This window comes from Ursus maritimus, unplaced genomic scaffold, assembly GCF_017311325.1.
Source record: "Ursus maritimus isolate PB19 unplaced genomic scaffold, ASM1731132v1 scaffold_8, whole genome shotgun sequence".
Taxonomy (NCBI): Eukaryota; Metazoa; Chordata; class Mammalia; order Carnivora; family Ursidae; genus Ursus; species Ursus maritimus.
The window spans coordinates 12240564-12376815 of record NW_024426996.1 but is presented as its reverse complement, the minus strand read 5'-3'; the positions used below and the strand labels follow the sequence as shown (position 1 = coordinate 12376815).

Below are 136252 nucleotides of genomic sequence, written 5' to 3'. Positions count from 1 at the left end.
ACTTCATTAAGATAAAAAGCTTCTGCATAGCCAAAGAAACAGTCAAAAAAACTAAGAGTCAGCCCACAGAATGGGAGAATATATTTGAAAATGATACTACAGATAAAAGACTGGTATCCAAGATCTACAAAGAACTTCTCAAACTCAATACACGAGAAACAAATAAACAAAACATAAAATGGGCAGAAGATATGAACACTTTTCCAATGAAGACATACAAATGGCTAACAGACACATGAAAAAATGTTCAAAATCATTAGCCATCAGGGAAATTCAAATCAAAACCACACTAAGATACCACCTTACGCCGGTTAGAATGGCAAAAATTGACAAGGCAAGAAACAACAATTGCTGGAGAGGATGTGGAGAAAGGGGATCCCTCCTACATTGTTGGTGGGAATGCAAGTTGGTACAGCCACTCTGGAAAACAGTGTGGAGGTCCCTTAAAAAGTTAAAAATTGAGCTACCCTATGATCCAGCCATTGCACTACTATTTACCCCAGAGATACAGACGTAGTGAAGAGAAGGGCCATACGCACCCCAATGTTCATAGCAGCATTGTCCACAATAGCTAAATCGTGGAAGGAGCCGAGATCCCCTTCAACAGATGACTGGATTAAGAAGATGTGGTCCATATATACAATGGAATATTACTCAGCTATCAAAAAGAACAATTTCTCAACATTTGCTGCAACATGGACAGCACTGGAGGAGATAATGCTAAGTGAAATAAGCCAAGCAGAGAAAGACAATTATCATATGGTTTCTCTCATCTATGGAACATAAGAACTAGGAAGATTGGTAGGAAAAGAAAGGGATAAAGGGGGGGTAATCAAAAGGGGGAATGAAGCATGAGAGACTATGGAGTCTGAGAAACAAACTGAGGGCTTCAGAGGGGAGGGGGGCAGGGGAATGGGATAGGCTGGTGATGGGTGGTGGGGAGGGCATGTATTGCATGGTGCATTGAGTGTTATACGCAACTAATGAATCATGGAACTTTACATCAAAAACCAGGGATGTACTCTACGGTGACTAACATAATAAAAAAAATTTAAAAAAAGAAGGAAATAATAAAGATGACAGGAGAAATAAAAGAAATAGGAGAAAAAAAAAAGAAAAAGGAGAAAGATCAGTGAAACCAAGAGCTAGTTCTTTAGAAAAATTGATAAACCTTTAGCCAGACCCATCAAGAAAAAGAGGACTTGAATAAAACCAGAAATGAAAGAGAAGTTACAACTGACACCATAGAAATACAAAGGATTATAAGAGATTACTATGAAAAAGTATATACACCAAAAATTGGACTACCAAGAAGAAACAGATGAATTCCTAGAAACATACAATTTTCCAAAACTGAATCAGAAATAGCAAATCTGAACAGATCAACTACTAGTAATGAAATTGAATTAGAAATAAAAAAACAACAGCAAGTCCAAGACCAGATTTCTTCACATGTGAATTCTACCAAACATTTGGAGAAGAGCTAATACCTATTCTTCTCAAACTAGTCCAAAAAATAAAAGAGGAAGGAAAGCTTCCAAATTTATTCTAAGAGGCCAGCATTACCCTGATACCAAAACAAAACAAAGACACTACAAAACAAACAAAAAAACCTACTTGGTGAACATAAGTGCAAAAAAATAAAAATGTTAGCAAACCACATTCAACAATATATTAAAGGATCATTCACCATGAACAAATGGGATTTATTCCAGGGATGCAAGGATGGTTCAATATCTGCAAGTCAGTCAACATGATAATCACGTTAACAAAATGAAGGATAAAAATCATATCTCAGATGCAGAAAAAGCAGCTGACAAAATTCAACATCTGTTTATGATAAAAACTCTCTACAAAGTGTGTTTGAAGGGAACATAATAAAGCCACATATGACAAGCCCACAGTTAACATCATACTCAATGGTGAAAAATGAAGTTTTTCCTCTAAGATCAGGGACAAGACAAGGATGGATATCCACTCTTACCACTTTTATTCAGTATAGTACTAGATGTTCTAGCCACAGCAATCAGACAAGAAGAAGAAATAAACAGCATCCAAATTGGTAAGGAAGACGTAAAACTATCAGTATATGCAGATGACATGATACTATATATAGAAAACCCTAAATACTCTATCAAAAAACTATTAGAATAAGTGAATTCAGTAAACTTGCATACCAAATTAATATACTGAAATATTTTGCTGTTTCCACCTGAAACTAATGTAACCCTGTGTGTCAACTATACTCAAAACAAAACAAACACAATTCTTTGAGAAAAAAGAAAATACCTAGGAATAAATTGAACCAAAAAGATGAAAGACTTGTACACCGAAAACTACAAAACACTGAAATTAAAGATGACACAAACAAATGGAAAGATATACCATGCTCGTGGGTTGGAATAATATTATTAAAATGTCCATATTATCCTAAAGCGATCTACAGACTCTATGCAATCCCTATCAAAATACCAGTAGTACTTTTCCTAGAAGTAAAACAAATGAATTGCTAGAACAAATTAATATGAAACCACAAAAGACCCCAAATAGCCAAAGCAATCTTGAGAAAGGACAAAGTTGGAGGTATCACAATCCCAGATTTTAAGATATACTACAAAGCTATTATAATCAAAACAGCATGGCACTGTTACAAGAATAGACACATAAATAATGGAACAGAATAAAGAGCCCAGAAATAAACCCACGCTTATATAGCATGATGTAGAGAAACGGAATCACTATGTTGTCCACCTGAAACTAATGTAACCCTGTGTGTCAACTATACTCAAAAACAAACCAAACACAATTCTTTGAGAACAAGATCAGCTAGCTGTGGTCCCTCTGAAGCCAAGGATCAGGTTCTACACTGGAAATCTAGGCTGTCATCTTCAAGACCATCATGATCAGGGAAAGTGGGTGAATCCAGGACAAGTAAAATACCACAAAGCTCTCCTACTTTTTTTAAGTTGCTATTTTCTTGATTCAGCATTTACTGGGTTGTTGTAAATCCTTAGCTATTTTCTAGAGTTCCAATGAGTTGGTTCTGACAGTTAAAAAAAACAAACCCATACTTACATGGTCAACCTACAACAAAGGATGCAAGAATATATAATGGGGAAAAGACCGTCTCTTTAATAAATGGTGTTGGGAAAACTGGACTGCTACATACAACAGAATGAAACTGGACTACTTTCTTATATCATATACAAACATAAAATGAATTAAAGACCTAAATGTGAGACATGAAATCAGAAAACTCCTAAAAGAAAACACAGGCAGTAATCTCTTGCACATCAGCCTTAGCAACATTTTTCTAGATATGACTCTTCAGGCAAGGGAGAGAGAAGCAAAAATAAACTATCAGGACTATACCCAAATAAAAAGCTTTTACATAGGGAAGGAACCATGAAGAAAATGAAAGAGCAGCATACTGAATAAAAGAAGATATTTGCAAATGATATATCTGATAAGGGGTTAATTTCCAAAATATATAAAGAGCTAATATAACTCAACACAAAAAATAAAAGAAAAAAAAAAGACTGATACAATTGAAAAATGGGCAGATGACCTGAATAGGCATTTTTTATAAGAAGACATATATGGCTAACAGACACATGAAAAGACACTCATTATCACTAATCATTAGGGAATACAAACCAAAACCACAAAGAAATATGACTTTACACCTGTCAGAATGGTGAGTATCAAAAAGACAAAAAATAAATCTTGGTAAGGATGTGGAGAAAAGGGAACCCTTGTGCACTGTTGGTGGGAATATAAGGTGGTACAACCACTGTGGGAAACAGTATGGAGATTCCTCAAAAAATAATAAATAGAAATACCATATCATCCAGTAATTCCACTACTGGGTATTTACCCAAAGAAAATGAAAATGCCAATTCAAAAAGATATATGCCCCCCCCCATGTTTACTGAAGCGTTATCCACAATACTTAAGTTAGAGAAGCAATCTAAGTGTCCATCAATGGACGGATGGATAAAGAAGATGTGGGGTGTGTTTGTATGTGTATGGAATATTAATCAGATATAAAAAAAATAAGATCTTGCCATTTGCAACAACATGGATGGATCTAGAGGGTATTATGCTAAGTGAAATAAGATAAACACCATATGATTTTAGTTATATCTGAAATCTAAAAATCAAAACAAATGAATAAACAAAAACAGAATCATAAATACAGAGAAAAAACTGGTGCTTGCTAGAGGGGAGGGGTTTGGGGTGATGGGTGAAATTGATGAAGGGATCAAGAGGTTCAAATTTCTAATTATAAGTACTGCATAGGGAATACAGTCAATAATATTGTGATAAATTGTAGGGTGAGAGATGGTAACTGCACTCAGTAAAACTAATAAATTAATATAATGTGCAACTAATATAACATTGTATATCAACTATCCTTCAATAAAAAAAGAGAAAGAAAATAAGAGAAACAAGAGGAAGGAGAGGCATGGGAGCTTGAAGGGAAAAGGAGAAATTAAAGATAAATCTGAGACTTGTTAGGGGTGCCTAGGTGGCTCGGTCGGTTGAGTGACTCTTAATTTCTACTCAGGTTGTGGTCTCTGGTCATGAGATTGAGCCCCATGTCAGGCTCTGCTCTAAGCGTGGAGTCTGTTTGAGATTTTCTCTCTCCCTGTGCCCCTCCCCATCCCTCTCTAGAGGGTATTATGCTAAGTGAAATAAGATAAACACCATATGATTTCAGTTATATATTAAATCTAAAAAAACAAATGAACAAACAAAAACAAATAGAATCATAAATACAGAGAAAAAACTGGTTCCTGCCTGAGGGGAAGGGGTTGGGGTGATGGTTGGGAAATTGATGAAGGGGACCAAGAGGTTCAAATTTCCAACAATAAAGTCATAATAAATAAGTCAAAATAAATACAATCTTACAAAGTAAGTCAAAATAAAATCTTTTAAAAATATGAGACTTATTAAGCTAATGAATGATGCTATGTAGCCCACTTACATACATCAAAAGCGTGTGGAATGAGACAAAAAGTATTTTCAATAAATTTTTAAAAACAATTACATTGTATTGTTTTACCAGACTTAATAAATGGCTTAAAGGTGGTAAGGGGAACAGTAAATTTCCATTAATAAGTTCAACAAATATTCAATAGCTTATATAAGTGCTAAGTTTGAGGGACAAAAAAAAAGCCTGCCACATTTAATTTTGAATGGAAATAGTTGAATTATTTTAAATGCCTGGGCCTTGGGGTCCCCATTCACAAAGGAAGAGATTGGGCCAGATTTATTTATTTATTCTAACATAAATTCTAAAATTTCTCACAGTAACCATAGAGTAAAAACCTACAGTAGATCCACAAAAGATAAAGGGGACCAACGCATACCACTATGAAAAAGTCATCAATTTACAAAGGAAGGTAGCAAGAGAGAAGAAAGGAAGAACTTCAAACCAGCCAGAAAACAGTAAGATGGCATTAGTAAATTCTTACCTGTCAATAATTACTCTAAATGTAAATGGACTGAATTCTCAAAAGACATACAGTGGCTAGATGGATGAAAAAACAAGCACACAAGCAAACAAACAAAAACAAGACCCAACTACATGCTACTTACAAGAGACCCACTTCAGCTTTAAGGACATACATAGGCTCAGAGTGAAGGGATGGAAAAAGTAACACAAGTGAAAACCAAAAGAGCAGGAGTAGTAGTAGTTATACTTATATCAGTCAAAATAGATTTTAGGCCCAAAATATTAACAAGAATCAAAGAAGGTCACTGTACAAGGACAAAGAGGTCAATTCACCAAGAAAATCTAACAATCATAATTATATATGCACCCAACATCAGAGCACCTAAATATATTGAAAAGATAGTAATAGATCTGAAGGGAGAAATAGAACACAGTATAATAATGGTAGGGGACTTCAATATTCCACTTTTAACAATTGATCATTCAGACAGAAAATCAAGAAAATTTGGACTTGATCTAGACTTTAGATTAAATGGGCCAACATATACAGAGCATTCTTTCCAACAACAAAATATACATTCTTCTCAAATGCATACAAAACATTCTCCAAGATAGATCATATGACAGATCACAAAAGAAGTCTTAGTAAGCTTAAAAAGACTGACATCGCACCAAGTATCTTTTCCAATCACAATGGTTTGAAACTAGAGATCAGTAACAGGTAGGAAGCTGGAAAAATTTTAAAACATGTGGAAATTAACATACTCCTGAACAATGGGTTAAAGACATCAAGAGGGAAATTAAAAACAACAACAACAACAACAACAACAACTTTGAATCGGAGAACAATGGGAACACAACATACCAAAATCTATGGAATGCAGCAAAAATGGTTTTAAGAGAAGGTTACAGCAATAAATATCTACATTAAGAAAAAGGAAGGAGTGTCTGGGTGGCTCTGTCAGTTAAGCATTAGACTCTTGATTTTGGCTTAGATCATTATTTCAGGGTCCTGAGATCAAGCCCTGCTTTGGGCTCCATGCTAGGCATGTGGAGCCTGCTTGAGATTCTCTCCCTCCCTCTCCATGTGCTCCTCTCCCCATGCACTCTCCCTCTCTCTCACTCTCATTCTCTCTATAATAAATAAATCAATCTTGGGGCGCCTGGGTGGCTCAGTCAGTTAAGTGCCTGCCTTTAGCTCAAGTCATGATCTCAGGGTCCTGGGATTGAGCCCTGTGTTGGGCTCCCTGTTCAGCAGGGAGCCTGCTTCTCCCTCTGCCTCTCCACTCAGCTTGTGCTCTCTCTCAAGTAAATAAATAAAATCTTAAAAAAAAAATAAAAAAAAAAAAATAAATCTTAAGAAAAAAGATAAAGGAAGGATCTCAACCTAATTTTATACCTCAGAAACTAGAAAAAGAAGAAACTAAGCCCAAAGTTAGCAGAAGGAAGGAAATAACAAAGATTAGAGTAGAAATAAATGCAATACAGACCAGGAAAACTATAGAAAAGATCAATGAAATTGAAAGCTGGTTTTTTGAAAGATAAAATCGACAAACCTCTAGCTAGACTAAGGAAAAAAGAAGACTCAAATAACTATGTAAATGACAGAGGAGACATTACAACTGATACCACAAAAGTACAAAGGATCATATGAGACTATTATGAACAATTATACAACAAATTGGATAACCTAGAAGAAATTCATAAATTCTTAGAAACATACAACCTACCAAGAATGAATCATGAAGAAATAGAAAATTTGAACAGACCAGTAACAAGGAAGGAGATTGAAACAGTAGTCAAAAACCTCCCAATAAGAAAAGCCCAAGACCAGATGGTTTCACTGGTGAATTCTGCCAAACATTTAAAGAAAAATTATTGCCAATACTTCTCAAATTCTTCCAAAAAATGGAAGAGAAGGGAACACTCCCAAACTCACTTTTTGAGGCTAGGATTACCCTCTACCCAAAGCCAAAAAAGGACACTATAGGGGACGTAAACTATAGACCAATATCTATGGTGAATATCAATATAAAAATTCCCCCCCAAAATATTAGCAAACCAAATTTAATAGCACATTAAAATGATCATACACCATGATCAAGCAGGATGTATCCCTGGAATGCAAGGATGGTTTAATGTATGTACACCAATAAATGTGATACATCAAAATAATAGACTGAAAGATAAAAATAATAGGATCATCTCAATAGATAGAGGAAAAGAATATGACAAAATACAACATCATTCATGATAAGAACTGTCAACAAATTGGGAATAGAAGGAACATACCTCAACATAATAAAGGTCATATATGATAAGCCCGCAGGTATCATTACACTCAATGTTGAAAGGTTTAAGATTGAAAGCTTTTCTTCTAAGATCAGGAACAGGTCAAGGGTGTCCACTTTCACCTGTCTTATTCAACATAGTGCTGGCCACAGCAGTCAGGCAGGAAAAAGGAATAAAAGGCATCTAAATTGAAAGGAAATAAAATTATCTTTCTTTGCAGATGATATGATCTTACAGATAGAAAATTCTAATGATCCTACCAAAAAAAGTTAGAATCAATAGATTAAGTTACAGGATACAAAATCAATAAACATAAATCAGTTGTTTCATACACTAACAATGAAATATCTGAAAAAGAAATAAAACAATGCCATTCATAATGGCATGAAAAACAATACTTAGGAATAAAGGAGGTGAAAGATCTGTACATTGTACACTAAAACCACAAAACTGTGATGAGAAAAATTGAAGAAGACACAAATAAATGGAAAGAGATTCTATGTTCATGGATCAGGAGAGTTAATATTGTTAAAATGTCCATAGTACCCAAGCCATCTATAGATTCAATGCAATTCCTACCAAAATTTCAATGACATTTTCCCCAGACATAGAAAAAACAATCCTAAAATTTGAGTGGAACCACAAAAGACCCAGAATAGCCAAAGCAATCTTGACAAAGAAGAATAAATTGGAGGCATCACATTTCCTGTTTTACACTATATTAAAAAGCTATTGTAATTAACACAGTATGGTACTGGCATAAAGAACACACACACAGACCAATGGAATATAATCAAGAGCCCATAAGTAAGCCTTTGCATATATAGTCTACTACTGTTTGACAGGGAGCCAAGAATACTCAGTGAGGGCAAGGACAGTCTGTTTAATAAATGATGTTGGGAAAACTGGATGACCACATGCAGAATGAAATTGGACTCCTATCTTACACCACTCATGAGAATTAATTATATATAGCTTAAAGACTTAATCCTAAAACCTGAAACTGTAAGACCCCCAGAAGAAAACATAGGAAAAAAGCTCCTTGACGTTGGCCTTATTTTTTGGATATGACACCAAAAGTCTGACAACAAAAGCAAAAATTAGTAAGTGATTATATGAAATTAAAAAGCTTCTGCACAGCAAAGGAAACCATCAACAAAATAGAAAGGAAACCTACAGAATCAGAGAAAATATTTGCAAATCATTTGTCTGAGAAGGGATTAATATCCAAAATACAGAAAGAACTCATACAACTCAGGCACAAAAACTTCAAACAATCTGATTAAAAAATGGGCAGAGGAATTGAATAGACACTTTCAAATAAGACATACAAAAGGCCAACAGATACATAAAAACATACCTGACATCACTAAATATCAGGGAAATGCAAATAAAAACCACAAGGAGATAACATCTCAGATCTGTTAGAATGGCTATCATCAAAAAGACAAGAGATAAGTGTTGGTGAGAATGTGGAGAAAAGGGAAACATTGTGCACTGTTGGTGGGAATGTAAATTAGTATAGTCATTATGGAAAACAATATGGTGGTTCCTCAAAGAATTAAAAATAGACCTATGACACAAATCAGCAATCCCACTTCAGGGTATATATCCAAAGAAAATAAAAACAGGAAGAGATATCTGAGCTCCCATGTTCATTCTGGCATTACTTATAATAGCCAAGATATGGAAACAACATAAGTATCTGTCAATGGACAAATGGATAAAGAAGATGTGGTATGTAGATGCAATGGATTATTCAGCCATGAAAAAGAAGAAAATCCAGCCACTTCAACAACATGGAAGGACCTCGACAGTATTATGCTAAGTGAAATAAATCAGATAAAGACAAATGCTACATGGTATCACTTATATGTCTAATCTAAAAAGCCAAACTTGGGGCACCTGGGAAGCTTAGTCAGTTGAGCATCTGACTCTTGATTTCTGCTCAGGTCATGATCTCAGGGTCATGGGATTGAGCCCCACAACGGGCTCCATGTTGGGTGTGGAGCTTGCTGGGCCTTCTCTCTCTCCCTCTGACCCTTCCCATTCATGCACGTGCTCTAAATATAAATTAATTAATGATTAAAAAAAAAGCCAAACCCATAGAAACAGAGAAGAATTGTGGTTACCAAGGACTGGGGGGCAGGGGAAATGGGGAGATGTTGCTCAAAGGATACAAAGTTCCAGTTATAATGAACAGCATGGTGATTACAGTTAATAATACTGTATTATATACCTGAAAGTTGCTAAGCGTATAGGTCTTGAATATTTAAACTACAAATAAGAAATAATTATGTGGCATGATGGAGGCATTAGTTAAAGCTATGGTGGTAATTATTTTACAAATAAATCAATATGCTGTACACCTTAAACTTATACGTCAATCATATCTCAATAAAACTGGAAATAGGTAAATAAGAGAAAAAAACAGTCAAATCATAATTAACCAGATTATGGGGGTAAAGGTGGAATATAGAGAGGGCATATGACTGAATACCAAAATAGATTTGAGGTGAAACTCAATGAATAGAATATTTTATTTTAGAATCAAGCATAGGAGAAAAAGTAAAGTAAAATCAAAGCTAACCTGCATAATTTTATCATTTCCTCTTGAAAAGAAATGTAAGTGTTGGCTGTCTCCAGTTTTCTTTGGCTCTTAAAATGGAACCAAGCAGATTTGAAGCCAGTTGTTAAGTCTCTAAAGTATCCGAGAAGATGATGACCGTGTTGCCTTCGATAACCTTAGCTTTGTGGGTACACAAGGTTGCTTGAGTTAGGAGTCTTCTGGTTTGTGAATATCTCCATTTTTAAGTAATGCCTTTGAGGAGCAGTGGTAGGAGCCATCGGTGGGCTCTGCATAGAGCCTTATCTGCGGAATCAGCATCTCACAACACAGAGGAGGAGCTTGTGCTAAGGCAGAACAGGAAGAGAATGGGTGCTCGCGTCTTCAGAAAAGGTGAAAATTCTCTTGTGGATCAGATCAAGGGAACTTTCCAGTTAGAAGTGGCATAGAAGCTACCACCATGCCTTTCTCTAATCAAAACTCTTTTGGTGAAAAAGGATTAGTTAACCTCATAGAGCAGAGCCCTGTGAAGAGTGTGGAAATGTTGGTCTCTAACCATGACTCTCTGTGTTAGGTTGCTAACTCAGCCTGGCTCAAATGCAGGTGGGGCTGCTTGCTCACCCTGCATCAGGTGTGGGTTTGGGTTTCTGGAATGCTCTTTACCTGTGCAGTGAGAAACCAGCATATGCAACAGGACAGGTGCTGGAGGTGGTGTCTACCCGATTGTGGGCAGCCTCTCCCACCGATGAACTAATCTAGGCTTTGGTGCTTTGTGTCCTTCCAAAAGTAATGGAGTGTGTACCTCCCGAGTTATGCGTAGCATGGAGAAAATTAGTTCAGATGTCAGCTTTTTTTTTTTTCTTCCAAGGGTGGCTGGATGGTTGGCAGGCCACACAATCACATGGTCTTCAGATCTTTTAAAAGCTGATTTTGCTGGGCCTAATCCCAGGCGAGTTAGATACACTCTGGTAATTACTGATTCAGCTCCCATTGGTGTTGAACTGAGAAATTTAAATAAGAATTACACACACACACACACACCCTCAGATGACGACAAACATGAAATCAGATTGGTCTGTCACGGTCACCTCTTCTCTAGGATTAGGAGAGAAAGCAAGCCCAAGAGCAGATTCGGAAATAACCCCTTCCCCATGGTGTTGTAAAAGGCCAGAGCTATTGAGGGTGAAGGTGAACAGTAAGTGCCAACTAGGTGCTGGCTCACGGTCCCAGCAGGACCAGACTACCCCTGCCACAGGCTTCTGGTTTTTAAAAACGGGTCTCCTGACCTTTCGTGCCTGGGCATTCTCAGGAGCTCAGATGTTCGTGCAGCAGGCTCAAGGGCTGTCAAGTTCAAATCCCTGGCAGATTGTTTGGAGTTTCTGAATTTCTGAGGTAATGGGGAGGCGGGGCTTCACTCAATGAGACAGTAAAATCATTTGAACCCTGCCAGACGGCCGAGCAGTGGCCCCTTCCGTTTGCCCCTGTGCGGGGTGATGAGAGTAGGGGACCCCAAGCTTGATGACATTTACTATGCTGGTTGAGAGCAGGCCCGATTCGGAGCAGCCCCCTCCCTAGGGTATGCTTCAGTTTTAGTTGTTTAAAAATACACTGTGAGATGGAAATTTCAGGACACTAAGTGACCCAGAATCAGCTCAAAGGTTATTCTGTTCCTTCCCAGAACTCAGGCATTCCCACATCGGTCTCAACTGCCATCTCAGACAGTTACTTCCTTTTATGTGTCTGAGCACGTTTGGACCCCCCAAAATGTTTGGGGGAACAGAATTAGAGGAATTTGCCCTGCTCTGTGAGGGAAGGAATTTAGCAAGCATAGATCTGAGAAAGCTGCACAGAGGTTTTGATGCAACTTGCTTGAGAAAATTATTAAGTCACACTTTCATTTTCCCTTCAAGAGAATGGGTCCGTGTTCCCGTAAAATCTTGCTTCCCACGTTAGCGTGAATTTGTGCTTAACGTGCTGGAGGTGTACTCTGTTTATGACTCAGTACAAACAAGGAATTGGAAGGTGAGGAGGGTGATGTGGGGGAAATATTTCTGCAGTGGTTCAAAATGTCTTGTTGGACTTCAGCATAGAAAGAATCTGTGTCAGTAACCCGCCGCCATTTCTCAATGAAGATTTACTGTGGGCCTACTTTATATGTTCATCCGAGTAAATTCCCATAATAACTCTGTAAACTACTATGGTTATTCCCATTTTTCAGATAAAGAAACAGAGACAGAGTGAGTCATGTATCCAGATTGTAAAGTTAAGCTGTCTGTCTGCGGTCTGGGCCTTAAGCATCAAGCAGTATTGGCCTCTGCTGCTATTGTCCAGTGTGCCAGGCTCTGTTTACCTAAGAATTTTGGAGTCGCTCATTTCCACAAATGCTCAGGATGCAGTCAGCACCCTCTACTCAGAGTGGGGCCCCTGGACCAGCAGCACAGCAGCCTCCGGAAGCCTGTCAGAAATGCAGAATGTCAGTGCACCTTCCTCTCCCTGCGCCCGGGGCTACTCTACCCCAAGACCCCTACACATTCCCATGCACGTGGAGTTTGAGAAGCACGGTTCTCTGCCACCAGAGGGCAGTATGTCCTTCATACTCTCCCTCCCTGCCCTTCCCTCCCCTCCCCTCCATCTAATCTGGTCAAGTAATTTTAAGTTCTTTAAGAATAACAATTACAGAAAAATCACAATGTCTCAAAATATCTTACCAAGAAGTACTCAAAGCTGTATAACTGGAAACATGATGAGGATTTCCGAGCCTCTCTGAATTGCTTTTGAGACCTTCAAGAAAAATCCGAACATCTAAAAGACGACGAGTTTCAAAACGCACAGTAACACACACTTTATACACACGTGGGCCCAACGGAGACCCGGAGGTCCGGGGGATCTCAGACGCCGTTCTTGGTGGGGTGTGCACTGGGCCCCGTTCCCTGAGCAGACGCCGCACAACAGGGAGCCGCCCTGTGGGAGAAGCCTTGTTGATGGAGAGGAAAAGTGAGAACCAAGCTGTCAACAACCCCATTCCTGCCAAACCTCATTTGCCTGCCTGCCAGCCAGGATTCTGAAAATGCATTTGGGAATCTTGACTTTTGGCTCTTACTGAATGTGAAATTCTACTGTGTATATAGAGAGAACCTTGATAAGCTGACCCAGCTGAGGGATAACTATATCATAGTCTTACACGATTCAGAATCGATTTCTGGAAGAGGTAATAATGAGGCCATTGAAAGAACTGAAAGCGACTGCCTCTCTCCCCCACATGTAGGTCCGCATTCTGAAATTCCCAGTCAGGTAGTCCCAGTACAGCAAACAGTTCCAGGAATGGAGTGACAACATTCACTCTGGGCTGGGGTCGGGGAGGGCTCCGGAGGACCACGCGCTTTGCCAACAGGCTGTAGACCCCGGCGTGCTCGCGGCTCGCATCTCTTTCTGGTCCTTCACACGGACACGGTCAGAATATGATTTAAGAACACGGAGGGTCACTAAACGCTGCCTGCCACTTGTGCCTCCATTTTACTACTCTGGCCCCAGAGCTCCGGAAGTTAAATGGTCAAGGTGAGCCTGTCTTAGCAGGATGGCATTACGTTGCACCATCATTGGCAGTCTGGGTCTTTGTTCCCCAGAAGACAGATCTCCGTTTGAATCCTGGTGTCAGCACTAGGATTACTTAAAGCGCTTTTTTTTTTAAATTTCAGGTTTTATATTTCTAATGTTCGCTTTTGTCACTTAGAGCCTATACAACACGTGCAGTTTAAAGAGTACCTGCCTGCCCGACCATCCCGGGGTGTGTTCTCAGCTGCGAGCTGGGCCAGGGGCCCCCTCGCCCTGGAGGCTGTGCGCGCCAGGGCCCGGCCTGCGGCAGGGGGCGCAGACGGCGAGATGCTCCCTTCAAACTGAAATGGGCCTTTTCTGCCGAGTCAGGTTTCTGCCGGCCTGCCTAGCTTCAGAGTCGTAAATGGCTAATGTACTTACTATAATGGCCTCAGAGACTTTGGAAATAAACAAGGTTTTCGGGGGGGGGGGCTATATGCCTTTGTTTCTGCACCCCTTCAGTCCCTTCTATGAATCCCTTTATTTTTACTTTTTTAAGTTTTTAATTAGTTTTCACACATGTATACATCCATGAACCCATCACCCCATTAAAATAGTCAATGTATGCATCTGCTCTCCTTGTGCCTTTTTCCAATCCTTGTATTCCGAAGCCATCAATCTACTTTCTGTCACATGGATTACTTTTTTTTTTTTTTTTTTTTTAAAGGCAGCTGAACCTAGAGCACAAGTCCATTTTTCTACCTGGAACCACAGGCATTCCTAGTTTGTAATGAGTTTGCTTTACCTTCCAGTGACCTCTCTGGAGACAGAACAACAAAAAAATCCTCGTGAGGCTGCTGGGAGCTCAGGGAACAGCAGGGACTCTTTACCTAAAGCAGAGATCAGACCCCACAGGTGGCCCAGCCACACGTTTTGACTCTGTCAAAAATGTCAGAACATCCACAGTTAAAAATATTTTATTTAAGTTTATACAAAATACAGTCATGTACAAAAATGTACACAACATTTTCCATTCAGTTTACATTTTAAAAAAGGACAACTGTAATTTCAAATACGTTCTGCTTACATGTCGTGTAAACATTGTTCTGGGCCCATATTATTAACTAAAATTGTATTTACTTTTGGAGATTTTCAGGACCGTATGTATAGGTGTTTCAGACTGGGAATCAGATCTGCCAGACTGACTTCTGGAGCCACACGCATGAGCACAACGGGGCGGACGCCAGGCAGAGCGAGTCTCTGGAGACGTAACGGCAATGTCATAGCCACAGGAGCTTGGAGATGGACATATTTCGTCTTACGTACACACGCGTGTAGATCTGTAACTGATCTCAGCCGATGTCCGCACTTCTATTACGAAGGATCATAGCAGAAGAATGCAGGTGCCCACAGGGGCACAATCTCTACTCTGCCAAGTGGCCAGCGACACCGGGCCGTGCCTGCCACGCACATCGCTCTTGTCGGGAGCTTGCTGCGTTGACCACGTGAAGTGTTAGGATGCACGATCTGAATAGACATTTGGAAATATGTGTAGCTAGTCTTATGACAAAATGTACTCTTCAGTACATTTTGAGGGTCAAGTGGAGAAAAAATAAAGCAGGGAATAAAAGGAAAGAAAGCACATTGTGAGTTCTGCCGCACATACGGGCTTCACACTTTAGTACGGTTTTGTCTCTCCCTATTGATGTAACCAAGTGGATACTGAAAAAGACCATAGGAGGTGCTGGTCTGGGTGCAGAAACCACCTCCCCCCACCTAGCGGTGAAAAACACCATCCAGGGAGGAGTGTGTCAGGACGATCCTTCTTGAGTGCAGGAGAGAATTTAGACTACAGCGAACATTTTATAAAGCAGTTGATAGTTCATGGCATTCGACTGTAAATAGACCATCGAAAGTAGTAAGGTTCAGAAAAGTGGCATCTTCATGATCAGATTAAGAATCTCTTTGAAGAGGTTAATCAACAAACTGAAATCTGATTTTCCTTGTAAATCTGACCAGTTCTGTATACTGGGCCCAATTCGGTCTGCTGAGAAGTAGGAAGTTCCAGAAAGAACCAACGTAATTGGTACCACGGCGGGGCCCTTTTATCAGCCTAGATAGTCACCTTATTAGGAATTCCGAGCCTAACCACATTCACAAATGCTCAGCCCTCAGGGGCTCCAAGACTGCACGCCTCAGGACAGCTCAGTGCAGTACTTATGATTTACGCACAGCCTTGTGACATTTGTCCAGGGCTAGAAATGCCACACCTGGGAGCAGACGCACCCTGAAACAGCCTCTCCTGCCACCATGCAAGCATTGCATCAGAATGAGACGAAGCAAAAATTACACTAACGTTACAAATAGAGACGTGGCTGAGCCCCGCCTAGGCAATAAATCATAAGCTTTTGACTTCAAACTGACAACTAGAGGGAAGAAATCTAATTTTTAGCCCCCAATGCATTATAGCTAGTAATTAAAAAAAAAATTAGTTCCCCAGTTTGAAATCTGGTTTGGTCTTCCATGGAAATTTCCCCTGAATTCAGGGAGATCACGGAGGTGGTGTGAGCTTACTTCTACCAGTACAAGATAAAGCAGCCATCTGAAAAACTTCTAAGCAGGCCCTTTTCCTAAACCTTGCACATACATGTCTGAAAAGTGAAATTCAAACTGAGCGATTCAGAGATGAAATGCAGTAATGATACCATACCGACCGAACATAAACATCTATTTCAATGTTTACTCCAGACTGAACACACAGAAAGCAAATGCTTGTGAAAATTATAAGCCTCGCTATTTCTAATTCTTACAATCATACAATCAAGTTTATTCATGCTTTACCTTCACTTATCATTGTTATTAAATAACCCCTGACATTTATTTTGTTGGCGTGAGCTAATAAACACACACACATTCCCAAGAGAGCAAAGGAAAAACCCCAGTCCAGAGTATTCTGTGTGAAACCAATTAAGACGCTGCCTCTAGGGCCTCGAGACCCTGGGCTGCAGAAATGGTTGCTGTGGAAACAAGTTTGCCTCAGCATTTGTGGCAGACCCAAAACCTCCTGCCATGTCTTCAGATAGGACCTAGCGTAAACAGGGCTCTTCCGCCCTTAATCTGGGCGCCATTCTATGAAGTTAATATAGATTAGAAATTACAAAGGAGAACATGACATTCCATACACAATTTATTTGACTGTAACTTGGTGTTTTGTTTTATTCAATCATACAAATTTGAATGGGGAGTCCTGGATAAACCTTTTACTTAATTTACCTTTGGCAGAAACAATAGATTTCAAACATTTAAGAGCTCCTCATTTATATAGCATTTTTTTTTAAATTCTGTAGCATATTAGTATTTTCAAAACAATACTCTTAAACAGATGTGCTTTAAAGGTTAGCTGGTAATGATTTGATTTATATTATAGCTTATTTGAGAGAATAATTACTCAAAAAGAACAGACTAGACATGTATTTCTTTTAAAAAATACAATTTTTGGTCATGTGAATGATCCATGTTCAGATTTCAAAAATAGAAAATGTCCTAAAGTGCTTAATTTTATTCATAATATAACTCCTTGAAATTATAGTGATCTGCAATGTAAACAGTAGAGCAAAGAATACCAAACTATATATTCATGTACACTTAAATTCGTAGGATTATGTACCGTCTTTAAATGCGTGGATTAACGCAGGGCACTTCCAACACACAGCTCATGCTTCTATATGATTATTTGTAAGAACAAACGTAAAGGGATTCTTTCCCCCTACTCCCGACTTCGAACAGCCTTCGGCCGACAGCGGCCACCTCACTTCAGCAGTGGAAAACACAGCCATCAACCCCATCTGACCAGCTTCTCAAGAGCCCATCTCGAAACTGACAACTGGTCAGCAGAGTTTTACATTCTCTTCATTTTCTTCTTCTTATCAAACCAAACGAAATGGTTCCCTTTAAGAAGGCAACTCTCAAACCCGAGAGGAGGGCAGCCTTGCTCTCCTGCTCATCCAGCAACGTTGTCTTCGAGAGGCCATCCCGCCGAAATGCCTGCTCTTGGCCACCGGTGGCTGGTGTGCGGACACTTGAGCCCTACCTCACAAAGCGCGAACCTAGGCCTCGGACGGACGGGCAGAGACAGAATTCACTTTCCTCGGTGCGGACACAGAAGGTGAAAAGTAACAATATATCACAAGGTGACATCAGCACAGTGAAGAGATGAATGATTTGGTGTTTTAAATTCCCTGGTTTTCCCAAAATGTCTAATATAGACAGCTCTGTGACACAGTCTCTGAGAAAATTATAATAAGTGACCACACACCATTATTTTTCTCTTTATACACGATCTTGAAAAGTGTGATTTCGATTCTGCCTTGGGCTGAGTTCTGAGGGCTACATTTACCCCTCGGCGGGGGGATTTTAGTGCAGGTGACTTCTAAAAAAACCTTTAAACTCTGCTAAGTACTCAGAAGGCTTAGAACGCAGGCTCTCTCTCTCTCTGTCTCTCTCTCTCATGATCCTCAACGCTTAAGCTAAGATTTAAGCAAGATCCTTTATGTTTGGCTGGAGCCAAAATGAAACCAACCCCAAACAGTTTCCCATAGCACACTGGCCTTGCTTAGTGTTCGATGTGAAAATCTGAGACTGATTAAGTGCAAACCATGTTCAGGAAGGGATTTTGCAGGCTCTTCACCCTGTTGCCGGATGGAAAAATCAGCATGAATACAGCTGTAGTCCCTCTGTCCTCTGCAGATGATCCCGTCCTAGTCAGGAATCACAATTCTTCGTCAGCGGAGGAAATCTTGAAGCAACACACCGTCAAACAGCTGACTGGGCCGCCGTGCTGGGCAGGTGCGGCTGCCGCCTACCTGAGAACCGAGGGTGCAGCTCTGTGGCCCGGTTCACGAGCGTGGCCGAGGCAGCAAACAGGGCTCCGACGCACATTCCCACTTTACTGGGTGCAAAGAGGACATGGACCTGCATAGCAAGTTCGCTCTCCAGACTGAAGTCCTGAGCTCGGTTTTAATCACAGTTAGACATGTTTCTCAGTTATCCGGGGAAGGACAGTGTATATTCTCCGTAGACGAGTGTGTCTCCATGTAGTGACTCAGCACTGCCAGCGTTAGTAAAGCTTCCCCTAGCGTCTACGTGCACCTGAGGGATCTTGACTTTTCCTTACAAAATCCTTAAATCAAGGCAGGTTGCCCTCTTCCCTCTAGGCAGGTTCTGAGGCCGGCACTGGACACTGGAGCTGATCCCAAAGGCCCGGAGGTGGAAGGGCTACATGCTTTGCAGGTCCAGCTCCAGGGCTGCCTTCCAGTTTTTGCAGAGCTGCTATTTACTAGGGGAGGCGGGTGGCAAGCTCAGCCTGCACCTTCGGCCCCCTGTGCTCGGGCTGGGGCTGGGCCCCTCACATGGACTTGGAATCAGTGTCTCTCTTGCTGATAAGCACCTCCAAGAGCCTGAGTTTCGCCTTTATGTGCTTATATTCGTTGTATTCTTCAGCCATGGGAGTGCGGTCTTCTTTCTGGACATTTCTAATGGAAACAAAGGGAAAGGGGGCTGAGGATCATTTGCTGCCTCTCCTAGATGATACCGTTCATCAGGTGAATTATCATCATGTAGACACTTTGCAGGGTATCAACCTGTAGAGTCGGTGTTCCCAAGTGTCCCCTGGTATCAAGACCGAAGCTGGGTTTAGACAAGCAGTGAAAGATAGCTTCCCCCAGAAGGCACCATGCAACTGAATTTTTAGAGTTAATTTGGCATCCTGTAGAATGGTACGAAGGACTAAAAACTGTAGAAATTTTTTCTCTGCTGCTGGTATGTATGAACGCATATTAAGAGTCTCCATAGAAATCCTTTATTTATACTTGATGCCTTTTACTTTTATATATTTCATCTAATGAACCATTAAATTTCTCATTAGCAATCGGCATACCCATAATTTATAGGTTTAAAAAAACAGAGTTAATATCCTACTTATTATAAAATTAGTCTTGGAATTCAGCAATTGGATCACATAATACTAATAAGCCTTTATAGTTTACTGAGTAATTTTAAATGCATACTTTTTATATGAGCAAGTATTAATTGAGGGCTTATTACAGGTCAAGCCCTGTGCTAAGTGCTCTGTCCCCATGGTCTGGTTTAACCCTCACGAGAACGTGATGAAATGGTGCTACTGTCTACATTCTCAGCCACCGCACACTGCAGTCCTGCTTCTCATTTCTCTTTGAAACACACATGTCGAACGTGCAAATACCAGGCTTCCTTTCCTTCTTATTAAAGAGAAAATATAGGAGAGGAGATTGCATGGGGCTTATTTAATTCTGTTCAATGAACTAAAAAACAAACTGGTTTTATTCATGCCCTGCCTTGTTCAAGTAAAGGATTCTAGATGGCTTCTCAGCAGTGGGCAGTGAAGGGAACAGCACTCTGACAGTTATCCTCACCCTGCTCTTTGAGAGACTTCACTCTCCTCAGATATGAAATTATGGGACCAGATTTAATGATGTCTGAAGCTAGAGTTTTTTAAACTCGTATGATGACGCACTTGGCTGGCTCAGTCGGAAGAGCATGTGACTCTTGATCTCAGGGTCATGAGTCTGAGCCCCATGTTGGGTGTAGAGATTACTTAAATAAATAAAAACTTAAAAAAAAAAAAAAACCCAACGTTTCATGATGATTGTAAATTCCCGTCAGCTATCCTTTCTTAAAACTTGTGAAGTTGACACCATTTTATATAGTTCCTCATGTACAAGATATCTGTGAATAAAGTGACTATAATTATATGGAAAAAAATAAACCAAGAATATGTTTAGAAAGAGTGGAATGGAACAAACATTAATCCTGATTCGTCTTTGGTTATTTTTCTTATTTTGCATATTATTTGTCTGCCTATTGATATTTTCTAAATAGCCTACAATGCATGGAGAAAGAAAAGCAAATATGTAGGTATAAAAATTCATAAATCTCAAGAAAGTCACTGTAAGATAGATCCAAATCAGGGATGCTAAAAAATTAATTTATATAATAATGAAATAAACTGGAATACAACACATTTTAAATGCCAAAGTTAATGTTTATGGTGCTTTTATATCCCAATACTTTGGAGAAGTATGAACGGGGACCTTTTAAAGACAAACTATATTTATACAGTTAAAATAATATGGATTAAAATAAAATCATTTTCAAGTGTTAAAACTTCACTCCAACGTAAGAGATGCCAATCTCTTCCCTGTCCTGCCCTCGTCTTGCGCTGTGAACTGTAAGAGCTGTGCGGTCACCTGTAAACCGGGGATGCTATTCCTTAGCACAACGTTCTATGACGTTGATTGTCTATGCCTTGAAACTCACTCGAGAAAGGCACCCTGTCAATCTTGTGGACTTATTGCTTCTTGCATATTTTTCATTCAAACCTGACAACGATCACCTTTGCTTTTAAAATAAGCCTCAAAATACCACCATTTAGAGTTGTCCTTTCCTTATTTCTCCGTCCAGCCTATTAAGACAACCCCCCCTCCACTCCCACCCCCCCGCACACCAAAACCAAAAAGCAGTGCTATCAACTGGAAACGTAGCTTCAAGCTGCTCATTTGAGATTAGAGTTTGATGGGACAGGTTTGTTGTATAAGTGTTAGCTGAATTTACATCAGTTTTGGAGACTGTCCCAGGAGCATTTCTTGCTGAAGGACCACAGAAACCTCCCCATCCCACAGTGACCCTCCAAGGGACCAGGCCCCAGGCAGGATGCGGAGGGCTTGCCATTTGCGAGGCACTGCAGAGATCTGACAGGAAAAAAAGAGGGGTGTGTGTGCGGACGGGCAGGAAGGAGTTAGGGGAGAGAAAACAGGCTCTACCTTCCATTTTGTCTGAAAAAATTGTCTTCAAAATCACGAAGTTTCTTTCGAATCCTTTTCTTTTCTTCTCTCATTTCCTGAAGGTGTTCCAAGAGTTCCGGTCTAAGGAGGGCAGAAAAATTTTAAGAAAATTGGGTTAAATCTGAATTGTTATAAATACGATGAATGTGCAACTCAACAGGGTTGTGGAGACAGGGAGAAGCGTGTACGTGCAAGACTGTTGGGGGGGCTGAGGGACAGCAGAAATGGAGGTTTTCCATCCTCCGAATGCCAAATGTCCTGACGACAGGCACAGCTCTGGGGGCTCCTGCAAAGCCCCTGCTACTTATGAACCCTTAGGGCTTGTGTAATCCCATGGCGCTTTATCGTAGTTTGCTTTGAAAGAAAGAAGACATCAGCGTTTGGACGTGTTAAATGATGAGCTGTGGGGTCCAGAACCACACAGTGCCGTTGTAGATAGCTGGCCATCCAGCGAGATCTCACGTGCTCCCTCCAGCACCACGGGATAGAACAAGATAGAACACTGGGCCAGAAGCTGAACCACATTCACTGTTCTATCCACACAGATGTCCCCCAGGTAAGTCACTTGTGTTCTGCCAGACAACTTATTTAAATAGGAAGGCTAAAATATTTAAGAACGGCATTTTCACCCAAACATTTTGACACCACAGTTGAAATGACCTACATTGAAGCAGCATGGAGGTTGGAGAGCCCGGTGTCCTGGCTGCATTTTGACGGTATTTTATCATCCATTGGGGAAATAAACCCATCGGCATCATCTTCAAATTGGTCCAGGAAGCAGCGTGCACTGAAATCGGTCTTCAGAGTGACTGTGAAGTCCGGCTTTGTGCTGCTATCGTCCTCCGAACCCTCGTCTTCTTCCTGGAGGCGCACAGCAAACCCGATAAAAACCCGGTTACTTTTCCTGGCGCTCTTGCATTGTAAATATCACGTAACAGTCACTTAATTATCCAGACACCTGGATCTACATTCTGCATCTACATTTAGCAACACATACGTACATTATGTCGATATATAATTGAATATCTATCTATATGGACACAGTAAATAACACAAACACTAAACACGACCACTCAGTAGGGGAAAAAACTATGAAACTATAAAAAAAATTAGTGTACAGCACAATGAACAGTTGTCGAGACAGGGTATGAAGGAACCACCAGTATAATTTATACTCTAAATCAACTGAAGCAAAAGAATCTCAGAGTTCCCAGCTCTGGGATAATACATAACAAATCCACCAGCCATCAGAGCTTTAGGGATTCCCTTAGTTGCGGACCTTGGAAAATACTTATTATTAAGCTACCAACCTCTTCAGAAATTGAACAATACAGCCTTTCTATTTAAGAGTTGAGATTATTAAGGAGGGCACGTATTGCGTGGCGCACTGAGTGTTACACGCAAGTAATGAATCATGGAACACTACATCAAAAACTAGGGATGTACTGTATGGTGACTAACATGATAAAAAATATTATTTAAAAAAAGAGTTGAGATTATAAAATATTTTGTGGTTGCCCGATGCACAGAATTTTAGGAAAGTTTTGGGAAGATCAAAACATTTATGTTCCCATGATTGGAATCCTAACATTCAACGTTTTTTTCAAGGAACTTCCAAGGGCCATGGCTGTAGTTTTCAGCATCCAGGATTCTTAAAAAAAGCAGGATATTCTCTGTCTTGGCAGTGCAATTAGAAAAACAATGAAGTCAAATGACAGTTTCTTCGTGCCTATTTAAGTCTAAGGATGAAATCGTATCAGCCTGAATGGAAGATTTTAAAAGAAGTCATTTACTGCCAAGATGTACAGTCAGACCAGACGAGAATATCCTAATACCCGAAAAATTTCAAAAGTGGTTCGGAGCACAGCTACAGGCACACCAGCAAGAATAATGTCAGTTGTTCGGTGAAACCAGGCGGCTCCAGAGCCAGCGCAGCGGCTTCGTGGCAGGAGGCCGAGCAGTTGTCACCGGCAGCCAAGGCGCACGGACGCAAACGGCCTGCGGGGGGCGGGTTTCCTACCATAAGTTCGCTGTGTGTGTAACGGTGCCTCTGACGAGAAACGATGTGAATAAACAAGTGAACAAGCAGGCAAAACAAAACAAGCAGCATTACAAAACTATGATGAAAGGCTTGCTCTGAAGGCACGAAGATAAAATTGGCAAAAACTACGTGGCTTTTCCAGATTCTCTCTGCTGTGACTTCAGATCTTCCATCTCTTTGCTTGGAGTAAATACCTCATTGCTAATTTTTAAAAATTGAAATTATTAAAGACATTTTTAAATTTATAGAGGAAAAGTGACTTTTAAATTAGTAATTTATAAGTTTCTCTCTTTTTTTTTTTTTGTAAAAGGAAGTAACAAGTCCCACCTCCTGTAGTTTCTAGGATTGCTTGAAGTAAGGTATGTACCTCACAAGGGACACCTGGGCACAGAGGCTCCAGATCAGCCTTCACCTCCCCCCCCCCAACTCTGGTTCCACTCCCACCCCCCGGATGAGGAAGACCAGGTGGAACCACTGGACCATAAACTCTGTGGAGACAGGGATTTGGACCTGTTGTTCACCGCTGTTCCCAGAGCTTAGCCAATGCCTGCATATAGCAGGTGCTTAATTAATGTCTGTCAAACAGGCCAGTAATCCAGTTTTAAGAGAAAAATACGAATTACTAGATGAGAGTATGACAGCCCAAGACAGATAAGAAATAAAGTCAGGTGTCTAGGCCTAATCAGTTATATCCCAAGGTCTTAAGAGAACTTAAAAATGTGAGAATGTGTCTTGCCCACAGTGAGAGATCAATGTATTTAAAGATGAGGCTAAACAAAACTATTCTCAGCAAGCTCTAAAAAATCATAGGAAATAAAAGAAGTGACAAACTATATCTTCAAATTATACGACCATGAAGTTGTTGTAGACATTGGGTAGACTCTAGAAGGAATGAACACATAATATATGAACAATTGAAAAAGAGTCTGCGATCGACACTGACTAGCAATAGCTCCCTTAAAACAAATGATGAAAACTAATCATTTTTCCTTTTTTGATAGGGTTGGCATAATATCTGGATTTCAATAATGAATGCGGTGAGCTGATCTATGAAAGGGAGCTGACGGGGCGCCTGGCTGGCTTGGTTGTGGAACATGTGACTCTTGGTCTCGGAGTTGCGAGTTCAAGCTCCACGTTCCATGCAGAGATTACTTAAAAAATAAAATCTTTAAACAGACAAACCAAAAAAGAAAGCTGACTGTAAAATTTGTGCAGAGTGATGGTGCAATGGTGATGGGAACCTGAAGGGAGGTCTACAGCAGGTTCTTCACCTGACCCAGCCTTACTCAATATTTATCCATCATTTGGATAAAAGACAGAACAGGCATATTCACAAAATGCACAGATAACACTAAGTAGGTAGGGATATCTGGTATATTGGAATACAAAATCTAGATGCATCAATTTCATGAGGTTGGAACAGAAGTTGACAAAAAATTCCAGGTCCTACAATTTAGGCTAGAAACACAAGTTGGACTTGGATGACAAGCCCTCCACGGAAAGGGATGTAACGGAGCACATTAATGAGCAGTGAACGGGGCCCCGGGCAGTGGTTCTCACCTGGGGGTGACTTTGACCCTAACGGACCTTTGGCAAGGTCTGCAGACAGTTTTGGTCACCACAACTGGGAAGGGGGTGGTTGCTGGGCACTGCTGGCATCTAGTGGCCAGAAGCCAGCCCCCAACGACAGCAAGCCATCTGGCCCCAAATGTCTACAGTGTAGACTGTACGCTGAACGCAGGCTGCCCCAGAAAGAGAACAATGAACTCACAACACTCAGACAGTCACGTAGGCACAGACTTGTCGAACAAAGGGCCCTGGCCGTCCAGATAAAGATCAGGACTGGTCCTTGGTCCACTATCCATCTTGCTGGTGAAGTCCTCTCTAAAACAGTGTTCAGTTCTGGGTATCAGTGTATCAAAGGGATACAGATCAACTGGTGTGATTAGAGCAGAACCACGAGGTTGCTGGAAGGTCTGGGACCAATATCGCATGAGGAATAGTATGAAGAACATGGAGAAAAAAACTTCCACAGGCTGTGGGTAAGAGTGGACAGGTCAGGTGACTGTAAAGGTGTGAAGGGCTCTCAAGGAAGCAGCAGTTACGCTCATTCCATGTTGTTCCAGAATGCAACATTAAGCCTATTACATAGAAAGCAATATATTAATAATAACTATGAATACTGTAATTTTATTTTTATACTTATCAAACTTACACATTCTAAAATTGCATATTACATAATTATTGTCTCTTAGTATTCTAATAATGATAATACCAATAAAATAAGTTTTTAGTTACTATTAATGCCTAGCCCATGGAATGAGTGACCTTCTCCATTGCCGTAAACTTTTCAAGCTTGAGAACAGAATTACTTCTTAGGGATAGTGTCTCTACTCGGTCAGGCGAGTTTTAAAGGAAATTCTTATGCTGGATGGAGAACTGACTAGACTGTCTCTCGGCTGTGGGGCCGGCTCTACTTCACACACGGCTGCCTTCCTACCCTAAGCATTTAAAACCAGGGCTGGTTTTTAAGGAAACCACCTCGATACAATCTTCTGATCTACACCCACATCAAATTCTAAATTGTATCAGAATTGCCAAGAATTAGTACAGTCCAAACACATGCTAATAAGCCCGGTCGGTTGGAACAAAATGAACTAAAGACAACACTATTTACAAAAGCAATGCAAGCATTGCAAAATTATCCGAAATTCTGACCACGTGGGTCAGAAGAAGAGCCGTGGCCAAAATATACTCGTGAAAAAAATAAACTGAGCCGAACGAGATTTGGAAGAAGGCCCTCTTTTAAAAGGTGCATCATTAACATATCTTCCATTTGTTTAATGAGGCAATTATTTATTAAGTGTCATATTCTGGATGTGTTAAAGAACACATTTTTATCTAGTTAACAGTTCTACTGCACGCTTCTAAGAGGAGTGCTAATTTTCGATACACACAATTGCCCAAATTTCTTCAATTATGGTGACTTCATTCTTGTGTGAAATTACCAGCCAGACAAAAGTTGTCTTCTTTCATCAACATCAAGTCTTACTGTAAGAAAATAGCTCCAGTTTTTAAAATACAATATAGCACATTTGCCTAAATGTTATGTTTGGAGCATTTTCATTAAACAAGTTCTAAGTAAAACAATATGAAGTGAGCGTAATCATTGCCTAATACCTTAAAATTAGGTATATGTAAAATTGAAGGCCCCTAAGAACTAAGAAAAGGAAAAGAATAAATAAGATTGGAGACCGTGTGGCTTCTGGCACCTTACCTCAGTCATAATGAGGACCAGGCAGGGCAATGGAGTGGTTCTCAACTGGTGTCCCTGGTGGGAATGGGGCCCTCGTGTTCTGCGATTTACCATTCCTAACTACAGGAGATAAACGACCGCCCCAGGCTTAGGGCTTTCCCGGAAATATGACAAGTGAAACTCCAATTGCTAACAATCACTGATTTAAAAAAAAAACCCAAAATCTGCCTTTTCATCTCTAGAACCTTGTAGAAGGCAGTCCAGTTTGTTCAGTCATCTAGAAACAGAACTGTGAAAGGGGCTGATCATGGTCCAGGCCAGGTAGGTCCCTACGGAGACACACTGACCTGGGGGCACAGAGTCTACTTCCCATTCTAGCAAAAGTGGCCACCGAGGACAAGGATTACCTGTAAAAAACCCACAATTACCCTGGGGTGAAAACCAGAGCACAGATTCCTGTGGCTGCTGGTGAGGGCACTACACTCACGGATCAGGAGCAGATTATTAACTTCGTCCTGAGGACTAAATGTGCCAGGGGAAAGGCAAAGACAGGAGGAGTGGGTGAGACTGCACCAGCAGACTGGGCAAAGACAAGGACAATACCGGTCCGCGAGAGGATAGTTTTTTTGTTGTATGCTATCTACGTTGCCTTTGTTAATTTTGGGTTTTCTAGAAATTCAATAAATAAGATTTTTGGGAAAGTTACCCAATGAGTTCATTGAAAAAGATTTTGGAATACAGAAAATCCATCCCAAATAGAGGAAAACAAAACAGAAAGTATTGCGGAAAAAAAACCCCTAAATCCCTGAAAGCAAAATGAAAACCAAACAAACGACAACAAGCCACAAAGAAGCAGGGGAATGAGATGAAACTAAGGAGATGGGCTCGGCCCTCGTATCAGTAAGAGGGGACGGCTGGCAGTTGGTTACATGCAGCTGGTGATTTTAAGGGCTCAGCACCAGAAACCAGCACTGCGGGCCCCAGCGCCCCCCACCCCCTGCATCCACAGGAGGAGGGGAGGCGGGGAGAGGACGGAAGCCAATTTGGGAGAGGTTAGTGGCGGGAGGTCTTCACCTTTATCTCCTTGAAGAAGGAAGCCGTTTCGCCCTCGATAATTGGCTGCAGCAAAGGGCTTCTCCGCTTGCTGGAGGGGGATCCCTGCGACAGGTGTGGACAAGGTGGTTACATTGCGAACCCCTCTCCCTTGCCCTCCAGGCCTCTGCCTCCTCTGATTCACTAGGATTCATCACTGACTTTGAACGATACACCCTAACCTGTCCCCGCAAACAGTTCCAGGAAAACCAGAGACAAACAAAGCTCTCGTCCGAGGTGGTGCTTCATTTCAGAGCCCACAGGCCCAAACCAAGGAGGCCACAGGAGAGCAAGAATAGCCCACGAGCAGGCTAACCGATCGCAGGCCTAGGCCGAGGAGAGACGCCGGCCTGCTTCTCCTCCTCTCTCCTCCCCAGTGACGGCAAGAACGAGAACCCGGGAACCGTTACAGGCTTCAAGCATAACAGCATCGGCTCCTCAGGCGATTCAAAGGTTATGTGGCTTCCCTGCTGTACCATCTCCTTTTTCAGGAACACTTGCTGAGGGGCACTCAGGGCTCCTAACTGGAGAAGGAAAGGATTCCTTAGATTGAATCTTTTCATTGGTCAGTTTACTAATTTATTCTGTGAGAAATTTCTAGAGAAGTCACTTTCTTCTAACACACCGGCCTGAAGCCTGGAACCTCCCTCATTCTTAGGGACAGGTACACTGTTAAAAGAAATACAAAGATCGTATCTTAGAAATAAATAAGGAGGGGCGCCTGGAGGGCCCGGTCGGTGGAGCAAGTGGCTCCTGATGTCGGGGTTGTGACTGTGAGCCCCACGTTATGTGTAGAGATTGCTTAAAAAGAAAAAAAAAATATATATATTTTTAAAGATTTTATTTATTTATTTGACAGAGCGAGTGCATAAGCAGGGGGAGCAGCAGAGGGAGAAGCAGACTCCCCACTGAGCAGGGAGTCCAATGTGGGGCTCGATCCCAGGACCCTGAGATCATGACCTGAGCTGAAGGCAGACGCTTAATGGACTGAGCCACCCAGGTGCCCCAAAAAGAAAATCTTAAAAAAAAAAAAAAGGAAGGAAGGAAGGAAGGAGGGAAGGAAGGAAGGAAGGAAGGAAGGAAGGAAGGAAGGAAGGAGGAAGGAAGGGAAGAGGAGAGGAAGGAGGGAAGAGGAAGGAAGGGAAGGGAAGGAAGGAAGGAGGGGGGGCTGTAAGGAGGGAAGGAGGGAAGGAAGGAAGGAAGGAGGGAAGGAAGGAGGGAAGGAAGGAGGGAAGGAGGAAGGAAGGAGGGAAGGAAGGAGGGAAGGAAGGAGGGAAGGAAGGAGGGAAGGAAGGAGGGAAGGAAGGAGGGAAGGAAGGAGGGAAGGAAGGAGGGAAGGAAGGAGGGAAGGAAGGAGGGAAGGAAGGAGGGAAGGAAGGAGGGAAGGAAGGAGGGAGGGAAGGAGGGAAGGAAGGAGGGAAGGAAGGAGGGAAGGAAGGAGGGAAGGAAGGAGGGAAGGAAGGAGGGAAGGAGGGAGGGAAGGAAGGGAAGGAGGGAAGGAAGGGAAGGAAGGGAAGGAAGGAAGGAAGGAAGGAAGGGAAGGAAGGAAGGAAGGAAGGAAGGAAGGAAGGAGGGAAGGAAGGAAGGAAGGAGGGAAGGAAGGAAGGAAGGAAGGAAGGAAGGGAAGGAAGGAAGGAAGGAAGGGAAGGAAGGAAGGAAGGAAGGAGGGAAGGAAGGAGGGAAGGAAGGAAGGAAGGGAAGGAAGGAAGGAGGGAAGGAAGGAGGGAGGGAAGGAGGGAGGGAAGGAAGGAGGGAAGGAAGGAAGGAAGGGAGGAGGGAGGGAAGGAGGGAGGGAAGGAAGGAGGGAAGGAAGGAAGGAAGGGAGGAAGGAGATTTAAAGAGGGAACCGAAGAGCAGCACGTAGATGACACGTATTTTAATAAAACATAAAAGCAAGGCTGTGTCTGCTTATTAGAAAGTTTAAACGTCAGCATTCCTGGAGAGGAGAGCACTGGACCAGAGGCAAAGGCTCCCCCAGGAGATGAACAGGGCAGTAAGGCTCACTCCCAGGCAGGTGGAAATCTAGGAGGAAATACCAGAATCTGGGAGGAGGGCAAGCTGGCCACTGCCTGAAGGCAAATTGCTGGTCCCTCCTCGGGACACAGTCAAACTTCAGAGGCCAGAAGCAGCTCCGTGTCAGTCAGAGGACGGTGGCCACTGAGGGGGGGCCGCACAGTTACTAGCCTTGCACCCTTTTCTTCCACCTCAACTTTCTAGAGCCACCATAAAGAGGCAGCTCTCCGGAGTTCCTTAGAGGATTTCTCCCTGGATATGACTCCCACCGGGGTTATCCCTCTCTTGGAGGGAGAGAGAAGACTGTTAACAGCAGGCCCTGGGGACCAGAGAGGCCTCTGGACCGGAGGGGCCTGGAGAAAGCAGGGCCCTGTCCTGCTGGTGCTCTGTCTCTGAGGAAAGGCTGGGGCAGTCAGCCCAGCACAAGTCAGATGGACCTATACGTCAAAGCACGTTGCCCAAAAGAAAACAAAATTCTAGCAGCTTCAGATTTGCTCATTTTGGGCAAATGTAGTCTCAGAAGTCTTTGATACAATCTCCATTCCCCAGCTAAGGAGTCATAAATATTCATGACAGGTTCAACTATTAAAGACTACTCTGTAATGAGAAGGCAGGGTGGGGCTCTCTTAACACAGCCAGCGCCCATCCCGCAGGTAATCGACCACAGAAAGGTGCTGTACTCACAATGATGGGTATGGTGTTGGCTCGGGACAGGATCTGCTTGACCAGCCGGTATCTGTCATACAGTGGCTTCATTACCTGACGTTCATTCTTGGTTACCTGAAAACAAGAGCATCAGAGTGAAGAAGCGGCCTCTGGACGTCAGGCTGTCAGCTGCTCAAGCATGCTCTGGGCCTGGAGGAAACACAGATGACTCAACTCCACTCTTGCCATTCTTGCAAAACTTATGTAAGCTGATAATAGTATTTAGTCAGTGAACGTTTAAAATATCTACTTCAGCGGCAGATCTTAGGAAACCATTCCATCAGCAGTATTGCTTTTCCCAAATCAAAGCTATGACCATTACTGGTTCCCTGTTTAGAACTATTCGAAGTGACTTACTATTTTCCAGATCCAGGGAAGAAGAAAGCATGCATTTTTATGATAATACTTACTGTGCATTGCTGTAATCAGTTTGTTTTTTTTTTTTTTTTAAAGAGGTCTTTCCCCGCCATGAAATTGTTTTGTTTTGAAGGACAAGATTCTGGCAAACATCTTCAAGAAACATCTGCTGATAGACTGCATGGCCGGACTCATCGCTAGTGCCCTGAAATCCGGCAGAGTGCTCATGGACGTGTATAAGGACTGCCTCTACCACTGCAGGGAGGAATCAGGCCCAGCTCCCCGGTACTGCACTAGAAGCCCTTCGTCATCTACCGCCTCTTCTCCTTCCTGTCACACCTCAAGCTCCAGAGGTCATCCAGGTTGTCTCATGCCTCTTTGCCTAGTTCCATATGCCCTGGAACGGCCTCCTCTCTGCTCCTTGGTTTGGCAGATTCCAGATCACGAGCCACCTCCCCCATGCAACCTTCTTCCAACATCCCCGACTGAGGGACCTGCTCACACATCTCTGTGTCGCCTACGGCAACCTGCGTATGCTGTGTCACTTCGCACATGCTTTGCTAGCCACTGAATGCGTGTGTCCCCTCCACCCTAGTCCCCCATGTGATGGTATCAGGCAGTCCGGGCTTTGGGAGGTGATTAGGTCATGAAGGTGGAGCACTCATGAACAAGAGTCATGCCCTTATAAAAGAGACCCCACGGAGCTCCTTGGCCCCTTCTGCCATGTGAGGACAGTAAGAAAATGGCTGTCTGTGAACCAGGAAAGGGCTCTCACCAAACACCGAATCTATCAGTGCTTTGATCTTGGACTTCCCAGCCTCCAGAGCTGTGACAAATAAATTTCTGTTGTTTATAAGGCTCTTGTGTATGCTATTTTGTAATAGCTGCCCCAGTAGATGACACATTTTATACTCCATAGTAACTGTTTGTTGGCACATCTGTCTCCTCTTTAAGACTATAAGCCCCCTGAGAGCAGGAGTGTGTGTTTTTGTATCCCTGGAAACTATTTCAGTGCCTGACATAATGGAAATATTCCATAAGAATCTGCGAAGTGAGAGAATTGTTCAAACATAAATATGTACGCGAAGTTTATAGGTATGCACGCATTTCCCTTCTTGAATGTCAAAAGAGATGAAGTATCTTTGTTTCAAGTTTGCGGTTTGTCTTCTGCACTTTATTTCAAGGAAGGGCAGACGGTATTATGGGCCTGTTGGGCCTTCACCTCTGAAGACAACTGTGGGTATGCATGAATGGATTATTCCTTTGTAACCTTTTCTGTTTGCCTTTCTCAAAGTGGTCAACAATGAGTGATCTTTGGACCAACTTCACGTGCCAGGAGAGGATACTGCCATTATGCAGAAATATCTTGTGGACTTATTTGCTATGAACAGCAGTAACAATAATCTTTTCTATTTCTTCCTAATATCACAATACTGAAAGGCAGATGGCATTTTCCTATTGCTAGTTACCGTATCAAAAGGAGTTTTAAAACTGGTATTTCATAGAAGATGACCGCCCAAAATGAAAGGGAACACAGAAATTATTTTACACAAGAAAGACTGAGGATCAAACCACAGGTGTTACTACTGGACACGCCGACTGCAATGGCTAACATGAGAAAACAGATCATGTCAAGTGTCCCAGCAAGAATGCTGAAGAACTGGAACTCTCTTTCACTGCTGCTTAGAGTGGAACACTCTGGACGACTATTTGGCAGTGTCTACTAAAGCTGAACATGTGACTCCTCAGTTCTGCTCTTAAGTATTAAAAAAACCCCAAAAACAAAAACCAAGTGTGGCCTTAAGCTCACCAAAAGACACACAGAATAATGTTCACAGCAGCACTACTTATAATAATCGCAAACTGGAAACCATCCATATGCCCAGCAACAGAATGGATATGTTCCCCAAACTGAATACTGCACAGCAATGAGGACGAATGGGCCACAGCTGTAGGCAACATCATAAGTTAATCTCACAAAGACAGCCAGGTAAAATAAGCCAGATACGAAAGAATACGTACTGTAAGATTCTACTTACGTACGTTCAGAAATGAGCAAACGGAATTTACAGCTTTAGAAGTCAAGATAATGGTTTTCCTTCATGGAGTGGAGGTCATGGTATTGACTGGAAGGGGACAAGGAGTGGGGTTTCTGGAGGACTGGAAACATCTGTTTCTTGGTCTGCATGCTGCTTACCTGGACTTGTTTACTTTGTGAAAATGCATCAAGACACATATTTATAATTTGGGCTTCTTTCTGTATTTATGTTATACTTCAACGAGAGTTCGACAACAGCCACAGATAAGTCTGAGGAGTGGAAGTGGGAGTGACTTGTACAACCTTCTCGCATGTGAAACGACAAAATTTAGGCCTGGAACACACGGACTAACTTTAATACAAGACGAATCCATTAAACGTGCTGCAGATGAGGTTACGGCACGTTCTAAGTGCCAACACACGCCACGCGCTGAAATACTGGGCAAGATAAACACTCAACAGTTTAGGGACCAAAAGACGTATGAAAATAAAAATAATAAGGAGCTAGCTAGCATTTCCCCATTGTGGACTCTCATCCTATTTACTTGTTGCTTGGCAGAAACATTTTTGGATTGAGGGAGAGTCTGGATTTTAGAAGGAGACTTTGCTAGTAAAACCAACCAGCTGTGGCAAGTTTGATAGAAACCAGTTTCCTCTCTAATTCTTTGTTCAAATTTTCTAGTTGGAGCAGATGAAGAGAATCACTGGCTTAACTCTTCGTCTTATGACACTGATATTTAGGTTTTCTTTTTTTTTTTTTTTTAAAGATTTTATTTATTTATTCGACAGAGATAGAGACAGCCAGCGAGAGAGGGAACACAAGCAGGGGGAGTGGGAAAGGAAGAAGCAGGCTCATAGCGGAAGAGCCTGATGTGGGGCTCGATCCGAGATCGCTGGGATCACGCCCTGAGCCGAAGGCAGACGCCCAACCGCTCTGCCACCCAGGTGCCCCATGATATTTAGGTTTTCTATGAATTGCTCATGTTTGAAATTGATGATCCTCAGGAACTAATCACCTGTGAGTGATTTGATAAAGTCCAGTTTCTGACTCTGGAGAGTTAAACCCATTATATTTCCACCAAAGTTAACGTTGGCATTTGACAGAAGTGTCTAAACACTGGAAATACTAAAGATCTTTGTCTGAGGGGTAGAAAGAATTAACACTACTTGGTTTACACCAGAATTATTTTCATGATATATACCTGAAGCCAAAGTCTTGGTGATACTAAAAGTTAATACAACTTTCACTCATCATAAAACCACATCACACGCAATTATCAGAACTGGACTTGTTAGCTGAGCCAAAATCTAGCCAATAGTTCCATAAACAAAGCAGGGCCTTGGCTGAACTGTTAAAAAAAAGGGTCAGCTGATATTAAACGGACCATGGGAAAACTGTTTGGAAGTCGATGTCTCTTATTCTTGAGTCATCAGCTGCTCGGAGATTCTGTTATTGATGGAAAACAGGCCTTTGAAGGAGCCAGTAAAATTCTCTGAGCCTTGATCTCCTGATTGGTAAACCGCAGAATTCAGATTAGAAAATCTTTATGATCTATAGCTGCTTGGAAATGACTTTAGGCCAAGCATGTAATACATCGTATTTTCTATTACACTTTCACTCCTCTTGCCTCAAACCTTTATTAAATTTTCATTTAGGTGGTAGTTCTGAATGGCTTTCCAGTGTGTGGGAATTGGGTTATTACTAAGATGTATTTTTGCACACAAATCGGAACAACCTAGACGCAAACGTCTAGTGGGTGAAGGCAGCACCTCCCATTCTGTGCTTTTTTTTTTTTAAAAGATTTTATCTATCTACCTATCTATCTATCTATCTATCTATCTATCTATCTATCTATCTATCTATTTATCTATCTACCTATCTATCGAGTACACAGGAGTGGGGCGGGGAGGAGGAGAGGGAGAGACAGACTCTCAAGTAGACTCCATGCTGAGCATGGAGCCCAACGTGGGGCTCAAAGCCAGGACCCTAGGATCACGACCTGACCCGAAATCAAGAGTTGCACACTTAACTGACTGAGCCACCCAAGTGTCCTGGTCTTTGTTTTTGATTAAAGAAATTTTCCATGACTGATCTCTTACCACTCTATTTGGTTGCTCTATACAGTCTCAGATAATATTTCCAGGTACCAAGGGAACACCAGCCAATAATTAATCCACATTTAAATGGAGGAAAATCTTGGACACAAATTACAAAGGCCCGATTAGACAACCACATTTGCCTTTCTTTACCTTTTGTGATGGTTTTTGTCTTAGCCTCAAATAAAACTTCTTTACAGAAACACCCATTTGGGCTCTGTTACCCAGATAGTGCCATACAGGTGATGACTGATGCTTTTAATGTGAAGAAAAAGATAGAATTAGAACCCTGGAATACCAGAGCTAGAAGAGCCTTATTTTTTCATATAATGAAACTAAGCCCTGGAGACAGCAATGATTTGCCCAAGGCAATAGATTTGGGTCAAGAACCCAGGTTCACGGACTCCCAGTTCAGTTTTCTTTCCATTCACGAATAAGACATGAAGAAAAGTAGGATCTTAACACAGTGAAGACATACTAAAAATGTCACAATGAAGCATTTTCCTCTAATACAGTTTGACCAAGTTGTCTCCTTAATATAAAGAATTCTGCCTTCCAAGCTCAGAGCTCTGCCTAGGTTGAGTTCACAAGACCTCTAGCAATAAATAGTAGCATGGAAGCCCCACCTTGTGAGAAATTATGCCACAGACAGACACTATGCAGCGTCCAAATCTTAGTATAACAAGTGGTTTGAGTTTGTGTGTGGATGGGTACCGCTGAGTCATAAAACTCCTAGCAGGAGAAGACAAATGAGACGGATTCTTTTAACTACTGCATCTTGGCCCATCGACTTAGAAAGAGGCAATTCTCTCCTCTTTATTATCAGGTAAAAATAGTAGACTGGGCAGAGCAGATCATCCCGAAGAGCAGAGAGCCCAAGGGCAGTATTTATATAAGCTGCCGAGTTTGCATTTAAATTTGAACAGAGTGTGCTCAGTGTCCCGTTAGTTCCCGAGATAGTAAAACATCGTATGAAAACATACTGATGAGGAAGAGACTCGAGAAGAAAGCAGCAGCTCTCAATAAGCAACCCATTCCTTCCACGTTCTCATCAAGGAGGGGTCTGTAATACGGTGACCTGCAGTCATGGGTTGTACTTTCTGTGACATGGTCCTTTGATGAGATCCTTAGATGCTATCCTAATAATCTGTAGGGGTTTCTGTGCCCCTGTGTAAATGGGTGTGTTTTCGTTTTGCACTCACGTGCCAACCTGTGGAGTGCACTGTTGAAGCAAACAGCCTTGTTTATAAGATGTACGAGAGCAGCACACAGCTGTTTTGGCCTGTGATTCTGACCGCCACTCACTGTCCTTTCAAATCAGAATCTGTAGACTCAGCAAAAACCCAGGAGCTCTGAGCACCTGCTTTTCTAAAAACAAACAAACAAACAAAAACCAAAAAACCCTCTGGGGTTTGGAATGATAGGTTAGCTCTGAAAACACATGTACTTTTAAGAAGAGTGTTGCCCAAATGGTATTTACAGTTCAGGGTCCATGGCAACACCACAGACCTAAGAATGAAAAGTTTACTCTTTGATTTTCACACTGGCCAGATATCAAATGAACTCTGCTTTTCCTGAGGAGGTTGGAGCATCATGTTCCAGAGAGAGGCAGAGAGTCTGACCAGGAACCAGCAACAAATGCCATTCAAAGTTCTGGAGCACTTGTTCCCTGCCCGATGAGGTGCTAGAATCCAGACCCAAAACGGTGTTCTTCCAACATCTAAAAGAATGATGAGAGGAAAGGGAATAATACAGCAGGGCCGAGAACTAAGATTTCACATTCCTATGATAAGAGAGCTAAGACAATGTGCGTTCTCTCTCCTGAGTCCATCACTTAATAAGAAGCAAGCTGCAGAGAGCAGAACATTTACTTGTAGCAGAAGTGAAAACAACATTAAAAAAAAAAAAAAAAGTGACAACATCATTGACTGGGCACCCCCCCAGCCACCTGCCAAGCCACCCAGCCCACTTCCTCAGTGCCGGACAGCCTACAGGTAAATGGGTGTGCGCAGGTCTGAACTGTCCGTTGGTCTCCATGACAACTGATAACGGACAGCTACGGTATAGATAAAGCATTCGACTCCTACCTCAGGAGCCCAAAGCTCCAGGGCTGGTCTCAGTAGGGCTGGGATCTGAATCTGGGTCTGTGGATCCCAGTCCCCACACATCACTTCAGGCCAGACAGGATGAGAGGATCTGTGTCCAACTCTGAGCAACACATACCCGGCACACAAGCCCCCGAACTGGCTGTAAAGGTTGGGACTAAAAAGCAGGTGAGAAATCACTTGGCCTCAAGCAAAGAAGTCCGTAAAGGGGTCTATCAGTGTGGATACCCACATGAGGAAAACAAGAAATGCCGGAGAAGGAAAGCACACAAGTCCCCCTCCTTCCCCACCTAACTGGCGGCCATGAGGAGATCTATACTTAAAAGGCTCTCAGCCAACTGTGGAGAAGGGGCTTCTCTCTGCTAGAAGGAGTTCAGCTCTACTTCTCCAAGTTCTGAATCCTCCAGGAGAAAAGGACAAGTTTCAGAATATATTTGCACTCCAGTGCATTTACTCTTTGGTTCAATGCCTTTAAAAAATCCAAAACAAAACTTGGCCTGAAACATGACCATTATCCCAGAGCGCCAGTATTTTTCCGCTGTAGGGACAGGCCAGTAAAATCAATCATCAGCAGCTCCAAGTTTTTTTTTTTTTTTTTTTTTTTTAAATTTAAACCTGATAAATTCAGAACCAAAAATACCATGGAGGATACATTCTACGGACAGTTTACTGGGCACATGGTACGTGTCGGGTCTTTGTGCTGGATGCTGAAGGTCAGGACCCCCCACAGGCGAACAAAACCCAGAGCTCCTGCCCTCACAGATCTCAGAGTCTAGTGCATTATTCTGGAAGCTTCTTTATTCAAAAGAGTATATTTTACATGAAGTACTATCTCCATTATACAGCCATGGCTGTGATTGGAAGAGACCCCTGCACTTTGGCTGTATAGAGACCCTTCTGTGAATACTAACTTCACGCTCCTTCACAGCTGCTCTTAAGAACTTCTTTTGTTGGGTTCTTGACAACACTCCCCACAGAAGGTCACTGAGAGTAACTGACAAGGGTATCTGATGACGAGTCTCTTAAGGAATCGAGCAGAAGTCTACGGTGCCACTGTCTCTGCCAGGACTAACGACAAACACGCAATAACCGCGCTCTGCTGAGTAACAAATCTCTTTCAACGCTTCCTGTTGCTACGGAAAGGCAAAGGTGTATTCTGGATTCCTCGCACTTTTGGTTCAGGATGGTGGCTGGGACTTCTCTACAGATGAACCCTGGCCGTGGCTACATTGAAGAGAGATCGAACTTTAGGGCGTATCATACTAGCTTAACACCTTCATTTTAAGGAAAAGAATGCCTGGAGCCAGTGACAGCTTATGGGGGCAGACTTAGACAGGGAAGTCTCTAGGGCTCTGTGCACTCATGTATAATCTATGCCCCCCCCCCCGCACTGTCCCCCTGAAGCGGGACACTAGCGACTAAATGTGAGCTGCAAACTCATGTTTCTTTGGAATTCCAATTCAGCATCCGCTCCACAGCGGAAGTCTCTGCTCAGTTTAGCCTTCAGAGAGCTTAGGTCTGCTGAAAATATGGAGTCATCTCCTAAACATCAGGAAAACTCATGCATCAAATACTGAACATTCGTTTCTAAAGCCCAACAGTCGATTGCAATCGGAGAACTCCGTTCAGTCACGTACCGGCCGTCCATGAATGCTCTCGTAATAGAGCAGAGCCTTCTGCAGAGCCACTTTCTCGTTGGCAATCTGGTCCTTGGTCATATCCTGAATAAACACAAGGAGAGAAAAATGAGAGGGGGGAGCATTTATGAATACTCCTACTTCTTTCTGTAAACAAATTTCCTCAAGCGAGGTTAAAAAGTTTCCTCCCACAACTGTTGCTCCGAGCTCTGTTCAAAGCTCACTTAGGAACCGGCTTGTCCGCACTTTTTGCTGGTGATAGAGAGAGAGCACAGCAGAGTCGTCATCAACTCCGTGTATCTCCCACGTGGCAGCGAAGGCATGTGGAGGGAAGCGAGCCTGCGAGGCACATGGGGCTTAGCTTAATGGCCCAAGCGATGACTACAGTCACAAGTTACACAGTCCCAAAGGTTCGTCTACAATCCCTCTACTCTAGAGTCATCAAACCGTCTGTTAACCTGAACGAGTTCTTTCTGTGATCTCTACATGAGAGTGTTCTGCTCTCAATGGGTCGTCATAAAGTAAAAGGCTAGCACTGAAAACACTCCACCTGCTTCTCTAGACATCTAAGAGTATGGGAGAGAGGGCGTGGGAGGTCTGAGAAGGCGTCACTGCATCCCTCTTCCCACACGGACCCATGCGTCGGGCCCTATGTTTCCACCACGTTGACTGAAGTGGTTTAGGACTAGCAGCTGGCTTAGGGCCTCCACCGAATCCCCACACCTTAATGTCCTCAGGACGGCTGCTCTCTGCCCGCTTCTCCAGGAGCTTCCTCTGGATGGATTCCAGGGTGGCTTCGACACTAGGCTTTACGGCTTTATCGACGAGCTCTTGCTTCTTCTCGTCTTCTTTCTCAAGCTGGGAACCGAAACTCTTGGGAAGCGTGTTGCTTCGCTGCCGCATCCTGGGGGCTAGGTCCTCTTCAGATATCTTTAGTTTGGACTCTGGTGTGAAAACATTTGGGGAGGTGACGCATGAGAATTGATGTCTGTTGAACCCCAGTTGTTTTTCCGTGGTGTTAATAACTGTTTAGCCCCATCTTTTTTCATAAAGTATCTAATTATAACAGTAGTTGAAATCCCTGGGTTATTATGTAAAACCAAAGAAAATGCTAACATCTTCTTGGATTATTTGGAATGTTCCCCTAACGCAAATTCCCGAGAAAGCTTTAGCTATGTAACATCCATGCTTTAGTCACACCAACAGGTTTGCTGTTCTCAGAAGGTGGCAGATGCTTCCTACACTCACTCCCTTACTGTTTACCGGCATCGACTGATCCAGCACCCAACTGCTGGCCAACTTTTTCCAGATAACCTACGTACCTCACTTTGGAATTATTTTCCCTTTGTATTCCATTTGGTCGTTTATATGACTATCTCCTAAAAGACAGCATGCTTTTTGAGGGACAAGGACCCAATCCTTTTTATACTCCTCCGTGCTTATAGGTCTTCTCCTAATACCACCGCAAATAAAATCTTGGTACTTAGTAAGTATTGAACTGAAACCATCACCCTTAAATTCATGATTTAGGGAAATGGGGAAATGCTGCAGAATTTGCATCTTAGCTGATCGGGGTTGTCCTGTGATGGAGACCATGGTGAGACATGGGGAAGGTGTCCTCTGAACAGCGGGAGCGCTGGGGGGCAGCGTCAAGGAACTTGTGTTTTCTCAACTATTTCAGCAGTGGCACTCAGGTGTGGTGAGATGGTGAATTCTGCAGGTGGCTTGTCTTACAGAAACCATAGCATAGGTCTAAAACTTTACCTACCTTTAAGCTGTTTCCGGAATTTGGCAAGGTCATTTGTCCATTTTAGAACCTCTGGATTGGCTGCTTTGTCACTGTGGGAAGGCTGAGAAAAGCAGAATCTAATGTAAGTATTTTCAAACTGGGGCAGGAAAAAGAAGAGTTTGATGATCACCTTATTTTTTCTTTTTAAAGATTTTATTTATTTGAGAGAGAGAGAAAACACACAAGGGCAGAGGGAGAAGCAGACTCCTGTGGGGCTTGATCCCAGAACCCCGAGATCATGACCTGAGTCGAAGGCAGATGCTTAACCAACTGAGCCACCCAGGCGCCCCATGATCAGTTCATTTTAAAGAGGAAGAGAAAGTTGAATCCCACTGGAAAAAGAAATTCATCATAAACAATTAGAGCAAACGTCATAGGTGTAATTCCATTATCCTTCTTTACATCTGGTTATTTTTGATGCTTTCAAAGAATTCCTCACAGGCAAAATGCTGGGCTTCTGTGAAGTTCATGGCCCCATTTCATGAGTTGTAGGGTTTAAGCTATCAGGCTAACAGAATGGAAAGCAGAGGGGGGTACATTTTACACTGGAAACACCATGCAAAATGCCTTTCTGCCACTCTTGTGGGCAATGCTAAGATAGAGCTGAGAGTAGAATGAGGTCAATACTAATGAAATTTTAGAAGATAATCTTGAATTAAGTTTTAGCCAAAATAAAGAGTCATTTAATGGTTTTCCCCATTCCTTCACATGGATAAGTTTATAAGAGGTCAACGAAAACTTTCAATTATTTGTAAGAATACCCTGTGCAAGGAAAATGCTGATACATGATGTCGGGGGCTTCTCGGGGTTTACTATCCAGTTGTTATTGTCTGTTTTGAGTCTCCACAGAAATCTCCCTTAACTTCTGATCACATCATGCTGATGTGCCATCGTGTCAGCATGTCTGGGGACACCAGGGGACAGGGACAACCATGTGAGGAGACACTTACTCTGTACTTCCTCTCCTCTTCAAATCTATCTTCGAACTTTCGGATCTTCTTTTTAAGGCTCTGAATCCTTCGAGTGAGCTGGGCAGGTGTCAGGTCCTCCCGCTCGTCGTCGCAGGACCCGAGAGAGGAGCTCCGGCGCCTGCGAGGGGCACAGGGTGGGGCACTCACTGCCTGCTGAGGGGCTCGGGGACGGGGATGCGGCACGGAGGCAGAGGGTCCAGACAGTCTCCATCCTCTCGAATAAAAGAAAGTGGACTACCAATTCATTTTGTGACCCTGAGCTCTCTGTGTCCCACCTATCAGATAGGTCTAACTTTCTCTCGCTCACATTAACAATTAGCAAAGGCAGGACTGAAATATGTGCTGCAGACCTGAAAGTTAAATTTTAGATAGCTCTGGAAAGGATGTGCTAATGGAAATTCAGTAGGTGGTGATGCAATTGGGCCAACTGAAACATTACAACAGAGCCTGCATACCAGGATGGAGTATTCCCAATAAGTTCTTCCACAGACTTACAACGTAAAAAAAAAAAAAAAAAAAAAAATTACCGGCCATCAACCCCATTCCTATTCTTTCTAATGTTATGGCGATGATATATTTGCTTATCAGCAACACAAACATACCTCATGAAAGAATGGGAATTTGGGGGAGAAGGAGGCACTTCTGTGTCATCCAGGTATTGCCTACTCTGCCCGTAAGCATAGAACCGAGGAGAGAGCATGGGGTCACTGTCCTCATCCAGAAGCTGGCGAATCAGGCGCCCGGCCTGCGGGGAGAGGCGCGCTTCACCAGAGCCCACGTTCTCCTGCTGCCATGAGAAGGTAGGGATGGGCTCTGGAAGATAAGGAGGGGAAGAAGTCAAAATGGCTCATGAAAGCATAACTGTTTCCTAAGTTTTCTGAATGCTTTAGGAGGCACTGAATTTAGGAGGCATTGAACGACCTCACATTTCAGATTTAAGGTTCTGATGCAGGACACAATGCCCCCACTGGAATCATCCACATATCTGCCAGCCATCACCTACCTCCTAGCTCTGTCCTCACTTGCTTTCACAAGAGAATTTACTCGGGCTGCCTGGAGGAATGGCCTTAAAGACGGAGAGCAAATAGTGTATGCTTCCAACCTCCCCTGCAGGTCAGGGACAAGAACTTTGCCAGGTGAGGGCACCATGGAGAAGAAAAGCACGTGCGCCAGGGAGAGAGCTATTTGGCTTCGTGGCTACACGTCCTTCACTGAAACAGCCAGGGAGTCATATTCATCTTGTGAGATCCCATTGACCTACGAGTTTGCACCTTCCGTCTGGGGCCTTCAGTAAGCTGTTCACGTGCTTCTGCTTAGTGCTGGGATTAGCATGTGTAAGATGCATGTTTTACACTTGAAATTTCAGAAGCTGCTCAAGACTACAGTTAACATAAGATGCTTACATAAACTAGTCAAAAACAAGAAGAAAAAGAAGGATGCTTTACAAAGGGTAAATCTGTACAAATTATTTTAGATAGTCTTTTAAGAAAAAAACACACTCCACACAACATCCTGATTTGTCATTGTTGGAGGGAATAGGGGGATATATATTTCTCTTTCCTTCGAGACCCATATCAATATATTCCTTTCTGCATTAAAAAAAATCCTATCAGATTTTAAAGGTAGATCTCAGATATGTAGGGTATTTCATCTGTAGCAGTCCCTGCATTTAAAAAAAAAGGTACGTTTTAAGTATAGTAATGAATTACTGTGACTTACGCAAGGCTGGGATCTGGCCATGCTCTGAAATTCTGGGATTCCTAGAGCAACATTTGTTCCTTCGGCTATCAAAGTGTTTATCAAATCTAAAAAATTATCTTAAACAAGTGCTTGTTCAGTATTTCATTTAGAAAGATTATATCATAATCATAGAACATTAGAGCTGGTTGAAACTTCACACATCATCTAACTTAGTGATTTCTCAATCCCAGCTGCACGTTAGCATCACGAAGGGAGAGACGCATAACTTTTAACGCACAGGTTCTCACACCACCCAACTAAACAGAATATTTAGGTGAGGGCCCAGATACCCGGCTCCCCCCGACACGCGAACTTTAAAAGCTGCCCCAGTGAACCTAAATGCATTCAGGTTTGAGAACCACGGATTCAATCCAACACATTACAGACAAGGAAACTGAACCCAAAGAATTTAAGAGCAAATACCTAATCAACGACAAGAGTTGGGACTAAAACGAAATCTCCTGACTTGAAGGACAGTGCTTCAATTTAGTACGTGCCAGACACTCTAAACACAAGGATGACCACCTAAAATTTTTGAAGACCCCAAAGTAGGAGAGATAAACACATTAATGTAAGAAAAAATAACTTCATGTGGAATGAGGTCCATAGGTTCTCAAAATTTAAAGAGAATGAAGTTATCTGGGAACTTAGATGGTAATATACATTATTTAAAAAAAAAAACGAAAGCAGGGTTAAAGACAGGTTTTTATCTGCTAGTCTCAGAAAGTGGCAGGGAACACTCTGGGAGATAATGTGGCCCAAGCCGGAGGTGACCAGGATTCCCGCCCCCGTCCCATTTGCACTGAAGCTTACGGGAGGCTCCTCCTAAGCGTCTAGGCTCAGATATGAGCAGCTCCAAACTGCTGCATAAAAGCAAAATATTGATGAGAAGTGAGGGAAGGCGAGGGTAAGAGGAAAGTAATCCTTAGAGAAATAAGAAGAGTCTAGTGTTAAGTTATAGAAAATGGAACTATGAAACTGGCCAGACTGTATCTTTTATTTCAAGATAATTCTTTTTTTTTTTTAATGATTTTTTAATTATATTATGTTAGTCACCATACAGTACATCCCTGGTTTCCGATGTAAGGCTCGATGAGTCATTAGTTCTGTATAACACCCAGTGCACCATGCAATACGTGCCCTCCTTACTACCCATCACCGGTCTATCCCATTCCCCCAACCCCCTCCCCTCTGAGGCCCTCAGTTTGTTTCTCAGAGTCCACAGTCTCTCATGCTTCATTACCCCTTCTGATTACCCCCCTTTCCTTATCCCTTTCTTCCCCTACCGATCATCCTAGTTCTTATGTTCCATAGATGAGAGAAATCATATGATAGTTGTCTTTCTCTGCTTGACTTATTTCACTTAGCATTATCTCCTCCAGTGCCGTCCATGTTGCAGCAAATGTTGAGAACTCGTTCTTTCTGATAGCTGAGTAATATTCCATTGTATATATGGACCACATCTTCTTAATCCAGTCATCTGTTGAAGGGCATCTCGGCTCCTTCCATGATTTAGCTATTGTGGACATTGCTGCTATGAACATTGGGGTGCATATGGCCCTTCTCTTTACTACGTCCGTATCTTTGGGGTAAACACCCAGTAGTGCAATGGCTGGATCATAGGGTAGCTCAATTTTTAACTTTTTAAGGGACCTCCACACTGTTTTCCAGAGTGGCTGTACCAACTTGCATTCCGACCAACAATGTAGGAGGGATCCCCTTTCTCCACATCCTCTCCAACAATTGTTGTTTCTTGCCTATTTCAAGATAATTCTTAAGACAGCAGTGGTGTTCTGTAAGGACGAATATCAACAGAGTCAGGCAGGGAAAGGGTTAAGATGAGCCGGTAATAACCTCACTGGCAGAGTGGCAGAGCAGCAAAACAAGGGGGGGAGGGAAAGGCCAAGGTGGTGTGCAGGGGGACAGAGGGCACAGGCAAAGCAAAGTCTGATGTTGATATTGGCCTGTGGGTGTGCTGGCCAGTTTGACATTTCTACTCTTCACAGTTTAGTTGGAAAAGGTGTTCCCTTAGATCCTGAACTCCTTTAATTTGTTTGAACCTAGCAGACTATCTCTTGAGAAATATCACAACTCATCTGTCAGTTTTCAATGATGTGGCCTCTGTGTACGAAACAAGAGTGTCTGTGACCGTTATCCAAGCAGGTCTCCAGTAAAAAATGTATTGTGATCCTGAATTAACAATATACCACTAATCATGGAACTGAGTTATGCTTGTTTGATGCTTTGTGGAGCCATTCGTCAGATTTCCTCCGTGTTAACGCAGACCCATTCCTGACGGCTCACTTGACTGCTAAGAAGACCCAATGTGCCCTTTTCTTAGCGTCACCATTGGTATATATGAAACACACAGCCGAAGCAATTCTAGCTTATGGGTGACATTTTCTCTTAGAGGATATAGTTAGCATAAATGAATTCACTAAAAAATGACAAATGTAAAACCATTATGAAATTCAATTAACAAAATAAAAAAGTTATGTTGCATCATCAGTATGCATGTAGAACAGAAGTGAAGTTTCTCACCCATGCAACATGAAATGCTTGCATTTCTCTCTCCTTTCTCTCTCTTTTTGTTTCCATGGATATATTCATTTACATTTTTAATGGAATATCATGAACATACAGTGTTATATTAGTTTCAGGTATATAATATTCAACAATTCCCTGCATTACTCAGTGCTCATCAAGATAAGAACACTCTCACTCCCTTTTATCTATTTCACCCATCCCCCCATCCCCCCCTCCCCCCCCTTCCCCCTGGCAACTACAGAGTCTGGTTTTTGTCTCTTTTTTTTCTTCCTTGTTCATTTGTTTTGTTTCTTAAATTCCACATGAGTAAAATCATATGATACGTGTCTTTTTCAGTCTGACTTATTTCACTTAGCATAATATTCTCTAGACCCATCTGTGTCATTGCAAAGGGCAAGATCTCACTCTTTCCTTTTTTCTATAGAATTTAAGGCTCTTATAAATTTATAAAATTACATATAATATATAGTTCAATAGAACTAAATCAAGAAAACCAACTCTTCTTCTGTTTTAGTTTGTGATGATCTAAAAATATAAGGCCTACTCGTGTTTTCATAGTTGACACCCAACTAGATGAAGAAGAAAGAACCGAGTAAGAACAGTGCATAGAGGACAGGATGCCCAGTTGCATTGCCTGCCTAGAGATTCAGTTTTGAGGGTATATTCATTGACCATTCCCAGTGCCTAGTCTGAGACATAGTTTATACTTTAATCAGTAATTCTAGAGCAATGAAATGGACAAAGAAATTGCAAGAAAAATATTCAAAGGGAAAACAGAAAAGATTTGAGGCTTCGAATTAGATTTTCATCTTAAAGCACCACATGAAAGAAATGCGTTTTTATATCCAGACCAGAATTCCTTAAGTTCCGTGATTTTAGCCATGTGTCTTGTCACAACGAACTCTGGACATAAATATGGCATGTCTCTCTATGAAAAATTAATCCACCAGGACAGCTGACATCCCAGCAGGTCAGAAGTAACAGAGATAAAAGCTGTATTCATGCTACCTAAGTAACAGAAGAGAATAGGTCCTGGGGGAGTTCCAATTCAGACACTACAGTACACATGGAAATAAAGGAGATTCACTGCAGGAAGAAGAAACACGGTTCTGAGTAATATTAATGTGGTCATTGGGATATAGCTACTCTCTGCTTAGCCAGCTGGATCCATTTGCTAGACAAAAGAAAATTAGCTACTAAGATGATTTATTGCAGAAATCTGCCAGAATTAAGGGAGCTGATGTTTTCCACTTCTCACTTCCAACTACATGCTATTTAGAGTCATTACTCCCTGGCACGATGTCATACCGTCTTTCAAGGTGGCTCCTCGGTGGTGTGACGAGGTATGTGCACATCCCAGACACCAGAAGATGTAAACCCCACCGGGGAGGGAAATACTATCATAAAAATTTCCTTAGTGTTCCACAACTTAACCTTGGAACAATGGTAGTCCTATTAAATTGTTCAAAAAATCTTGCAAACTATCAGTTAGAAGGAACCTTAGTAGTCAGCTTTGTCAATCCCAATTTAATCCTTGCATCTCATATATCTGCCTTGTCTCTATTTGCAAATTTAATAAGTAGGCCCTTAATTGCTCCATTCAAGTCATTAATAAAATGTGTGGAACAGGCTAGAGCTGGGGACTTTCTTAATGAGAATACCCCCATTTGTGTCAACTTTGATCAGTGTATCTGCACATTTAAGTACTGTTGCTTAATCAGTTACTAATTCACTCTGCTACCTGACTGTCTGCTATTCCTTCCACATCTGACAGGGCACTGGAGTCCCCATTAACGGCCCAGCTGAGGTCTTTTCAAACGCGACATTTCCTAATCCAGAGTCACACACACATACACGAGGTTGGTTTGGTAAAATCTGTCCTTGGTCAACAGTGCAGGACCCAGTAATTATGGACTCCTTCTCTGTGTTTAGAGTCACCCACTGTCATTAGGCAGAATTGGGCTCTGGTTTCAGAGATGTCCAACTTAGGCTGGTTTTTCCTGAAACTATACTTGGAAACATTTGTGGAAGACAGTAACAACATCAACTAACACGTAGTGCCTGTTAGGTACTTGTACTGTGTCAAGCACTTTGCAAATATTAGCTCACTTAATCCTTGCAACAAACTTACTAAGTGAATACTACAATATCTGTTTGCTCATTATTAATCTGTTGTTATGCTTATTTATTTATATATTTTTAAAAAATATTTATTTGTGGGAGAGAGAGACAAAGCACAAGCAGGTGGAACAGGAGAGGGAGAAGCAGACTCCCCACTGAGCAGGGAGACCAACGTGGGGCTCGATCCCAGGACCCTGAGACCATGACCTGAGCCAAAGGCAGATGCTTCACCGACTGAGCCTCCCAGGTGCCCCTGTTACACCTATTTAAAGATGGAGAAAACGAGGCCGAAACTGTAACACATTTACTAACTTGTCCACAAAGCTGCTGAAGTAGCAGGGCCAGGGTTTGAACTCAGGACGTGCCTGGTCTTAGCCATTATGGCCCACTGCTTGCCAGGACACATAACTGGCATTGCTGAGAAAGAGGCATCAGAGAGGAAGTCAGGAGACTTCGTTATCTTGAATCATTTTGCTTCTTTTGGCCTCAACTTTCCTAGCTGTATAATGGCAGAGTCCAGTCAAAAAAGCTTTAAGATCCACTGCTTCTTCATCATTCTTTCAGAATTTCCACAGTTATTTTTGACAAGTAGTAAGCAATAAATAAGAAATATAAAGTATTTTATGCCCTTTAAAAATGTTCTTTTAAGCTTACCTTCACCAGGACAACATTAATAGAGAAAGCTGAGTATTTAAACCTTAATACTTCCAGAAATGGTACCCCCAAATCAACATGAACTGGCTGATTAGGAACATTCTAATTATGCAGTTCTGAAGGGCTTTACAAAACAAATAATAATACATTTGATTTGTGTACTCATTTAATTTTGGAGAGTGGAAGTAATAAAATAATAATACTATGTGGATAGGTAAAAAATGGGCCTGAATACATAGCTACATACAGAGAGAGAGAAAAAAAGAAAAAAGCATGTGTTATATAACTGCCAACAAGCACGATGAGACTCTGATCCTACGTTCACTCTGAGAGGGTTCTACTCTATGTAGGCTATGGAATCTAATTACTAGGTTCATTTCCTTTTTTGTTGCCCTGATAAGTACGCCCCAGAAGCCAGAGAACGTCACTGCCATATGGGAGCACCCACCGCTGAGGCTAGCGCCAACAGTCTGCTCACTGAGTATCGTCTCACCCAGCATTCTACGATCTGTATGAATAAGAGAGTGTGAACTACGGTGTGGGGATGGGGAACAGACCAGCAAACCAAAAACAGCAGGTTACACTACATCGTGGCTTAGAGACTGGCAAGGGAGACTTACAGACACATTCTGGCTCAGAAGGTTTGAGTAACTATTACTTCCATGTATATATTTTGTTGCCCTGGTTTCACTTTCACACTTTAAATTAGTGCAAAGTGGATTCCTTACTGCAGAACTATCATTTTGTTGGATCTCTTGTTGAGGCTATAAAGGAAAGGTAATATTTTAGTGCTTGGAGACTGATGGCGCGCATCTGAACTATCCCTTATGCAAAAATTCCTTTATTTTGACTATACTTACTGTTAAAATATAACACGAAAATTTAAAATAAATATATGATAAAAAATGGCCTCTGAAAGCAGTAACCAAATGATCAAAATGGCCTTGAAATGAATCCGTGTAGATTTTTAAGATATGCAAGTTCAGTAACTAACGCAGTTAACTGGCAGAAGTTAACACAAGTCCTTTCATAAATTACATAGATAACACAACAGGCATTTCCAAGCCTACTCTATTTTTCCCCCGATAAGATTTTAAAAATTCCATCTAGTTTCCAATATAACAAAATGTTTGTTCCTTCATATTAGTATTATTATTATTATCTAGAAGAGAGTTCTTCACATTAAGTAATAAAACAGTTTTAAGGAAAGTTAGCTTCCAACCCCGCTGGACGGAATTTTCATACTGGCCTCTTAACATTTGCTTGAAGAGATCACAAATTTATGACTGACCAAGATAAAAATCACCAAACTGAGTCCATTTCAGGGGGGATTAGAAGAATCTCCCTGCCCCTTTACTGAATACACCAAGATAATGTAGCTAATCTGAATTCTGTCCAAAAATCCTCGTTTTTGTCTAGAATTCTGTGTTACTGATGTGAGGAGACCGCATTTCTGAAACCTAAATACAGCAGTTGTTTTGGCTATTGCTTTTTTCTTTTATTTGGGCAACAGTGGCTACTATGAGACTTTTTTTGGCGGCGGGGGGGGGGGGGAGATTTGTTTTTAATGAATTTAAAACACACCTGAATATTCCAAAGTACACAAAACGAAAGAACAATAAAACACTATCCAGGAATGTATCACTGAAATTAAAAGGAAAACAAAACAAAACACCCTGCAATTTTTTCTAGTGACCGTATCATGAGCTGGGAAGGTCTGAGAAAATCTCCGACCCAACTGCCTCATTACATGGTAAAAGGCTAAGACATGTTTCTTGGATTGCAAACTGGGAGAACGAGAATAAAAAAAGTTCGTTTTTGCTTCACCAAGCCCTGGATGCAAGGAGCATAAAGGGATTGCTATTTTTCACCCTGTAGTCTGTTTAGATCGCATTTTGCCCCATCATCTAAACTCATTATCGTAACGAGTACTTTTTGGTTTAAAAAGGGGTGGGGAGAAGACAAGGAAATCCAGGTGCTTCAGAAAAGGACGGATTCCTTGTAGCTGTGATTCCTTCGGTCACTGTGTTAGGTCGTGCTGCTGTTCTGAAACCAGGCACACAATTTCTCCCCCTTTGCAGCCTCCAAACACACGCAGCGTACAGAGGCAGCTCGGCACGCATTTTGGACACACACTGATACAGGTCTGGACGCAGACACATGGATGAGGACAGCAGAGCCGCTTGAGGGCACTGTCGCCAGCACCTTCCTGAAACGCAGTTTTGACAAGACGAGGACACCCTCTTCTTCCTCACAAGTACATTTCTACTGTTTTGCCAAAAATCTCTAGAAAAACCAACCTTCCACACTGGATCACTGCAGGCTTTCCATCGGAAGCACTTTTTATTCAGTGTTCTCTTTGATAAGCAAATCCCTTATGCTGGCTGACCTGGCTTTTAAAAAAATTCTATCCATAAAAACAATCACAGAAGCAAAGCTTCTGTTTTCTCGAAAACATGGGACGGAGATTTAGTGAAGGAGGTGGCCGGCTGGCGTGCAGCAGCCGAAGAGCAGCTGCGCCCAGATGAAGTCCTAAACCTGGGAGGCTTCCTCAGTACTCTGCTGGGGACTACTAGACGGGGAACACATACGCGGACTGGCACTCCCGGTGAGTTAAGAAATAAAGAAGGCTGCAAGGTGACGCTACGATAGAGGGCAAGCACGTTTTCTTTCTTAGATTGCAATTCCTCCTGGCAACACGTAACGTGACACATTCCTATGCCAGGGAGAGGATTTGCAGTCATTTCGGAAATGCAGTTACTCCTACACCCATCGCTTTCATACATCCATGTGGTGACGCGCCTCTCATTTGGGCTACTTTATATATGCTTTTCCAATAATAAATCATCCAAATAGCAGCCGATCCTACCTTCCCAGCTCTTCTCGTCACACAATGCAGTCAGGTCGAGCTCAGGCACTTCGGAGACAAAGCTCTCCTGCTGGTCCTCGGCATCTTGAGTCCTCTGCAGTTTGGTGTCAGGTATGCTGGGATGCTCCTGAATCTTCATTGCGGGGCTCTGTAATAATAGCACAACGTCTCCAAATAGCTCCTGCTCACCAAAACCCACAAATGTCTGCAGCAGTACCACTCCTTCTGGATGAAGCCTCGCAAGCCCTAGCGGCAGACGCACCCAGCACAGAAATCAAAATCATAGCTTGATGCCCCCTGGATACTCGCTGGCCGCTTGCATGCCAAAAGCAATCGTCCATCTGTGCTCCTAGAACTTTTCTTCTGTGAGAAAGACAAGAGGATTTCCAAGAGCTGCTGCTCCTGATAACTGCAGGCAGCTGACAGTCTTGATGGTTACTGATTGGGGCCGGGAAGGAGGGAAAGGAGTTTGTGTTTCCTTAAAGGAGTAGGGCTCTACAGACTGAAAACAACAGCAAAAATCCTGCCACTGCTGTTGCTAAGGCTGGAGAAGCAACATGGTGTCCCCTGCGTGCAGACTTCTTTGCCCCTTAGGTAAACAGTCCTGCAAGGCCAGGAGCAGAGGCTGCGTACACAAATGCTCTCCTGCTGGCCCCGTCAGAGGCTTAGATCAATTCAGCGGGGCGAGCTGCACATTCCCAGATTTCCTGTGGTTGTTTTCGCCCCAAGTGTGGGGAGGACAGACTATTTATGGAGGAGCTCTGGGTATTAAAGCATTGTTGCGCAAATTCAAACAGCACAGGGGTTTGGCGGCTCATCTGGGCTAGCAGTAAGGAATACGGACTCTGGAAATGAGCCAAAATCACACAGGGAGCAGGACTTTTTTTTTTTTTGGTAAGTAAAAAGCCAAGAACTGGCAAGTCAGCAATGCATAATTTATATCTTACAAATATCCAACTGTCACTTGTTTTCCTATTATTCATCTACTCTGAATATTAAAAACTCAGCTACACTTGGTTTTGCTTGTTGGGGGCACCTACACCTAGGCTGGGATATCTGGGGGATGAGAAAACCCTCTCCCAAAGGCTGCTATTTCAGCTAAGTGATTTTATGTTAACAAAATTCGCATTGAAATTCATTCTTTTTTTCCTTGCTCTTTTGGCATCTTGTAAACCCAACCACTGTCACTTTCCCTTCTCTCCTAAGATTATAAATGCAAGTGTTTAATCACAAATATTCTTCTCAAGTAGCACAGATCTGTACAAAAGATTTTCTTGGAGAATAACTGGAAATTTATTTTAGCAAATATAATAAAAGAAAAAACTCCCAAACATCTGGAAATCATAAATGATTCCATTAATGCATGAGAAATGTTCTCTTGCTTAAAATAAGCACTATTAAGACTTCCAGCTATTTTTAATAGCTATTCAACCCACTTTGATATCACCAGGGAATAGACGGGGCTTTTACTATTGTATTTCCACGAAATGATGCCCAAGGACCGCTATTTTCTTCACCACACTGGGAATAAAATGAAATATCATCAGTCAATTCACGATGAGCTACTAAAGTCAGATGGAAACGCCAGGTAAATCTGGGGCTGACACTTTCAAAATGCTGCTTGTCTACTGGAGAAAAAAACCAGCTTATGCATTTATGCCATAAAAGTTATTTGTTCCTTTTTTTTTTTTTTAAAAGATTTTATTTATTTATTCGACAGAGATAGAGACAGCCAGTGAGAGAGGGAACACAAGCAGGGGGAGTGGGAGAGGAAGAAGCAGGCTCATAGCGGAGGAGCCTGATGTGGGGCTCGATCCCAGAACGCCGGGATCACGCCCTGAGCCGAAGGCAGACGCTCAACCGCTGTGCCACCCAGGCGCCCCAAAAGTTATTTGTTCCTTGAGCTGAATACTAAGTGGACCAGGGCTGAATGACCAAGTCTGGCCCTCCGCTTATTGAGAGCTACAGGGTCAGTCACCAGCCGTGTGTGTGTGTGCACGTGTGTATGCATGTGTGTGTGCGTGTAAGAATCTGCATACAGCAAATAAACATTTTCTCAATAAAGATTTTTAACACTTGTTCCACTTAGAGACATACAAAAAGGAAGAATATAAGAAACGTGATTCCATATTGTAAGCACGGCATCCGGTCCATGAGGAGTCCGTGCCAGCCCCTGGCGCTGTACTACACTGGGACAGATGTGGCTTCTGCTGACAAGCAGAGCCGGGTGCCTGATATTTACTGTGCCTGGTGCTCTGGCTGAGCCGCTTCACTTCTCTGAACCTCCATTTCTTAATCTGTGAAATGGCATGAACAATTCCAATCTAGCAAGGTTCCTTTGATGATCTGGGAAAAGGTCTGAAAGGCCATTAGCATAGCGCCTGGAGCATAAGATACACACAGATGAGGCCATCAGTCTTCTCCTCATTTCAAGGCACCATGGGAAGAAGAAGAAAACACTGCCACACCTCAGAATGCCAGAGAGAGGTGTTGGAGATGAGCCGTGTTCAACAGCAATTCAAGGCAAACCGTGCTACCTTGAAGAGGGGGGTTCTAGATGCATGATGAACAAACAGGGGAAAGAGCCACTCGGGGTCCCATCATGAGTCAGCAACAGCAATTTTGTTTTGGGGGCAGTGTGAGTGAGAGGGGTTGAGGAAGAGGAATAGGTACAGAGGCAGGCACCCTGGGGGTTCGCTGGTCACAGCAGGGGAGGACAAGACAGAGGGACAGCAGGTGATGAGGGTGTTGGGTGAGCGGACGCCAGATTGAGAAAGGCTGTGTATGCTCAGCTAAATTTGGATTTTAGCCTGTAGTTGATAATGGAAAGCCATGGAAGGATTTTAGAAACAGAGTAACAATGGTGAAATGTGTTTCCCAGGCTGAGGTCTTGCGGATGGGAGTGAATGCTGGTGGGAAGACCTACAGGCCTAAGCACTGGGTTCTGTAGGCAGCCTGTGTCCCTTCCCAACGCCAGATACTGGCTTTGCTTCCTGCCATGCCTGTGTCCCCTCAGGGCACTCAGAGTCCTGCAGTGCTTGACACGACACAAGTAAAATGCTGAAACACACACACACACAAATGTAAAAATGCATACTTTTCACGATTGCTCAATCTGTATTAGCACCTGTTTCAAAGGAAATTGAGCTTACTTTTTTTTTCTGCATCTGAATTAGTATCCATTTTAAAGAAAACTAAAATTAGAAAATTAATTTTTTCTTTCCAAAATGCACAGATTTCTTCATTCCTTCGACAGCAGGGTTTGGCACATCCCCTCTGTGCTGGGCTATGTGACCATGAAGCTCCCTATGCTGAGAGCGCTGACATTTTGTGGAAGAGGCTCAAGAATGCTCAGTGGGGTTCTGAGGACAGTTGATCTGGCTGCAACACAACAATGGACCACCTTGTGAATTAGGGAGCTGCCCTTCACAGTGTTCAGATGAAGTCTGGGAGTCGGGCATGTGGGAGAAGCAGAGATTACCGCCCTGGGTAGGAGGCTGGAATGGACAACCCTTAAGATCCTATTATTCTAACGAAGAGAACAGTCCAAGACTTTATTAGTTTTTTCAATAATAATATATATCACACGATATATTCTTAAAATGGCCACTGTGTGCTAGAGATACAAAGATAATATTTACTCATTTATTCAACTAATAATTTTTGTGTACCTACTACCTGCTAGACAGTTTTCTAAACACTGGGGATACTTCAGAGGACAAAATTAAGTTTGTCCTAATGAATCTTACAGGAAGTAACAGTAAACAAAGAAAAAAATGTCAGGTAGTGACACGGACTACGGAGAAAAATAAAGCAGGGTAAGAGAGATGATGGAGGTAGGGGCCACGGTCTGCTATTTTCTATTTGGTGGTCAGGAAAGGCCTTTCTTAAGAGGTGACATATAAGCAGAGATATGAAGGAAATGCGGGAGTGAGCCTATGGAAAGAGCATTCCAGAAAGAAGGAAAGCAAATGCAAAGGCCCTGAGGCACGGTCATTGTGTTTAAGGAACAGCAAGGAGATCACTGCATCTGGAGTCACCATGTAAGGGTGTTTAGAATGTGCCACATACAACAGGGGATCACTCACACTACAGACCTGTGTTACACAAGCTTCTGGACTTTCTAGCTGATTTCCTACACAGCAGGGGCAGGGTCTCTCCTACATAAACCATACCAGCTTGCAGAGCAGGGACACACTTGGAACAGCGTTAGCCAGCGCAGCCGCGCACTGGGCTCTGTCCTGCTGTGACCAGCCCCTGAGGTCGCTCTTCACCTGTCTGCTGCTCCTGGAGGCCTGCTTCCCAGTTTCTGGCCTCATCCGTCTCACCAGAACCTGCCTCGGCTGCGGTGCCTGGGGATGCAGAGTGGGCTGCTGGTGTGGGCCCAGGGCTTATGTGCATATGGGAGCTGGGGCTGCTGCTCCGTGGCCACCCACGGGGAAGCTGTTTGGGCTCTGCAGCAACACGCCAGCATCAAAACCACTCATCCTTCAATGACTCGTTAGCCTGGGCTGGGCGAGGCACCTCTCCAGATTGTTCCACACTCTCTCCCATGCTCATCCTGTGGCACTGCACTGGTCTACTTGCTTGTCCGCTGCCTCTCCCAGATCATTCACGTTCAAATGTCAAGGACATTCTCAAGAACCAAAATATTTCTGGTTTCAACTTTTGTTGTTTACCTGTCTTATGTCTTCAGTTAAATCACAGAGTAAATGAATTACAGCAGCCCCCCTTATCTGGGGGGATGCATTCCAAGACTCCCAGTAGATGCCTGAAACTGGGAATAGTGCTGAGCCCTATAGACACCCCACCTTTTCCTATACATACACAATTATGATAAAGTTTAATTGATAAATTAGGCACAGTAGGATTAATAGTAACTAATAAATAGAACAATTATAATATACTCTAATAGAAGTTATGTGAATGTGGTCTCTCAAAACATCTTTACTCGCCTTTCTTCCTCTTGTGATGATGTGAGATGATAAAATGCTTACGTGGTGAGATGAAGTGAGGGCAGTGACATAGACATTGTGACGCAGCGTTGGGCTACTATTGACTTTCGGATGATACTTCAGAAGGACAATAATCTGCTCCTAGACCAGGGCTGACCATGGGTAGCTGAGACCACAGAAAGTGAAACCACAGATAATGGGGGACTACCGCCATTTCACAATTTTCAACTCAGAGATAGATCCTTGTGCTACAGGGTCACACATGAAACCCACGTCAAAAATGTTGTAGCATATGAAAACACATTACATATTCATGGCTCTTAGGAGAGACAACATGGTAGGGCAGATAGGGGATGGGTTTTCAAGTCAGAGATCTGAGTTTCAATACTAGCTGCTCAGCTGCAAGATCTTCAATGAAGACCTTGTAAGACTTCATAGAGTTGTTATGAAGATTAAATGAAAAACATGTATCAAAATGGTTAGCCCATAGCAGCTGAGAAAAAAAATGCTATTTCCAATTATTTATTACCTCCCTTTCACATTCATTCATCTGCAAGTGTTTACTGAACACATACAGTGTCCTAGGCACTGGGATTACAGGAATTAACAAGGTATGGAATTTAGTGTGGAAGAAAGACATTGAACGTGTAAGTGCCTATGTCACACATGGTATAACAGAAAAAAACAGGCTGCTAGGGAGCAAATACTCAGAGAGCTCACCTTGCCTGTGGCCTCGGGTAACAGTCCATATTCAGGAACCATTAAGGAACCATTGACTATTAGTCTATTCACCCGATCTTTGTCAAGACGTGCCCCTGTCTAACTGGACCTGGCTTTTTCAGTCCTCAGACTTCACCGATCTTGCTCCTACCCTGACTTCAAATAGTTGGTGAATTTTTGTTCATCCCTTCTCCCTCCCTGCGACAGGATATAAATAAGTAGCCTAAGAGCTTCCCAGAGCCAGGAGTGATGCTATCAGAGGGTGCACTGTGTAATGCAGTTTGCACAGGAAGGAACCACACAGCGTTAACACAAGAACCACATGGAACCATAAACATTTACTGTTTGGCCTGACGATAAGGGAAAATGGACATAACACAGTTCCAAAATTCATGTGAATTTGCAAAGCTTCAGTAGCTTTTAGAGACTGGATGAAATGGGAAGTGAATCTAAATAAACAGAGCTTTTAAATTATTCTGGTTTTAACATTAAAACCAGTAACAAAATCCTAACGCTTCCGTGGAATACAGCGAAGTTGAAATAACACAGTGATTCATTTCATAAATACTTGTTGACAGGATATTTCAGAGTTTAGCTCAAACCTGCTCAGGGCAAATAAAAGTCTACACTTAAGATGTTTGATAATTAATATTAATGCTCAGTCTTGATTGGAAAGCCTTGTCTTCTTTCTCTCTCTCCCTTCTTTTTACTTTTGTTTTAATGCTGGATAAAAAAGGGAAATGGCCTTTTGTTTATTATGAATGTCTTATTTGTTATAAAGGTATGCTTCTAAGCTCTTCTAAGCGGTAGGCTTAGAAAGCATAAAGAATGTAAAAATTTTGTGAAAGAATTTAACACTTCATTAACCTTGTACTTCTGACATAAAATGACCTCTCCCAGATAAGGTAATACCCTTCTATGCACTCAATAATTCTTAAAGGTTTTGCTTTCTTGATAAACAGATTAATATAAGGCTACAGTTTTAATATTCTGGATTTCATACAGAAGCATGAAATATTTCCACAACAGAAAATAACTTATCAGAAGGAATCAAACTGGAGCATAAGTGTTAGGCTCTATTGTAAACAGAACGTTGACAATCTGTACTTTCAGTGATATCTTTTGGAATCTAGAAGTTGCTAGTTTTAGGGATGACCTTTCTTCTGGGTACTTCCAGACGTTCACTGAGTTTAAAAAGAAACAAAAGGACAAAGACTCTGGACTCCAACATATTCAAGGATAGTACGCTAGGCTCTTCCTTACATTAGCTCATTTCATAGAGCCCGAAAGGGATATTTTATTAAGATGCCAACCTTTCGAAAACCTACCCATAGAAATCATACTTTAATTTTTGGCGTTTCGAATGGACTCTTAACTTTTTTTTTTACTGACCATCTGAGATCTCGAGCAGAGTCTCTTTGTGGGTAAGATTAGTTGATTAAAAAAATTAAAAAGACGTACAACGAAGGGGACCCATGTTCACTTTTCAGCACATGCATTCACACGGAAACACATTTAGGGCTGCAAAATGCTTACTTTAAAAATAAAGTCACAGTTGTGCCTGCATTTGCGTTTGAACCACAGACTTTAAGGAGAGCCTCTCTCTGCTTATGTGCCCCTTTCCGGAGCATCTCTGAGACTGGGCTTAATGTCCCATGTTCTCATGGAAATGCTACTCAAAACAGGAAAGACCATGCTTCCTCAATGGCTGGCATCTGTTGTCTTAATTTTACATGAATCAAAGAACTTATAAGGAAAATTTTATTTTATTTTTTAAGGTTTTATTTATTTATTTGACAGAGAGAGAGAGAGAGAGAGAGAAACAGCGAAAGAGGGAACACAAGCAGGGGGAGTGGGAGAAGGAGAAGGAGACTCCCAGCTGAGCTTGGAGCCTGATGCGGGACTCGATCCCAGGACCCTGGGATCATGACCTGAGCTGAGGGCAGACGCTTAACGAGTGAGCCACCTAGGCGCCCCACAAGGAAAATTTTAAGGACGGTATTAGTGAGGACCAACTGTCTACATGGAAAATGAAACTGGAAACCTCATCGGAGCCATCCACAGTGGGCACATAAACGCTGGCTCCTCAATCTGACGGGACGGGAGACGTGACATAAAACACCGCTTAGGCAGAATTCTAGGAGGGGTAACCAAAGTCGAGACTTATTTTTCATCTCTGAAATTTAGGAATTATTGTGATATTACCAGAACACCAGATTAACTATTTAGGTTGTTTAGTAAGCTCTAGAAAGTGCTACACACATTAAACAGTACAGTGATACCACACTGTAAACAAGGGAAAGGGCTTTAAAAAGGGAAAATAGATCTTTTCATGGTCCGTCACTAATAATTAAATATATATATCCTTCAGTGAAAGAAGCACATGCCTTCCCGAGTAGAAGTACCATCCCAATCTTGTGGGGTGATGTCTTGTTTTTCTCCTTTGGGGCAGTTGTAAAAGAAAGGTGACACGGAGAGCTTAGGCTGCCTGTTAACTCACTGCCTAATTTTATCTCCTAGCTGAACGTATGATGATGACCGTGATTATTAATAGCGAATGCTTAAGGGATGCCAGCGGTGGGGTGGGTGCTGACTGGCACCTGCACATGGCTGACACATGTAAGAATAGGACCTGGCACATGGAAGCAGGATTTGAGATTTTTTCCCTGTGATTCATCCACTGCCATGGGAGCTGTCCACAAACATACCAAGGCAAGCTGAGTTCAGCACGGATTTAGTTTGGGTGCCACCTGGAATTTATGAGTTAATGTTATGAAGTCCAGCCACAAAGGTTGCTCTATACCCTTTTATCGTGTAAAGGAGAACAGACATAAAAGGGAGGAATTGAGAAGACCTCTCTAGGAGGCTGGCAAAGCAATCTTCTTTAAAGTCACATTCAATGGCGTGATGAGGAAGGGCTTGCTGTGAGCAGAGGAAAAAAGCAGACAGAGGGTGAAACAAGAAGGAAAATAAAGAGACGCTATCATGGGGAAATTGTGCTTTGGAAAAAAGGTACCTGGTGTCAGGGAAAAATGTCCGCTGGTTGCCTGGGTCCCAAAGAAGGAAGCTTAAAGGAAGGGGGGAAAAAGAGATGGAAGAAGAGGCTTCGCAGCTGCAAAGTCAGAAAGAGGAAGCATTCCCCTCCCATTACCTGGCTGCGCTGAGGAAGCAGACATGACAAGAACTGAAGAGAGGGAACAGGAGGAGATCATAGCACTGGCGGGGATTGGCAGGGAGGTGGCGGCTCATTTCTACCAATTTCATGCCAAATGGTACATGAGTGTGTGTTTTTCTAAGAAGGGGGTTCACAGCTTTTAGGTTCCTAACCTCCTAGATTGTAGAATTCCAAGGTGGGTAGGGACTGCAGCTGTTCCTGACTCGTAGCTCCTAGCACACTACACGTACGCGGCAGGACTCAACAGATGCTACGGAGTGACCCCATCAGGAAATCAGGACAATGTCCAACAAAGATTAGGAATCACTGGAAAGTTCTTCTTCTTTTTTTTTTTTTTTTTAAAGATTTTATTTATCTGAGAGAGAGAGAGAGAGAGAGAGAGAGAGATCACCAGCAGAGGGGAGGGATAGAGGGAGAAGCAGGCACCCCACTGAGCAGGGAGCCTGATGCGGGGCTCAATCCCAGGACCCCGGGATCAAGACCTGAGCGGAAGGCAGATGCTTAACTGACTGAGCCACCCAGGCGCCCGAGAGTTCTAGATATAATTAATATTTTAAGGGTCAGAATTCAAGAACAGGCTGAAAAAAAGCTTTAAATCTTGCCCAAGGGAAAAACTGATAAAAATATTGAAAGTGGAGTTGGAAGCATTTGGGAGTAGATTACATACACACAGGTGAGTGCAAAATGGGGTTGAGCACGCTGAATGGAAGCCAGAGTTGCGAGCAAGGGAAATCACGGGGCTCAGCACGGCGATGCCCTCGGAGAATGAGGAAGACAGGAAATAACTGGAACTTTAAGATATAGACAATGTAAAGGAATTAGATAGTTTTTCTCCATGGTTTACTTAAAATGAGACAAAACTCAGAAAACAAACTGCATTTAACAACTCACACTGAGTTTGGCTTAATGTGAACATTAATGAGATAAATCTTGGTGACAGATCCACTAAATTCATTACCTATTTATTTCCATCACTTAAAAATGCATAAGAACATGGAAAATCAAACCAGTGGCTTTTTGTTTTCTTTTACGGAAAATCTAAAGGGAAATCTCCATGTTGCTGAAGTTTCTCTTTGCAAGCAAAATAAAAGAATTTAAAAGCAAAGGAATATGATTTCTCAAGGACTCTTTGTTTCAGTATTTGCCTTTCTGACCAAGCACAGTCCTGTCAATCTCATTACCCCTTACTGACAGGCTAGCGGTGCTTCACGTGTGTTCTCAGGAATGTATGGATAGCCCCGTTACAATCACAATTTTGTTAGCTACTCACCTCAAAATGCTGGGTACGTCTGCCGTCTTTTTCATTTTCTTTGCTATAAAAAACAGCAGCAACAACAAAATATAAAATGTCAGTTTTAGAACAATGCTCTTCATCCAGTGAAATTATGATTTCCTTTATTTTAAAAGTAGGTTGAGTGGCTCTAAATTAAATTCTTGTGAAATTCAAAAACAAACCAGAACAAAAAATCAAAATAAAACAAAACTAGAAACACAACCATGAATAGGGTTATTTGTCTTTAATAGCACCACAGCAGATTTTCTATTCTAAGCGTTTTCCTTGCTACAAAATACTACCGGAAAACATACAGACCTTTAATTCTATTCTTTCTAGTTCTTGTAATGCACATTATATTAAGTAAAAAAAAAAAAAAAAAAAAAAAAAAAAAAAAACTATTCATTATATTAATAAAAAAGGGGAAGAAAGCAAGCTATTCATGATCTTAGTAAGCAAGGTGAAGAAAAAATGCTAAAATTACCTTTCATCAGACATCAGTTCAATATCATCAGGTCCAGCCCTCTCATGAGATGGTGTAGAACTGAGGCTTTCCATATTCTGTAACAAAACAAATCGTGGTTGCCCAGTAGGAATGGTGAGAAATATGTTAACAGCAGATCCTTCTTTATTTAAAATAGAAAAATTAGATAATACATAGATACAAACAAATTCTAGTCCTCATATTTTTATCTTCAATAAAACTAGTAAAATTAGGAAAGTTTAGTATATGCTGCTTGCATAAAATTGGATACTGAATTTTATCATCCCTTTAGTGAGGATATCTGACACCATCATAGAAATGATCACTGTATCCTATAACATCCTTGTTAGGTATCATCCACATCTTACAGCTTAACATAGCAAAACCCAGACTGTCAGAACATTATAGTAAAATCAGAACTAGAACCAAGGAATCTGAGTTTGAATCTTACCAGAAACCAATGGAACATTCATTGCTCATTTAACATATTTTCAGGATAAATTGCCAATATTATGTGGGATAACAAATAGCTTGTACCCAAACTGTAAACTATCCATGAATAGAAATGGTGTTAACTTAAGAACCTTTCTTTCTGTGATATTTAATATTGGTCCTTATACTAGTTAAGATGGAAAAAATATAAACAGGAAACTTACTCTGAACAGCATGTATTTCAGGCTGACCAAGAGGGCTTAATAGTTATCAGGAGGCATACCTGTAAGGTTTTTGTGACATGGCCAATGTTTTCTAAATACAGTTCAGGTGACTGAGCACACCATAAGTAAGCCATCCCCATGAAGAAAGATTACAAAAAAGCAAACAAGAGCACATTTATATTCAGTAAACTGAAAAAAAAAATAGCTGCCTTAGAGATCTGAACCTGAATATCACTGAACTCAAAGATTCATATTTGCCTTAAAAGGACATTAAGCACAATCCACCTATTCTACGTCATCAGAATAACATGTACTGAAGCAACATGTGTTCATTCACGTATGTGTAACCTCCCATCGTGAAAAACCCTTTACAAAGGAAATCTGATTAAGGTTCCCAATAATCCCACGAAATTGACATATATAGAAATCCTCACAAAACAAACATAATTAGAGTAGAAAACTAATCTTTGGCTTGGTAGGTGAGTGAATTGTTTTCCATTTATGTTGGTTTGGCCAACTTATCTGGAATCCTGAAAGTATAAAACCCTGGGCTCCATCAAACAATAGAGACAAAGGGAGACACAGCATAACCTAACAGAATGGTGACTCTGGAGTCGGAATGTTTGGGTTTGAATCCTAGCTCCATCATTTACCAACTGTATGACCCTACGTGCCCTTCAATGCCCACATCTCGAAAATGGAGATGACAATATTAACATATTAACATAGGTGACCTTGAAGATTAAAGGAAATAATGCACATAAAGAATGTGAATAATACCTGGTACATTTAAAAGATACTAGCTATTGTTGTTGACGTTGTTATTATTATTTCTAAAACGATGAAATCCACCTCTCCCCAAATATTTTACTACTATTTCTCCAGTTAAGGTGATATTCCAGGTAAACATCAATTTACATGCTTAGATAATCTACACAGTTCATTTTAGAATGAATCTGAGAAATAAAAACCGTGACAACATTCAATTATATATACATTTTTATAACTCTAAAGTTTGAGTTAGAAGAGGCCTCTCTAAAACGGCACTCCTTAAACCAAAGCATAATTGCTCTTATTACCTGGATGTGATCTTCCTGATAAAGGGGGTTGTATCTGTGACAAAGAATCTTTGTTCTCATTGGTAATCTTCAATAGATTATCAAAATCTTTAGTGTAAGATCTAGTGCAATAGCATTAGGTTTTCTAAAGCTCTGAAACCTGAATTCCTAGGGAAAGCACAATCTTCTACCCTCAGATCATTTTAAAACAGTGTCAACGAAATATGTTTTTAATTATATGCAAATGACTGTTTCAGAATAAATAAAAATCTTCACATTAAGGCTAGGAAATATTCAGAAAGAGAGAAGAGAAAGTAAACCATACTATTATATAGATACTACATATTATATATATATATTATATATATAAATACTATAAATATTATATAAATTTACATATTTCAATAAGATTTTTTCCCCCTATACGAAAAGAACCAAGATACAATTGCTTATAGGTTTTGAGAATTATAGAAAAAAGATAGCTATGTTATACAATGGAAAACTTTGCAAAAAGCAGTTGTAAAATGTGAGAAAGTCTGGCTGATCTCCAGGGTTAAAACTAGTAAGCAGTAACTTGGACTCCCTCCCCCAGCCGCTTTTAAAAAAATGTTTGATTCCTATGTTTAAGAACTCCCCAAGGATCTGTTTTTTTACGGATGTAATCGACAAAGGGTGACTTTCAATATTGTTCCATATTCGTCTCTAAGGCTTTATAATAATTCCAACTTTCGTGTTGTCCACACATTGGAGACTGTTGAATATTCATGAGCTGCTTTCACTAACGCAGCAGGCAAGCACACAGTGTTCCTTTGCTAAGGTGGTTGCCCCTATACCTTTTGGACACAGGAACATGTGAAGAATGTGCTACAACTGGCAACCTATCTCAATTTTTTTCAGAATGGAACAAACAAGGGTAGTAAAGGTCTTTGAATACAGTAACAGAAGTACCTTTTCCCACGGATGCAAAACAAGTGATAAATTCTAACTTCCATTCTTTGCCTAAGTTTTAGGGAGGGAAGATTAAGATAAAGAAAGAGATCAGCAATTCGCCTCAATTCACTGAGATGGGAGAAGGAGGAAATGGAATGCACAGGCCAAAAGAAGAGCTCGAACGTAGAGGCCTTCCACTGTATAGGAAATACGCTACCAGACTCTCAAATGTTCTGCAGCTGTAATAGTACTTGTCTTAGGGGAAAATACAGACTCGATGCCCAAAGGTTTTGAACTGTTTTACGTCCCAAACACTTCTCTAGGTGTGGTAAAAGAGTAGTTCATTAATGTTTGCATTTATGAAAGCCTGAAGTAATAAAAATCTTATAAAAATGTGTTATTGCATTAATTTTTACTTTAATTGGTCTTCTAAACTTAGGATCTTTTAAATAGGTAATTTTAAGAAATAGCAAAGTACAGATTATGACTTTAAGAGTAATATAATGAGGGGCGCCTGCGTGGCTCAGTCAGTTAAGTATCTGACTTTGGCTCAGATCATGATCCCGGGGTTCTGGGATTGAGCCCCTTGTCAGGCTCCCTGCTCTTTGGGGAGCCTGCTTCTCCCTCTCTCCCCTGCTCGTGCTCTATCTCTTGCTATCTCTCTCTCTTTCAGATAAATAAAATCTTTGAGAAAAAAAAAGAATAATGAAACTACTTCTTGAATTGCATGAAAAAAAACAGATGAAGCTTAGTTTATAATCCATAAAATTCTGCTTCATTTAAGTCTTACCAGTGACTTTCAAAACACACAGATGTGCTGTGACAGAATTTCTTTGGACAGTTTTTGGGTGTCAGAAGGAACTTAATATTAAGAACCACCCTCCTCAATTATAAAAATAACCTCAAATCTAAAAAGAGCAAAATCCTTGAAAAACTTAGCTTTAGACTAGAATTTATTTTCAATTCTTCCCCTTGGCCCACTTGCTGTTGTGGCATTGAAAGCTGGGCTCAAAACCTGTTTGACCACTGAAGCACTTGAAAACACTTGGAGCAAAAACAAATTTGTCTTCTAAAACTGTAAAATGCTGACAAACCCTTTATAGAGGACACAGGAAAAAAAAATGTTTTCCCTCCATATACAAACAGCTCAGTCTGAAGGCTGCCGAGAACACTGCTAGTCAAAACAGGTTCCTTATTCTAACCTTGAGCTCTCAGAGAAGGAGAATATTTGATACATTCTCATTAACAAAGGTTCAATGCACATTTGAGTTTCTTTTTGTACCCTTTCGTACATTTTATGTTTCGCTGCTTAAAACACCTGTATAACTTAATTCAAAATTAAATAGAACTACCGATATGATACAAGGATGCTGATAGCAGGGCTTGCTAGCTATCCACTCCAGTCCACGCCACCTTCCTTCCACGGAAATGAAGTAGCCACATGCCCAGCAACAACGCAGTCCCCAGTCTCTCTGGCAATGAGATACGGCCATGTGACTAACTCCCCTTCAACTCCCCTCCCTCCTGGCAAAATGCAGTGTGTGCGGCTTCTAGGCCTGGCCAATAAACTATGCCAGCAGGAACATTCCTCAACGCTCCTGCTCTCCCTCTGCGAGCTGGACAGGAGGTGCAAACCACCATAGTTCACTGGAAGCTACTTGAAGACGACAGAGAGGAACTTGGCCTGGGTCCCTGAAAAGCTGCACAGAGCAAGTCCTCTACTCCTCTCCCTGGTCCTCAACTCCTATTTTAGGTTGTTATGGGAGAAGGAACATTTATTGTGTTCAAGACATTGTGTTTTGGGTCTTCTTGTTATACAAGTTACCCTAAAAAATACGGCAACCGTTCATGCACTCTTTTTCAACACATTTTTTTGATGAGTGCTGAACTTTGCTGGGTATTGGGGTACGAGGGTGAAAGGTGAACCAGACAGACACTGGTCCTTGTCATCATGACTTCTGCATTTTGGTTACTGCTCCAACTGTGGTTTGCTACACTGTTAATATTATCTTTATTTCTAAGATAGGTTCTTTCTGAATGATAATGCTAAACATTAATTGGCAAAACATAAAATTCAAAGTGGCCAGCACATTCTTTCCCTATTCAATAGTATGCAAAGGAAAGAAATTCTAGATGTATGTATAAATGTGGTGAGCTTAAAAAGTTAGAAGAGTATTTATTTTTCTTAGATGAAGGGTAGGTTGTGGTTAGAAAGTAGGGACAGACCTTTGGCCTAAGGTGAAGGAGGTAGTGGGGCAAACCATTCAAGTTTCTGATGGAACAGTTTTTAGATCCAAGGGAGTTACAATCTAACCCCTTCACCCACCCTCCAGGCTCCATCCCCTATCCATTACTCAAGAACACTGATCCTGCAATGGATCCCCTTCTCTTGCACATCATTCCCTCCCTCTTTTGGTCTATCTTATACAAATACTCTACCATATCACTGTCTTTTAAAAAAAAATTTATTTATTTGAGAGACAGAACATGAATGGGGGGGTGGGGAGCAGAGGGAGAGGGAGAAGCAGACTCCTGCTGAGCAGGGAGCCTGACACCGGGCTCGATCCCAGGAACTGAGATCATGACCTGAGCTAAAGGCAGATGCTTAGCCACTGAGCTACCCAGGCACCCCCATGTCACTGTCTTTTAAAATGGCACTGGAGGAGATAATGCTAAGTGAAATAAGCCAAGCAGAGAAAGACAATTATCATATGGTTTCACTCATTTATGGAACATAAGAAGTAGGAAGATCAGTAGGAGAAGAAAGGGAAGAAGAAAGGGGGGGAAACAGAAGGGGGAATGAAGCATGAGAGACTATGGACTCTGGGAAACAAACTGAGGGCTTCAGAGGGGAGGGGGTGGGGGAATGGGATAGGCTGGTGATGGGTAGTAAGGAGGGCACGTATTGCATGGTGCACTGGATGTTATACACAACTAATGAATCATGGAACTTTACATCAAAAACCAGGGATGTACTGTATGGTGACTAACATAATATAATAAAAAAATTATTATTAAAAGAAAATAAATAAAACCCCTCTCTTGATCTTGCATTGTCATCAGCTGCTGCTTCATTTTTCTTCACCCCTAAAGAGCCAAACCTGTTCAAAGACTTTCTGTACCTGCAGTACCCCATTCATTTCCTCTGATTCTTTCTTGAACCCATCTAACTAGATGTTTTCCCCTCTTTTCCCCCAAATCTACCATCAAGGTAGAGGTGGGTGAGCTATATACATGTGAAATTACTATTCACTCACTGTTCCAATTTTTCTCTTCTGATTTGCTCTTAACTAAAATCTAATAAGGCTCTTGCCCCCATTTTGCACTGAAAATGGCTAGTTGCTCCTCCTCAATCTTTTTTGCTTATACCTTCCCACCTGCCTACCCACTAAATGTGGTATGTCCCAACACACTATCATTGGATCCCTTCTTTTTGCTTATTCGCTAGATGTCAGCTCAGACCATCCCAAGGCTTTACATGCCAACTGGTGCCAAAGACTTGCAAACCTATTTCATCTCTCCCATGAACTCCAGATTCACATCTCTAACTGCCTACTTGATTCTTTACTAATAAACATCTTAAGCTCAACATAACCAAATGGAACTTTTGACTTTTCCCCTGAATCTGCCCCTCCAGTTTTCTCCATCCTTCCAGCTAGCTATTCCAAAGGTCTCAGAGTCATCCTACACCCCTTCTTTCTTCACACACACATCCAATCTATTAGAAAATTCTCTTGCTTCTAACTTAAAATACATTCATAGTCTGACCCGACCACCTCTATGGCTATCATCCTGGCCTAAATCGATATCATCCCTTGCTTAGATTATGTGAATTATTTTGCTTTAGTGTTTGCTCATCCCTTACCATCTCTGGGCTCTTCTCCCCTCTCCTCCTGGGCTATTCTTAACACAGTTGCTAGAGTGAGTCTTTCAAAAGGTAAATCAGAAAATGATTTTCTTCTCTTTGATCCTCTAATGGCTCCTCATCTCACTCAAGGTAAATCCCAAAGACCTAAAAATGGCTACAAAGGCTTAAGTGATCAGTACCTTTGCCACATCTCTGACCTCATCTCTTATAATCCTCCTCAACTCTGCTCCAAGCACAGCAGCCTCTTGCTTATCCTTAGCGGGCTACGTCTGCTGCCCCGTCTGGCTAGACAGCTTCTCCCTGAAGTTCCTGATGGCTCACTCCCTCACCTCTTTCAGGTCCCTGCCCAGATCTTCTCAGTGAGGCCTGACCCGAGTATCCTCTGTACAACGTCAGTCCTACACCTCCCACCACTTTGTCTTCTCCGCCCACTTCATTTCTCTCCACAGCATGGATCACCTTCTATTTTCTTGTTTCTTACTTGATCCTATAAATAATGTAAACTTCATGATGGCTGAGAGCGTGTCCGTTTTGATAACCATTGTGTCTTTAGTTCCTAAAAGAGGGTTGTCATATAGTTAGTGGTATAATTGAAAGAATGAATCATTTTAAATCAGTGGCTCACAATGTTGGGCTTTTTTACATTATATGGATAGTACCCAGTCACTGTCATGCAGTTTGTGACAGCAGTTCTTGCTGAGTTGTAGTGCACTGAAAACAAAGGCTGAAAAGTGCTGCATTAGGTAGAAGACTGTTTTGCAGAGGTAAGGCAGTGTGGGGCTGGGAGCGGGCGCAGGTGTGCAGGCATGCTGGGTGGCTGTTTTGATGTTCCAGGGGAGTTATAACAAGGGCCTCAGTGATGCGATGACAATACAAAGGGACAAGGAGAATCTTCATAACATTTTTAAAGAACAGTCAACTAAATTTGACAACTGATTGAAAAGCTGGAGGAGGGACTGGGGGCAAGTCCAGGAAATAACTTAGAAAAGGGCTGAGAAGATGACGGTGTGATACGATCAGATGGCTCTCCTGGTGAAAACGAGATCAAGGAAAGACAATGAGTTGGGTTTTAGCAAGCTGACTTACTCACTTTCTCTCTCTCTTTCTTTTTCTTTTCTTTTTCTTCCTTCCTTCCTTCCTTCCTTCCTTCCTTCCTTCCTTCCTTCCTTCCTTCCTTCGGGGGGAGGGGCAGAGGGAGAGGGAGAGAGAGAAAATCTCCAGCAGACTCCCCACTGAAAACAGAATCTGACACAGGGCTTGATCTCGCGACCCCGAGATCATAACCTGAGTTAAAACCGAGAGTCAGACGCTTCAACAACTGAGCCACCCAGGCACCCCCAACACATTGACTTTCTAAGGTGAACTGGGGAGAGCTTCATTCAAATGTTGACTTGCGAGTCATTTATAGAGAGGTGATGTCTGACACCATGCAAGTGGAAAAGCTCTCAAGTAAAGTGCTGATGCAACGAGAAATGAGACAAAACTTGGGGAACATCTCCATCCATGTATGCTTTTTGGAAGATGAGCCAATGAAAGAGATGACATGGAAGAAAGTCATGGTGATAAAAGGACACGGAGAGGTCAGCATCACAGAGGCCGAGGGAGAGAGTTCTGAGAAAAAGGGATGAAGCATCAAGCCCCATGAGGACTTAAGGAGTCAAGGACCAAGCAGACATCAGACCACAGGTGTCTTCAAATTGAGGACATTTCCAACTCCATGTCCAAACAGTGACATGGAGAAAGCAGTTTCCGCAAAGAAGTGAGCAACCCCGGGCTACTGGGGTTGATGAGTAAGTGCAGACTGTTCAGAATGTCTGACGGCAAGTGAAGGAAACAGGCTGGTCATCAGAACAGAGGGGGCAGAAAGGGACTTATGCATGAACTGTGTTCAGTTTTCTCTATTCTTTAGCATACGAGTTGCTTTTAAATCTCACAAAAAACCACAATGAGGTATTAATATTCCCACTTTATGGATGAAGTAACTGAGGATACAAAATATGCCTACGTACCATAGATATTAAGTGATAAGGTTGACACGGAAACTGAGGTCTGACTGCAAGGCCTATGCTCTTAAGCCTTGAACCCTGCCTGTGATTTCAGAGGGTGTACAAGACATTAAATAGATATTGTTTGTTTATTATTATTTTTAAAAGATTTATTTATTTGAGAGAGAGAGAGAGTGAGAGCATGTAGTGGGGTGGGGAGGAGCAGAGGGAGGGAAAGAATCTCAGGCAGACTCTTTGCTGAGTGTGGAGTCCAATGTGGGGCTCAATCTCAGGACCCTGAAATCATGACCTGAGCTGAAATCAAGAGTTGAACACTTAACTGACTGAGCCAGCCAGGTGCTCCTAAATAGAGGATGTTTATAAATAAGAGAGCTACTAGACTACGTTTTTGTTTTTTAAATAATGAATGTAATGCTTATTATAGAATTGGTGTCATATGGAGAGCATTTGAAGAACAGAGGACGGAGCAACAGTTGCTCCCAATACCACTACTACTACCATCCTACAGTCACTTTAGGCACATTGCCTTGCAGTCTGTTGTCCTGGGAATGAACAATTTCATATACAATTTATACACATATATAATATATATACACATATATGTATACATGTATGAATGCACAAGCTGTGTATATTGCTTCATAACCTACTTTTAATTTTGAGGGAGAATATAGGGGAGTCCCAGCTCCACCACTAATGTGTGACCTTAGACAAGTTGTTTACTCTCCTCTGCTTCGTTCTCCTCATGTTTAGAATGAGAATTATAATAATAATAAATCTACTTTCAGGATTATTGGGAGGATTAAACTTGATAATTTTATACAGAGCACTTAAAATATAACCTGTCAATGGTTTTTATTACACGGTCTTCACAATCCTAATATTGTTGAATTGACATACAAATGTTGCTTATCTGATCTTGCAATTTGGAACATTTAAATTGCTCCTAATTTTCTATGATTCTAGAAAGCCTCGTGGTGAGCAAATTAATACCATGGTCTTTTTTTTTAAAGTAGAACTGAGTGGCAGAAGTACGAGTACTGGATAAAATCCATGACTGACTTAGGACTTTTGATTCAAGCTGTTAAACTGTGCCCAGGAGAGAAAGCTTTTAGAGATGGAGACTTTTTCTAGGCCAACAGAAATGAGCCAATGAAGAGGAAGCCATGAAAAGTGTGTGAGTGAGTGTATGTATGTGTTTGTACATGTACATGGGTGTGGGGTGGGGAGATGGATGTAGAAGACAGAATTTATAAAGATACTTCTTGATTTTAGAGGTTAACCTTAGAGATTAGAAAAACCATGCTATCATTTGAGCAGGTGAGAAAAGAAAGTGAGTAGGGTTCTAGAGACGTTTTGAAGCAGGAGTGAGGGAAGTTGTTGAAACACAGGCTGTGCGTCAGTTCTTCAAAGTAAACCAGGAGACGAGGTTCTCCTCTGAGGGCGACTGAGGGGCACGGGCATGAGCTAGGAGTTTAAAGAGGGAAGAAAAGTTTGTGATTGTGGCAATAATTAGAGATAAGGCAGAACACTCTAATGTCACTTATTACTCCTAATTTTTAAGTTCTGAATTGTCTGTAGTCTCTTGGTCTCTGCTGGTCATGACAGTCTCGAGAGGTGAAAGCGCAACGGGGAACATGCCCAGACAGTTCCCACTTCAGAGATTCCAAACCTCCAAGATGCTTTTTTGGGTCTACGGCATATTCTTCTCAGTTATATTGTGAGCTGGTGTAATCAGTGTGAAATTATTAGTCACTGTGTTCAGTTACTCTCTTCTCACTTTCTCTGGAAAATGGCTTTTGTTCTCATCTCTTCTCCCCAACTGCTTTTACTAAGTGATCTCTAGCTTGCTAATCCCAATGGTCAAACTCTCAGTCTTCTGCTTGATCCATCATCTGACCTTCTCTCCTCCTTGAGACATTCTGTTCACTTGGCTGCCAAGGCACTAAACTCACCTTGTCTGTCTTCTACTTTGCTAGTCTCGTAAATCTCCTCCCCTGGTAACGTCTCATTTCCCCATCCTCTAAATGTTGGTGTGTCTCAGGGCTCATAGTCCCTGAGGCGGCTTCTCTTTCCTGTCCACATTCACTGCCTCAGTCATCTTGCCCAGTATACTGCTTTAAATATCCTCTATCTGTTGATGACTCCCACATTGTATCTGCAGCCAGGATTTCTTCCCTAAACTCTTGGCCCAGAAATCCACTTGCTTCCTTGATATGCCCTCTTAGATATCTAATGGGCAGCTCAATCTTATATCCAAAACTGAACCCAAACTTCTGTCTGTCTTCTCTCAGTTAAACTGGCAACACAAATCTAGTTGCTCAGGGCAAAATCCTTAATTATTTTCACACCACACAGGTGATGTCAGGAAAACCTGTCAATTCTACTTTCAAAACACATGCAGAATCTGTTCACTGTGTCACGACTATTGCAATGTACCACTCCAGAAGGAGTTTAGTCAATGTGAACAGTGCCCCCTAGAGTAGTGCATTGTGCAGCCTGCAAGGAAATACATGCTGGCTCTGGCATCACCTTAGTTCAAACCATCATCATCTCAAGTCTAGATTATTGCAATAGCTTCTTAACTGGGCTCCTTGTTTCTGCCCCTGCCTGCTTACTGTCTATTCTCAACATAGTTGTCAAACAAATTTCAGTAAACCAGATCACTGTTCTACCTAGAACCCTCAAATGGATTCTCATCTTACCCAGAATGAAGGCAGAGTCCTCACAATGATCTATGAGGCCCTCTTTCATCTGCCCAACCTCTCCTACTACCTCTTTAACTTGGCTCACTCTCTTCCAATCACATAGTGTCTTTGTTTTTTGAAAATTCCAGATAAATGACTGTCTCAGGGCCCTTGCACCTACTATCATAGTATGGCTTGCTTCCTTACTTTCTCTAAGTCTTTACACTCAAATGTCAAATTCTTGGAAGGTCTTCCCAGACCACTCTATTTAAAATCGCATCCCTTGCCCCCTCACAATTCCTATTCCCATTTCCTGCTTTATGTTTCTTCCCAGGAGTTATCACTATCTAATTTATTTTGTGTTTTACTTACTTATCTTGATTATTGTCTGTTTCCCCTACTAGGATATAAGCTCCATGAGGACAGCTACCTTTGCCCGTTTTTCTCACTGCTTTATCCTCAGGATCTGAAATATTTCCTGGCACATAAAGCATATAATTCCGTATAATTCCCATTGCCCCTCCGCCCACCGCCCTGACCCAGCTATACAAATATATGTTTAGTCAGGGTGTAAAGAACTTGAAATGGAGTAGGAAAAGGTATTGGGGGGGAGTTGGGAATGGTAAAATTAGGAGGCTAAAAATAAGGGACAAGTAAAGATGCACAATTTAACTTTTAAGATAGAGTCTAAATACTTGCTATGTTCCCTGGCTCTTTGCTTTGTGGTTACCTGTGAAGATTAGATTAAAACATTTATGGAATATGACAGTTAGAAAAGCTCTTAGAAAACACTCTCACTTTAGATGAGGAAGTTTTTCTTCTGAGTTGTGCTGGCAGGTTTTTCAATTATTCACTGCGACAAAGACATGGTCCACTTGGCTCATTTATGTTTATAGGTGACATTCACAATCCTGGAATGAGGAAACTGGCAACTAAGGTGGGGGCAAATCCTTTCATATAAAAAAGACTGGATAGCATTAGGCTCTGCCATCCAAACACTTTTAAACAAAGAATATGTCCACAGTTTTATCAAATACATATTCTAAGGAATAAATGTACTTTTTCGCTTTTATTAGCTATTACCACCTAGCTAATTTAAGACACTGTTCCCGGTGGAAAAAAAATATTAATGGGTTAAGTTCATACAAAAAGGGATTGAAATAGAGAAAAATATCTTTCCAAAGAAGTCAATTGTTGGACTTTTAGTCATTATAATCTCTTTGGCAGATAAGCAAACTGTGAGCCAAATAAAGTGCTATTGAAATTAGCACCATTTATTTCATTTAAAAATTTACTTCCCCCAAATAAGAATTAAGTTAATGTTAAAAACATAAATGTGTGTAATGGTTGCAAAGCTTAAATTCTTTATTTGGAGTGTATCAGACATGGGCCTGAGGTGGGTGATTGCTTCTGTCCCTTCTAGCTGGTTACTTTACTTTTAGAAAGAGAGTATCAAGATATTTGGAGGGAAAGGGGCTCCTTGGCGACTTGGTTAAGCGTCTGCCTTCGGCTCAGGTCATGATCCCAAAGTCCTGGGATCAAGCCCCACGTCAGGCTCCTTGCTCAGCGGGGAGTCTGCTTCTTCCTCTCCCTCTGCCTGCTGCTCACCCTGCTTGCTCTCTCTCTCTCTCTTTCAAATAAATAATACTTAAAAATCTTAAAAAAAAAAAAAGACATCTGGAGGGAAAAAAAGAAATTAACATGTTTCCCTGGATTTGCATTTACATATGTTTTATTTAGGGCAAAACTGGGGATCTTCTCTGAGCACATGCAGAAATTGATAATGGAAAATAGGTGGCCTATAAATTTATTAAATGTATAGAAAACCCAGCATGGAGCTAAAAGCTGGTCAGAGATAAAACAAATCAGAGTATTTACACACTGAACAGTAAGAACAGACATTACCTATTTTTATTATGGGGACTCCAGCTCATGTTATGTAATAAATTTTATCTTTAGTTTTTGCTGTTGTTAAATTTTTTAAAACTAAAGGGACTAAGAAGACAGACTTTCGTTCTCACTTCTCAGAGAAAGTGAAGCATACACAGAAAAGGATGATGTATACTAATAGTTAAACTGAATAAACATAGTTATCAATGGAAACCAGTTATAATAATTTATATATTAAATCAATGATCCAATAATTTATATATCAAATCAATGATCAAATACAAAGGAAACTCTGTAAGAGGTTGATCTTTTTTGTTTTTGTTTCTGATTAATTAGGAAGAAAATACTTTATAGAGTATAGATTTGAACTAAATTTCTTAACACAGAGATTTCTGTATACTAAGATAGCTGATCCTCTTTCCCTACGTAGTTTTCTTTCACCTGGCTTTAAGTTCATTAATTTTTTTTTTTACATAATCATATATATACGAGATGAACAGAATGGGGGAAAATAAAAAATGCTTTAATGGCAATATTCCAAAAATAAAATTTAAAAATACTCAAAAGAATGAGATAAAAATCATTTGAATAACATGGAAATCAAAGCGAGCTGTCTCTGTTTCTTTTGGCAGAATATAATCTTTCTCAGCTTTGATTTTTATATTAAAAAGAAATACGAGTGTGTATACCTAGTAGCTCTGAGATCTTCACAACTCATATCCTATAATTCTATGAAGCTCATGATTGAAATTATTATTTTTTACAAAGCAAGGAAGAGAAATGTGATATTTCTTAATTGGCTACAAGTAAAAATTTTATAGAATTTTCACTTACCACAAGACCATCTTGATTTTCACTGAGTTCACAAAGTTTGGAATTGGATTTCTGACGTTTAGGTTTGCCCCTTTCTCCAATATAACCAGAAGAATTTTCATATAATTTTTCCACTTCCTGAGCATTCAAAATACAATCTTCAAGGCTGTTGAACCCAGAAGGAATATTTTCTTTGTTGATAAGTCCCCTTGAATTAAAAAAAAAAGCTTAATTTTAAAAGGTAAAAGGAACATTTTAATGACACTGTCACTGCATCACATGGGAAATCAGGAGAGTGCCCAGAAATTCCAGTTTGCCTCTTTGATCAAAATCTGAGCACAGTGCTACTCCTGAGACCACTTGGTGCCAAATAAATCACATTACAAGAGAAATTATTCCTAGAGGCAAACTGGCAAGGACTTTGTTTCTACCAATGAACAACTTTTGAGGTTGCACTGAAAGTAATTTGTATTCAAATAGGGAAAACAGTGCAATCTTACAAAACAATTTCCCATTATTAACAGATTACACACACACACACACACACACTTTATTTTAAAAATTTATTTATTTGAGGGGCGCCTGGGTGGCACAGCGGTTAAGCGTCTACCTTTGGCTCAGGGCGTGATCCCGGCATTCTGGGACCGAGCCCCACATCAGGCTCCTCCGCTATGAGCCTGCTTCTTCCTCTCCCACTGCCCCTGCTTGTGTTCCCTCTCTCGCTGGCTGTCTCTATCTCTGTCGAATAAATAAATAAAATCTTAAAAAAAAAATAAATAAAAATTTATTTGAGACAGAGAGAGAGAGTGTGTGTGTGTGTGTGTGTGTGTGTGCGCGCGCGCATGCGCGCACGCACGTGCCTGGGGGCAGGGGGCAGAGGGAGAGAGAGAATCTCAAGCGGACTCCCTGCGATCTCAACCAGATCATGACCTGGGCCGAAATCAAGAGTTGGACGCTTAACTGACTGAGCCACCCAGGTGCCCCTGCTACAAACACATTTTATAATAAAATGTGTGGAGGAAAATCTGAAAAGGAAATATGGAATCTTTTTCTCTAGAATGGGACAAACTGATTTTCCCAAGTGATAAAGACATTTTAGCACAGTAGAAAAGCATTAATAACAAACTCTGACTGCATTTGATAATCTTGGTAGAAATAGTGTAAGTTGATAAGAACTGTGGAATACAAAGCATTTTAACTGAAGTATGGATTTGTTACTTCCCAGTACAAGGAGTTTCAGGATGTAAACTTATAACTGGAGGTCCTTCATGACTTAGTCTTTTTTTTTTTTTAAGATTTTATTTATTTATTTGACACAGAGAGAGGGGGTTGGGGTAGAGCGAGCAAGCACAGGGAGCAGCAGGCAGAGGGAGAAGCAGGCTCTCTGCTGAGCAGGGAGCCCAATGTGGGACTCGACCCCAAGGACCCTGGGATCATGACCTGAGCTGAAGGCAGACGCTTCACCGACTGAGCCACCCAGGCGCCCTGTTCATGGCTTAGTTTTAGAAGTAGGTATGAATGTTTTAACTACAGAATTTAATTCATTTAATATTCTTGAAATTGTTCTGAATATTTTAAACATTTCCTTAAGGAGTTTTCATAAAATTAAATTACTTAGCGTTTGTTTTTTTACTACATCACAGGACAAATTAAGCCATCAGGGTAGTGTCAGGGCGTGCCAAGGTACAAATGAATGAGATCTCTCCCTTATGGTATGACTGAGTTTAAGGTAAGTCCCTAAACACTTACGACTATATTTTGAAATAAATGAGCTCTAAAGAGCAAAGCAGATGATCACATTTTACCATCAGTTCAATCATACCCAAAAATGAAAGATAATGTTAAATATTTATTCTGCCTTCTAAATTCACATCCTGTCTTAGACGGGCTTAACATAGAGGCAAAATTATGAACTAGGGGCGCCTGGGTGGCGCAGTCGTTAAGCGTCTGCCTTCGGCTCAGGGTGTGATCCCGGTGCTCTGGGATCGAGCCCCGCATCAGGCTTCTCCACTGGGAGCCTGCTTCTTCCTCTCCCACTCCCCCAGCTTGTGTTCCCTCTCTTGCTGGCTGTCTTTCTCTGTCAAATAAATAAATAAAATCTTAAAAAAAATTATGAACTAAATATTATCCTAATATTTTCAAAGTTATACTATCTTTGGTGATTTTTAGCACTCCATATTTAATTTAATCTTATTTTATACAACTTTTAATGTAAAAATATATACTTAGCAAAATTACAGAAAAGATTTATGCAACAAATACTAGAAATATCCTACATCTAAAATCACAGAATGCAGAGGAGCAGCGGACAGGGACTCACATGCCGGCACATGTCCTCGTGCAGACGCTCTTCAATCTCCCCTCCACACACTGAGGGTGGTGCCTTTCTATGGATGGTTGGATGAGTCTGGTCTCGACTTCAAAATTAATTGCTTTACTATATAAATTCTGTCTATCACTCTTCATACTTCCTTAACTCCTGGGGTATACATCCTATTATAATCTCTTTCGTGGAGGGGTTTTATGTTTGAAAGCTGTTATGACAGAATTGTGTTTCCCCCCAAATTCCTATGTTGAAGGCCTCACCATCTGTTAATGTGACTGTTTTTGGAGACAGGGTAATTAAGGCTCAATGAGGCCATAAGGGTGGGCACTCTAATCCAACAGAACTGGTGTTCTAATAAGAAGGGGAGGAGGGATGCCTCAGTAGCTTAGTCGGTTGGCTGCCTTTGGCTCAGGTCATGATCCCAGGGTCCTGGGTTCAAGTTCTGCATTGGGCTCCTTGTGAAGGGGGGTCTCCCTCTCTTTCTGCCTGCAGCTCCCCCTCTTTCTCTCTCTGACAAATAAATAAATAAAATCTTAAAAAAAAAAAAAGAAGAAGAAGAAGAAGAGGAGGAGACACCAGGAGAGCAAGCACTCAAGAGGAAAAGCCATGGGAGGACGTGGTGAGAAGGTACCATCTGCAAGTCCAAGAAAGAGGTCTCAGCAGACACCAATCCTGTCCGTACCTTGATCTTGGACTTCCAGCCTCCAGAGCTATGAGGAAATAAATTCCTGTTGTTTAAGCCACCCAGACTGTGGTATTTTTTATGGCAGCCCTAGTAGACTAATACAAAAGCTAAAAAGTTTTAGAAATTAAAAGACAAAGTTTATTTTATAATCTTTTTGAATAGTGAATGAATGACTGGAATAAATGCTGTCAAAATAAATAATGGAAATCTGTTCAGCGTGCTCATGTGGCAATCCTGTTCTCTTAAAAAAAAAAAAAATTCTCTGCTTTTGCACGAGTCAACACCTTTCAGCCATGGTACATATGTGACTGTGAGGAGCACTGGTATATAATTTCTGCCCGCAACATTCCGACAGGTTTCAAACAGACTTGACATCACTGAAATCTGACATGAACTCAGATCTCTGGGGCCTCTCACTTTATGTAGAGTTTCTTCCTCACCCCTACAGACACCTTAATGTTCTGGCAATACTCAATTATTTATCATTCTCCTAATACAGCATTGGTTTTTTTGTTTGTCTTTTTTTTGTTTACTTTGCAGTAGGAATTTAATATAGTATTTATATAACAAATATGTACACATTTCCAGTTTATTGTGTTTTGGACAGCTGAAATCACTTTCACCTAAATTACCCTTTGCTTTTAAGAAAATATTTATTATAAAATTTTCACACATATAAAGGAGACACTATCACAATGAACTTCCATATACCCATCACCAAGAGTCATCATTTCCGTGCACCTGGCAGGTTTTTTTAATAAATGAATTAAACTGAACCCCTTCACATAACGAATATATTCCTTAAACTTTGATATTTTTATGGTAGCAAATAATAACATAAGCCTGATAAAGTTTCCTTATAAATTTAGACAAAATAAGAAATCATTTACGCTAAAATGAAATATTTATAGTCTTAGTCTATCTTCTGTATTTATTTCAAAAATCTGCCATAATGACTTTAGTACAGACTTTACTGACACTAATCTCATCCTGAAATATGGCTACCATTGGCTTCAAGGATATAATTTTTTACTTGGTTGCAGCTTTCAGTTGTTAGGAGGCAAAATAATAGACAAAAATACAATGAATTTCTAATTTTTAAACTCTACAGAATAAAGTCTAGCTTAACCTTTATTTTTTAAGCAAAGCCTGATGAAAATCTTTGATAAATCAATTATGCATAGGTATATACTAAGAAAAACATACTCACTGCAGGTTATGAAAATGATTCTCAACCTCTGCACACTCCGTGATTTGTCAGCTATCTCCTGGGGACATACTGGAGAGGACCTTCATGGGGACAAAACTAGTAGCTCTGGGGCCCTGAGGGAGAAAGGCCTTGCTCCTCCACACACCAGGTAAGCTCAGAGAGGCAGTGCAGCATGGACTGGGAGTTGAAGACAAAGGACTATCAAGACATGTTAATTACCCAGCATGTCAGGTTAGGAAGAGGCCATATGCCTAGGAGGCTGAGGCCAACAGCGGGCACAGGAAGGGGACCTCGTGCCCAGACCACACACCAAGGAGAAAGAGTAACGTGAGACTGTCTCTAAGTTACCATGGACACACAGTTTGTAGCCTGAGATTTACTCACTCAGTGTCCAACTCTAGTCCGACCACAATGAGTGACCAGCATGAGCAGTGAAGGAAATACCAGAGAAGAAAAATTAAGGGGAAGGCTAGAGTTTCACAGGTTGTACATTAGTTGGCATGTTTCATACTTTTCTATCGCCTGTTCCTTTGGATCTTATCCCACTGTGCTGTCCCCTGCCTGACGCCATGCACCCACCATCAACACTATCACCGTCTGCTCTGTTATTTCCCTTGTGCTTACTACCACTTCCAACCTCTGCTTGCTATCCCTCTGTCCAAACAAGGAGGGTGGAAAGCATAATGTCGTGACACACCAAGGATATTTTAAAAATGCAATGTGTTGCTACATACTATTTGGCAAAAAATGAGGCAGAGGATAAGAACAGTATTAAATAATTTGTACTTGCTGTGTAACACAATATACGCAGTACCCAAGCTGATTATACTCCTGAACATTTTCTGTAAAGCTTAGTCAGGAGCTAATTTTAAATGTAAATACCTCCTATATTATAATTTTTCTGTTTTCTAAAGGTAATATTACAGCACTCCCTCCTATCCACCAGCCCCCAAGACAATTTTTTTTTTAAGTTCTGCTTATATCACTTAAAAAGTCAATAGTCTATACCACTGTTTTATTTCTAAAATCACATTTGCTAGTATGGCTCTTAAACATCTTCATGATATGCAGCATGGTATTTATTTATACTATTTACCTTTTGTGTAAGCAAAAAGAAGTTTCCTTTTTTTCCCCTAAAATTTTGATGTGCGTTATGAATCCAGGTGAAAAGGAATGAGGGGGACTAAGGTCTGATTTAGTCTTTGACATTTATTTATTTTTATTTATTTTTAAAGATTTTATTTATCTATTTGACAGAGAGAGAGCACACAAGCAGGGGGAGTGGGGGAGGAAGAAGCAGGTTCCCAGTGGAGGAGCCCGATGTGGGGCTCGATCCCAGAACGCCGGGACCATGCCCTGAGCCGAAGGCAGACGCCTAATGACTGAGCCACCCAGGCGCCCCGAGTCTTTGACATTTAATAAGGAGTTCAAAACAATCACTTTATAGAGACCAAATGCTATAGTAGATAAAAATAAAACTTTCAGGAAAAAAAATGAATATAACTTTATTTTCCTTGACATTTAAATGATCATTACTGAAAAATATAGATGATAATTGTTTATCTGTATTTTATCAAATCCTCTAATGGAGAATAAAGTTCCTTACGATACTAGTCTTGAAATTCATGCTGTGGGAAAGCTTAAAATTAGTCATTATGATAATAAAGAACTTAAGCATTTCCTCTTCTGATGAGACTTAAACTCAACCCTTCTGAAACTAAAATGCAGTCAACTGTTAAAGTATTACGGTGATATTCTAGCATTGCATCAGGCCAATGTAGTAGGGAAATCTGTTGGTTTCATAAGTTAGTCTAACAACCAAATGAATGTTGTCTAATAAGAAAAAACCACATCTGCGGTGCCTGGGTGGAGAGCTGGTTGGGTGCCCGACTCTTGGTTTCTGCTCAGGTCGGGATCTCTGCTCAGCATAGAGTCTGCTTGGGATTCTCTCTCCCTCTACTGCCCACCCTACCCCCAATGCGCGCACACGCATGCTCTCCCTCTCTCAAATAAATAAATAAATCTTAAAAACAAAAAACAGAACACCTCTGGACAGACATATGGCAATTTTCTCCTCCAGTGGTTCAGCATCCCTCTAAAGAAGATACTCATGAGGAAAGGCATTAAATCAGAGGTGGCTTCCTACGATATACATCTAGACAACATAAAACATCCAGACAAAACTGACCTATTCATTTAGTCACCTACAAATTTCCAAATGTTAGCTAGGTTTAGAATAAACGTAATAAATAAAAAAGAAATTTTTGACGTTTTAAACTGAATACTGAAATGGGAATGGCTACAACACAGTGACTAATTCAGCTGTATGTTTTTAAAAGGAGAGGAGAACACGCAAGTAAGAGCAACGCCAACTCACACGTCTCTGCCACGTCGAGCTTCGTCCTGCTCTTTGGACTGGCGGCGGCGCTGTCTGGCAGATGTGGCCGAAGATGCTGATGATGTTCCAGATTCAGAGTCCTCTGAACTTTGGCCTCCAGAGCCGTTAACATCAAAAAGATGCTGTTCTACTGCTGACCGGATGGTTCTTTCTAAGAGTCTAATAAAAGCAGAACACAGAGTCCATCAGGCAATCAAATTTTTCAATGATTGCCTTTAAAAATTTATATCCATCATTTTGGAAATATCAGCATTTCCAATGGTAGATCTACCACAGCTTCATGAGCAAAGGCAGCATATGAGGCATCTCGAAATATCTGCATCGTGTGTTAAAAATAAAACCAAACCTGACAAATTCTACCAATTTGATCACTGTGTTTCTCATCTCTGTAGGTCCTGGATGACTGAAATGTCACAGCAAGCCCAGCAACAATTATCAGAGGCATTCAGGAAATAAGGGTCATTTAATATAAGGCAGAACGAGGAAATGTTTTTTTCCTCACAGAATAATAATAGACCTATTCTTACAAAGGCGAGTTCCTTCAGGTTTCATACCAGCTCTGCAGAGGAAGACGGTATGGTTTACAAAGCAAACGGCACAAATGATCTTATGACGCCTGCTATCTATTTAGAATCCCTTTAAGATCAAATTATGCAGGGAATAATGCTATTAAAAAGGAACGCCTCACCAGAACAATTACTACTGAGAACAGCAAAATCTTTCTGATCCTGTCTGCACTGAAACTGTGATGTGTATCATTGGAGCTGCGTTCACGCAAACATCCCAATGTGTGTTACTGAAGATGGCGGGACAGATTTACTTCATTCAGCCTGAGGAAATACTTAGGCACAGGGGCTGAAAAGAGTGCATGATAAGATAGATAAGGTATCCTTTTTAAAGCCATATAATCTTTTAATGTGTCTAAGCCTTCTTTGGTCACCACATTATTTAATTCTGAATAAGATGGCATGGAAAATTCTAAACATAAACGTCTCGAACCATGTTTTCCTGCATTTGAAAAAAGAATCACACCCAAACTCATCAAACTGTACACATTATGTATAGTTCTTTGTATATTAATTATACGTCAAAAAGGTATCAAAAATTTTAAAAAGAATCACACATTTATTTTTAAACTGTTCAGAAAAGAAATACACTAAGATGGGTTTTGAAAAATTTAAGAACTTTAGATTTTCCAAATGTAGTTTTATAAGAGACACATGGTAATCTCATTAAAACTATCTGAAGACAATGAACAGGTATAGTCTAACTTGGGCATTAGAACCTTTACATTTCGGGGAGCCTGGGGGGTGAGGTCGGTTGAGCGTCCAACTCTTGGTTCTGGCTCACGTTGTGATCTTGGGGTCATGAGATCGAGGTCTAACTCAGGCTCTGTGCTCAGCACAGGGTCTGCTTAAGACTCTCCCTATCCCTCTGCCGCCCCCATGAATGAATGAATGAATGAATGAATGAATGAATGAATGAATGAATCTTTCAAAAAAAGGAGTTTTTATATTTAGAACTCCACATCCCAATGACTCAAGATTACCTATCAGCAGTCTGTAGGAATGTGAGTGAATTAACATATACATACAAACTAAACCCACACCTTTTCCAAACTATACAAGACCTATAAGAGGTAAACGTTATCAGGAAACACACAAGCAGGAACATATCAGTCTCGGTATAATTCTGGAATCTCTTTAAAATTCATAAAGCTAAGAGAGGTCAGTCCTGCTCTCTCACTGCTTCCTCACCTAACAAAGAAGAAAAAACACCCCAATTCATCCTATTAGATCCAAATTCATCCTAATTAGCGCTTCTTTAAATTATTCTTTCTTCTTCCCTATCACATCTTTTCTCCTCTTCCTCCTGATCGTTGTTGATGGAAGATGTGCAAAAAGGCCCATTCATATCTCAGCAAGGAAAGAAGAGAGGTGCGTGTGACGGAAAATCTTTGACCAAGAAACTATTCACAAATATTTATTTAGGGCCTAATATACACCAGGCACTTTCCTAGGTGTTAGGGATACAGCCATGAAATGACAAACAAGGTCCGTGTTTATGGAGCTTACATTGCTATGAGGAAAGACAGGTAATAAACAAATCATGAAATTTCAGACAATGATAAATACTCTCCAAAATGGAATACAGGATTGCGGAAGGGTTGTGGATAGTCAGGGATGGCTTCTTGGAGGAGAGGACATTTGAACAAAAAAGTGAATGATAAGAAAATGAATGGCCAGGCTGAAAAACAGACAGTGCAAGGGCTCTGGGGCAAATACAAGCTTGGCCTATTCCAGAAACAGAATGTCATGTGGTTGAAACATCATGAGCAATGTGGTCAGAGAGGGAGGCAAGGGCAGGTAGCTGGAGCTTAGATCTTAGTCCTCGTGCAGTTGGCAGCCTTAGGAGGAAAGAGACATGACAGGCCTCATCAACAGAGCACTGTCACTGCCCTGTCGAAAAAGGACTTGTTGCCATCACTAATTTGCTTTTGGTTCTGCGTCCCTCTCAGACTGTAAAGTCCCTGAAGGCAGAGCCCGAGGCTTATTTGACATGACACACCTAACACTACGCTTGGCATATTGCCGGTTCTCAATAAATGTAGGCTGATTAAAAATAAGGAAGGAAGAAGTAAAGACACTGTTACTACTTTAACCTTTAATGGCATCCCCCACTGCAAGATCCCTCCCAAAACACATATTTTACAAACATTAATAGACTCTGACATTATTTTGACTGAAACAAAAATCTCGCGTGTTCAAACGGTTGAGCTGTCTCTAGTCACACGCCCACACAGAAGCTCAAACAGGAACACTTCTTATTTAGCCCTCTTCTCTCAGTGGTTTTAAAAATCATCATAGGTTGCTTACTGTATTAATCTTCCAATGCAATACACCATTACAGTAGCTTTTTTCTGTTCGATAAATGGGAAAGGGAAACCCAAATAACTTACTCTCCAGTTGTCGAAACATTGCTGACTTGGGATACATGCGTGCTGTGGAAAAGAAGCACAAAGAAAGAAAGTCAGAGTAGACACAGCATCAGAGACCGAGAACCAAACACCTGAAGGGGATTCCAGAGGCCCTGGGTGTTTACTCTTGAACAGTGTTTTTCCTCCCTCCTCCATTTTAAAGCTGTCCATGATAGACCTTTTCAAAGTGACCTTTAAAAACCATCTCTACTCCCCCTACTACCCTGGCCCTCGCCCTCCTTCAGCGTCTTTTCATTTACCCAAAATATTAGTACAATGCCACTGACTGCCTTCCTGCTACCAATTCTACCCATTCCCTGCTTTCCCCAGCCCAAATCTGTTCCCTCCTCATCCACTCCCTCCAGACCTGCAGACAGAAGTGACTTTCTAAAACTGCTCAGAATAGGCAGAAAGCAGCAGGAACCAGAGGGGACAGAGAACAAGGAAGCAACACTGGTTCTACACAACTATTTCTTTCTTTTTTTAAATGTGTTTAAAAAAAAAAGATTTTATTTATTTGAGAGAGAGAGAGAGCCTAAGCAGGGGGAAGGGTAGAAGGAGAAGCAGGCTCCCCAATGAGCAGGGAGCCCTACGCAGGGCTCGATTCCAGACCCTGAGATCGTGACATGAGCTGAAGGCAGGTGCTTAACTGACTGAGCCATCCAGGTGCTCCTACACAACTATTTCTAAGCCGCCTTTCTTCCCGACTTCCTCAAGATGGAGAATGCTTCGAGTTCTATGTTTCATCTCAACACCTAATTTATGGCCCCTTTATTAAGTATTTATACACTTCCTCTCGTTTTCTATTTCCTCCAAAGCCTGAATTCCTTTGAAAGCATAACAAAGGAGTCAACCTAAAGTGGAATGGTGAAATTATAGAACACCATCTGATGAACACCCTTGGGACTTCGCCCCTCTTGCCTGCCCCCTATGTTCGTAAAACCACTATGAGGTTGAGGCCGGCAGCAATTTCAGCAGCACCGATATCAAGACTTTCTCACAGTCCGCCTTCCAGGGCTTAGTCAGCTTCTAAATCAGGAGTCAAGTCTGTTTAAACGAAAATCTTCCCTGCTTGTCACACTACAGTTTTACCTAATAATATAACAGTTCCCCTTTCTCCTCCTTCTTTGTAGAAAACATCTGAAGAAAATGACAGGTGTTAATGACCAATCCTGATGGCTGCCTTTCAGTCATCCCAAACATCCTCATATATATTCTGAAATTTTCAACATAGTAACATGATTTTTGAAAAAAATCATCTGTTGGGTTTTCTTCCATGTAAGTGGGTATCTCATCTTTTTCCATTGAGAATCTAAGTGCCTCGCGGGATTGTATGATATTTCTCTTTTTCTTTCATTATACTCTGTACCACTATCACCACCATCAGACTCAGCCTCGCACTCATTATCCCAGAGGTGATCAACAGACACTCACTCTTCAGCCCAGAGAATTTCCTTAAAAAGAGCTACAGCTGTTTGTCATGGCCACAAACCACAGCCAAATCCCAGAAGAGACACAGAAAATAATGCTGTTGTTCACAAGGGAAACTGATGAGAAAAACCTTAATAAATGAGTAAATAAGCAAATAAATAAACACTCTAATGCCTACTGAGTACTTACTATAGTTTCCGACACTGTGTCAAGTATTTTGTACATAGATTATCTTGTTTGCTGTTTACAATAACCCGTGAGGTAGGTACTACTGTCGTCTCAATTTTCAGACGAAGAGGTTACAGGTTAAGTAACTTGCCCACAGTGACAGAGCCAAAAAGTAGATGAGCTGGAATTTGAACCAAGAAAGTTTTAGCTCAGAGTCTAAGCTCTTAATCACTACACTAGACATTCAATCCATCACTTAAACTGGAAGAAAAACTCACTGGAATTGTCTTTGTAGATGGAGGCTTGGACTTAGGTATTTTACTTTGCTTTTAATCACAACAATTTTTCTCATCTGCCTCACAATGCCTGGTATTCACAGTGGTTCCCAGAGTACCTAACCAATAATATATCCTTTGCTGTTCTCTGTCCTTAACTGGAACAGGCAGTCCCTGGTTTTGATGCTTTGTGGCTCACCCTCTGTAATGTCAACACTGTGTAATTAACTCCTGTATTTCACTTCTCAATGCAGTTACACAGCCTCAGTTTTGGGAGCCGGGCCCAATGTGAATGATGGCTCTGGGGGGACACAGAAGAGGGGGAAAACGTTGATCTGCTAGATGCTGAAGATATTTCAAAGACAGAAGTATAATTAGTAAACTACTCCCCCATACCATCTCAGAATGAGCAGATGTACAACCTTTCCTCCCTTCTACACACTTTTGACCCAAACTTCTGTTTGCTTATTAAAGCACACACTGATATTTTTATTTCTTTTTGCGGGGTTGGGCGGCAGGACACAAAAAGAAAGGTGAGCAAGAAAGAGACAAGAAAATAACATCAAGTAGGAACAGGTTCTGGGATTACTCTCTACGTTGGTGCTTCTCAAATCCTAAGGTGTACGTGAATCATCCAGGATCTTGTTCGCACACAGACTCGGATTCAGTAGGTCTAGGTCTCAGGAGGGGGAAGCTGAGATTCTGCCTTTTTAACAAATTCTACAGTGATTCTGATGCTGTTGATTTGTGGAAGACACTGATTAGCGAAGCTGTAATTCCCTGCAACTAAAATTCTTCAAGACTTTAATTACTTAGATATCACAATAGCTATTTTTAAACAGTCTAATCTAAGTAATGAGGGTGTGCATTAGAAAACTTACGCTAGCATAAGTGAATAAAAGGCAACACAAGAATTTCCCGCATAGCTTAAAGAAAAATGACCTAATCCATCTAAAGCAGTCTTTTTTTTTTTTTTAAAGATTTTATTTATTTATTCAACAGAGAGAGACAGCCAGCGAGAGAGGGAACACAAGCAGGGGGAGTGGGAGAGGAAGAAGCAGGCCCATAGCGGAAGAGCCTGATGTGGGGCTCGATCCCGTAACGCCGGGATCACGCCCTGAGCCGAAGGCAGATGCTTAACCGCTGTGCCACCCAGGCGCCCCTAAAGCAGTCTTTTTAAAAAAATATGTTTTATTTATTTTCAGGAAGAGAGAGAGAGCACAAGTGGGAAGGAGGGACAGAGAGAGAGGGAGAAGCAGACTCCCTGCTGAGCAGGGAGCCCAACATGGTGCTCGATCCTAGGACCCTGGGATCATTACCCCCTCAGAATCCTGGGATCATGACCTGAGCTAAAGGCAGAGGCTTAACTGAGCCATTTTCAGAATGCAAAATAAATGAATGTATCAATGACAAAAGCAAGGAATTAAATCATATTCAATTTTGCTAATATATTGATCTTAGGTCAAATTTATGATAATTTATACTTTTATGTTTCTTTAATAGTCCTTTAGAATTTTTGGTATATTTAACGTGTCCATATTTTCATGTTTTTTTAAGTAGAATTTCTCTAAAGAAAGTATTCTGAGAAAACAACATGTTCCATTGGGAATCAGAAAAGACAAGTTCTGGTCTTGGCTCTGCAGTGAAATCATAGATTGCTGGTTAGCCTGGCCGCTTTGGACAGGTCTCTTCATACAGAAAATGAAAGGCTTGGCTGGTGATCCCTGTGGTTTTCTTTAGCTCTAAAAAGTTTACTGCCCTAAAGTTTAAATCATTACAAAAGGTTATAGCTACATAATATATTATGTCAGTTTTGGTCATAGGTATGGTTTATTAAATACCAACATGGCTCTGGTCAGGTGTCTAGCCACCAGTATAGTTCCTGTGGGATGTGCTTAATAATTCACCAATAACAAGATTTCTAAGAATATTTAATGACAGAAATAGGGGTTATTTCCATAGCTATAATTCACTCATGAAGATAATTCTAAGAAAATGACAGAAGGGCATCAGTAAATAAGCTAAAGTGAAAGATAAAGACTTCCTTCGTCTACATGGAACTTGCTTTTCAGAGCCCTTGACTGATTTGCTAACAAAGTTTCTTACTTATGCAGTATAACACTTGAATATGGAAGAGATTATTTCCTAATGTTGATAAAGCAAGTATTCAAAACTGAAAAAATAAGCCTCTATGCAGACTCCAGCACTACGGTCAATTTCATTACCTGAGCCTACTGTGAGTAATGATGCAACCACATTCACTATTGGTACAGTCATTTAAAACAGATTCTAAGCCTACTCTGCAATATATTCTATGACATCCTTAAATATATTTAGTCTGTTTCTCTATTAACAAAACCCAAACTACATTTCTGGAAGCTGAATATGCTCAACAATATTAGTCTATAAATTTGCATGTGATAAGATGCACAGAATGCCTGTTGACAAGTGGTTCTTTAATTAGATCTCTTGATTTGAAATAAAGAAATCTACACATAAAAAGAAAGAAGTTGCAAATCTACTAAAATCTGACATCTTGAAAAAAGCATGTGTTCTCTTTTTTTTATACATTCTTGTACTTCAGTATGTTCTCTTCTGTGGTATATAAATATTATTGTGGTGAAGTATTATTGTTTCAATAGGAACTGTTAGGTCGAACAGAATTATCCTTTTCTTCCTGTAGAATATTTACATTTAGTCAGGTTTTTTTTTTTTTTATGAGAAAGGATTTAAAAGACAATTATGCGATGTTTAATTCAGCCTAAAGATGAAGATCATGTAACTAATCATCAAAATAGCATGAAACTCCTAATTTGCCTATTTAACAGAATATTTTTAGTATTAGTTTAAAATACTAAAAGTTGATATGCAGCATCAAGATTTATAAGATGAATCTAATGTTATTTCTTACAATCGTATAACAGATTTCTAATTAAAACTTTTTCATTAAAACCATGTCTTCTATGGACAATGTCGTACATTAAAAGAAATACATTTGATCTTCAATATTTACTTTGCTTTAACTTTTAGTTATGATCATGATATATGGAAATTTGATGGAGCATTTATAGGTATTCAAACTTTGGCAAAAATTGCATTACCCTATTGTGGTGGCATTACAGACAGTTTGTATCTAAAAAACCTCGCATTTTTCTTTTAAAGCATATACTATGCATATAATACTAGAACATAAATTGAAAACATACCACATGGATATTAGTTAGTAGGAGGAAAATATTTATCCTCATACTTTATCAAACCTCACACTTCATATTCCTTAAAGTATTAGGACTATTTTGAAGAAAAAAAAAACTATTCTTTATTCCTACATTTAATGATTTATTAAATATTATCAAACAAATTAGAGCCCATCAAAATATCAAAATACTCACCTTTTATATAGCTTTTTGTTCAGGCCCTAATTATTGGAGTTTTCAGTTTTACATATTTAGCATGTTGTTACATAAAAAGAAATTCAGTTTTAGTTTTTTAGACTAAGGTCTTTGTAAAGCAAAATCATGAACGAAATTAATAGTTCACTATGTACACTCATTTACAGATGAAGAAATTGAGGTTCAGAGAGGTTTAATATCTCATTCAAGTTTACACAGCTCTGATTCTATCTCATGTAATCTGGCTTCAGAGTATGTCCTTAATAAAGACATAATCCTTATTCTCAAATAATGCTGCTATTCATATAAATCTTTGGCTATACATCTGGTTATTTTTGTGGAACAGATTAATCAAAGTACTTGTTTGGATTCAAATGGAATATTCTTCTTTTCAAAATTTATACATTCTAGAAAAAGTTTATTTCTAGATTTTCATGTTTATTAGTATAAAATTACATCAAGCAGTCTTTAATCTTTTATTTTTTTTTAGATTTATTTATTTGAGAGAGAGAGAGAAAGAAAGAGGGAGTGAGGGAGGGGAGAGGAAAGAGAGGGGAGGAAGAAAGAATCTCAGGCAGACTCCCTGTTGAGTGCAGAGCCCCATGTGGGGTTCAATCTTATGACCCTGAAATCAGGACCTGAGCCGAGGTCAAGAGTCAGACTCTCAACCGACTGAGCCACCCAGGCACCCTGAGCAGTCTTTTGTTTTGTTTTGTAATTCTGGTTTTTATCAAAGAATTTGACCATTTATATTTATTGTCATAGTTGATGTATTTGTTCTAGTTTTGTGGTTTTGCTTTATGTTTTCTAATTTGGGAGCTTCCTTTTCCTATGGTTTCTGTCTTTGCTCTTATCTTCTGAGGAGATTTACATTACACAAATCTTATACCAATTCCTACTAGTAGCTGCCTCTCATATGCATATATCTCTAATTATTAAAACTAAAACAAAAAAACCCTCAAAATTCTTGACTCCTGCTTCTATTCTCCTACCTTCCATGCAAGACAGGAAATTCAGAATTTTATTACTTTCTTTGTCCCTCCACCAATGATTCTAATCGGTTTCTACCACTTAATTAAAAAAAATTTTCTTTTAAAATTCGCCTCTCAGCTGGGCATAAACTTTTATTTTGATTTCTATTAGTATGTTTTTTTCCTTTAGAATCATAATTTCTAGGTTGACTTTTTAATCTACGACCTTCATAACTAGCATTATTTCTATCAGTTTTCTCTTATCCTTTGCTCTTCATTTTGGAGGAGCTTCTCAAGTTTCTTTCTCATCATGTACTTGATTTATATTTAATAATTTCTGCTCTTTACTGTTTCCCACATAGTTTTTGAAATCTCTGCTAATACATTTCTAGGCTCCCTTTCCCTCCTTATTTCAGCTATTCTTCTATGTCTCTTGCCTTGTAATTGTAAACCTATTTTGCCCTTTCAGGTTCCTAGTTATGTTTCGAAGAGGGTTGGTTATGTCCTTGAGCATTTTTTGGAGAAGATTAGTAATACTACTTTTCACGTTTTCTTCTGAATCATATAAAAAGCAATTCTCTGAATTCTGTTTTTACACTGAATCCTCAGTGTAAGTCATCCTTTCTCTTAGTTTGTAATTTCTCTTTATAGGTCCCAAATAGTTCTTTGTGTTCTGCGGCTCTTAAGGGGAATCCATGAAACCAGGCAGGGTCATTACCAACAACTTCGGTGGGTAGATTGCTCTTTATTTCATCGTCCTTTGGCTGTGGGCAGATGCCCGCTCATGAATTTAGATTTTAAGAGCCAATATGTGAGTCTGCCCTAGAACAGTCTATAATGCATAGATAGGTGCATTTGCTATTTGGTCCAATTTTGTGACTAAGCTAGAAATCAGGAATAAATTTGTACTTTGTTCTTGTACAGTGTACTCTTGAAAGCATGCATTATGTCCAGTAATCTTCCTTCCTTTTCATCCTCTTCTCAAATGTTTTAAGTGACTGAGCATCCCAGGGGGATAGTTTTGTATACTAAATGTTCTAGTCTTTGAATAGATGTTGACATAAAGAAGCTAATGGGGGCAGAGAGGTGAAAAAGAATATGCGGCTTAGCTCTGAATGGTTCAGAAAGTAACTTTCTGTTCAGTAGGGGGAATGTCACTCATTTTTCTGGTCAGTGCATCAGACAAAGGAAGGAATCCAACTTTTTTTTTTTTTTCCTTTGTTCTCTCTTTGTGGCCATCTGTATTGTTTAGATGGTGGAACATTAAGTCTATAAGGTGATAATATGTTTCTCAGCCCATACCACTGATGTGACCTTTGATACATGGTTTTATCACTGTTACAAAGCTGTCTCTAAGTTTTTGTCTTTGATGTCATCATTAGAATTTAAATGGGAAGCTGGGAGCAGTTACATTAGGTAGAGCTGGTCTCTTACTTGTTTAAATTAAAGGTTTACATTTTATTCAGATCTGAAGTTCTTATAAACAGAAGTCTATAGGAAGGCAGGGAGACTGAATAATGAACAACAAGAGCTCTAGAAAGAATGGCCGTGAAGGTGTCATCTCCTGTGAGTCAGTTTTTCCTTTGCTTTATCATGCGGAGGAAAGACATGAAGAGAAGCATAAAAAACATAAAAATTTATATAATTTATCAGTATAGCCTAAACAATATGCTTAATATTTTAATTAACATTGACAGAATTAAACTCAGAATCTATGCTTGTCTCTTACTAAGTAAAAAATATGACTAGCTTAGATATCAAGAACACAGTATTGAATCCTTAAAGAATTATATGATGAACATTAGTTAAGTTTATAACCATTCTTCAGTATAAAATACTTATACTAGTGGTCTGGTTTAGTGGTTTTCAGCTAGGCATATGCATTAAAATCTGTTATGTGACTTTCCCCCCCCTCAAATTTCTTGTGGCAAAACACACAAAGAATTTACTATTTAAACTATGTCTTAGTGTACGGTTCTGTGGCATTGAATATATTCACATTGTGAATTCATTCCATTCATCTCCAGAACTCTTTTCATTTTGTAGAACTGAAACCCTATACCTATTAAACAGTAACTCCCGATTCTCCCCTTCCTCCCCAACCCCTGGCAACCATCATTCTACTTTGCGTCTTTATGAATTTGACTACAGTATTTCACATAAGGGGAATCATACGGATGTCTTTTTGTGACTAGCTGATTTCACTTGGCATAAATGTCCTCAAGGTTCATCCATGTCGTATCTATCAGAAGTTCCCTCCTTTTTTTAAGGCTGAATAAGACTCCACTGTGTATATATACTGATGGACACTTGGGTTGGTACCACCTTTTGACTATTACAAATAATGCCGCTATGAATGTGGATGTACAAACATCTCTTTGGGACCCTGCGACCCTGTTTTCAATTTCTCTTCATCTTTGCCAATGCTTGTTTATTTTTCAAAGCAGCCATCCTAATGGGTGTGAGGTGATATCTCATTACAGTTTTAATTTGCATTTCCCTGATGATTATTGATGTTCAGCATCTTTTCATGTGCTCATTGATCAATTATACAACTTCTTCGGAGAAATGTCTGTTGAAGTACTTTGCCCATTTTAAAATTCCTTTCATTGTTGTTGTTGATTTTTTTTGAAGTTCTCTATGTATTCTGGATATTAATCCCTTATCAGATAAATGATTTGCAAATATTTCCCCCATTCTCCCTTTTCTGTTGATAGTCTTTTTTTTTTTTGATCTGTAAAATTTTTAAAAATTTCATGAAGTCCAATTTGTCTACTTTTTCTTTCGTTTCCTGTGCCTTTGGTGTCATATCTAGGAAACTGCTGCCAAATTCAGGGCTGTGTAGCTTTTGTCTGATGTTTTCCTTTAAGAGTTCTTAAAGATTTAGCTCTTTCATTTAGGCCTTTGATCCATTTTGAGTTAATTCTTGTGTATGATATTAGGTGAGGGGCCAACTCCATGCTTTTGCATGTGAATATCCTGTTTTCCCAGCACTTATTGTTGAGAAGGCTATCTCATGACACTTATTGAAAATATGGACATCTAACACCACTCAAGGCTCAGAATCTTGGCCATTGAGACCCTGGCATCTTCAAAGTGTACAAAGCATGTATCATAATGATGGTGTTAGCAAAAAAGAAAATAACAAGTGTTAAGAAAAATATTGGATTCATGCATTAGTGGAAGTCCACTTAGAAATGGTTAAGATGGCAAATTGTATGCTATGTGTATTTTGTCACAATTTAAAAATAATTAAAAATGGTTAAAATGATAACTTTTATGTTATTTATATTTTGTTATTTATATTTACTTTCCCACCTCCCCAAAAAAGAGCTCCATAGGCAGAGATGATATACTTCCTCGGTTTAGAAATACTGTTCTACGAGTTCTCAACATTTGCTGCAACATGGACGGCACTGGAGGAGATAATGCTAAGTGAAATAAGTCAGGCAGAGAAAGACAATTATCATATGATTTCTCTCATCTATGGAACAGAAGAACTAGGATGATCGGTAGGGGAAGAAAGGGATAAAGAAAGGGGGGGTAAACAGAAGGGGGAATGAAGCATGAGAGACTATGGACTCTGAGAAACAAACTGAGGGCTTCAGAAGGGAGGGGGGTGGGGGATGGCGTAGACCGGTGATGGGTAGTAAGGAGGGCACGTATTGCATGGTGCACTGGGTGTTATACGCAACTAATGAATCATCGAACTTTACATCGGAAACCGGGGATGTACTGTATGGTGACTAACATAATATAATAAAAAAACATTAAAAAAAATACTGTTCTAGTTAAAAAGGACAAGGGAAACAAATAATCTTAATATATAGTTATTTGTGTCTAAAGACACCCAAATATCTAGTTGACTTTATTATCTGGGGGGAAAAAAAGTAGATAATCAAGTAAATAGCCAGCTTGTTCGTTGCACTTGTTAGTCAACAACAAATGTAATGCCTGATATATTACACTTTTCTAAACTATCCCAACTGACGAGAGATTTTTACCTCAAAATGATAATTGAGAAAACATACAATAGAGTTAAGAAGAAAAAGAAACTATTACAATTTAATCAAGTATGACCAAAAAAAATCATAAACCTCCAAATTCTAGCACAAGTTGTTTGAGCGATCGAAAAATGCTCTATAAACACTTTTCTACATACCGGGATAGGAGTGGTATGATAGTTTTCAGATCCCATCTAATGTCAGGTAATGTTTTAATCTCAATTTATTCAAAGTTAAATTTTTCTTCAATGTAAATCTACAGTTAAAAGACTTTCATAAATTAATGATCCCTGGTTTCAAGGAATAAAAATATTAAAACACTAAAGAATGAATTTGTATTCCAAACAGCTTATTTAGATATAAATCTATCTGATGTTCCTGATTCAGGAAAATTAGAAAACATATAAATACTGATATTGACCCTAAGCAATTCCAAATCTGCTGAAAGAGTAATTTAGCTTCAATTTGCACCTTGAGTAAAGCTTGCGCTGAAATTGATAAAGACCATCAATTTTAGACTTTCGGTGGAGCACAAAATGAGAAAGAAAACGCACGGGAAGATTAGTGCAGTTGCTAAACGGTAGGTGTTAGGTGAGCAAGGAGCCCCCATTCAGAGGCCAGCGAGCTGTTTAGAGCCCAGTGAGTAGGGCTGGTGACAGGTATGTAGTCCCCGAAGCAGTTAGGATTTTGATAAAGCACAGGCAGAGATGGGCCTCGTATACAGGCTACATGTCTCATCCATGTATAGAAGCTATATGTATAATCCAGGAATTTTTAAAGAAGGAATTGAAGAGTAGAAGTTGGACGTGACGGGATAGGATGGGATGGGATGAGGGCAGGATCTGAACCTGGCCATAAGGAATGTGAAGGTAGTACAGGTGAGACGGGAGGGGATAGAGATGTAGAGGAATAGAGAGTAGAGATTAAGAGCCTCAATCCCAGTGGAAATATACACAGAAATCAAAATCCGAGTTTGCAGATGCTGAAGACCCTGCAAATAAAAGGAGAACTAGCAAAAGATCCTAGCCAGATCGGACTAGACAACAGGCCAAAGAATTCAGACAGTAACAGGCTGGACGTGGCAAAGAATGCCTATGGCAAACTGCTAATCTGAGCAATTGATGTAGGGGCGCCTTTCTGGGAGTCCAGCCGAGACTGTGAGAGCCCAGGGTATGGGCAGCCTTGCCAAGAATGTTCTTCACCTGCAGTTTGCAGGTTCTTGTCTATTTTGTAGCAATCTTGCTAAGGGTTTGGCATAACTTGTTCTTCCCTTTCATTTCCTTACATCACTTCAACAGGGTGGGTAATCTCTAATGAGCATCTGGGGAACAATGACACCTACTGTTTGAACTACTGTGGCTGCAGTCATCCTGCCACATGAGACGGCAGCAAGTGCAGAATTGTAGCTACTGTTTCTTTCCTTTGGGGGAAAACAAAAGGACGGATGGTTCTGGAGAGTTAGGCTAGGGTGGAGAAGTGCTGAAATTACAGAAGAGAGAGTTCTTATCACAGAAGATATTTAATCTAGAATGAGAATATATGAGTGCACGTCTATTTATAACAGTCCTACCTTACCAAAGAAAAAACTGAAGGCAACTAAAATGTAGAGCAGACTACCATGTGGTTCAGCCATGAGTGTTTATAACAGAGAATCGTAATCACAGAAACTGAAATTCCACAAGGTGAAGAGTGGAGTAAGGTAAGGATGGAAATGGCCTCTCTGGTTCCCAGTTCCTGCATCCCACTTGCCTCCCCCTAGCCACAGACGGGGCCTGGAACCTCCACCCGTGCACTGCAGTTCCTCTGCATGCTCCCCATCGCCATCCTCCACTGCAGGTACGGACTCTGTTCTCGTTATAAATCATGCACCTTGTCCCCGCTCCAAGAGCTGGATGCTTGTCCGATCCCTATCTGAATTCCTTTATGGATCATCTCTTCTTCTCTCCTGACACTGGAGCCCTGCTTTGCTCTTAATCTTCTGTTTTGATCCGGTCTTCCTGACGACTGCCCACTCCCAGACCTGCAGACACTGAGTTTTGCCATTCTACCTCATGCTGGACCTTTCAGAATAAACCACCAACTGAATATCCCACCACTGACCGCCTGTCCCATCCCTGTCCCCTGTGCTGGCTGCCTGTGGCTGGATCTACTGCTGGTGAGTCCCTACCTCAGCTGATGGGTCTCATCTCTTGTTTGGACCTTTCCTCTCTGTCTCCACCCCCCTCCCCCAAAAAAGCCAAAAACCAAAACCCCAAAAGACCTTGACAAGTCAACACTAACAAAATATAATACATAGCACTCAATATTCAATATTCCTAGTCAGGAAAGTTATCATTTTGCAACTACCAATAACTTTTTACTTTTCAAAGCCACAAAAAATATTATTTTTGGATTTTAAACGAGCCAGTTTAGTTTTTTATCATGTTGACAAATTTTTATGAAATTCATGAGTCTTGCAGTAACTGCCCTTTCTGAGAATTGTAGGAAGGGAATCTTAATAAAGGAGGAGAGAAAGGAGTGGAAGACAAAGAGGCTACAGAAATGTAAGTATATTTAAAACATTTCAGCAGTCATTTGCTCTTACTAGACATAGTGCAAAAAAAGTGTGCTAATTTATAAATTAAATTATTAGTGGACATGTTATGTTTCTAGTTCAAAAATCTGGAAGAACTTTAATCATAGTTAACAATCATGTATTCTTTCTTCCACTTAAATTCTGTATATTAGAACAACCCAAGAAGAGTTAATCTTAAAGCAGCCATGCAAATAATTTGAAAACAAAACAAAAAAAACTCCCTCCAAACAGATTTATATTTTACTAATAGATTCTCCCTACTTCGTGTCAAGTAGATAATAAAGAAAAGTTAAATTAACTTGTACCAACTTACTTCTTATGTAATTTCTAAGACTATCATATAATGTTACTCAGAAAAAGAAACTACGTTTGAGATTTTAATTTCAGGACAAATAATAATTATTTTTTCATTTATGAAATAGAGCCACTTAAAAGAGCCACAAAAGCATGCCTGCTGGTAACTTCCTTTTTCTGCAACTTCACCTCTCCTGTACATGTCGGCTAGTATGCATATTCATTTTTTTCTTACTTTTATAATATTTTAGTTTTTATGACTCTTAACATTGAAAGGTCAAATAGCTTCTACCAAGAGTTATGGTAAATACATTTTCTTTACATTCTTTAACTTTCATTTTGCAAGTACAGAATTTCTTTTTCAAGACACATTAGTCTAAACAATTACAAAAATCATCACATTAGAAAACACAATTATGTGTCTCTTAAGGTCTTTAGACTTATAAACCCATTTTTCCCATCTGCTTTTAAAAATTGTTAAAAAAATAAAATTCAAAAACATAGACTGATGTTACCCAGAGGAACAAAAATAAGACAGAGGACAGTTCTCATTTGTTGGCATGATCTGGTGCTGCAGTCTTCTGTACTGCAGTCTTCTGTACTGTAAAACTTAATTTCTGTTAATATAGGATAATCATTTGATATTACTGTGTGTATTTACATAATGAATACCAGAGTCACCATGTACTCGGCAACAGCATTCTCTTGTGTTTATAGTAATTGTATAGTTGAGGTAGCCTACAAACCAGAGTGTGCTGATCTGGTTGGCAGGAAACCAAAGTGAATCAAATGGACCACCATGTTGTCTCAAACTAAAACCTCAAATGTTCTCTCCTTTGCCACAATGTGATTATGCAATATGCTTTGAGTCGCTGAAGGGCGGAACAGTACTGAAAAGCAGTTACTTGGCTAAGACTGAAGTCCTATGACACATTTCTGAACTATTGTTGGTTGAATTAAAGCCTAAATCTAACTCTGGGACTATTACAACAAATCTGATTCAGAAATAAACAAACTATGTATCACATATCCTGACATTTCTTTTTAAAAAAGTAGATTTCAAAATTGAGGAAAGAGTTAATAATCTACTTTGAGTTCTGTAAACTCACCTGTTTTAATAGTTGTTCCTCTGGCTTCATAAGCATTAGAAAACCACCCTAAACTTCACAAACTTGCTGAATACTCAGTTTCACACTCTGCTACTATACAGAAAATGATCTAACATAGCTGAAGCTTTGTGCTTGCTCCCCTCCCCCATCTGCATATATGCACGGAATAGAAATTTTTAAAACGTAGGTAACAGTGTAATCATTAGGCGGTTTCTGAAATTAAAATGGCTACCTTGACACTTCTGAATTTAAAACAAAATATCTTATTTAATCTTTTAGCTCTATTAAATTTAAGATTTCTTAAACCAAAGAGAAGAAAAACACAGCAGGAACAATAAGGTGAAGGGTTCCAATAAGCTTAGTTTTGCCACAGTGTAGAATATTCTATTGAAAAGAATTAGAATAGGCAAATAAACTCAAAGAAGCCCTACCCCTCTTCCATTCCCTGTAATAGAACAACAAAAATCAAATAAATACCTCAAATAGAAAGGTGACATAGGTCTTTCGTCTTCTTGTGAACTAAAAGGAAAATAAATTTTGTATTAATTTCTGTTAATATTTTAACATATCAATTTTACTAAAACTCCGTTCTTCCTGTCAGGAATTTTATTTTGACATATTACAGCTAATCTCATGATAGAGTAAAGTTAGTAAAACATACTCTACCTTGGACCTAGCCAAGGTCAATTACTTATTCATGGGAGACCATCAAGAGAAGTTTCTCTCAAGATTAGCCTCAGGCAAAAATAAGTCACATCACACTTTCAAGAGGAAGCTTTTTACTACCTTATTTCTACAAGCCCCATCCAAGTTCCATATATTATGCATAAATCCTTAAAATGATTGCATACTCAATTATCTCAATAAAGTTAATTATAGCTCATTACCACGATGATGAAAGTAAGAAACAGCCAACAAAATATTCCTGTTAAGTGTGAACCACTTCAGGAATGATGCCCTAGCAATGAGAGACACATCAGTGAACACTACTCTTGCTCTTTGTCCCCTGTAGTTACTCTAAGTATTAATGAGTATGGATAACATGTAAGGACATAAATAAAATTACAGAAATAGTTTACAGTCTTCAATCAACACAATAGTTTACATTCTTCAAACACAATCATATGAAGCTTAAAAGTATTTTTTTTAAATGTAAGATATATACAATATTTTTCCTTTAACATGTGCTTTCTTCTGATAAATGAGTTCAAAACTATGAATGAGTCTCTCTCCCTTAGTGTCTGGAGTGGTCTTTGAACTTTTTTGATTATACATTCATAAAATTTGCTTTTAAACAGCACTCCCCTCAATATATGACTAAGTATCTACCTCTACTAATTACGTGCATCATTAAACAGATAAAGGTAGAAATATAAACTATTAGATAAAAGTAAGAAGCAGCTCTAATACTTCCTTCCTGCAGCCCGATGGTGAATCTTGTACACCACCTGGGGTGTCCACCACCTCTGGGGAAACAACTAGGTAATTCAGCTTTCCTTCTGTCTCAGCTTATTTTTTATTTTCTAAAGGATCATTGATGAAAAGAGAAAAGCTTGCTTCAGTTGGTAATATTATCCTGGCAAAATCTTATTGCAGTTATATTGTAAACACACCGACACAAACATACCCGTCCTAGAAGTTGAAAAGGTCTTAGCATTTGAATTGGAAGATGGCACATAAACTATGACATACTATTTTTCATTGTTGCATGATTTTGGTTTCCAATTTCATTATAGCTTAGCTGTTCTAATGTTTATGTTGCCAAAGACTAACGTTTGTAACCAGTTTGCCAATTCTTCCTAAGTGATGGGTAAGTGATGGGTCAGCTTTGTTATCAATTCTAATGTGGGTGGACCGAGGGCACAGCTTAGAGAGTCAGGTTGCAGAGCTGAAGAGTTAGAAGTGACATGTGGGAAAGGTCCACCTGGAGCAGGGCTGTTACAGGAGGGGACTATTTTAAGCGAAACTGGCACAAGGAGCTTACAGAGTGGTTTCAAAAAATTCCTTGCAAAAACTGAACAAATTATAAAAAACTTTGGAATTGGGTTTCCTAATCAAGGATTCACTGTCAAAAAGTACAATTATGACCAACACAATGCAAAAAGGCTGCAACTAAAAACCTCTAACGGTTTTATTATTATAGGAACATTGCCTCCATGTGTTATAAAAGGGACACTGTACTAAAAACTTTTATGCCCAGAACAGATCCTTGACTCTAACATGTAACAAATTTTAATGAAAATTAACAAGGGTACTTTAGTGAAGATTTAATTAGCAATATGGTTGGTTTCCTCAGAACTTAGAAGTGCTTTTGGGAGACTTACATGGTGCAGAGTTCTAAACACAGCTGTTCATGTTTTGGCTAATGTTTATTTTGCCTGCATGCTAAATTTCTTTGTAGCAAACAGAGGCAATCGAAATACATCCTTTCTCCCTTTACATCTCTTCTCCCTCACACATTTACTCACTAGCCAGGTGCTACTTACGGGGTGCTCCAACATTAATTAACTCATGTAAATCCTCATCAAAACCTTTCTGGTACTTGCTCCTCAACTTGAGGTAAGTGGGCTCAGAGGGGGCACATAACATAGGCAGGTCACACAGCTAGTGATGTGTGAGTTACTATATTACATGTTACTCCACTTCTGTCATTTACCACCTTCCCTTGAGTCGTAAGTTATCAGAATATGGTGGGATGAATAAGTGAAGAAAATTGATGTGATGGCCAGTCTGCACGGCAGCAGCCCTCAACAAGATCTCGAGGACTTTATATTCCCCATGTCATGCTTCTGATTATAACGACTCTACACCAGCTTTAGTCCATTCACAATGCATGATGACTGACAGCATGTGTAAAGTGAATATTTTATTAAAATGTACTGGCAATATAAGAATAACTCCTGATAGAAACACAAGTTTTTAATCATAAGCAAGTATTTTTCAGGCTGTATCTGCCTGAAAACAAGGTTGTCAATGGAAGAGAAAATGAGAAATTCTTAATTTGGGGGCGCCTGGGTGGCTCAGTCATTAAGCGTCTGCCTTTGGCTCGGGTCATCATCCCAGAGACCTGGGATCAAGTCCCACATCTGGCTCCCTGCTCAGCGGGAAGCCTGCTTCTCCCTCTCCCTCTGCCCCTGCTTGTGTTCCCTCTCTCGCTGTCTCTCTCTCTGTCAAATAAATAAAATCTTAAAAAAAAAATCTTAATTTGGATATGTCCCTGAAGTTTGACTAGTTTTACATGTCCCAAAAAAGAAAGTATAAATAGTGCAATTTAAACAAAATCAAACAGACTCAGTACTAGCGTTACTCAATCAGCAGCAGTCAACAGGGCAGCAATCCATGCACAGTACTCAAAACAACAATTCATAAAGGGAATGAAAATAAATCAATTTTGATAGTTAATTAGCATATTTCTCTTTTCCTTTTCATGAAAGTACCTTTTCCTTGGGTTTTTGTAAGTTGACAAGTGTATAAAGTTTGAAACAAAACTGAAACACTGACTTCAAATTAAGTCCGTTAATTTTAAAAGTCAATGTAATGCACTGATTTTAAAGGCAATTTTAAGAAAAAATGGCTAAGGACAATTCTTCCAAATAGAACTGAGAAGATAAACTTTTCCACGAAATTTACATATCAGAGTACAAACCATATGGAAAATAAGTCACCATTTCTATGTTTGCACAAAACAGATATTTTACTATTGTTACAGGCCCCCAAGCATCTATTTATAGAGGTTATTAATGCCTGTTCCTGGATTTATGTTAATTTTACGGCATGTCCAGTGATATTAAATGAGTCATAATTTTTGGCCTAAATTTTAAATTGAAAATTCTGACTGATTTTTAATTTTTAAAAATAAGCACAAATACTGTGAATGAAAATGGGAGTGTCATGAAATTAAGTCAATGACAAACTCTAATAACTTGGAATTCATTCAATTTCCTCCTTGTTACTAGTATAAACCCCAGGTTTTAATTATTTCCTGTTTCCTAACTCTGAATTCCTAGCTTAAGCAGCCAATTAGTTTATCGTTTTTTCCTCTTTTTACAATTTGAACATACATTGAGAGATGTGGGCAGCTACCTCATGCATGCCAGGCTATCGGATGCTTCATGTCCTCAGACATGTGGTGATATGTTCTCTCAAAACAACTGCCTCTGGGAAGAACATTTATCTAATAGACCCAAGTAACAGTCCAAATCTAGGAAGCTACAATTGAGAAGAGCAATAACAGATACTATATTTTTAGTGGGGTCTTAATCAAATGTATTTATAGGGCTCAATATTGGTAAACGCACAGAAATGAATGACCCCTAGACTTACAGTTTCTTCACGAGCAGCACTAATTTCAAACCTGAAGCCACAGGATACAACGTCTATCAATTTAATTACACAGGAAGCTAACAGGTATCACAAAATGTAGGGCACTTTCTATATACGAGGAAAACCAAATACTGTGGGGAGAATTCTCAGTGTGGTATTCAGAAGGGACCTTCCACAGCTGGATCAAATCACCATTCCATTCATTTCCCTTTTGAACTGTTCTGATAAATGTTCCAATGAGTCCAACGTTCTAATTGGTTATTGTGGCTAGCCACCAAAAAAAAAAAAAAAAAAAAAAAAAAAAAGAACATCATCTGCATATTTAGTACACACTTCAACTCAAGTGATTCTCAAGTGATTTGAGCTAGAAGAAATAGTTTGCAAGTGTTCCTTGAGTACTGAGGAGTTAAAAAAAAAAAAAAAGCCAGGTAAATCCTAAGGATTAAGTTCCATTCATGGGAGAAACTAGGAAACCCATCTGTGGGGGCTTAACGCAAAACAAAGAGCAAAAGGGAGAGACTAAAGTGAGGGAGCAAAAGGATACAACTAAAAGTATTAAGTAAACTTTTTTTCTTTCTGGAATTCAAGGTTTTTCTTCACATCGAGGAGAATTTTCTTAGAGAATGATGAGGTGAGTAAAGTTAGCACGTTTTCTTTCCTTCCCTCCTCTGCAAAACCCCAAGTGCCACACTTCCTTGAGCATTTTCAATTTAAACCCAGTCCTGGGCATGAACCATGGGCACTCCAGCGGGGGAGGGAGGGAGCAGCTGGTGTGCTCAGAGCCCCATTCAGGGATATGGAAAAGAAAAACAATCTCCCTGTTCTTCTTGGGAAACAAATGTAAGTGTTCTCAGGTTGGTTCATAGCTAAGTGTTTGCAGCTACAATTCTGGGGGGATATTTCTGTAGATGTGTTTATATACTTTATCATAAGTTTTGTTTGTTTAGTTGTATTATTTGCATGTTGTGACTAAGAACACAACGCCTTTCCAGTAGAAATAAAAACAAATTATTGAAGTTTAAGAGTAAATCCGTTTTCCTGACCAAAGGGTTAATGCAAAGAGCTGAAGCCGTTAATATTCACAGGACATGACTTTTTAACCAACATTAAGACCTATTATTTTCAAGGCAAAATAAACAGACAAAACAAAAAGAGTTCCAAAAATTGATAACTTTTTTCTCAATAAGACAGGAAAATGTTTTTACCACTTTCTTGATCACCTAGTGGAAATCTGAAATGTATTCGTTATGGGTTGAATTGTGTCTTTTCAGAAAGATATGTGGAAACCCCAACCTCCAGTACCTCAGCATGTGACTTGATTTGGAAACAGGGTCTTTACAGAGGTGATCAAGTTAAAATGAAATCATTAGAGTGGGCCCTAATTCAGTATAACTGGCATCCTTACAAAAAGGGGAAGTTTGGACACAAAGATAGACACGCACTCAGGGAGAACACAGTGTGAAGACAGAGCTGTGTCTGCGACAGGCCAAGGAACTCCTAGAAGCCAGGAGGGAGGCTTGGAACAGATCCTTCTCCAGAGCTTTCAGAGCTTACATGGCCCTGCCAACACATTGATTTGGGATTTCTGGCCTCTAGAACAGGGAGACAATAAATTTCTGTTGTTTTAAGCCACTCTGTTTGTAACAGCAGCCCTAGGAAATGAATACATCTACTAAATTTCTTCCCCCTAAATACAGAAGAACCTGCCTCAATCTTACAAACAGGTTGTCTCTGAAAATTCCTTTATAGACCTGCTATGACTAGAACTGATTTCCAGCACTCACATGGGGATTTGATTCCCAGGCCTGTAATAAACTCTCATTCAAATGAACTGTTTTCAATAAGTAGTCCAGATACAATATTTAAAAAAAAAGTTTTTAAAGAAAAACTTTTGGCTATGTTCCAGTTAGAAACACATTCTACATCTTCATGCGTACGCATAAAATAGACACAAAATTTACGAAATTATTCTTTGTTTGGATATTTTCTTTCTTTTTTTTTTTTAAGTGAGCTCCACACCCAGTGTGGAGCCCAACATGGTTGGCGGGGCGGGGGGGCGGGCTCGAACTCATGACCGTGAGATCAAGAGCTGAGCCAAGATCAAGAGTTGGACGCTTAACCAACTGAACCATCCAGGCGACCTTGTTTGGATATTTTCTATTGTGTTACATTTTACTCACGTAAAATTATTTAAAATACTGGTCACAACCTGCTACATTGATTTTATGACCACTAATAGGTCATGACCCACAGCTGAAAAACACTGTTCTAAAACGCTATGGCAATTACACTTCCCTCTTGCTTGATATATGTATAATGCACGTTCAATGAATGTTGTTGAATTAAGATCTATGTTCCCACAGGACAGAAAGAAAACACTCTTTCTTTTGCTTCCCCATCGCCAGAATCAGGTCTGGGCCAAAGAAGTACAGATTTTGTCCAGTCTGGATGGCAGATACGCACAGAGAGGAAGCAGTCTCAGATAAATTCAGTAGTGGGCAGGACAACATAGTTCTAGAAAGCCTTGGGGAAGCTGACAGAGTACTTCCAAGTCTCCTTTAAATGTTCTTTTCCTGGTTGAACCGCAGAATGGTGTCAAGAATGATACTCAGGGACATATGGTCTCTTTGGATTCCTCCCGATTTTATGACTATGGCATTCTTTATCAACCTGCGTCCCGTCTTTTAGATTCAAAAAACATACTTGAAGGGAACTAAGGAACATCTCATTCTATTTCAGTCCTATCCATCTAACTACTTCCATCTCTGGATGCCCTTCTGATGAACATCATTCAGAGATCTGGGGGAGGGAGGGTGTGCACAGTCAGGGAAGAGCTTCTCTTCAGGGAGGGGTAGGTTCCTTCATTTTCTATTGAGTCTCTCCCTACAGTCAGAAAGTCAGAAGTGAAGCATAGCTACCTGCTGCCTGACTGACACAGCCAGGGGGCTCACGCTGCACCTCACAGGGGATCGTGGCTGGAGACACGTGCTGAAGTCACAGAACGGAATTCCTTTTATAACACTGAAATCACGTGACTAAGTCAACCTCAAAGAACTTTATCCCTTATCCCCACATTTAGTCAGTCACCAAATTGTGCTGATTCTACCTTAAAAAACAAAACCAAAAACAAACCCCCCAAAACACGTCTCTTGAACTTGATTTCTCCATTTCCACTTCCTTCGTCTTTCCCAGAGTCAGGACTGTTTCCCTGCTACCCGTACCATTTTATCCTTAATACTCCACCAGGTTCATACTCCTAACTTAAAAGCCTCTCCCACTTCCCCATTGCTTCGGGATAAAACCCAAATGTCTAAATCTGGCACACAAGGTCCCTCCCAATCTGAGTCTAACATACCTCTGTAGACCACTCACTATACTTTTTTAAGTCCTCCTGTTTGTACGTGCTGTTCCCTCTGTCTTAAATGCTTCCTTCACCAATCTCTGCCTGGAAAATATTTCATCTTTCAGCTCAAGTGTCATCTAATCTGGAAAGCCATTTCCAGCACCCTGGAGAGGGAGATGCTTTCTCCTCCAAGCTCTGATGCACTGTTCACAGCTATAAATGAGCAGCGCAACGACAGAATTCGCGAGTTCAGACGCTTGCCTCAGTTCCTGGACATGTCTTTACGTTTGTACCACCCCTAGCACCTAGCAGGGTACTAGAACATTCCAGGTGCTCAGTAAATGGCTGAGTAAAATTAGTATCATCAAGACTTTGCTGAGTGCTAATGCTACTGTTTGATATAATATTTTGAAAACATACACTGTTTATCATTATAATTGGGCCAGTTAGAAGCATTTTCAGATATGTGCGTGTTGATTATTTTAAATTATCCTGTTCCCTTCTATTTAAAACTTAATGAAATCGCAACTGTGCTGTGGGTTTTCTCCCATCCTTAAAGACAATAAATTAATTTCTTTTCTTCAGAGGCACAACTGAGGTGGGAGTTCTGCCACGATGCCAGTAATGTAGACACTGTACTTTCTGTGGTGTACAGCGAACCCAGGAAAGGATGTGTTCAGGCAAGGTAATATGGTCTTGCCACATAGTCTATCTGTTTGTTCTGGCTTGAGAGCAGGAAAAGAAAATTATTTCACTTCACTGCAAACCCAAAGGTTGTTTGGGGCTTAAAGAAATTTTTGGTTTAGTCTCAAAACTATTTTCAAGGCAGCTGGAAGCTTTCATTTGTCTTTGAGATTCTTGTTCAGAAAAGTATGTTTATCACTGATTGCCTTAGGGAGGCAATGATTTAGAATGCTACATACAGTCATTTTCTTTATGGGGGAGTTGCTATTAGTTGATGAAAAAATATTTTTAGAACATGAATAAATAAGTTAAAATATTTTCTAATCTTTAGTTAAACAAACTCAAAAGAATATAAGGATACTTGCAGGAGGGAAGAGAAAGAGTAAGTTATTTTTACTAACTTTTAAAAGTAATTACTATCAGGGCACCTGGGTGGCTCAGCCGGTTAAGCATCCACCTTCGGCTCAGGTCATGATGCCAGGATCCTGGGATCCAGTCCCACATGTGGCTCCTTGCTCAGCAGGGTGTGTGCTTCTCCTTCTGCCTCTGCCCCTCCCCTCTCTCCCTGCTTGTTCTCTCTCTCTCTCTCTCTCTCAAAATATAAAAGCTTAAAAAATTACCATTATAACATTATTGATGGTTTGTTAATACAGATTTTATTTAAGAGATATTAATTTCCCAAACTGTTAAGTCTGAATGTAGATTTTTCGCAGGAGACAAAAACATGCAGAAAGCAATGCAAATTATCCTCTAACTTTATTATCCATCTTTCCCCTAACAAACCCTTCCTCTGCCAGATACAAGGGCTCATTCAGCATTTTTGAGTGGCTACTATGCATCTGAGCCAACGAGAGGTGCTGCAGATACACAGGCTAATAAGATATGGTCTAAATCCTTACAGAATTTATAGGCCAGGCAGAAACAGAAACTTGAAATTTGATAATGATTATGAAAAAAGGATACACATCTACCATGTGTTGAGGGCTCACCATAGTAAGTCAAGGCTTTGGGTTAAGCGCCTCATAGACATTTTCTCAGTTGATCCTCAAAGACACCCTTGGAGAGAGGTATCAGTAACTGGATTTTTTCAGATAAGAAAAACAGGTCTTAGAAAGGGTAATTCACCAGCTGCTGGCCACAGAGCCAGAGAGGGCTGAGATTCCAATCCAAGTCTGCAGAAGCCAGAGCTCCAGACCTCACACTCAAGTACCAAGCAGTTTCGCAGGTTAGGTGACGTGAGCGATACTGGGGATGAGTTTTGAGGGTCGCGGAGGCATTATTAGGAGGAAGAGAACAGACAGGGCACTCTTCAGGAGGTGGCACGCAGGGAGTTCAGCACTGCGGACGCGGCAGGTGTGTGCCAGGCAGAGGCTCCAGGGCCAGGCAGGCACTGGAGTTTCTGCTAAGTCAAGGAACTGAAAATGAAGGAGAGTCACTTATAAAAATACTGCACAGTGTATCAATGGTCTACCCTGGCTGGCGGCTGGTTCCTAATCTTGGTTTCAGGGGCTATTTTAATCTAGACGGCGAAGTTATATTTCTTTCCATGATCATTTTGCTGACAGCAAAATACTTAAGCTCTTTCTAAACCCTTAACTTTTCCTAGTGTTTTAATTCTATCCAATATGATCTCAGTAAGGCAGTTCAGTTCTTTTTCTTTTTTCTTTTTTTTAAGATTTTATTTACTTATTTGACAGAGAGACCACCAGCCAGCGAGAGAGGGAACACAAGCAGGGGCAGAGGGAGAGGAAGAAGCAGGCTCCCAGCAGAGCAGGGAGCCCGATGTGGGGGCTCGATCCCAGGACCCTGGGATCACCCCCTGAGCCGAAGGCAGACACTTAACGACTTAGCCACCCAGGCGCTCCTGTTTTTATTTCTATTAAGTTCAAACTTTCTGATTTTTGTTCTTACAGTTGATGAAAAGGTACATGATTTCTTGACCCCAAACCTTAAAGGTTTTATCAAATGTATCCTGTGTCTCTGTTCTTCCACACTGCTCAGTATTTTTATTTCTTTACTTAAGTCTTAATTTTGAAAATCAGCTTCTTGGGCTTCCTACTATTTTTTTGTTTAACACCCCTCCCCAACTATTTTCCACTAACATGCCATTCTTATGTGAGAAGTAAAAGCAGTTTCCACATCTGGCTTTGTGATAAGCTGCCCAAGGGTTATAATGTAGTGTCCAGAGGAGGCAAATCTTTAGAGACAGAAAGTAGATTAGTGGTTGCCTAGAGTTGGGATGGGGGATTATAGGGAGATTGACGGTTGTTTTGGTCAGTTTGGGCTGTTCTAACAAGATACCACAGATTGAGTGGCTTGAACAATAGAGACATTTACTTCTCACAGTTCTACAGAAGGGAAGTTTAAGAACTGGAAATTACTCTTTTTGATAATAGCTTGCTGGCTGCCAAGTCCTTGCTCCATCCCCTTATAGCGGGGGAGGGGGGATGGGAAGGAATGAGTACTCTGGCCCCCTTTTCTCCTTATAAGGACACCAACCCTATTATGCGAGTGCCACCTCCACAACCTCATCCAAACCTAATTAGCCCCCAAAGGTCCCACCTCCAAATACCATCACACTGGGGATTAGAACTTCAACATATAAATTTTGGGGGAACACATTCAGCCCACAATAGGGGTTGACAGCTAAAGAATACAGGGTTTCTTTTGGGTAATGAAGATACTCTACGATTGCTTGTAGTGATGGTTGTATAACCTTGTGAGTACACTAAAAATCACTGAATTGTATACTTTATGTAGATTACACAGTTATGTGAATTATGTCTCAATAATGCTATTATAAAAAAAGTAATTTCCAGTTCTTCTTAAAGAATAAATAATCCTTTTAAAAGGTTTTATACAGTATAAACTATTTCTTGGCCATTCATTCTGATCATCACATAAATATATAATTATCATAGGAAAAAAGCAAGGTAGAAGGTTTTGAGATTTTCAAGAAATTTGATTCCATAGTATTTTTTTTTTAAGATTTATTTATTTTAGAGAGACAGTGACAGAGAAAAAGAGAGAGAGAGAGACAGAGAAAATCTCCAGCAGACTCTCTGCTGAGCATGGAGCCTGACTTGGGGCTCCATCTCATGACCCTGAGATCATGACCTGAGCTAAAATCAAGAGTTGGAACCTTAACCTACTCAGTCACCCAGGTGCCCCAATTCCACAGTGTTTTTAATGATTCTTCCTGCAAGCCATTCTTCAGGTCACTTTCCAATATTCATCCAATGAAATGGAATGCAATGCTACAGCATCACCTTCACTGTGTTAAACAGTCTTGCATTCAAGGAATTGAAAGGCACTGCAAGTATAAAATAAAAAAAAAAAAACACAAGAGAAAAGCAATATACTACTCTTTATGCCTGAGTAGTTTTATCATTTACAAAGAACTATCATATTCTTTAACTCTAAAATTGCCCCCATAAGTATGCCGAGCATTATCATCCCATTTTATAGATAAGGAAAATGTCCTGACCAAATTCATATGGGCTAGCTTGCTGTCAGTATCTGGATATGTTTTTCTGATAGCAAATTTACTACCCTTCCCCCACTGTGCTGAGTACCCAACACCTCTACTTTTTCCATGGTTTAGACACAGTGATCTTGGTAAAATTTAAAAATGTCCTCATCTTAGTTCATAATATCTTCTTTATTTGGAGTAATTAGCAAATATGTAGACTCCAGAGAAATCGTAACTTTCTTATGAGAGTAGAGCCCGCAGAGATCTTATTTGTTCAAATACAGACTAGATTAGTGATGAAGTCTAAGTTTAGATACACAACCCCATAAGGGTTAAGCCAGATTTGAAGTGAGGAAGCGTTTAACTCCCTCTTAGACAGTCTCTGTGGAGGGGTTGGGGGAGGGGCAAGCAGGGAGTGCTATCCAAGAGTCAACAAGTTAGGAATAATACAGGTTTATAGATAAATTAACTGGTGGTGTCACCACCACAGGCAGTAGAGGGCTCCCTAACACTGCACAGAAGATACACAAGCAGGACCATCATTACCTGGGGGTGTTTCCTGGTTAACTCCCACATCGTCCCCGTGTTACCAGTGTTCTTGTTTGCAAAAGGTTATTCTAATAACCAGCACTTAGTAAGACCAGATGAATTCTGCTGATAAGAGGGTTCAGTGAAGTTTTCCCCTGCTGGGTCCCTAATACATGTTAATTAACCCTGTGCTCTGTGTCTTCTCAAAAGAGCCACTGCAGTTTGGAATTAAGATGTATTTTACCATCATAAAAGAAGTAATCAGTAACATATATTGAATATCAAAATCTGATAGATGGAGTAATGAACAAGAAAATTACATAAATGTTCTTATTCTCAGTTTCCCACTTTGATAAGTAAACCAAGGAAAGAACAGGATGGTAACACATGAAAGCAGATGCCAATGCATCAAAACCAAAGGAATCTAAATTAATCACCGGGGTGGGTTCCTAACTTAATCTTCCATCATCATTCTTTGTGGATATAAACTGAGTTAGTGGCTAATGGAAAGTTAATCTAGCAAATCAAAATACGGTTGTGGAAGTTGAGTTCTGTCATAGACGTAAGACTCAGGGTTAAGATTTGCTTCTTAGCCTATGAAAGTCTTTCTATACATAAAGTAGAGATCCTGCCTACTGACCCACAAAATATAAGGAAAAAAGTCCCCTCAATATAAATCATGCGAAGAGCCTGAGGCATAAGTAAAGCCCGGAATCTGATAAAATATACTATCTCTTTAGTGACAGAAGGTAAATTTAGTCACCTGAGAAAACTTTTTTTTTTAAAGTAATTGCTATGCCCAATGTGGAACTTGAACTCATGACCCTGAGATTAAGAGTCACATGCTCTACTGACTGAGCCAACCAGGCGCCCCAAGAAAACTTATCTCAATTCTTAATTTAATATGATTTCCCCATTTACCTCTGATATTATTTTATTTCTTTGGGGGAACTTTTTCAGATGGCACGAATATCTATGTAGTGCTACAGCGTATTGAATTTTATCCTTCAGTATAAGAAGTACATATAGATATTTCTGTATTTTTAAAAATAATGGAGATAGTCTAAACAACTCAATAGATATGTAATAAGATCCCTTCTTTGGGGCGCCTGGGTGGCACAGCGGTTAAGCATCTGCCTTCAGCTCAGGGCGTGATCCCGGTGTTATGGGATCGAGCCCCACATCAGGCTCCTCCGCTATGAGCCTGCTTCTTCCTCTCCCACTCCCCCTGCTTGTGTTCCCTCTCTCGCTGGCTGTCTCTCTGTCAAATAAATAAATAAAATCTTAAAAAAAAAAAAAAAGATCCCTTCTTTAAGCCATTTAAAGTGAATTGTAAGAACTGAGTTCCTCACTTTACAGAGAGTCACAGTCTAAACATTCAACCTCTGCAGTTTTTTCTAAAGATCATGAGTTTCTAAACAGTCAACTCCATCCTTGAAGGTCTACAAATTACATTAGGTAATAAACAGATAGCAAAATACATTAAAGGGAACCAAAATATTTATATTATTCTTAGCTTTCAACCACATCTGTTATTGTCATCTCAAGTCACAGATCAACAGTAACAAATTTATCTGCTACATACTTTCACAATATGCTAGGAAAGGCTAAAGAGTCACTCATGGAAATTGTAAGCTAAGCAGACATTAGGGTAAAAACATCCCCTCTAATAAGATTATACACGTATGAGGTTAAATAAAACACAGGGTAATGTTATCCATGTAGGCACATCTCTATTATTATGCTACCCATACGGTCCATTACTGAACTCCCCACATGTGTTGTAATTGTCTGGTAGTGTGACTGCGTTCTCACTAGCATGTGACCTCTTTGAAGCAGAGCTTGTGTCTTAATTACCTCAGTATCCCTGGTAGTACAAAGTGCTTGATACATTCAACTCTATCGTAAGCATGCTTTGTTGTTGTTGTTTTTTAAAGATTTTTATTTATTTATTTGACAGAGATAGAGACAGCCAGCGAGAGAGGGAACACAAGCAGGGAGTGGGAGAGGAAGAAGCATGCTCCCAGCAGAGGAGCCTGATGTGGGGCTCGATCCCACAACACCGGGATCACACCCTGAGCCAAAGGCAGACGCTTAACGACTGAGCCACCCAGGTGCCCCTGTTGTTGTTTTTAATTAATTTATTTGAGAGAGTGAGAGAGAGACAGAGAGTGAGGCAGAGGGGCAGAGGGAGAGGAAGAGAGAATTCAAGCCTACTCTGCACTGAGCGTGAGCTCCATGTAAGACTCCACGACCCTGAGATCATGACCTGAGCGGAAACCAAGAGCCTGACGCTTAACCAACTGCGCCACTCGGGTGCCCTAAGTATGCTCTGTTCTAACAGGTAAATGAAAGCATGGATTGTTAAAAAAACACTTATAAGGTCATGGTATTAAAGATGTTATTTGGGGACGTGCAGCAGTATAGAGTTAGATTCTTATATATACCTGCTGTCAGTGGCTTTACACAAGCTATAATCATTAACTAGAGTTTAGATACGTGTTTCCCTGAGTGTGTGGACCATTTGTGTCAGATTTGCTTTCAGGAAGCTTGTGAGAATGTATTTACTTTCCCTGTCACACCCAGATCGGATTCAGTAAGTCTAGGGAAAGAGGGCAGCTTATTCATACAAACTGATTTAAAAAATTAGTTCCCCAGGTAACTCTCATGCACCTAAAGTATGAGAAGCATTGACCACTCTGCTCAGTACAAATAGGGAACATGAATTTAACTGATATTTCGAGCTATTCTTTTACTCACCCACTTTTAATTCAGTTTCTAGCCCCTTCCTGCTCTAAAACAGAACGGAGCAAAGCACTCACGCCATCAGCACGCATACCACAAGGCTCTGGAAACTTTATGCTTCGGGCAGCATTCACAGTGGGGGCGGTTGGCAACAGTCCCCATTCCTAGAGACTCACAGAAATCCTTAGCCTAAGGTACTGAACTGGGTCTGGAAGAAGCAATTAGGCGTGGGAACAGAGAAGTTTTCTGCATAAGCGCTTAAATTCACCAGAGATCCTTAAGAAGGAGAGCTACACAAACCAGCTCCTTGCCTTCAGGAGGTTTATAATCAAAGTCAGGACAGGCTGGAAGTGAAGACTGCAGGGTAATCATTCAAATTAAATTCTCAGAGCCAGAGAGCACTGAATGCACCAATCAGTACTCTTGAATGCAAATTCAAATTATTCCTTACATAGGCTTACTGATAAGGACTAACAATGCAAAATAATTCTGGAGGAAATCGTGCTAATTCGATTTCAGCTTTCATTAACTTAATCCCTGAGCAACGTTTTAGCGGTATAAAGATTTTCTTAACAGTTATATTATCAAGAAGCTTGTCACAGAGTTCAGTAATAGCCAATATTCTTCTCTAGAATATGATTGCTTAGGACCCTTAAGACTGACGTCATTATAAGAAAAACAAGTTCCCAACTTTAAAGTTGGAAACCAAATCAAGTCTCCAAAAAGCGTACATTAGTTTTCATCCGTTGGACACTTCAAGAATGTGGCCCTTTCCACTGGGTTAATATAGAGAAATTTCAGATCTGTCCATTAACCACTGTCTGTTCCCTTGGGTTATTAATTTTTTAAAAAGGATTCCTGGGATACCCCGTCAAGTTCCCGTCGCAGTGCTCCTAACATTACAGTGAAAGAAAAACCACCACACTGGTCTCTGTCAGTATCCATCTGCAGGAAACACCCTGCAAATAAACACTCAATTTTTGTTACCCTCATTTTCATTGTTGAAACATGAACATTCAGTAAAATATTGGTGGCATGGTTTTTAAAATTGAAATTCAGTGTTGTCTAAATTTTTTTCAGTCGTGTAAACTGTAATTACTACTTGATTTTTAAGATCATTTTCACTAATAAAACCCTTTATAGTTTTCTTAAAGGAAGCATTTATATGGAATCAAATGGCACTGCATGTAAAGCGGTTAAAATTGAAGTATAATAACATAATTGGGAAAAGTCATTTTAAAAATCATAAAACGTGACCTTGGGCCACTCTGAGATTTCCTCTGTGCCTCAGTTTTCCTATTGTGAAACTGGAGGACTAGACTCCAGTCCTCACAGAGGTGACTTCTAGCTTGACCACTCCAGGAAACATTATTCACTTACTCATTCACCAGCAGTGTTTTTTTTGTTTCTGTTTTTGTTTTTAAACAAGCCCCTTTGTTTAAATTTACCTTTCTCTGCTTGGGTATAAGTCCTCCACCCCGCCCGCCCTCCGCAGTCCACACTACAATCATTAACGAACAAAACAGAACCGTGTGCTCAGTCATTCTTACATAGCAGTTTTTTAAAAGGTGTCATTTGCATAATAAATCTATCTAGAATTGTTTATGGGGAAATTCAGACCTTCACATTCATGTCTATATATTGTAATGTACCTACTGACAGAAAATCCTTGCTTAGATCTGGACTCCAGAAGGGAGGGACTCTAACCTGCCTTTTTAAAAGGTCTCTAGCCTATCAGCATCCTATCAAACGAGCGGAGAGCTTGCCACAGCTTCACAGCACTGCTAAGAAGCGGGTTCAGTTTTTTTGTAAGCCTGTTCTATACATTCTTTAGTTTCTGTTTTCCTTCAGATGTCAGAGATATCCTCTTACATGTATTTTCGTTCAAGGAAGGAAATAACTGAACACAACATCATCAAGTGAGGAGCACAAGAAATCGGACCTAAATGTCAGTACAAGCGGCAGCATGATACTCCGAGCCTCTGGTCTTGGGGAAGGACATCACGGACGGCGGGCTCCACACGTTTGCAGCACACGACTACAGACGCCAAGTGCTGGCAAAGTTACGTGCCTTCATACTACTCGGAAAATACAGAAGAGAATAAAACAAAACAAACAGGAAAGAATACTACCTTTGCAGAGGCATGATCTCACAGGCCATCCTTGCAGATAAACTTGCCAGGGACCCTCCCAACTGCCCCTTCCACGCCAACTGGGTGGTCTGTCCAGGAAACGTCTCCTCTCGGTGGCTGAGCGGGGCTCGGGGCGCGAGGCTGCACCTCACAGCTGGAGCGGCGACTTGCGCTGCACTCAGCCTGACTACTGCCGCTCCCAGCCGCCAAACTTCTTCAAGCAATGCTCTTTTATCGGCTGCCTCTCTCCATTTACACTGCAGTCCACTTTGACCTTTTGTTCCAGGGAAGCAGCTGAAAGACCCAGCCAATCAGCGGGGCAGCTGCGGTAGTGCTTAAAGGAGCGGCTGCTTTCGCTCCTGCCGCCGCGGCTGCTCCTCCTGCTTCTCAGTGGGCTTGCCTAATTCTGGTAACTCGAAACTTTCCTCTCAGCGAATCCACAGACAAGCTTGTCAGTCCGGGGAGAGCGACCAATAACTGCGGCAAGAGCGAGGAGCCCCTGACTTCTCCATGTTGCAGAGACTGCCAAGGAGGAAATCCATTTGTCAAGGAAAGACGCTGCCTAGGAAACTAAAGGTTTCTGTGACAGAAGGCAAGAGCGAAGCTCCATCCCCTCTCTTCCTTTAAAAAAAAAAAAATCCAAACAAACCACTGGCATTGGAAGGCACCATACTTTTCTAGAAGGAAGGCATGCTCCTAGACCCTTGCCCTACCCACATTTATTTCCTGCTGATGTTTGTTTACACGGCAGTGGTTACTAGTCACTGGTGACATCACCCAAGGCACGTAGCTCACACTTCGGGGAGAATCCATGTCCGAAGATTGTCCAGCTTCTCAAGGGATCAAAGCGTCTACTCCCATGGAAGTTATTTCAACTTATTATTGCTGCATTTTATCTTTACAAAAATTGAATGTGTTTATTTGCATAATCATTTCCCTCTAAGAACATCAACAGCATGTTTTGGTTGGTTGCTTATTTATGTATTTACCTAGTGAACTATTTACCTATCTGGCTATTTATTTTTTACAAGTAACACCAAATCAATTTTTCCATAAGGTCTGCTAAGTGCCTGTTAATTAGCTGACCCTCCCTTGCAGTTTCTGCTTCAGTGTAGAATACTAAAGTGTTATTCTGAGGATCAGAATTGCTAATCCATAGCTTTCATACATCGCAAGAATATAAGTACATTTTAAAAAGATTTCTTTCACATCATGAGGGCTGCAAGGAATTATAAGAAAGCCCAGAGCATCACTTTTCATAGAAGAAAGGGCAGAGGGCCAGAGTCCATGGTGTTGAGAAACAGTGGGGGCTTAACAGTCCTAAAGGTAGCCTCCTCCCCTGTAGCTTTCCCAGTTTTTTTTTCACAGACCACTCGTAATTCTGAATTTAGGACACAAAGTCCTCGTGTGTGTGTCCTTTTCTTTATTATACCTGCTAATAAAAACATTTCACTGTCTGATGAAATCCTTTACCATATTTATGAAAATGGATTAGTCATCCTGAAACCTGTGTTCAGATATTAAAATAGAATATTAGTAACTAAAATCAGCTTTTTAAAACAGACGTTAAGTCCAAAACTTATTTTAATTGAAATTAATATGTTCTTTTTTTGATATTAGATTTGGAAATTCTAATTTGATTCTACAAGTTAGTTCTGTATATTTGCTGAAGTTTATTTTTCAGAATGCCTTTAACATCTTGCTGAACACTTCAAGAAACTGCTTGAGATAGAAAATCACAATCCTATGTCATAACATCTACTTCATTGATGAGTATACTAGGTACTAGAAAATCGAGTAATTTGTTCGAATTTACATAGGAAGTCAGTGGCAGAACAGAAACTGGATTCAGAGTTTGTCAGGTCCGCTCCAGAATTCTGCCACATCACAGTGCTTACTCTATTCTATATGTATATAAGTATTTAAATATTTTGTCAGATACAGATAGGTTTGGAAATACAGTTGGCCCTTGAACAACACAGATTTTTTTTTTCCGATATAGTACAGTGCTGTAAGTGTATTTTTTCTTCCTACTGATTTTACTAACATTTTCTTTTCTCTAGCTCACTTTATTGTAAGAATACAGTGTATAATACATCTAACATACAAAATACGTTAGTTGACTATTCGTGTTATCGGTAAGGCTTCCAGTCCACAGTATGCCATTAGTAGTTAAGTTTTGGGGGAGTCAAAAGTTGTACATGGTTTTTTGACTGCATAGGGGTTGGTGTCCCTAACCCTCGTTGTTTAAGGGCCAACCGTAAAGTTCAAATGACAGAAGTGCTGTTTTGTCTTCTCTGAATTTTATGAACACACCAATGCTAGATGGCTAAAATGAGTTCAACAATAAAGGACCCAGCATCATAAAAATATGCTAAATTAAACTACAATTTACATTCGACATATACTAAAGGTGAAATATTGATGAATAGGGGCATTCAAATTTTAACATCTGATTCCACTTATGTTTCCTGATAAATTAAGTCTACCTATCAGCACTCCTCTAATGTGCCATATTACTAGTAAGATGTCAATGGTTATTTTTAAAAATTACCAAATGCTCTAACTCAGTAATCACATGCCTTCCCAAGTTTCATCATTTATTTATAACAATTCCTCCTCTTTGGGACTCTCCGTTTCTTTTCTGGGTGTTACCTGATGATCATTTAGGAATTAGTACCGGGACTACAGCTCTTCCTCTCTACCACGCCCACCGCCAAGGACTCTTCGGATCACTTCTCTCCTTTGCTACTTCTGTTGCTAGCACCTCCGGTCACATCCTCAGTCAGCCAGCAGGAGCACCATTCCCTGAACTCTGCTGGTTCTAACGCCTCAAACACCGATATCCTGACTGCATTTGCTCCGCACTTAGCTCCTTCCCAGGCATCACCTAATCCCCATGCTTCTGCCTCCCCCATTCCTCCTCCACTTCCTTAGCCCTCTCTTTAGTAACAACTGTTCTTCTGCCTGCAGAGGATAACCTGCACCCAAACCAACTGGCATGCAGCTTAAATAAAGGCACATTCCTGGCTCTCCTCAGCATTTAGTTATTTCTAAAACGGGTTCACTAGCTTCCTCCTCGTCTTCACCCTTTCTAAATCCTGCCAGCTGGGTTCTCTACTGCCAGACTGCTAAACATTGCAAAAGAAAGTCACAGAACCCTGGCAACGAGTGGTACTAAAAATTCATACTATTTAACCTCGTCATGAACCTTGATACCATGGGGCAACCTTTTTAGTTATCTTTAAATGATTTTTCCCTGCATTCCCATAGAAACTGCTGCAGATCTTCAGTGCCACAAATCTGAACCTCTCTCAGTCACTAATCACCTCGCCTCCAAAATTTTTTGAGAAAGCCAAGATCATCAAATACGAGTGAGTGAGTGAGTGCCTTTTGTCTTCTTCATAACACTTAAGGGTTTAAGTGCACCCCTGCTCTCCATATATACGCATCACACAGACATCTTGCCTTCTTCTATTTGACTTCTTTCTAGTCTAGGAGGAAAGGTTTCACTCACAGGACTCCAATTTCTTGTCTACTTTTTAGATCTCATCATTTCCTCCTTTCTCTGAAGAAGCCTCATCTCTCCTAGATCTTAAATCTGCCCCCCTTCCCATAGGCACCCAAGTAAGTGTCCCCCAGCCTTAAAAAGTTTTCCTTAGTGGACCTGCCCTCTGGTGCAGCAGTACTGTTTCCCCCTCCTTCCCACTGACAGACTTCCCCAAAGCCTTGGCCATTTCCACTTCCGCATAAATTACTAACTCCCGCCCCATGCCAACTGAGTTGAGACTTCATCACTTTTCTTAAACTGCTTTAAGGCCACCAGTGCTGTTTTGACTATGAAATCTCAATGCCTTTTCTTGGAGCCCTTTTTACTCTTTTTTTTTTTTTTTTAAGATTTTACTTATTTATTTGAAAGAGAGAGAGAGCGGGCGAAGGCTAGCATAAGCAGGGTGAAGGGCAGAGAGAGAAGCAGGCAGAGGCAGAAGCAGGCTCCCCGCTGAGCAGGGAGCCCAATGTGACACTTGACCCCGGGACTCTGGGATCATGACCTGAGTCAAAGGCAGACACTTAACCAACTGAACCACCCAGGAGCCCCCCTTTCTTCTCTTACCCTTTCAGAAACACCCAGCTATGGTTTTCTGAGTCTTTGGCTGCCTGTAATCTTGCCTGGGAATTCCCCAAATGTCCCTGATGACTCCATCCTTTTATTTCATTTGTCTTTCCTCCTCTCTTACCAACCCTCCCTGCCTTGCCTTCTAGCCCAGCACCATTCAGTACAGACATTTTATGAGAGCTTAATAAATTGTGCTCTGAAATTAGGCTCCAGGGGAGTGTAGCCTGACTCTACGGCAGACGAGCAGTGTAAACTTGGGTGGGCTGTATATAAAGCTCTGAAGTTCCTCTGAGGAATAAATGAGATCATGCTTGAAAAACAGAAAGAATAGTGCCTGGCAAATAGTAAGTGCTAAATCATTATTAGTATTATTATCCTAATCAACACTTTCAAAGCCTCATATTATCTGATCCCCACATTTCTCCTCCTCCTGGCCCCTTTTGTTAATGATATTGTTATTCTCTTTATGAATCAGATTCAAAGCGTGAGTCACCTTTCCTTCTCCTCCCTCGCCTCTCCTTAAGCAAAGCTATCGACTGTCCTGTCTCCTTAATCAGCTGGCCTTGGTCATCTGCAGTAGGACGATGATCCTTCGGCCTCCATTAAACCTATCTCCAACCCACACATTTCACCATCAGAGTGGGTTTCCTACAGTGACTGTCATCTGCTCGCTCATTACTCACCCTTCTGCTCAAAACCTTCATTAGCTCCCACCACCTCTTCAATAAACCCCGATTCATTAATATGATGGTTAAGACTCTCCACCAATTAACCCCAATTGACTCCTCCAGTTCAGCTGCATATATTTCCTAAAGAAATCACTCCAGACAAACCTGGACACTATTTCTGAATCTGCTCTAAACTTTTCTACCCCAAACATTTGTTCGTACTGTTTCCTCTGTCTGGACTATTTTCCCATTCCACTTTCTCCTGGCAAAACTCTCTGTCAGCCAGGCTTAGGACATTTAGAAGAAATCTCTTTCCCCTTTTAAGTCCTATAGCCCTTTGCATCTCTAATGATATTTATCTTTTCTCTCCCCCCCCCACAGTTTTATTATTATTTGAATCTATATGTTACTTCCCTATTGTAATATAAGGTCTCCAGCATAAGAACTCCATCTTTCCTGTAGCAATTACACAGAACAGACACTCAGGAAGTGTTGAATGAATTCATTGATAAGTCAAACATTCTTCCAGAAACAGAAGCATAGCTCTTTTGATTAGATTTTAATTTATCAAGCAACATTTTCATCCACTTTTTAACATATCCCATTGTAGGCCTACACTTAAGATAAAGTAGATGCTTCATGTAGGTTCAGATAATAATAACCAGTAACTGATGAAAGAAATAAATCACTGAATTTGCACATTGATGTACAATTAGAGACATACCAAGTAAGACTGTAAGATTCTATTCAAAACTTTTGAAAGCTTTTAAGCATTTTACATTATCCAATTTCTCCTGGATTGTCTATTTCCTTTTCTACACTTCAGCACGCTTGCAGACTTCTAATTTTCTTACATAATTTCTTCAGCAGATTCCAAGTGTTTGGTAATATGTGTGTTTGCCCTTGTGCCATTAAGAGCAGCCACTGCTCCAAAAATGATGTGGTTTCATTTGTTTCAATTTCAACATCAATTTGAAGCAATCAGAGAACCAACAACATTTCTTGGCCACATTAGTTTGCTTTCATATATTGTTTTAAAATCAGACTGATTTATTTCCTAAGACAAAAGGACATATTAAGACAATTTCTTTCTTACAAGTTTGGTAACAAGGTGCTTCTTAGACAAAGTTTCTTCCTCATATTTTTATCAATCTTTGTAAAATGCAGTAACGAGCAACGGCTTTCACAAGACAGGCACACACAGGACTCATAAATGGTGATGACTAAATCTGATAGGAGTTTTTCATAATCACGAAGCCAGTATTTTTAGGGTACACATAGTTTTGATACTCTGATACTGCTGCACGGGATCCGGATTAAATTTGCTCTCTGGCAATCTGTGTTAGAACACTAGTGAATTTCAGGGCTCATCAGAGAATGTCATCCTCCCAACAAGAACAAATGTCAAAAAAAAAAAAAATGGGGGTGGGGAGGAACTACAGAGGTGGTATACATGTAAGGCAACTATCATTTCTTACGAATCTATGCTGTGCTCATTTTAGCAGATGCGGAAAGGAAGAAGTTAATTAACTTGAACACTCAGCTAAGAGTTGGCTGACATGAAGCCAGCATCTGAACACCATAGCATTTCCACTCTATAATAGCTCTTAAAGATAATAAAGTATTATAATATTACCTGTTGATATTACATATTATCAATAAGCTACAGGAAACAAAGAATCCTTTCTTTTCTTTTGGTCTGAGGCTTATATTTAGAGAAGTGTCTGTGTGTGTGTATTATAATATCTTATAATGCTGTTTGAACCAAAGACATACATGGGACCAGAACAAACGTCTTGTGCTATTATAGAGTCAACATTGTGCGAGTGCGTGTGTGTATGTGTAGTGGCAGCAGCCAGTTGTAGCTGCAACGGGGGAAGGAAGTGGTTGGGGTGGGCTGTTGAGGGAAAGAGGAAGATAGAAAAAAGATGGAAAAATGAAGCTGTAAGTGGCATTCTTAAGTGTATTCCTCTTACTGAGAAATTAATATAGGGAAATGACAGATGGGCTGTCAGTTGTTTTTATATTAAAAAACTAGTGTTTAAGAATAATTATTAAAACCTTATAAAAGATTTATTTTTAGAAATCAAAACAGTGATACTCAGAATAGGCTCAAACTAAGTGAAACAGAATTTCTAGTTAGGTAAACTATTTCCTTTGTTAACAGAAATCAACCTGCTTGCATTGCTTAAGGCCAAAATAAAAAAAAAAAAAGAAAACTGACATAATTTTTTTCTCATTTATTAGACTTATCTATAGTAGAAAACTGCTGAAAAAAATCCTGTGGGGATAGAAATTGTATACGTGGTTTTCCAAAGACACCTCTTTAATTCTAATGGTGGATCTTACTTTTAATACTGTGTGCTGGCTTCCTTCACCAAAATATATCTGACCAGCTTTGCTGGACCTCAGATGGCTCACAGGGTTCATTTATTCAGGTGCTAAAAATCCTTCAGAGTGGCAGGGAGGTAATGGCAAGGAGAACACTGCTTCAACCGTGAGGCAGGGTTTCCAGGCCTTGACACCTGGAGATACACTACACTCACGCTGCCCTTCTTCACCTCCCTGGCAGCTTTGATTTTACTAAGTGGTTCCAACATTCCTAATATAGAAAATACGATTTAGAACATTCAGCAGGANGACTGAGTAATGATTTGAAATCAAAAGACAAGTGTTTATATTTCATGGTACACACAGTTCTACAGAAATGCATACAGAAGGTTTCTCTATTTTTTCCTTAAAAAAAGTAAATTTCTTGTAACAAAACTCAGGGACTGAATTTCTCCATAAAAAGTGGCTAAAAATAAATTCTTTGAGACAACTTACATAATTGTTCCCCAACTTTCTGGGACAGAGAAAAATCCACATTTTTGCCAGATGGAATCGCAGTTAGTGATCACTGCCAACAAATAAGTGCTCGAGCACATTTTCCTGGAATGGGACTCCGCGGGCATGACTTGCTCCAAATGCCCCTTGGGAGTCCAGATAATAGTGTTTCTGTTCTTATAAAACAAGTCGTGTCCCACACAACAGCTGCGACCACACCTGAGATCAGCCGCCTTAAATTGTCCCAGTGAACTTTCACCCCGTTAAATGATATTTCCTGGCAGAGGAGAAGCAGGTTTCAGCCGAGCTTCCTCAGAGAAATGTCAAAGTTGGTCAGGGTGATATGGTAACCGACGGCCGAATTCTGTGTCCACACATCATAAAATAAACCTCATCCTTCCGAGACTTGAAACACTGAGCACCACACCAAATCTCTCAAGGTCAATACACTGGCTGGTCGTATTTATTTACTTCAACACAAAGCACTGTGCTTTGCTTTGAAGCAACCAAATAAATAAATAAATAAGTGAAAATATATTTAAAAACAAAGTAAGAGGAAGTAGCGATTATTTGTGTTGCCAAGAATAGGTCACATAAAAAAAAAAAAGATCACAATCATGGTACCTTAAAATGTCAACATCCCTCCTGCACTTTAAATGATCTGATTTTTTAAAAAGTGCTTTTAAATTCAATGTCTCAGAGAATTGGACCCATTGCTTTGTGTATGCGTCATATCTTCTCTATCTAGTGCTGTTCATGTATAGAGCATTATTAGAATTCACAATGAAACCAAAAGCACTTTTCCTCATTGAATTCTAGTGAGGAGATACATAAATTGAAAAAAGAAATTTCAAATAAATTACGAAATAAACTGGAGGTATAAGTAAATTACTAAATAAAGCTAATAAAACCAGTGATGCCCTCCATAGCCAGTGCAATTGATTCACTATTTAAGGATATAAAGAAAATGCCTTGAAAAATAAATTATAATTCCACAATGACTTTCTAAAATATTACTTCAGGAAGACAACTCGAAAACTTAAATCAGTCCAACTTTAAAAGTCTAGAAACAGCCTGGTAAGATACTTTTGAACAAATATGAGTACTTCTGGAAATAATATAATCCTAGATTTTAAATAACTCCATAAAAAACAGATAAATAGTATAGATTTGGCCAAACCAAGTAATAACTGAATGGATTCTTTATCACTAAGTGTAAATGAGATAATATTATCTCTTCCTTTTCTGTCCATTAGACCATGACCAATACCTGTTCTTTTTCATGCTCCCCATCCCTCCCATTTAATTTTTTATTACTTAACCTCTGAGTTATAGGTTTTTCTTAAGAAGTTTTGCTGAGTTTAGTCTTTTCTACCCTAAATCCAGATTGTACAGATTTGATGTTCCCAAAACACCACTTTAAAAATGTCAGAAAGCTCTGAAAGTTTTTCACAGCTTACAAAGTAAAATCCAAATTCTATACACACAGGGCCCTTCTACCCTACTCCTCTGTTTTCATAACACATTACATTTCTCTCCTTCACTGGAACTGGGGGTCCAGGCAAACTGAACTGTCCTGGCCTACTGTCCTGTCTGCTTTCCTGCAGTTTCTATTTCAGGCATTTCTCCTAGCTTGGAATCCCCTCCTGGCCACATACCCACTGAACCAAAGCTCAGCCTGCTTCGGGTTTCTTATATGCTACCACTTCTGATTCCTCCATCCCGGGGATTTTATCCTGAATGAGTAAAGCCATAATTGCCAAGTCCAAAAGAGGTTGTCACTCATCACAATTTCTCTAAAAAATTTTTTTAAAATAGATTTTATTTATTTATTGACAGAGAGAGAGACAGCCAGCAAGAGAGGGAACACAAGCAGGGGGAGTGGGAGAGGAAGAAGCAGGCTCCCAGCGGAGCAGGGAGCCCGATGCGGGGCTCGATCGCAGAAACCTGGGATGCCCTGAGCCTAAGGCAGACGCTTAACGACTGAGCCACCCAGGCGCCCCAATTTCTCTAAAATCTGACAATTACTACGTCCTCCTTGAAGCATTTGTCATCCTTGATTTAAAAAACAAAAACATTTTTCTTATTACAAATTATATAGTTTATGTTCACATAACAAATTTACAAAATGCAGACAAGAAAGTAAAAGTCACACATAATCCATCACTTACCTAACCAGTGTTCAATGTGACTGTATATATTCCACTTTTTCCTATTTATATATAATACACAACATATACAATTATATATAAAGATGGGACAATGTGAAGGTACTTAGTGTCACTAAACCGTACATTTAAAATGGCCAAAATGGTAACTTTTATGTACATTTTACCACAGTATAAAATATTGGATAATGTACTACGTACTACTTATGTACTACATTTTATATAATAACCAGTTATATATTTCTATGATATTTCTAATCCTCAAAAAAATTTTCTATGCTTGTCTTATCAGATTTTTTTAATCCATGATGATGATACTTTAAATTATATGGTTCAAGGAGTGACTGCCAGATTTCTCCACTGTAAAAGGAGAAACATTACCTGTGAGATGATCATTTGAGACTGTGAAAGTTTAGACTCCAGATGTATTGTGAGCATCTACTTTGAAGGCAGAGACAATAGGAATTGTTGATGGACTGGTTGAGAAAGAGTAGAGAAATCTCAGATTTTTGGCTTGAGTAACTGGGTGAATAGTGGCACAATTTATTCAGATGTGGAAAAACTTGGGTAGAAATGGGACTGCCTTTTCTTAGACAGAAGTGTGAATTGGGAGGTGTGTTTTATACAGACTGAGTGTGAGATATTTATCAAATATCTGAGTGGACATCCCAGGAAGCCAATAGGCAGGACAAGCCTCATGGGCACATGAAATGCACAGTCTCCCAGGGACCCATGCTGGGCTTAAGGCTCTGGTGTTGCTGTCTTGAAATTTTTAATAATTTTTAACAAGGGATTCTGCTTTTTCACTTTGGGGGGGCACCCCCAAATTTAGTAGGTGGTAGCACCAATTGGATATATCAATTGGGAGTATGATGGAGAGGTTGGAGGAAAACCAACCTCTGGAAGGTCTGGAAACAGTCTGGAAAAGAAGACAGATTTTGCAAATCAGACTAAAAAAGGGTATCCAATAAGACTAGAGGGAAAAGAGGTGAGTGTAGTATTGCAGAAGCAATGTGAAGAAAGTTCTTCACAAGGGAGTAACTTGTTGGGTCAAATGCAGCTGAGCTAGAGTAAGGTGAGAACAGTAGACTGATCTTTGGATGTGGCAAGATGGAAATTGTTGGTGTCCTTAATAGGAACAATTTCAGTGTTGTGTGGGTTAAAGAACAGGAGGAATGGATATGAAGACTTCAAGTATGTATACTCCTTTATCGCAGATTTGCTCTAAAGGAGAAGAAAGATACTGTTTCTGGGGAAGGATTAAAAAAGTGTTGAGAGCTATGTTTCTATCTAATGGGAAAAACCTAGAAGAAAGACTTTGATGTCATAGAGGAGGGAGGTGATTATTGGAACACAGTGTTTGGGTCAATGAAAGGGAATGGGATTCAGAGTACAAGCACAAGGGTTGACCCCAGAGAGGTGAAAATTTTTTCATCCATTGTAATAGGAGGGAAGGCATAGTGTAAGGGTACAGGTATGAATACCGTTGTAGATTTGGGAGGTAGGTGGGTAACATCAGTCTTTTGTGATTGTTGTGTGAAATAAGATAAAACCTTTGGGTTGTGCTATAATATTTTATAGATCTAAGCCGTGTCCATTTCTCTTTTGAACTGAGGTTCATGTTTTCAGAAAACAAAGGCAGTGGTGAAAGAAGAGAAGAGCTAGGATGCTAACTTAATTTTATTTTTGTTTTGCTAAAATCAGGTTCAGATTTTTGATAAGAGGACCAAAAAGACAAACCATGGGAAAAGAATAGTCTTTTTAGCAAATGGTGCTGGGACAACTGGATATCCACAAAAGATATGCAAAAGAATGGAGCTGGACCAATGCCTCACACCACATATAAAAATTAACTCAAAATGTACCCTATACCTAATTGTAAGAGCAAAACTATAAAACTCTTACAAGAAAACATAAACATAAATTTTCATGACTTTGAATTAAGAAATGGTTTCTTAGATAAGCCATCAAAATCATAAACAGTTAAAGAAAAAATAGATTAATTCAACTTGATCAAAATTAAAAGCTTCTGTACTTCAGGGAGCATTATCAAAAAAGTGAAAAGACAACCCTCAGCCTATGAGAAAATATCTGAAAAATTATATATTTGATAACAGATAGTATCCAGAATATATAACTGTTCCAACTAGTAAAAAGACAACCCAATTTAAAAATGGGCAAAGTATTTGACTTGCCATTTCTCCAAAGAAGATATACAAATGGCTAATAAAACACATGAAAAGATCGTCATCATTAGCTCTTAGGGAAATGCAAACCAAAACCACAATAAGACACCATTCCACATTCAGCAGAATGGTTGTAATAAAATAAACACTAACAAGTGTTGACAAAGATGTAGAGAAACTGGAAATATCACACATTGTCAGTGGGAATGCAAAATGAAGCAGCCACCTTGAGGAATAGTTTATGGGTTCCTGAAAAAGTTAAACATAGGTTACTATATGAACCACCAACTCCACCCCAGGCATATACACAAGAGAACTGAAACATGTGTTCATAGAAACACATGCACCCAAATGTTCATACTAGCATTCACAATAGCCCCAAAGTCCATGCAACCCCAATGTCCCTCAACTGACGAATAAGCAAAATGTGGGGTCTACATACAACAGAATTTTATTCAGCCTCAAAAAGTCATGAAATACTGACACATTATAATATGGATGAACCTTCAAAGCATGTCCTAAGTGAAAGGAGAGACAGGAGGATGCGTATTGTATGACTGCATTTATATGCAATGGCAAGAGCCAGAGCTTCATAGAGATGAAATGTCACTGACCACTGACAAAGAAGAACAAGGGGACTCCAGACAAAATGGAACAATGTTAGCAAAGATGCAGAGGTGTATGGCATCTTTGAAATAACGTGCTTGCAATACAGCCTGAGCGTAGGATAAAGAACCGTGGTAGAGTAAAGTAAGTAGATAGAGCCAGATTTTTAAAGAACTTGAATACCTTGAACTTTATTCAATGAGAAGTCCTCTTGGCTTTTATAGCACCTCTCTCATGCCACTTCCAAACCTCTTGCATTATTTATTTTTGTTAACTACATACAAATTTGTCTCACTTAATAGACTGGGCGGCCCCTAAAGATTAGAGAGCATGTCTTAGTTCTCCTTGGCTTTGCAAGGCCCAGTGCAAAATGTGCCCACTAGGAGTTTGTTGACTTTGAATTACTAAAATAAATTCAGTTAAGGCCACAGCAGTCCACATATACTTTGGTGATTTATAGGCTACCAAAAATTATCTGCATATATGACAATAAATTTCCTCACTGTTACCTACCTTCTCTTTCATCAACCAGTCATACTATTAACAAACTATATTTTGGCTAGTTGAACATAATAAAAAATAAATAAACAAAACAAACAAACAAAAAGAAAGCTTACCAGGAACACAATTAACATATTTTGTATGTTTTATGTATTGTATACTGTATTCTTACAATAAAGTAAGCTAAAGAAAATGTTAAGAAAAGCATAAGAGAAATTTTTTTAAAAACTTTGGAAAAAAAACCTTTTTTTTAAAAATATTTTATTTATTTATTTGACAGAGATAGAGACAGCCAGTGAGAGAGGGAACACAAGCAGAGGGAGTGGGAGAGGAAGAAGCAGGCTCCCAGCAGAGGAGCCTGATGTGGGGCTCGATCCCATAATGCCGGGATCACACCCTAAGCCGAAGGCAGACGCTTAACGACTGAGCCACCCAGGAACCCCGGAAAAAAAAAACTTTTTAAATTGAAGTTTGGATCACAGTGAAATGTCAAAATTTGAATAGTCAGAGCAATTGTACTGAGTGGCAGATTTTGGTAAATGGGTAGAAAACTATTTGTTCTTTAATAATCAAAATACTTAGAGGGGCGCCTGGGAGGCACAGTGGTTAAGCGTCTGCCTTCGGCTCAGGGCGTGATCCCGGCGTTATGGGATCGAGCCCCACATCAGGCTCCTCTGCTATGAGCCTGCTTCTTCCTCTCCCACTCCCTCTGCTTGTGTTCCCTCTCTCACTGGCTGTCTCTATCTCTGTCGAATAAATAAATAAAATCTTTAAAAAAAATCAAAATACTTAGAGAAATATCAGAGACTTTCATTTTAAACCACAAGAATAAAAGGAGATTGGAGTTAAACACTGGAAAATATTTTTAATAGTCAGCTTACATGAAATAGTTCATCTGAGAAGACCTTGGAATATTTATTGTGGGAGCCAGCAGTGGTTAAGAACAGATTAGAAAACTATCTGTAGAGATAGAATTAGGTATTTTTTTCTAACCCGCTCTGGGACCTTGGGGCCTTTTACAAACCTACTTTTCTATAAACCTTTGATAGGAAGGCCAGAGAGTGGCAACGCTCAGTCGGGGAAGTGTGTGGGGAGGCTTACCACTGTGCTTTTCACAAGGCGGCGTCAAACTCTCCTTGTCTCACATGCGAGCTACTGCAGTAAAGCCTGCAAGGTCGGCAACATAGTTAAAATGTTTGGTAGTTTTTCAAACAGGATGATTAGGAATCTTGTAGCTAAGAATCCTAATTTCATTTTGATGTTCACTAGTCCGTTGAAGATTCTGAAACGTGGCTCCAAGCGTCAGAGCTTGAGACACTATAAGGAACACACATGTTCAGGAAATCACTGGAGTGCCCTTATGAAGTACAAACGGGGTGGTTATGACTGCTCTCTGTGGCTGGCTGGACTTTAGGAATGAAGACAGTCATATTTAATCTCAGGACTTAATAGATGGGGATGCTTGAAGGACGATGGGTATGGTTAACATTGTTGAACATCGATTCATTATTAATATCACAAAGTCTCAATGTCATGAAGCGTACTACTGTTATATGAGACTAAAATACGAAGTGCTGTTTGGCAAACATCACGGGGCACACACTTTCTGCCACTGGGCAGAGAGCTGCAGGGACTGGTTATGAGCCTCATAAAACAATGGATTTCTCCTGTATAAATAAGCAACATGTTACTAATATAGGGGCAATATCGGGGTCAGGGCCCCGGTGGGGAGATGGCCCAGAGATTAAGTGGGGAAGATAAGAGAGCAGAGTTTTGACTTCTGTGGTATCTCTAAGGGTAGGCAGTACAAGGTTCCCTGGGGTGAGGGGAGTGCTTTCCAAAGACCCAAAGAGAGAAAACTCACACATAAAATTCTCCTCTCTCAGAATCAGACCTCAACCTCTGCGAGGCGTAGGTCAGCGAGATGAAGAGCGTGGAACTTAAAACTCAAACTGAGCACATGTAACAATAGTATCACCACAACAGGAGCTAAGGCAGCGGCAGCAAAGTAAGTGACTGTTAGGTAGGTCCTGTCGTGGACGCAAAAAATACCCAGGACACATTCCCTCTCCACCAGGCAGTCGCAATCAGGTTGAGGAGGAAAGTATAAACACATGAAAGGGTAAAGAAACTCAAGATAGAAGACAGGCAGGAAGTAATTGTAAAATAATCAAGACATATATTAATCTCAGCCTGTCAACAAAATATGTAATCTTGGATAATTTGCCTAACTCGAAAAATAGTTGTGAAATGAATAATCTTTTCAGAATCATGATTTCTTCATCCAAAGTTACTTTTCAGACAAAAAAAATCTTTTTACAGAGCTACCCGACAAAACCGTGATACACAGAAAATTGTCACAAGTAGGGTTATTGTAATTTTTCCAGCATTATTGAGGTATCACTGACAAATACCAAATTGTATATACTTAAGGTATAAAATGTGACGAACTGATTACCACAATTAGGCAAATTAACACTTCCATCACCTCACACAGTTATGATTTTGTTTTTGTGGTGGGAACAGTTAAGATCAACCTTCCCAGAGAATTTCAAGCATATTATATAGTATTATTAACTACATTCATCATATTATACATTATATCCCCAGAACTTAGTCACCTTATAAACTGAAAGTCTGTAGCCTCTGACCAGTATCTGTTCATTTCCCCCTGCCTGTAGCCCCTGGCAACCACTGTTCTACTGTTTTTGAGCTCAACTTTTTTAGATTCCATATTTAAGTGAGATCGCACAGTATTTGTCTTTCTGTATCTGGCTTATTTCAGTCAGCATAATGTCCTCCGGCTTCATGAATGCTGTTGGAAGTAGCAGGGTTTCTCTCTTGTAATATGTGTGTGTATACATTACATGGTATACAGACAAGAAATATACATACAGATACACATATACTGTATATATACACAATGGAATATTACTTCTACCACATTTTCTTTATCCCTTTATCTACCGACAGATACTTAGTTGGTTCCAAATCTCGGCTATTATAAATAATGCTGCATTAAACATGAGAGTGTAAATATTTCTTTGAGATACTGATTTCATTTCTTTGGCCATACACCCAGAAGTGGGATAGCTAGATCACATAGTAGTTCAATTTTTAAGTTTTTGAGGGACTGCCACACTATTTTCCATAATGACTGTACCAATTTACATTCTTACCAACCTAGTGTACAAAGGTTTCCTTTTTTCTACATCCTCACCAGTACTTGTTATCTCATCTTTTTGATAAAAGCCATTCTAACAGGTATGAGGTGATAGCTCATTGTAGTTTTATTTTGCATTTCACTGATGACTAGTGACATCATTTTCATATATCTGCTTGTCATTCCTGTATCTTCTTTGAAAAAAGTCTATTCAACCTCTTTGCCCATTATACATTGAATCCACCCCCCCACCACCCCTCCAGTAACCATCAGTTTGTTCTCTATAGTTAAGAGTCTATTTTCTGGTTTTACCCACCCACCCCCCCCCCCGCCATTCTTAAATTCCACATATAAGTGGAATCATATGATATTTGTCTTTCTCTGATTTATTTCGCCTAGCATAATGCTCTCTAGCTCCATACATATTGTTGCAGATGGCAAGATTTCATTCATTTTTATGGCTGAGTAATATTTCATTATACACACACACACACACACACACACATCTATTTTTATCCATTCATCAGTCAATGGACACTTGGATTTTTCCATAACTTGGCTATTGTTGATAATGCTGCTATAAACAGTGGGGTACATGTACCCCTTCAAATCTATATTTTTGTATCCTTTGAATCCTTTGTATCCAATTGCACTAACCTAGTAGTTAGTGGGTCGTAGGGTAGTTCTATTTTTAACATTTTGAGGAACTTCCATACTGTTCTCCAGAGAGGGTGCACCAGCTTGCATTCCCACCAACAGTGTAAGAGGGTTCCCCTTTTTCTCCCCATCCTCACCAATACCTGTTGTTTGTGTTGTTAATTTTAGCCATTCTGACAGGTGTGTGGTGATATTTCATTGTAGTCTGGATTGGTATTTCCCAGATCATGAGTAATGTTGAGCATTTTTTCATGTGTCTGCTGGCCATCTGTATGTCTTCTTTGGAAAAATGTCTATTTATGTCTTCTGCCCATTTCTTAACTGGATTTATTGGTTTTTGGGTGTTGAGGTTCATAAGTTCTTTATATATTTTGGATACTAACTGTTTATCAGGTATGTCATTTGCAAATATCTTCTCCCATTCCAAAGGTTGCCTTTTAGTTTTGCTGATTGTTTCCTTCGCTGTGAAGGTTTTCATCTTGATGAAGTCGCAATAGTTCATTTTTGCTTCTGTTTCCCTTGCCTTTGGAGACATGTCTAGTAAGAAGTTGCTATGGCCAAGTCAAACAGGTTGCTGCCTGCGTTCTCTAGGATTTTTATAGTTTCCTGTCTTACATTTAAGTCTTTCAGCCACTTTGAATTTATTTTTGTGTATGGTGAAAGAAAGTGGCCCAGTTTCATTCTTCTGCATGTCATTGTCCAGTTTTCCCAATACTTTTTGTTGAAGAGATTTTTTTCCCCATTGGATATTCTCTTCTTCTTTGTCAAAGATTAGTTGACTGTATAGCTGTGGGTTCATTTCTGGGTTTTCTATTCCATTCCACTGATCAATATATCTGTTTTTGCGCCAGTACCATACTGTTTTGATTACTACAGCTTTGTAATATAACTTGAAGTCTGGAATTGTGATGCCTCCAGCTTTGCTTTTCTTTTTCAAGGATGCTTTGGCTATCTGAGGTCTTTGTGGTTTCACACAAATTTTAGGATTGTTTGTTCCAGCTCAGTCTTTGTCCATCTTGTTTATTTATTATTTTTGCTTTGGAATTGTAGGAGTTTCTAATGCATCTGAATATTAATCCATTATCAGGTAATAGACTGCAAATATTTTCTCTCATTCCAGAAAAGACTGCCTTTTCATCTTGTTGATTTCTTTGCTATGTAGAAGCAGTTTGATGCAGCCCACTTACTGATGTTTTTGTTTCCTGCACTTTTAGTGTCATATCAAAAAAATCACTACCAAGACCAATGTCAAGGAGCTTTTTTCCAATATTTTCTTCTAGTAGTTTTATGGTTTCAGGTCTTACATTTAGATCTTTAATCCATTTTGAGCTAATATTTGAATATGGTGTAAAAGAGGGGCCAAGTTTCATTCTTTTGCATGCAGATATTCGGTTTTCCCAACAATTTATTGAAGAGACTATCCTTTCCCCACCGCATAGCCTTGGTGTTCTTGTCAAACTGTATTTCTGTGAGCTTATTTCTGGGCTCTCTCTTCTGTTCTGTTAGTATATGTTTGTTTTTATGCCAATACCATACAGTTTGATTACTCATAGCTTTGTAATACAGTTTGAAATCAGGAAATGTGATGCCTTCAGCTTCACTCTTCATAAGATTGCTTTGGCTCTTAGGGGTCTTTTGTGTTTCCACATCAATTTTAGGATTTTTCTATGAAAAATGCCATTGGAATTTTGATAGGGGTTGAATTGAATCTGTAGATCTCTTTGGGTAGTATAGATATTTTAACAACATTAATTTTCCAATCCATGAACATAGGCTATCTTTCCATTTGTTTGCCTTTTATCAATTTCTTTTTATCAGTTACAGTTTTCAGTATACAGATTTTTCCACCTCCTTGGCAAAGTTAATTACTAAATATTTTATTCTTTTGGATGCTATTATAAATGAGATTGTTCCCTTGATTTCTTTCTCATATAGTTCATTGTCAGCATACAGAAAAACAACTGAATTTTGCATATTGGTTTTGTATCCTGCAACTTCACTGAATTTGCTTATTAGTTCTAACAGTATTTTGGTAGAGTTTAAA

At 40.3% G+C, this 136252-nt stretch overlaps 1 protein-coding gene across 3 annotated transcripts; it reads right to left on the bottom strand.

The window, feature by feature from the left end:
- Positions 1 to 14811: 14811 nt before the first annotated feature.
- On the bottom strand, positions 14812 to 118042 carry FAM13A (family with sequence similarity 13 member A). Of its 3 annotated transcripts, XM_008707138.2 has the most exons (18): positions 117317 to 118040; positions 100567 to 100608; positions 85853 to 85894; positions 82873 to 83052; positions 76296 to 76482; positions 62367 to 62443; positions 61880 to 61922; positions 51760 to 51907; positions 42431 to 42641; positions 41808 to 41946; positions 40837 to 40918; positions 39792 to 40012; positions 39069 to 39152; positions 30814 to 30909; positions 28099 to 28182; positions 22392 to 22588; positions 21707 to 21808; positions 14812 to 19381 (listed from the first exon to the last, which is right to left on the bottom strand). In XM_008707138.2, the coding sequence occupies exons 1-18, from the start codon at positions 117343 to 117345 to the stop codon at positions 19255 to 19257; spliced, it is 2091 nt and encodes a 696-aa protein (XP_008705360.1). In that variant the 5' UTR covers positions 117346 to 118040; the 3' UTR covers positions 14812 to 19254. The 3 variants fall into 3 exon arrangements, with proteins under 3 accessions (XP_008705360.1, XP_008705363.1, XP_008705361.1); XM_008707141.2 differs by lacking the exon at positions 28099 to 28182 and having other exon boundaries at positions 117317 to 118042; XM_008707139.2 differs by lacking the exon at positions 85853 to 85894 and having other exon boundaries at positions 117317 to 118041.
- Between the last annotated feature and the right edge of the window lie 18210 nt (positions 118043 to 136252).

Excerpts from the sequence above, each read along its gene's own strand:
- FAM13A (XM_008707138.2), bottom strand. The coding sequence starts at position 117,345 with ATGGCCTGTGAGATCATGCCTCTGCAAAG. Across the intron at positions 85,895-100,566 it reads ATGTCACCTTTCTATTTGAG|CACGCATGTATCCCAAGTCA; the intron begins GTATTTATTTGA and ends TCTTTTCCACAG. Across the intron at positions 83,053-85,852 it reads AATGTTTCGACAACTGGAGA|ACTCTTAGAAAGAACCATCC; the intron begins GTAAGTTATTTG and ends TGCTTTTATTAG.